Source organism: Engystomops pustulosus, chromosome 10 (assembly GCF_040894005.1).
Source record: "Engystomops pustulosus chromosome 10, aEngPut4.maternal, whole genome shotgun sequence".
Taxonomy (NCBI): Eukaryota; Metazoa; Chordata; class Amphibia; order Anura; family Leptodactylidae; genus Engystomops; species Engystomops pustulosus.
Genome location: NC_092420.1, coordinates 64797217 through 64941395, shown reverse-complemented (window position 1 = coordinate 64941395; position 144179 = coordinate 64797217). Strand labels below are relative to the sequence as shown.

At 42.7% G+C, this 144179-nt stretch overlaps 2 protein-coding genes across 4 annotated transcripts; both read right to left on the bottom strand.

Annotated features, from left to right (window-relative positions):
- Window positions 1-40652: 40652 nt before the first annotated feature.
- ZNF326 (zinc finger protein 326) lies at window positions 40653-52312 on the bottom strand. The gene is made up of 10 exons (XM_072128551.1): window positions 52145-52312; window positions 49046-49121; window positions 47114-47519; window positions 45850-46039; window positions 44974-45073; window positions 44421-44568; window positions 43941-44037; window positions 43499-43629; window positions 42489-42584; window positions 40653-41202 (listed from the first exon to the last, which is right to left on the bottom strand). The coding sequence occupies exons 2-10, from the start codon at window positions 49117-49119 to the stop codon at window positions 41029-41031; spliced, it is 1416 nt and encodes a 471-aa protein (XP_071984652.1). The 5' UTR covers window positions 49120-49121; window positions 52145-52312; the 3' UTR covers window positions 40653-41028.
- A 22971-nt stretch (window positions 52313-75283) lies between these two features.
- Window positions 75284-134093, bottom strand: LRRC8D (leucine rich repeat containing 8 VRAC subunit D). 3 transcript variants are annotated; one of them, XM_072129224.1, is made up of 2 exons: window positions 133825-134093; window positions 75284-78184 (listed from the first exon to the last, which is right to left on the bottom strand). In XM_072129224.1, exon 2 carries the CDS (start codon window positions 78180-78182, stop codon window positions 75624-75626), a length of 2559 nt encoding a protein of 852 aa, XP_071985325.1. In that variant the 5' UTR covers window positions 78183-78184; window positions 133825-134093; the 3' UTR covers window positions 75284-75623. The 3 variants fall into 3 exon arrangements, with proteins under 3 accessions (XP_071985325.1, XP_071985324.1, XP_071985326.1); XM_072129223.1 differs by having other exon boundaries at window positions 133852-134093; XM_072129225.1 differs by lacking the exon at window positions 133825-134093 and adding an exon at window positions 133634-133768.
- Window positions 134094-144179: the final 10086 nt, after the last annotated feature.

Sequence of the window (144179 nt, the reverse complement as noted above, 5' to 3'; positions counted from 1 at the left end):
TAAGCCGAGACCCCTAATTTTGACACAATAAACTGGAAAAACCTATTGACTCGAGTATAAGCCGAGGGTGGGAAATGCATTGGTCACAGCCCCCTGGAGTATATAGCCTGCCAGCCCCCTGGAGTATATAGCCTGCCAGCCCCCTGGAGTATATGGCCAGCCAGCCCCCTGGAGTATATAGCCTGCCTGCCCCTGTAGTATATAGACAGCCAGCCCCATCAAGTATATAGCCTGACAGCCCCCTCAAGTATTTAGCCTACCAGCCCCCTGGAGTATATAGCCTGCCTGCTCCCTCGAGTATATAGCCTGCCTGCCCCCTCGAATATATAGCCTGCCTGCCTGCCCCTTTGAATATATAGCCTGCCCCCTCGAGTATATACCCTGCCTGTCTGCCCCCCTCAAGTATATAGCCTGCCTGCCTGCCCCCTCGAGTATATGCCTTGCCTGTCTGCCCCCTCGAGTATATAGCCTGCCGACATGACTTTTCATTATACAAACAATAATATTTATTTGCTGAAATGGAAACACCCTTCAAGATACCTGCTGAAGAATTAGTTGAATAAGTGTGAGTGAAAGCTATCTCTCCTGATCCCGCTAAAACCAAATGAGCCTAAATATGCTGTTAATAAGGATGAGAGCCAATACCAATGGCAAAGCATTTGTTATTGGACCTGTGCGATACAGACAATGGGGGTTACTTATCAGGGCTTCCACGCCCCAAAATAATTGCAAATGCCTGGCGATCCCTCAGCATTTGAGATTATATCCAACAATTACACCAACTTTATCCTAAAGTGCATACAGGAAAATTTAACACCTTAAGGACGTGGCCTAAAATTGCCTTCAGGTCACAGAACTTTTTTTTTTCCCCAAAAAACATAACTTTCTTATTTTTTACTGTAACCATGGCCGAGGTAAAAAAAAACATTGGCAGGCGGAGAAGGAATAAATTTTGTCTTACCCGAGCTTTACAGTAAGTGTCGGACCACACAGATGGATACCTGCTCAATCCATAAAGAAGGCACTTCTAGCACTGTCTCTTATCAGGAGAATCCCAGCTTGCACCGTGGTAATCGTCACTCCGGAAGCACTGGACAACTGCGGGGGTAGAAGCTTCACTCGTAGTCCATTCTCCTTCCAGTGAAGGGACCCGGGGTTCGTCGCACTACTCTCCGTCTCCAGTGTCTTCCGGCAACGTAGTCTAGGATTCTCCGATACTCCACGTGGCAGGTTACCAAGGTGACGGGTGGAAGCTCGCACGTTTAGGCTCTGCTCCTGCTCGGCAGTATTTCTGGTGCAGCTCACAGCATCCCGCGAGCGCTTTAGTGAAGACAACGGCTCCAGTTCGTTCTGGGCACCGGAGTACACAGCTCTTAGCACTTTGCTCTGCGTCCCCTTACCACAGTCTCCGATGCCAGGGCCTGCTGGTATTTAGCGAAAGGCACTCAGCGGCGCTCTCATTGTGTCGGGAGCCTTATTGGAGGACGCCACACACACCTCGCGGAGGGCCTCAGGCTAGGGTAGGGGGGGTACGGCAGTGTCGCCACGCACGTCGCGTCACCACGTGAGTCCTCTTCTTATTTTTTATCTGAAATGGGCATATGATGGCTTATTTTTTTGCAGTAAGATCTGCATTTTCCAATGGGTTAATTTTTATCTTAAAAATAGCATAATGATTTCAATTTATTAACTCTTTGCTGAAAAGGAATAGAATAAAAAAGCTGTTTTGCCAGCTGTTTTCTTATGTTTTACTACTTTAGAGAATAAAAACTCCTTTATAATGAAACCGCATTCGCCTATGTGTCGCCATATTCTGAAAGCTATAACTTATTGGTAATGGTTAGGTTGGTACTACAGGATAAAACTGACTTTTTGGTAACATTCTATTACATTTTTGGTGATATGAAGCACTAAATTGCAATTTTTTATTATTTTTATTATAATAAAGTTAAATCTGCTTGTCCAAGGTCGCTACGGACGTGACGTTACCAATTTTCTGGGGTGGGTTTTATTATTTTATTTTTTTAACGTAAAATGGAATTATATATAGAGAATACTGCATATACTCGTGTATTAGCCAAGTTTTTTAGCACAAAAAATGCGCTGAAAATCTCGCCTTGGCTTATATACGAGTTAATAAAAATTAAACTTATATACTCACCTTCCAGCTCTCCCGATACTAGGCACGGCTTCCCGATGCTCAGTGCGGCTCCCTGTGGCTCTTCTTTCTTCTCCTTGCAGTATTAGCCAGCAGAAGCACGGCCATGCACTCTGCCAGCTGGTGCATACAATGATGTGGCGGTGTCGCTGCTTATTATGTCGTAGTGTGCACCGGCCGGCAGAGCACATGGTCGCGTCTCTGTCGGCTTTTACAGCAGAGAGACGAAAAAAGAGGAGCCACGGGGACTGGAGCATCAGGAAGCCGTGCCAAGCATCGGGACTGCCTCAATGTAAGTTTGATTTTTTTTTGTGCTGGCCAAACTGGGTGCTGGCTGGCTGTATAAAAAAGGGGGCTGGCTATATACTATAGGGGGCTGGCTGTATACTAAAGGAGGCTGGCTGGATATATACTAAAGAGGAATAGCTGGCTGAATACTAAAGGGGACCATATCATTGTATACTAAAGGGGGCTGACTGGCTGCATACTAAAGGGGGCTGGCGGTATACTAAAGGGGGCTGGCTGTATACTAAAGAGGGCTGGCTGGATTTGTGCTACAGGGGGCTGGCTGGCTGTATGCTACAGGAGACTGGCTGGCTGTATTCTACAGTGGACTGGCTGGCAATATAATACTGGGGGCTGGCTACATACTACTAGGAGCTTGCTGGCTACATACTGGGAGGCTTTAAGCAATGCATTTCTCACTCTCGGCTTATACAAGAGTCAATGGGTTTTCCCAGTTTTTGGTGGTAAAATTAGGAGCCTCGGCTTATACTCATGTCGGCTTATACTCGAGTATATACAGAAGGTGATTTCTGTGGTGTTTTTTTTATTTTTCATTTATTTTTTAAAAACCTTTATTTAACATTTTTTACTGTCCCACTAGGGGACTTATACTAGGTATACCTTGACTCTTACTTCTGTACTGCAATATATTGTATTTGTCAGTGTTTTACTGACAGTTTGTCTATATGACCCAGTCTTGGACCCAGCCTAAGAGGCCACTGTACATGGCAGACACAAAGGTCTTTATCAGCAGCACAATAGATTGTCCAAATGCAGCAATGGGCCGCTGTTTAGGAAATCTATTTAGTCCCTGGCAGCAACCAGTTAAATCAATAGTACAGATGACAATAGTAAACTTTGTAACACATTGTGCTAAAGAAATCTGTTCATGTGTCTTTCTTTTGACTTTGCCTTTCTTACAGTTTGTGTACATCAGCTTTTTGTACTGTATCCAACTGTATCCAAATAACTTGATAAAGTGTCTAATGACTGATGTCTTTACAGAGAGTCCTGGATTGTCAAATCTTCACAGGTAGCTGAATTACCAAGAAAAAATATATTCTGAGTAGGTAAACAGTTAATCTCTAGTTTTCCTGCTTGCTTAAGGTATATGGTTTTGAGATACCACTACTGGAGAAAGAACTGTATCTGAAATGTGGCTAAGGCTGCTGCTTTATTGGGACTAATTGAACCACACCTCTGCAGCTCAGCTCTATCCAGCAACAGGTTAATTTGAGTGGTTCAATCAGCTGCTGGGGGCGGCGTCTTTTATATATGTTTTTTCCTTTGCTTCATTATTTGACCATTCTCTTGACACTTGATTCTGTACTTTAGTGCCATCTTGGATTTGACCTCGTCTGTTATCTGCCCCTCTGTTTTGGTCTTTTTTTCTGTGCACTCAGTCAGTGTAGGGATTGTCAAGCAGAAGTCCTTAACCAATAGGGTTTGCAAGGCTTGTTGGGTAGGTGACAGGCGTTGTGGGTGAGTCTAGGGCCTGCACCCTTGACAATGTGAATAGGCTTTTCCCACTCCTAATCACATACTGTCGCGAAAATCCAGTTAAGTTTTATGATTTATTTCTAGCACGTTCCTACTGCCGAAGGGAGCATTTCCAATAATAACCTTGTGTTATGGAATTGCTAATTGTTCTTTATCTTGGTATCTTAGCTTGAACTTCCGATAAACTATAGGGGATAAAGGTGATCATTTCTCTTTTTTTGGATGCAAAAAGTTAATTTGCTCTCAGCTATACAAAACAGTAAGAGATGCCGTCACAGAAGGCGATATAACCACATATCCAATGCAGAGATCAACAGGCTCTTTAGATAGAGAGAAAGCATTTGGAAAAAAATTCTAAAAGGAGCCCTTTACACTTATGTCTCCCGTGTGGATTCCTAAATGCTGCGTGGCAGAATGTTGTTCTCTCTGTTAAATTATGTGGTGATATTCGAAATTAACACCATCCTTCAAAGCTATACATTTTGTGATATCCTGTGCTACAATTCAATATGTGTTATCTGGGGACTAGGACTACATCTGTTACCTAAATATGAATACAAATGAAAAATTAATAGTGAACAACTTTTCTCTAAATGGAACCATTTTTAGTAAAATAGCTTACAATATATTACTGGCCCCTTCAGCTATACCTTGATCTATTTATGAGAGAAATACAATTAGGATCTGGAAAGTGTATGCTCTCAGCAGAACTACTTGCATCTTCTTTTAGTGTTTAATGACATACTTGTCAAAATAGGCTATTTTTGTCCTTGTGGTATAGTTCTACCGAGTAAGTCGGAATGGTAAAAAATGAAACAACTTCAGCTTACATCTTTAAAATAGGCATTTTTTCTACTTGCTAAGTCTCTGTCATGTCTGTGCTTTCACTTTGCTTGTGCCAATAGCAAGAAGTAAAATAGTGGTAAGAAACCAAATAATGTATTCTAAAAATTCCTAATGAGGAAAACATTTGGTTCCTCGTATACTTGTACATGGGTGGATATTGTTATTGTGGGTAGACAGTAAATCAACATCACATGTACCCTCTGCTGTTTTTTTGTAAATCTACAATATCTATATGATTAAAGGCATGTCCTTTGGTGATGTCATAGCTGTTCTGGATGATATCACTTTACTATGAAAATAAACAAATTTATTTGAAAACTTTCTGCCATTAGTCAATGTCAACGGTGGCCCTGCGACCCATATCTCAGGTCTCAGACGCACTAGTGTACCTCCGTGTGCCCCAGCGCGAGTAAACTCATCCTTACCTGGCTCCAGCGGCAGTCCCTGCGATTCCCGTGCTCCGGCAAGCGCGTTCCCATCTCCTAGGGCACGCATGTGCGCCGGCTCCGTGAAATTTAAAGGGCCAGTGTGCCAATAATTGCCGCTTGCCATCTGCCTGCCCTGATAAATTCCAGCTTCTTCCTGTGTTCCCTGCCAAATCTTTGTGCTTCCATGCCTGAGAGAAAGCTGTATCCCAAGCCCTCTGCAATTATCCTGATTTCCTGTTGTGACCTCCATTCTGTTCCTGACTCCAATCCCCTTCTGCCTGTCCTGACCTACCGCTACGTCCCCGACTCTGAACCTGTGCTGCTTGTCTCGACCTCCTGCCTGTCCCCGACCACGGGTTTGCCTGACAATTATGTACTACACCTTGGCTGCCACCGTGGACAAAGTCTCGCATGTGGAACGACCTGGTGGTACCACACTGTAGCAAGTCCAACCCGCTTTGCGGCTGGCTCTGGTAAAAAAAAAACGGGTACCATTTAGACTCCGGTCCTAGGTCCAGAGGATCCACTACCTGCATCCTAACAGTCAAACCACACAACCATATGCAGATAACAGTTTTAAGGGGGTTCTTGCTCCTCATCAGCAAAGCAAATCTCAACTATCTAAATCAGTTTTTTTACTTACAAGGGACAACATTTCTGAAGCAACTTTTATATAGTTAACCCCTTAACGCCCTGTCCCTTTTTGGTTTTTTGATTTCCATTATTCACTCCCCACCTTCCAAAATCTATAACTTTTTTATTTTTACACGTAAAGAGCTGTGTTATAGCTTGTTTTCTGCGTAACAAATTGCAGTTCATAATGATGGTATTGAATATTCATTGCCACGTACTGGGAAGCGGGAAAAAATCAAAATGCATTGAAAATGGTGAAAAGCCGCATTTGTGACGTTTTTTTGTGGGCTTGGATTTTACAGCTTCCATTCGCCGAATGTCATGTCTACTTTTTTCTTTGGGGATTCACGGGGATAGCAAATTTCTTTAGGTTTCATAATGTTTTTATACATTTACAAAAATTAAAACTTCCTGTACAAAAATTTTGATTTTACCATATTCTGGCGCTAATAACTTTTTCATACTTTGGTGTACAGAGCTGTGGGTGGTGTAATTGTTTGTGACTTTTGATGAAGTTTTCAATTCTTTCATTTTTAGAACTGTACAGCCATTTGATTACTTTTTATTGAATTTTTTTATATTTTTTAAAATGGCAAAAAAGCAATGGCAAATGGCACTATTTTCCATTAAGGGTTACATGCAGCAAATATGCAGCAAAGACTTACAGCTATGGAGAGAGCTCACCCCGTGAGCCTTCTCCATGTATCCACACCCAAAGTGCGCCATACTATTACGATGCACATCGTTAAGGGGTTAAAAAAACGAAGGAAGCACGCAGCTGACCTAAAATGAAGGATACTTTGACCCAACGAAAGAGAAAGTAATGAACTTCTCCACACATACCTTCAAATAAAGATTTGGTCTGAGCTCAACTTCTTGCAATGTTCAGTTTTCACATATAAAATCAGTGCATACTCCGATGATTTTTCTATTCCACAAATCTAATTGCAAATAGTGAGAATCGGAAGTTCAATGTTCACACTCTTGCATCTTTCATCACGTGTCTTATGCTTTCAGTAAGCGGATCACTCCCGTTCCAAAACCAGATGGTATATGACACTAGAAAGATTTGGGTGGACTTCGATAGAGTGCAATGGTTACTTTATTAAAATATATTCACAAACATGTTATTATCTGGGGCTACTTTGGGTATAGGAACTGCTTGTCAAGGCATGGGTTCAGTGAACCCCCTGGACCACCGCAAAAGATGACACAAGCCGACAGCAGGGACTGGAATCTAAGTGGCACCCGGTCTTCACCAGAGTCCGACGCAAAGCAGGTTGGTCTTGCTGTGGCGTGGTAACAACAGGTCGTTCCACAGGCGCGACTTGTCTGCAGTGGCAGCCAAGGTTGAGGTACAAAGTCGGCAGGCAATCTCGTGGTCGGGGACAGGCAAAAGTTCAATACAGGCGGCAGAGGTTCAAGGTCAGAGACGAAGCAAGGGGTCAGGGCAGGCAGCAGAAGAGTGAAGTCAGGAACGGAACAGAGGTCCCAATGGGAAATCACAATAACAGCGCAGGGCATCAGACAAAGCTTTCTCTAAGGCACAAGCCACGAAGATCCAGCGGGGTTTCCTGGAAATGGCTTTCTCACTCTTTTATTCCACTAGATTTTTCTTCAAGTATAAAAAAAAATCTGACAAGACAAAAAGGCAACAAGACAAATAAAATATATTTTTTAAATTTACAAAGCATTAGTGGGGGCATTTATGATGAAAGAAAACTGTCTCAAAAGATTACTAGAATCTACTACTACACATAACTACTGGAAACTAGAAAGGGGTAGTGATCCTTAACAATAACTTACCCCCCTAAACTGTCCCTGCCTACTTAACGACCACCCAACTGCTGGCCCCCAACTGGGCAATGTTCGCCACAGTAGGTAAGGGGAAGCAGGGGCGCACCTGCCATGAGGCGAGTTGAGAATCTCGCCTCAGGCGGCGCGCCACCTGCTGGACGAGGGGCGGCACTGTGCGCCCGGCCGTCCATGCTACCACCCGCCAGTCTGCCTATGCTGCCGCTGGAACCCCCACCCGGACCTTGCTGCCGCCCGCCGGCCTGTCCTGCCTCCACCTGACCACCATCCCAGGCTGACACCCCCCCCCTGCTCTCCCCCTCCTCTGCTCTGTTCCGCTCCGCTCCCCCCCCCCTCTCCTCCACTCTGCTCCCCCCCCCTCCTCCACTCTGCTCCGTTCCGCTCCCTCTGTCCCGTTCATATCCGCTCTCCTCCACTCTGCTCCGCTCCCTCTGTCCCGTTCATATCCGCTCTCCCCCTCCTCTGCTCGGCTCCCCCTCCTCCTCCACTCTGCTCCGCTCCCGGCCTCCTCCGCTCTGCTCCGCTCCCGGCCTCCTCCGCTCGGCTCCCCCTTCTCCTCCACTCTGCTCCGCTCCTTCTGTCCCTTTCATCTCCGCTTCCTCCGCTATGCTCCGCTCCGTCCTCTCCCCCCTCCTCCGCTCGGCTCCCCCTTCTCCTCCACTCTGTTCCGCTCCTTCTGTCCCTTTCATCTCCGCTTCCTCCGCTACGCTCCGCTCCGTCCTCTCCCCCCTCCTCCGCTCCGCTCTCTCCCCCCTCCTCCGCTCCGCCCCCCCCCCCCTCCTCCGCTCCGTCCTCCCCCTATCCTCCACTCTGCTCCGCTCCCGGCCTCCTCCGCTCCCCTCCTTCTCCGCTCGGCTCCCCCTTCTCCTCCACTCTGCTCCGCTCCTTCTGTCCCTTTCATCTCCGCTTCCTCCCCCGCTCAGTCCTCCCCCCCTCCTCCGCTCAGTCCTCCCCCCGTCCTCCACTCAGTCCTCCCCCTCTCCTCCACTCTGCTCCGCTCCCGGCCTCCTCCGCTCGGCAACCCCCCCCCCCCTTGTACGCCCAAGCCCCCCCCCCCTCCCCCGCTCCTGGAGAACCTTCCTGGAAAATAAAAGAAAATAAAGTAAGTTTATCTGTTTATATGTATGCGATGTGTGTATGTAATGTATATATATATATGTGTATATGTATGTGATGTGTCTATGTATGTGTGTATATGTGTATATGTATGTGTATATGTATGTCATGTGTGTATGTAATGTATATATGTATATGTTTGTGTACATGTATGTGTGTATATGTGTACATGTATGTGATTTGTGTATGTAATGTGTATATGTATGTGATTTGTGTATGTAATGTGTATATGTATGTGATGTGTATGTGTATATGTACGTGTTTATATGTGTATATATGTATTCCATATGCATTTTATACTACATGGTGGCACGTTGTATGCGGTTTATTCTACATGGCGATACACTACATGCATTTTATACAATGTGGGGATATGCTGTATGTATTTTATACTACATGGCGATATGCTGTATGCATTATATACTACATGGCGATATTCTGTATGCATGTTATACTACATGGCGATATTCTGTATGCATTATATAGTACATGGCGATATTCTGTATGCATGTTATACTACATGGCGATACGCTGTATACATTTTATACTACATGGTGGTACACTGTATGTATTTTACACTACATGGCAATATTCTGTATGTATTTTTTACTACATGCCGTATACGCTGTATGCATTTTACACTACATAGCAATATGATGTATGTATTTTATACTACATGGGGGGGGATGCTGTATGCATTTTATACCACATGGCAATATTCTGTATACATTTTATACTACATGGGGGGACGCTGTATGTATTTTATACCACATGGCAATATTCTGTATGCATTTTATACTACATGGTGGTACGCTCTATGCATTTAATACTACATGGCGGTATGCTGTATGCATTTTATACTACATGGTGGTATGCTGTATGCATTTTATACTACATGGTGGTATGCTGTATGCATTTTATACTACATGGTGGTATGCTGTATGCATTTTATACTACATGGCGGCATGCTGTATGCATTAAATTCTACAGGGCGGTACTCTGTATGCATTTTTGCATTGCTTTATTTTCACACCAAACCAATATGATGGATTTGGTCCTGACACTCCCTGAAATATTACATATATGGGCGGGGGGGGGGCGTCTCTCTATGGCTCGCCTCAGGCAGCAGACAGGCTTGGTACACCCCTGAGGGGAAGGGCAGGTCCGGTGCCAGGTTGCAGTAGGCCCCTGGGCGGCAGAGCCTCAGTGGGCCCTTTTGCAGTGAACTCACATGGCGGCATTAAAAATTCAGAAACTAAAACAGTCCCCTGTTCCCTAAAATATTTGCTAGTTTATCATCTCAAACAGCCCCCTCATGGTTATTTTATGTACAGCCCCCAAATCCTCATAGGTCGAATTATATACAGACCCCACACAGGTTAAATTATATACATACCTTTCAACCCCATGGATTCATTATATGCAGCTTCCCTAATTCCCCATGGATTCATTAAATACAGCCCTCCAGTCACTGCCGGATTCTGCCATTGGCCCTTTGGAAGGGGAAAATAGTCAGCAAGTTAAGGTCAGTACCAGTATTTTAAGCTAAGATCCAGATAAGTTGCCAATATTGAAGAGCGGACTCGTTAAAATTCTAATCTGAATTTTAAAATCCTTTTAAAGTCTGAGTTTGGGTACCCCAACGAGTAAAACCTGTGATCGGTTCTGACACTGGCAAAGTCACCGGCTGCATTAAAACTACTGCGGGCATGTGCACCAACACCGATTGAGGGTATTAACCACAAGGTTAGGTTAAGCTGAATCTGGCCCCCAATGAAGTTCGGGGTCGAGTCTGGGGGACCTGAACCCTCAATATTTGATACAAACAAATTGAGTCAACACTGCTAACCAGGATATAACTCAAATCCATGCCAAAAGTCCCAACAAGAAGTATGCCAGGTTCCATTCAGTAGTCCAAACAGTCTCCTCTCGTCCAGTCCAGCCTGCGAGCTTCTCCTCTGTCCCAGCCTTCCCGCCAGGCCCGTCATGTCTGCCCTTAACCGATCCGCGTGACTCATAGGCCTGTCCGCCTTCACCTAAGCGGTCTCCTACTGGGGTGAGTATAATTACTACAAATGTAAATGCATCTATGTGTTTGTATGCTGTATATGCGTTTATGTGTATTTCTGCTGTATATGTGTTTGTGTGTATATCTGCTGTATATCTGTGCGTATGTGCTGTGTATACTGGATGTGTGTATATCTGTGCATATGCGTTGTATATACTAGAAGTGTGTATATATATGTTGTATATCTGTGTGTATGTGTTCTATATACTGAATGCGTGTGTATATCTGCTGTATATCTGTGCGTATGTGTTGTGTATACTGGATGCGTCTGTATGTATGCTGTATATCTGTGCGTATGTGCTCTATATACTGGATGCATGTGTTTATATGCTGTATATCAGTGTGTATGTGTTGTATATACTGGATGTGTGTGTATTTATGCTGTATATCTGTTGTGTATACTGGATGCGTGTGTATATCTGCGCGCATGATGTGCTGTGTGTGTATATATTGGATGTGTGTGTGTATGCTGTATATACTGGATACGTGTGTATGTATGTTGTAAATTTGTGTATATACTACCGTATATTCGGGCGTATAAGACGACCTGGTGTATAAGACGACCCCCCTACTTTCCTGTTTAAAATATAGAGTTTTATATTCGCTGTATAAGACTACCCCTTTTCCAACGCATACAAAACACCGGTAAAAATTTAAAAAAAAACAGATTTGAATTTAACATGGTCCTTTTTTTAATTTAAATTCTTATGACATGCAGGTATATAGCAGGAAAACTGTCGCTCATAAACATAAGGCATACAACAACAACATTACCATCGTCCATTTTACTGTAAATGTTACCATACTGTACCTTAAATTTTTATTTTATTAAATATTCCATGCCATGTACTCAGAAGCGGGAAAAAAATTCCAAATGCAATGAAAATGGTGAAAAAACGCATTTGCGCCATTTTCTTGTGGGCTTGGATATTACGTCTTTCACTGAGCGCCCCAAATGACATGTCTACTTTATTCTTTGGGTTGGTACGATTACGTGGATACCAAATTTATAAAGGTTTTATAATGTTTTCATACATTTACAAAAATGAAAACCTCCTGTGCAAAAATTATTTTTTTGATTTTGCCAACTTCTGGCGCTAATAACTTTTTTATACTTTGGTGTACGGAGCTGTGGGTGGTGTCATTTTTTGCGAAATGTGATAATATTTTCAATGATATCATTTTTAGGACTGTACGACCTTTTGGTCACTTTTTATAGATTTTTTTTATATTTTTCAAAATGGCCAAAAAGTGGCATTTTCGACTTTGGGCGCTATTTTGCGTTACGGGATTAAACGCATTGAAAAACCGTTATCATATTTTGATAGATCGGGCATTTTCAGACGCGTCGATACCTAATGTGTTTATGATTTTTACTGTTTATTTATATTTATTTATATTATTTTTTTTAACTTTTTTTTATTTTTATTTATACTATTTTTCAGACTCCCTAGGGTACTTTAACCCTAGGTTGTCTGATCGATCCTACCATATACTGCCATACTACAGTATGGCAGTATATGGGGATTTTCCTCATTCATTACAATGTGCTATCAGCACATTGTAATGAAGGGGTTAAAACTAAATAGCCTCGGGTCTTCGGAAGACCCGAGGCTACCATGGAGACGGATCGCGCCGCTATCTTTTTGAGGCACGCTGTGAAAACACCCGCGATCGGTGCTAGCACCGATCGCGGGTGTTACCGGTAAGCCTTTGCTGCAATATGCAGCAAAGACTTACCTGCTATGGAGAGGGCTCAGCCCCTGATCAGAAAATGTAATTATATCAGCAACGGCATCCTTGTTGCCTATGTAATTGAAATATATGATTTTGTCTGCGTTCAGGTGGTAAGGCCATGCCACCACATGAGTTCACTGTTAAGGGGCCCACTGAGGCTCTATCGCCCAGGGGCCCACTGAAACCTGGAGCCGGCCCTGGCCAGAAGTATCATAATTAACCATTATAGTGCATGTCCACAACATATTTCTGCTAAGGAGAGTAATATTTCCAATAACTAATAACATTTAGGTTCATTTTTTAATGTTTTATTCTTATTTCTTACCCCTTTGAAGTTATCTACATTTCTCTATTGCCTATTCTTATCTGCAGGTTGGGGTGTTCCTCCCTTTCTGTGCATCCAATTTTGACACCCAGGGCATGGTGATTTTCTCAGTCTTACATTGTCATGTTCTGAAAGGTCAATGTTTTAAATTTTATAACAATGTACTTCAAGGAGGGCTATGTTTTTGCAGGATGACCTGTATAACCCTTTTAATACTAATAGGGGACTGACCATGCAGGACTATAAATGTTTTGCTGCAGATTAGCTGCAGCAGAAAAGTCCACAGTTAATCTGCTGCGATGTACAGAAACAGTGTCAATTATTGCTGTAGATTCTTTGTGCACAATTAAAAGCGTAACTTAGTGAATGTAAAAGTTAAGTCAATGGATGCTCTATCAGGTTCTCCTTATCTATGAGCTGTCAGTGTAGGTTCAGAATGGAAAGCTGGGAGAGAAGGACACGTAGATAACCCTAATTAATAAGCTAAATTACAAAGGTTGCAGTTATTATCTGCACTACTGATTTTTGCTATTTTTGCAAAGCACAGATTGAATTCCGCCTCATCCTCCCATACCCTCGATTGGATTCAGGTCTGGACTGTGTCTTGGCCATTCTAACACTTGGATATGTTTATTTGTGAACCTTTCATTGTAGATTTTGCTTTATGTTTGGAAGAAAAATCTCCGTCCCAGTCTCAGGCCTTTTTCAGATTCCAACAGGTTTTCTTCCAGAGTGGTCCTGTATTTGGCTCCATCCACCTTCCCATCAATTTTAACCATCTTCCCCTTCCCTGCTGAAGAAAATCCTAAACCATGATGCTGCCACCACCGTGTGTGATGGTGGGGATGGCGTGTTCCGGGTGATGAGTTGTGTTGCTTTTATGCCAAACACATTGGGGGAGATTTAGAAATCTGTTCACAACAGAATTACGTTGTAGTTTGCACTAAAAAAAACTGTCTCCGCCACATTTAAAATGGGTTTTAGACAGTTTTCTGGCTCTCCTACGACTAGCTCTACAAAAGGTGTGTGACCTAAGAAAGGGGCATGGTCTCACACCAGAAAGGTCTGTGCGCCAAAAAATACTGCTAACCCGACGGAATTGTGTCCTAATGTTCTGGCGTGAAGTAAGCCAACTAATAGGAGGTGCAGAGTACGACTAGACTGTCTTACTGTATACTAGGACAGATTTATCATCCAGCATTAGGCACTTTTATAAATCTGGTGCAGAATTAGACTGTCTAGTTTGACTCTGCACTGTCTAACCTTAGGACACTTTTTATAAATTGTTTGGCATTGCGGCCAAAATGTACAATTTTGGTTTCATCTGACCAGAGCACCTTATTCTTCTTGTTTGGTGTCTCCCAAGTGGCTTGTGGCAAACTTTAAACAAGACTTGTAATGGATATCTTTGAGAAATGGCTTCTTCTTGCCTCTTCCATAAAGGGCAGATGTGTGCAGTGTACGACTGATTGTTGTCCTGTGGACAGACTCTCCCACCTCATCTGTAGGTCTCTGCAGTTCATCCATAGGGATCATGGGCCTCTTGGCTGCATCTCTGATCAGTCTTCTCCTTGTTTGAGATGAAAGTTTAGAGGGAAGGCCGGGTCTTGGTAGATTTGTAGTGGTCTGATACTCTTTCCATTACAAAAGGGCTCATTGGGAGGTTTAAAGTTTGTGAATTCTTTATGTATCCAAATCCGGCTTTAAACTTCTCCACATCAGTATCAGGGACCTGCCTGGTGTGTTCCTTGGTCTCCATGATGCAGACTATCCCAGAGCAGGTGGATATATACGGAGACTTGATTACACACCGGTGGATTATATTTCTCATCATCAGTCATTTAGGACAACATTGGATCATTCAGAGATCCTCACTGAGCTTCCGGAGGGAGTTTGCTGCACTGAAAGTAAAGGGGATGAATAATATTACACGCCCCACTTTATTATTTTTTGCAAAAGTTTAAAATATCCAATAAATTTCGTTCCACGTGACAATTGTGTCCCACTTGTTGTTGATTCATCTCCAAAAAATTAGAATTTTAGATCTTTATTTTTGAAGCCTGAAATGTGTCAAAAGGAAAAAGAAAAAAAGGGGCCGAATACTTTTGCATGGCACTGTATATACCTCCGCCATCTCCTGTCACAAGTTGGAGTCCGCCCATTCAACACCCCTATAGGTAAATAAGAGACACATACAATGCAATTTTAAAAGTAAAAATGGTTTACAACATTTTTTTCTCAATTTCCACAAAACAAAGTGCACAAATTGGGATTTTTAACACTTTTGCCCACCCAATAAGTGCTGCCAGACTTTTAGGTTTTGGTAAATTTGTGGTATATGAAGGCAAAGCCCATGATCCTCATTTCCAATAACACATTTGGACCAAACTCTTCAGACATCTAACTGTACTGTGGGGACTGTCCACTTTCAGCAAATAATTCATATTGTTTGTGAATTGAAAATTTATACAATGTTCCAATATACTTTCAATTCATCACAGTTTCCTAGATCTCTGCTTGCTGTCCTGCTATAGAAATATTCTGTGTTTACTTTCAGTGGATAGAAATCTGTCCGTGGTGCATGACTCGTGTTTATCACAGAGAATAATCAGATCTGATACTAATGGCTCTGCACCTGCGTCTCCATAACAAGACCATGGACAGATTTCTATCCACTGGAAGTAAACATAGAAGCTTCTATAGCAGGACAACAGCAGAGATATGAATAACCATGAGGAAATGATACAGAAAGTATATTGGAAAACTGTATATATTTTCCTTACACAAACCACATCAATTATTTGCAATATGTTTCCACAGTCAGCAGATCGCAGGTAACACTATTACATTGTTGGCACAGGCACCTACTAGAAAACCTACCTGCTATACATATCATACGTGTAACATCCATATACAGGCAGTCCCCGGGTTACGTACAAGATAGGGTCTGTAGGTTTGTTCTTAAGTTGAATTTGTATGTAAGTCGGAACTGTATATTTTATCATTGTAATCCCAGCCAGAACTTTTTTGGTCTCTGTGACAATTGGATTTTAAAAATGTTGGGTTGTCATAAGAATCAAGATTAACACTAAAGCTTCATTACAGACACCTGTGATAACTGTTATAGCTGATCATTGTAGCCTAGGACTAAAGTACAATAAATTACCAAAATCCAGAGGTCCGTTTGTAACTAGGGGTCATATGTAAGTCGAGTGTTCTTAAGTAGGGGACCGCCTGTACTCAAATGAATTGTGAAAATATGGCACAGACATAGTCCAGCTGCTCATATTCGGTGGGCATGTAAGACTAACTGCAAAATTCGTGAAAAACCTCCATTTGTGCAATTTGTTTTAAGAGATTAAGGGATGTAATTTAAACAGCTTCTTATTTGCATTAGAGAAACATTATTCAGTTTTGATGCTGCAAGATCCGCATCCAAACCACATACAGTTGTGATGCAGATTTACCTGCTCAGTGTGAATATACTCTAAGTCTGCATTTTCATGCTGCATATTTGCCATGAAACCACAGCGAGAATGGAGCAGTGATCCTACATTGTGGTTTTCTGGTATGCCCTGGCGGGTTATGTGTCATAAGCTCCGTTATAAGCACCCTGTTCATGAGAACATCTGTTACCTAAAATTGGAGACAATTTTAAATGTTATGTAAAAATTTGCATTTTCGGTGCGTCATGGGTATGGTCACCAGCTAAAGTACAACCCCTTTTGCTGAATTCCACCTCCAAGTGCCTAATAGTCCAGGGTCGGCTCCAGGTTTAAGTAGGCCCCTGGGTGACAGAGCCTCAGTAAGCCCCTTTGCAGTGAATAAAAAATTCAGAAACTGAAAGAGTCTCCTGTTCCTTATAATATTCCCTAGTTTATCGTACCAAACAGCCCCCTCGTGGAAATTTTCTATAATACTCCCCTCACCTCTATGAATTCCTTGCGTACAGCCTTATGTGGCCCCCCCCCAGCAGCTCTGGCCCCCGGCACTTGCCCAGGTATGCGCAGTGCTGATGCCGGCCCTGAATGGACCTCATGACCATGTGAGTGGTGCACTTAAATACTGCACATTTATAAGCAATGCTTTGCAAGCTTAGACCGCATAACACTTCACCTGAGGTCATATCTTAAGTTGATATGTGACCCTTTTGTGGGATTATCAATTAAAAGGTCAATAAATCCATTTCAATTTTCTATAACGAAAGTCAATAGAGTACAGGCAGTCCCCTACTTAAGAACACCCGATTTACAGATGACCCCTAGTTACAAACGTACCTCTGGATGTTACTAAGACCTGTTCTTTATCCTTAGGCTACAATAAACAGTTATCACAGGTGTCTGCAATGAAACTTTATTGTTAATTCTGGTTCTGATAACAATCCAACATTTTTCAAATCCAATTGTCACAGAGACCAAAAAAAATTGGGTTGGAGTTACAATTATAAAATATACAGTTCCGCTTTACATACAAATTCAACTTAAGAACATACCTACAGAACCTATCCTGTACTGCCTGTACAATGTTTTTAGTATTATGGCACAAAACTATCTTTATCTATCTAATAACAGTTATACGTATATATCTAAAAGGAACAAAGGATCACAAAACATGCATAAACCATAGCGCCTTATCCTCCCCTTGCCATACAGTTATACAGGAATATTGCTGCACATATAATAAACTGTATATTATCTCTCCCTTTATTTTCCACACTAATGTGATAGTAATCGGAAATTACTTATAGCGTTAGTGTTAGAATAAAAAAGTACACTTGCAGGAGTATAATGCCTTCCTTTCCATGGTTGTGTGTTATAAATTAAATTAGACATAATTATTGTAATTAACCATGTATTGAGTAACACATTGACAAAACAGCAAACATTTTCATTCTTACTGAATACAGCTGAAGCAGCCAGAAGGATAATACTTGAGAAGTTTCCAATAATCGTGGGTTACTGGTGCCCTCTGCTGGATTTGTCACATTCATGCAGCGAGGTTTATGTCGCTTTTGTTCATTGGTAACAAGATAATTGTAGTTTCACCTGCAATTAAATTATAATTCTCAATCCTATTTAACACAATTCCATAACATGTATCCAATATTATAAATATTTTTTTTAAAAAGTTTAAACCTTTATATATCCAATCCTAACTATTGCTGGAGAAAATTCATCTTCATTCAGATATGGCTGGACACATGAGCTCACAATCACATATATACATGTAGGGAGATGGTGATATACTGCTTGGCCCATGTATGTGTTTGTGATTATATGGAAACAGGTTAAAGAAGTTTGTACTATGAAAAGGCCAAAATACTCGTTGCTCAGAGTTACTCACCAGCTGATCCAATTGTCCACACTGATCCATGAGGCCACTGTAGCTGATCACTGCTGAATCGGTTCTGCTACTGCTATGGTATAGGCCAGCTACATTCACTAAGACATAACTTTAAGATATTGGATAGACTGTTGATATTAGAGTATATGATTATGCATAAGAGGCAGGGAGCGGGTCCAACACTTTCTACAACTAAAAGACATTTAACTAAAACAAACACAGGCAATGCACATGGAATAAATGGGCATCACAGGAGCTCTATGTACCACTACACTAGGTTACATTCTTGTTTCATACTTTTCATGTTTGTTTAATTGTAGCTAATTAGTAAGATAATAATAATAATAATAATCTTTATTTATATAGCGCCATCAAATTCCGTAGCGCTTTACAAATCATAGATAAAATAGTTCTTTTTTTGCTCGTAAATTTATTTTATTAAATAAGAAAAAGTGAAATACCACATGGACATAAGTATTTAGACCCTTTGCTGTGACACTTATATTTAACTCACATGCTGTCCATTATCTTCTGATCCTCCTTGGGATGGTTCTACTCCTTCAGGGTGTGGTCACACGTTGCAGTTAAAACTGCATCGCAATTCGTTTTGGGTGGGTTTTAGGTGGTATTACTTATTTTAACAAGTGAAAGACATCAACTCAATAGGTGAATGACATTTGTGGAACAGCTTTCTCCTTCAAAATCAAATTCAGCCATTCAGTTCATGTCTTTCACCGGTGAAATTGACAAAACTGCACCTAAAACCCCCTCAAAACTAATTGCGATGCAGTTTTAACTGCAACGTGTGACTGCACCCTCAGGAGTTTATCTGAGTGGACTTGATTAGGAAAGGCACATACCTGTCTATATAAGACCTCACAGCTCACAGTGCATGTTAAAGCACAGGAGATTCATGAGGTCTATGAAACTGCCAAAGGAGTTCAGGGACAGAATTGTGGCAAGGTACAGATCTGGTCAAAGTTACAAATGAATTTCTGCAGCGCTGAAGCTTCCTAAGAGCACAGCGGCCTCCACAATCCTTAAATGGAAGAAATTTGGGGCAACCATAACTCTTCTCCAACCTGGCCGTCCAGTCAAACTATTTAATCGTGGCATAAGATCCTTAGTAAAAGAGGTAAATAAGAACCCCAACAGCACTGTGGCTGAATTCCAGAGATGCAGTAAGGAGATTAGTAAAAGTTCCATAAAGTTGACTATCACTGCAGCCTCTATCAGTCGGGGCTTTATGGCAGAGTGTGCTGACAGAAGCCTTTCCACAGTGCAGGACATATGAAATCTGCATACATGCTATTGGGGGGGGGGGGATCAGCTACAGGACCACTGGTTGCAATTGAAGGAAAGATGAATGGCGCCAAGTACACATATATCCGGGATGACAACCTCTTCCAGAGCTCTGGACCTCCGACTGAGCCGAAGGCTCACCTTCCAACAAGACAATGACCCTAAGCATGCAGCTAAAATAACAAAGCAGAGGCTTCAGAACAACTCTGTGACCATTCCTGACTCTCTCCAGAGCCCTGAAATAAAACAAATCGAGCATCTCTGGAGAGACTTGAAATTGGCCAACATCTACGTTCACCATCCAACCTGAGGGAACTGGAGAGGATCTGCTAGAAGGAACGAAGAGGATCCTCAAATCCAGGTGCGAAAAACCTGTTGCATCATTCCCAGGAAGACTCATATCTGTACTAGCTTATAAGGTGCTTCCAATCAATACTGACCAAAGTGGTTGAATACCCAAAGTGGGCTGGGAGGTAAGTTTTAAAAAAAGGAAAGCTGTACTCACCTCTTCTGTCGCCCCCGGCATCCCGCACCGCCGTCTCGCTGGTCCGTGCTTCTGTTTACAGGGGCATGGAAGCTCCGCTGAGATTGATTTCTGGTCCCTGCAGGATACAGCGCTGGGAATAGGGACGGGTGGGCGTGGCCGGCTGCCTTAGCTGTTCGGAAGCCGATCTCAGCGGAGCCAAACTAGAATCTCAAAGGGGTATTCTCATCTGGACATTCACATTTAAATTTGTTCATCTGCAAAATATATACATTTCTTCAATTGGATGTATTTGTGTGAAGATAATGTCCCATAAATGTAGCCATGTTGTCCCTTAGAAACTAGATTGTCATCCTTGGATACAACCACCACACTGCCAGGCATGCACTATTGAGGAGCTCAACAATTCAGAATTTATTATGCATTTCATATGCAAAATCTCTCCAGCAGGTGTGGTCATATCCAAGGCCAGCTGTTTGTGAGGGACCATATGACTGCATTCATTCAATTATCTTCACACGGCTTCTTTTTTTTTAAAACATCCAACTGAAGAAATGTGTGTATATGGCAGATGACTTAAATTAAATATGAATGTCCAGGTGAGAATAACGCACTAAGTCCTTAGAAACCTACTAAAAGACTTGATAAACAGAAACGTAAGTGGCTGTCCCTGTAACTGCAGTACACAGTAAGAAACCTAAACAAAACTTTTTAGGTTTTTCGGAAATAATAAATCATTTCCCAGAATCCCATAGTGGAACTTCAATGGCTATAAGTCTCCATACGCCTTCAAGGCTGCCTTAATTGGCAAAGTCTCTGTAAGGAAAACTCTTACTCAGAATTTTGGGAAAACCAAGCCAAAAATGAGTTATTTATCCTTGTGAAAGTTCTATGTCTCTTTTTGGTGCTCCGCTGCCCATCAGATTCATTAAAGAGGTTTTGTCCCTTTAATAAATGTTTGTTTGCTCTAATTGTTATGTGGGATTTTTTTTTTCAAAAAGTATCAAAAAAGACTCAAAATGCATTAAAAGTCCCAGCACATACACCAGCACAGGACTGGAGACTTTTTGTGGAATTCTTGGCAAAACTCCCAAGCCCTATGAATCTGGCTTTTCATGGTGTTGCACTAGCAGTAGTTCTATGTTTATGCTAGATTAATGAAGATGAAGAAATAATCCTGTGTGACATTATAGCAGTGAAAAGTCCCAAAAATATTGTTGACTTTTTTTCAGCCAAATACAAAGCCCAGAAAAAAACAATAATAAATAATCCCCAATTGACTTCAATGCAGTTCTAAACAAAAAAAGATTATTATAAAAAATGGAATATATACCATGCACTTAGGTTAGTGTTTTGTCCCACATGGTGCATGGTGAGAAGAATATTTTGCGGTTGAACAAAGTAGAATAAAGATGCACCAAATTGAATTAATCACTCAACTATCTGGTGATGGCGGATATTGGGAGGGATGAGGATCGGTCAAGTTGGAATTCAGCTGTCCAATCATTTTTCTAGAAGGACAAGACCCTTTCTACATTCATTATACATGCGCTACCGGTGGAGCTGATCGTGCATGTGTATGAGGGAGAGATTGTCATCAAATTAATTATCATCATTTGTTAAATATCTACTGTATATGGGGGCTTTGATGTTCTATGTAAATAAATAAATTAATTGTAATTTATAAAGCGCACACAGATTACACAGCTGCACAGATACTGCCAAAACTGTCCCTGTCCACAATCAACCTACCAGTATGTTTTGGAGTGTGGGAGGAAACCGGAGGACCCGGAGGAAACCCACGCAAACACAGAGAGAACATACAAACTCTTTGCAGATGTTGACCTGGATGGGACTTGAACCCCGGACCACAGCGCTCCTATCTGCCTCATTTTGTTTATTTTTCTAAATTCTATCTTTTTTCATCTATCTATTTATCTATCCATCATTGTCTCCCTTAGATAATGAATACAAACTTTTACATATCTAAACACAATGGGGCAAATTTACTTACAAGGTCCTGTCGCGATCCCTGATCCGGACGGTCCGACGAAGATGAAGTCCGGCGCGATTCACATAGCCCGTGCGCCCGAGTTCATGCATCCGTCGCTTCCCCGCCGAGGTCCACCTTCTTCTTCCCGGTGCATGTAAGTGCGTGTCTTGTGACACAATTTGAAATGTTAAATCCTGCACGTAGTCCGAATCCGTCGGGTTGTCTGATGGTCCTCCCCCCGATTTGTTTCGCGTGCAAGCCGGTGCCGATGCAGCAAAATTTGATTGTGTGCGCCACAATCCCCGGCGCGGATCGGAAATTGTTGGAATATCCAACCAAAGTGCGGCTGCAGAACCCTTAGTAAATGAGCCCCATTGTATTTAGCTACTGCATCAAGCTATTTTAATGTATCTAGTTACTGTTGAAAAGACTGTGAAAAAAAAACCAAGAGAAAACAGACACTTTGCTTCTTCAAAATACTCGAATTTATCATGGCTACTGAGCGTATAGCTAGACCATATGTTCAACGTTAGGGGATGTTTGCTATAGTAGATCAGGGACCTCATTGTCATATCCCAGATGTTTCATGAAGCTGGAAGAGAAAGGGAAATTTACGACAATTGCAGAAACAGAGAAGCGCATACCTGCTATCTGCACTACTGGGACACTGTTGACTTTAAATCTGTGCGCATAATGCAGGCGGAAAATGCAGACAATAATGTCAAGGGAACTCTGTAAAAGCAATAGGACATGTTGGAGAAATCTCTAAAGATTAGATGTAACAGTTATTAAAGAAATGTACCCTGTTATTGTAGGCACTGAACTCCATATCACAAGGAAAGATGTAAGGGATTTTCAGCAAGACATCTGTCATTTAGCAGTGACAGTAACCCTGCGACTGACAATCCAAATCCCTGATGATGGAATTAATTAACCTGTGGACACAAGCCGTTCCCACGTCGGCGCAAAGGCAGTTTCCTTCTTCTCCTTCTACCCTTTTGTAGCTCCTGGACCAATATTAAATGAGATACATGTATACAGAATACTAATCATTCACGTCTTATATCTGACTTCAAACTTCTTACCGGCGTCTTCAAGGACTCTTTGAGCTCTTCAGATTATTACGCAAATCACGGAAACAATGAAAAGTTTGAGTTTAATTGTGAAATATATGTTATGTTTTTAGTAAATTTGCTATGTAGTTTTTTTTTATAATAGATACAAATAGCATAGTAGATTATTTTGACTTAAAGATTTTGGAAATTGGTAAGATAACACATTAAACGTTACCATTTACCTACAGGTGCCCATCCAGAGTCTTTGTACGCCCTCTATGCCAGCTAGTTTAAGAATCCTCTGTAGACATGCCCTGTACATGTGTATTGAATGGTGAGAGAGGAATAATCCAGAGGTCTCTGGTGGCGGCTTATCTCTTTTAAGAACAAAAGATCATCCTTGTTAAAATTCAACATGCCTGCCCCCCATCTATTCCCCCAACATCCCCTTCTGGGGGCTATTCTAGTACCATCCTAGTATAAATAATAGAGTTGGCCGATCCTGCAGAAATCAGTCGGTTTGGAAATGTTACTCCTACTTTTAAGGCACTTCACAGAGGTCTTCCCATTGGAGACATACATGCTATAGCCAAGGGAAATATCATAGTTGTCCCACCTCTGGAACATGCTGCACCTCGCTCTAGAACAGAGGTCTATTAAGGCCAAGCCAGTGTTTGGTAATGTGGCTGACACCATAGAAACAGCCAATCTTGCTTAGCAAAACAGTTTCATTAACTCCCTTGGATTAAACTATATTGACAGCGACAGCATAGCACGCCTTATCCTTAAAGGAGTATTCCCATTAGACAAAATATGGTAAATGGTAAAATGAAAGCTGTGCTGTACTTGGTTGCCATGGGCAACTTGGTATATTCTGATTTTCAGACAGCATGATAAATCTCCCCCTATGTGTCAGATACTAGTGAATGTTCAGAAGGTAAATGAAAGTGTATATAAACCCTGAACCCTGATAACCTAACCACACTGCAAGCACATAGAACTAGAAAGATCATTGAAGTGTCTGCTTAGAGAGTCCCAGCCCACACTCTGGAATTTTACACTGACATCATTGAGTGATAGGAGCTAGGGGGTAAAAAATTATCTTTATTGTGTTAACATCACTAGGGGATTGAAATTTGAGAATCTTCCATGGGCAAACCCCTTCAAGGTATATCCTTTATTACAAATGTCACAGATGTATAATGATGGTGAGAGTTCAGCTTCCCTGACTCTATACTTATGGTTTTATACATATAGAATAGTAAGGATACATACACTATCCTCCCAAGCAGGAAAAGATGATACAAGCTATAGCTGGCCACGTGATGTTATACTGAGGTATCATAGGATTTGTTGAGTATAAGAGTGTAACAGGTAAGCAGGTTATTGAATTATTTCATTAAATTGCATTTTATTGAATTACCTATTAAAGCTTATCAGTAAGGTCTTCTACTGTACTGTAAGTTATGAGGGAAAGGCAATGATTCAATATATGCTTTTATTTAATTTGATTCCATATTTTTCATTTAAAAAAACGGTGTAGTTAAGGTGCAGAGTAACCACACAAACTGTAATAACTGTAACCACGATTCCTCACAGTTTTTGAAGTGTATATCGCAGAGCGATCAGGGATGTAAGGAGACGGCTCATGGGCATTATGCAGCTGACACCCACTGCTAACACATGTGATTGGTTCTTGCACTGATCACAGGTGTTAACTGTTTAATTTCTGCAGTTAAATACAACCGCAACATATAAATGGTGGTGCCAAATGATGATCTCCGAGGTTCCCATTGCTGTCATAGCATGATCTATATTAGACCCCAGCAGAGTCAGCGTATAATACAATTCCAGTATATTCCCAATATTCGTTAATAACTAATATTGCTGTATATTTTATCACCGCTCAGTTGCCTAAGGTTCAAACACCCTTAGGAGGAAGAAGAAATAGTAAAAAAAAAAACATCACTTTTCCCTAAAACCAAAATGTCCAATCTATTAAAGGAAATCTACCATAAAAAATCAGCTTAATAAATCCAGGAACACTTACTCATAGATCCAAGCACTGTGACTGTGGTAATATTATTATATTTGTTATCCATGGCCTCCTTCCTTCTAAAATCAAATGAGCTAATGTGTCAGAAGGGCTTGGTGGATTGTTACCAGAGCCCCTCCATGCTGTAGCTTCAAAGGCTGTTGCATCTGAACCCCCCCCCTGCTCCCAAAGCACTTACCCCTCCCCTTGTAAACTCACATGGTGGGAGGGTGGTAGTGCTCCTCCATAGTGTAACAGCCTGTGAATCTGCAGCACAGAGGGGTTTAGGTAAAGCTCCACAGAGCCCTACTGGCTCATTAACTTAATTTTACAAGTTGTTTTTAGAAGGAAGGAGGCCATGGATAATCTTCAGTGTTGTCCCATGAAAAGATATACTAAAATATTAATAAAAAACTGTGAGAGGGTACTCACATTCATGAGATGCTTTACATATAAACAATATCCCAAAATAATTTAAATGTATAAAGAGCCCTAATTACAGATACACTGTATACACTCCATAGTTCGTTTACATATATATATACACATTGCCCTGATAAATTGATATTGAGTACCCCCGTAATCAATTAAAACATACTGTGCCCTCTGTATACTCAGTTATACTTTATCCACTTTGTCCTCTATCCTGCAGCAACCCAACCCCTATAATGAAGCCTCTTTCTCTCTATTTCTCTGAAAAAAAATTTTGTTTTCAGGGTTCGGCTCAGTTAGGACCAGGTGTTGTACAGACGGTGTTGAGCCCAGTGATTGAGGTCCCCTGCTGTGGAGCACTGATGATTATCACTAAAGCCTATGCCCATTACAGTCGGAAACCAAAAGCACATGACTGGATGGAGGAGGGAGATGGGGTGAGTGCTCCTCACCTCTCCCCTCTCCACAGAATGCCAGGCTTGGTGAGATCCAGGTTTCCAAATGGCAGGGATAAGGAGTGAGCCAGGCCCTTCTAACATGGTGTAATTAAATGTAGTGTAAAAAGCTCTCGCAGCGCACTCCATAGCAGCCTCTCTTATCTAGAGACCAAATAGAAGCAAGGATGACGGGACAATGTGAATGGCGCATGCATGAGCTAGGTGCGTTCACATAATTGCCAGTCAGAAAACTCACTCTCTGTGCGCATGCGCGGCCACCTCTGTTGGTGTGTGGCGGAGGCATTATCTAAGGACAACTGGAGGCAGCAACTAAGGTATATAAGCCCCATTTACAGTAAATAATCACCATATTGGTACATTTTTAAAAATTACATCACATTATATTTAGTTAGGTGGAAATACCCCTTTAAGAATGACTGCATTATTTATATGTTACCATGACGCTGACCCTACCGGAAGCATACTGTATATTTGCCCATATCGTGAGCCGCGTCAATAGAGGCTCAAGAAATCGCTTGTTGGTGCGAGAAGGTCTGTCGCCTCAGTAGCTCATCTGCGTTCTGTCACTGTGTATCCCGTGCACCTGAAAAAGCTGGAAGTAACATTGGTAAGTCACAGCAGAAGGAGAGGAGCGTGGAGAGGTAAGTGTTCTTTTTTTCTTTTTAGTAAGCAGGGGAGCTGCTGGGGGAGGCACAATATGAGGAGGAACTGCTTGGGTGGGAAAAAGTATGAGGAGAGTTAAGTGGCCAAGGGCTGGTATAAGACAAAGTAGGGCCCTGGGCAAAGCTAAAAGTGGGGCCCCAAAATAAAACTATTTTCTGAACAGTCACAGCCAGTAAGAGGCTCTTTTAGCCCTGCACAATAATAACACTTTGTAGTTTATAAACAGTAGTATGGTAAATTTGTGCTTCTAGGTGTCAGAAAACTGAGATATTAAATGTCTTCTCCAAAATTCTCACTTTAAACGTGAATATCTCTGGTTCCCTAACACCTAGAATCCCAATTTTAGATTTATTTGAAGAGATTCTCTTTCAGGGGGCCACGGGCAAATGCCCAGTTTGCCACCCCCTAACGCCGGCCCTGAAGTGGCCCAATATGAGAGGGAGGAGATGGCCACAAAGTGACATGGAGCTGTGGAGACACAATGTGAGGGGGGGTGGAGGCACTAATGGGGCAATTATACAGTGTGGGGGTGTAGTAAGTGGGCATGAGAATAACTTTCTGCATAGCGCAACACATATTTTGTCCTTCTTTGGCCACCAGAAAAGTTGGGGAATATGCTATAGATTCAAAAATAAAAAGATCTTCCATGGTCTGGCCTGGTCCGTGGTCTCTTTTGTACACGTTGTGGCCTCAACACCCATGTGAGAAAGAACAGGGACTAGAAGCGGTGATGTCACTATCCCTGCTACTGTGACCAACGAGACCACGGACCTGCAAGTTACAGCTGTGACAAGACCCCCTTCCCCAGCCCTTTCAACCAAGTTGTGACTGCACAAAAGCAACCAAGTAAGACAAGAGCAGAAAACTTTTTAATTGTGGTTTTATTATCCAGTGTTTTCCAATGAAGCATTTATAAGCCAGAATTTCTACAAACTTTACATAAGCATAATGGGAAAGTGCAGAATTGATGGGCTCGTAGACCCTTCATACATAAAGGGAGAGGTTCTAGGCCCCCCATGGTGACACTTTCTAAAGTCTAAAGTTCTGCTCTAATTTCTTGGCTACACTGGCTCCATTCTGTGATAAAACGGACACGGTGGCTGAGTGAGTAGCACTTCTGCCTTGCAGCACTGGGGTCCTGGGTTCAAATCCCACCCAGGTCAACATCTGCAAAGAGTTTCTATGTTCTCTCCGTGTTTGTGTGGGTTTCCTCCGGGTACTCCGGTTTCCTCCCACACTCCAAAACATACTGTTAGGTTGTTTAGATTGTGAGCCTCATGGGGACAGGGACCAACTTGACATGCTTGTGCAGCGCTGCGTAATCTGTGTGCGCTATATAAAGAATTATTATTAGTGTATTATGGTACAAAGCCCTCAGATCATCCTTGAAAGGCAGTGAACACTTTGTATTCCTACAGCCACCTATTGGTATGAAATATAAAGCAGTAAGATAGCACATCATTGTATATACAGTATATAGAAGTGTGATATGCATGTTCTGGAGATAGGGCAAAGCGATTAAATAGATAAGTTTGATGTTATTCCTTGCATTTAGTCAAAATTCTGTTAGATCATATGTTAGAGGTAGTAAAACGAGCAGCAGGATGAGCTGAAGACATGGGGGACAGTAATCCGGGTTCATAAGGACACTTTCCATGTTGAATTTACATAGTTAATGGTCTATTTTTTTTGCACCTAGATCCTGCTGTCCACACCCAGAGGATAGATGCACTCAGGTCCTGCTGTCCATATAGGACAGTGGTGGCAAACCTATGGCACTCGGAGGCCTCTGTCGGCATGCTGGCAGTCTCCCAGGCACAAACTTTGCCTGACATGGCATCTTCCTGCAGTCTGTCAGTCCAAGTAGTGCCCTGCTATTTTAAAGTGACCCATCCTGCGCACCTGAGTTAAGTTGCCCCCCCCCCCCACCTTGTTCAAATCAAACAAAATTGGTGTCAAACGTTTGTGCTACGTTTGTGCTGGTTTGTGCAGCAGAAATTTTTGTTTGTGCCGCCATCGTTTGAGATTTTAATGAATGTTTCCAGAGGTCATCAGAGGTCAACCAGCCCCCCCACATTGCCCAAATTAAACAAAACTGGTGCCGAACAATTCTGCTACGTTTGTGCTGCGCAAATTTTTGTTTGTGCTGCTTTTGTTTTGAATATATGAACAAATAATTAAAGTTCAAAAGTTCAAGCAGCCCCCCCACAGTAACCGAATCAAACAAAACTGGTGTCAAACGTTAGTGCTACGTTTGTGCAGCAAAACTTTTTGTTCGTGCCGCTATAATTTTTAAGGTATGTTCAGGTGTTTGAGGTGTTTAGGATGAACTGGTAAAAAACAAACCTAGTGACACTTCCCTGGTTTGATCACCAGGGGGAGCTAGCAAACACATTGTACTTTGGAAGAAATGAACTCTGATGACCTCTGCAAAAAAGCATGAATATCTTAAAAATGATAGCGGCACAAACGAAAATTTTAGCTGCACAAACCAGCACAAATGTAGCACTAAAGTTTGACACCAGTTTTGTTTGATTCGGTTAATGTGGGTGGGCTGGCTGAACTTTTGAACTTTAATTTTTTGTTCATATGTTCAAAACAATAGCAGCACAAACAAAAATTTGAGCAGCACAAACCAGCACATACGTAGCAGAATTGTTTGGTCCCAGTTTTGTTTGATTTGGGCAACGTGGGGGGCTGATTGACCTCTGGAAACTTTCATTAAAATCTTAAAAACGATAAATTTCTGCTACACAAACCAGCAAACGTAGCACTAACGTTTGATACCAATTTTGATTTGAACAAGGTGGGGGGGCCAACTTCACTCAGGTATCCTGTGCTGTTTGGTACTGTCCAAAGAGTGAGAAGGTGTGGACAGGGTCGGATTGGAGCTCAAAGATTCTGGTAGCAATAAGTTTGTTACTGCCTAAATTGCCGTTTTGGCACTTTGGGAAAAGCTAGTGGTTTTTGGGTCTCATTTTGGCCACTCGATCTCTAAAAGGTTTGCCATCACTGCTATGGAGCCCTAATAACTGACTAACCCCCTGGTTTTAGCTAAAAATAGGTTTCACTTACATCCACATAAATCCTTTTACCTTATTACCTGGCATCAGGGGGTGTGTGTGTGTGTTCTGCTCAGCCTGCCCCTTCCATCTATTCCACTCCAAGCCTTATGTCCCCTTACTGATCACAGTTCATGTCATGTGACCAGGGTGAGGTCACTCTTAATAGCAAACTGTACCCCGTGCATGTATCTGACCACATGAAGTCACAGCAGCCTCAATTGACTTCTACTATTCTTAGTCTGAAGGACCTGCAATGTCATCGCTGGTCATGAATGTAACAAGGCACCGTGTAAAAGGATTGACAAAATTGCCCATCTGTACACAGAGGTTTATAGGTCTGTAGTAGAGATGAGCGAACATACTCGTCCGAGCTTGATGCTCGATCGAGCATTAGCGTACTCGTAACTGCTCGTTGCTCGGACGAGTATTTCGCCCGCTCGAGAAAATGGCAGCTCCCGCCGTTTTGCTTTTTGGCGGCCAGAAACAGAGCCAATCACAAGCCAGGAGACTCTGCACTCCACCCAGCATGACGTGGTACCCTTACACGTCGATAGCAGTGGTTGGCTGGCCAGATCAGGTGACCCTGGGATAGACTAGCCGCTGCCCGCGCTGCTCGGATCATTCTCTGTCTGGATGCCGCTAGGGAGAGAGCTGCTGCTGGTCAGGGAAAGCGTTAGGGTATTCTATTAGCTTACTGTTAGGCAGGAGTGATTCTACAACAACCCAACAGCCCTTCTTAGGGCTACAATAACGTTATACTTTTTTTTTTTATTTGCTTGTGGCTGGGCTTGCTGGCACTAGTAGTGCAGCTAGTACCATATTGTGAGGAATTAGCAGGGGGACTTGCTACCGTTGTGTTTAGCTCTTAGTGACACACATATCCACCTCAAACACCAAAGTGGGAAAATTTATTAGGAGTTTGATTTCAATTAGGCACAGTCTGCCAGTTTCTTTTTATTTTACGTTTATTTTTTTCATAACTCAGTGTCATCTCATCTTGCATAGTAGTGTGCTTTCATACTTGGCTAGAAAATAGCCATAGGAGAATCCAAACGGCTTACTTACGCCTACAGTAGCGTTATATATATTTGATTTCTGGTTGATCTGCTGGTGGCTGTAGTTGCTGCAGTGCATCTACTAGCAAATTGTGAGCAATTTGGAGTGAGACTTGCGACCACTGTGTTTTGCGCTTAGTGACGCACATATCCATCGCAAAGACCGAAGTGGGAAAATTTATTAGGGCCCGGGGTTGTATTTCAATTAGGCACAGTCTGCCATTTCCTTTTTTATTTTACGTTTATTTTTTTCATAACTCAGCGTCATCTCATCTGGCATAGTAGTGTGCTTTAATACTTGGCTAGAAAATAGCCATTGGAGAATCCAAACGGCTTACTTACGCCTACAGTAGCGTTATATATATTTGATTTCTGGTTGATCTGCTGGTGGCTGTAGTTGCTGCAGTGCATCTACTAGCAAATTGTGAGCAATTTGGAGTGAGACTTGCGACCACTGTGTTTTGCGCTTAGTGACGCACATATCCATCGCAAAGACCGAAGTGGGAAAATTTATTAGGGCCCGGGGTTGTATTTCAATTAGGCACAGTCTGCCATTTCCTTTTTTATTTTACGTTTATTTTTTTCATAACTCAGCGTCATCTCATCTGGCATAGTAGTGTGCTTTAATACTTGGCTAGAAAATAGCCATAGGAGAATCCAAACGGCTTACTTACGCCTACAGTAGCGTTATATATATTTGATTTCTGGTTGATCTGCTGGTGGCTGTAGTTGCTGCAGTGCATCTACTAGCAAATTGTGAGCAATTTGGAGTGAGACTTGCGACCACTGTGTTTTGCGCTTAGTGACGCACATATCCATCGCAAAGACCGAAGTGGGAAAATTTATTAGGGCCCGGGGTTGTATTTCAATTAGGCACAGTCTGCCATTTCCTTTTTTATTTTACGTTTATTTTTTTCATAACTCAGCGTCATCTCATCTGGCATAGTAGTGTGCTTTAATACTTGGCTAGAAAATAGCCATAGGAGAATCCAAACGGCTTACTTACGCCTACAGTAGCGTTATATATATTTGATTTCTGGTTGATCTGCTGGTGGCTGTAGTTGCTGCAGTGCATCTACTAGCAAATTGTGAGCAATTTGGAGTGAAACTTGCGACCACTGTGTTTTGCGCTTAGTGACGCACATATCCATCGCAAAGACCGAAGTGGGAAAATTTATTAGGGCCCGGGGTTGTATTTCAATTAGGCACAGTCTGCCATTTCCTTTTTTATTTTACGTTTATTTTTTTCATAACTCAGCGTCATCTCATCTGGCATAGTAGTGTGCTTTAATACTTGGCTAGAAAATAGCCATAGGAGAATCCAAACGGCTTACTTACGCCTACAGTAGCGTTATATATATTTGATTTCTGGTTGATCTGCTGGTGGCTGTAGTTGCTGCAGTGCATCTACTAGCAAATTGTGAGCAATTTGGAGTGAGACTTGCGACCACTGTGTTTTGCGCTTAGTGACGCACATATCCATCGCAAAGACCGAAGTGGGAAAATTTATTAGGGCCCGGGGTTGTATTTCAATTAGGCACAGTCGGCCATTTCCTTTTTTATTTTACGTTTATTTTTTTCATAACTCAGTGTCATCTCATCTGGCATAGTAGTGTGCTTTAATACTTGGCTAGAAAATAGCCATAGGAGAATCCAAACGGCTTACTTACGCCTACAGTAGCGTTATATATATTTGATTTCTGGTTGATCTGCTGGTGGCTGTAGTTGCTGCAGTGCATCTACTAGCAAATTGTGAGCAATTTGGAGTGAGACTTGCGACCACTGTGTTTTGCGCTTAGTGACGCACATATCCATCGCAAAGACCGAAGTGGGAAAATTTATTAGGGCCCGGGGTTGTATTTCAATTAGGCACAGTCTGCCATTTCCTTTTTTATTTTACGTTTATTTTTTTCATAACTCAGCGTCATCTCATCTGGCATAGTAGTGTGCTTTAATACTTGGCTAGAAAATAGCCATACGAGAATCCAAACGGCTTACTTACGCCTACAGTAGCGTTATATATATTTGATTTCTGGTTGATCTGCTGGTGGCTGTAGTTGCTGCAGTGCATCTACTAGCAAATTGTGAGCAATTTGGAGTGAGACTTGCGACCACTGTGTTTTGCGCTTAGTGACGCACATATCCATCGCAAAGACCGAAGTGGGAAATTTTATTAGGGCCCGGGGTTGGATTTCAATTAGGCACAGTCTGCCATTTCCTTTTTTATTTTACGTTTATTTTTTTAATAACTCAGTGTCATCTCATCTGGCATAGCAGTGTGCTTTCATACTTGGCTAGAAAATAGCCATAGCAATAGGATAGCATCGTTTGGTTTTAAAAACTAAAAAACACACAAAAAAAAAAAAAACATAAAAAAAAGTTAAAAAAAAAATTAAAGTTATAACTCTCATTTTCAAAATGTTTAACCCGAGGGCTAGGGGTAGAGGACGAGGGCGGGGACGTGGGCGTCCAACTACTGCAGGGGTCAGAGGCCGTGGTCCTGGGCGGGGTGAGACACCACCTGCTTATGAGGGAGCAGGGGAACGCCACAGAGCTACACTCCCTAGGTTCATGTCTGAAGTTACTGGGACTCGTGGTAGAGCACTGTTGAGGCCAGAACAGTGCGAACAGGTGATGTCGTGGATTGCCGACAATGCTTCGAGCAATTTGTCCACCAGTCAGTCTTCCACGCAGTCCACCCATGTCACCGAAATCGGCACTCCTCCAGCTCCTGCACCTCAGCCTCCTCCCCCCCAGTCTGCCCCCTCCCAGCAAAATTTGCCATTTGAACCGGCATACTCTGAGGAACTGTTTTCTGGACCCTTCCCACAGTCACAAACCACTTGTCCGGTTGCTGATGAGCAATTTTCCGATGCCCAGGTTTTCCACCAGTCGCAGTCTGTGAGTGATGATGACCTTGTTGACGTACTGGAAGAAGTGTGTAAAGAGGTGTCCGACGATGAGGAGACACGGTTGTCAGACAGTGGGGAAGTTGTTGTCAGGGCAGGAAGTCCGAGGGGGGAGCAGACTGAGGGATCGGAGGATGATGAGGTGACAGACCCAAGCTGGGTTGAGAGGCCGGGTGAACACAGTGCTTCTGAGACGAAGGAGAGTCCTCGACCAGAACAGGTTGGAAGAGGCAGTGGTGGGGCCAGACGGAGAGGCAGGGCCAGAGCTGGTGCATCAGTGCCAAATGTGTCAACTAGTGAAGCTCCCGTGGCGAGGGCTCCTGCGGCGAGGGCTAGATTTTCAGAAGTCTGGAGGTTCTTTAAGGAAACACCGGATGACCGACGGACTGTGGTGTGCCACATTTGCCAAACCAGGATCAGCAGGGGTTCCACCACTAATAGCTTAACTACCACCAGTATGCGCAGGCATATGAATGCTAAACACCCCACTCAGTGGCAACAAGCGCGTTCACCTCCGGCCGTGCACACCACTGCTCCTTCCCCTGTGTCAGCTGATAGTCAGCCCCCTGCCCAGGACCCTGCCACAAAAACCCCATCGTCGCCTCCACGATCCTCCACAGCATCCACCAGCGTTCAGCTCTCCATACCCCAGACGCTGGAGCGGAAACGCAAATATAGTGCAACCCACCCGCACGCCCAAGCCCTTAATGTGCACATCTCCAGATTGCTAAGCCTGGAGATGCTGCCCTATAGGCTAGTAGAGACCGAGGCCTTTCGCAGCCTCATGGCGGCGGCCGCCCCTCGGTATTCGGTCCCCAGCCGCCACTACTTTTCCCGATGTGCCGTCCCAGCCCTGCACCAGCACGTGTCAGACAACATAATCCGTGCCCTGACCAACGCCGTTTCTGACAAGGTCCACCTGACCACGGACACGTGGACGAGTGCTGCCGGGCAGGGCCACTATATATCGCTGACGGCACATTGGGTTAACTTGGTGGAGGCTGGGACCGAGTCTGACCCTGCGGCTGGTCATATACTGCCGACGCCGAGGATTGCGGGGCCTACCTCGGTCCAGGTGTTTCAGGCCTACTATGCCTCCTCCTCCTCCCACCTCTCCTCCACCTCCTCCTCCGAACGACCATCCGTGGGCATGGCGCCATCAGTCGGTAGCTCTAGGCACAGCAGCAGTGCCGTCGCTAAGCGACAGCAGGCGGTGCTCAAACTGCTGAGCCTAGGCGATAAAAGGCACACCGCCCAAGAACTATTACAGGGCATCACGGCGCAGACTGATCTGTGGCTGGCACCGCTGAACCTGAAGCCAGGCATGGTTGTGTGTGACAACGGCCGTAACCTGGTGGCGGCTCTGCAACTCGGCAGACTGACACATGTGCCATGCCTGGCCCATGTGTTAAATCTGATAGTTCAGCGTTTCCTCAAGACATACCCCAATCTGTCTGATTTGCTCACGAAGGTGCGCCGCATCTGTGCGCATTTCAGGAAGTCCAGCACAGATGCTGCCACTCTCAGGGCAGCGCAGCGCCGCCTCCAACTGCCCGCTCATCGACTGTTGTGCAACGTGCCCACGAGGTGGAATTCAACACTGACCATGTTATCCAGAGTTTACCAGCAGCGCCGAGCGATTGTAGACTGCCAGATGTCAACTTCCACCAGAACTGGTAGTCAGGTCAGTCAGCTTCCTCAAGTCTACAATGAGGAGTGGACGTGGATGTCTGATATCTGTCAGGTGCTGAGTAACTTTGAGGAGTCAACACAGATGGTCAGTGGCGATGCCGCCATCATCAGCCTCACCATCCCGCTGCTTGGCCTGTTGAAAAACTCTCTGGTCAGCATGAAGTCGGAAGCTTTGCGCTCCTCACAAGAGACGGGGGAAGAATATTCCCTTGTTGATAGCCAAAGCACCCTTAGGTCTGTTTCTCAGCGCATATCGGAGGAGGTGGAGGAGGATGAGGAGGAAGAGGAGGAGAATGTTGGCGAGACACAAGAGGGGACCATTGTTGAGTCCTTCACTGTTGAGCGTGTATGGGCAGAAGAAGAGGAGTTGGAGGAGTTGGAGGAGGAGGAAATGGGCAGTCAGGCCAGTGAGGGGAGTGAATTCTTACGCGTTGGTACTCTGGCGCATATGGCAGATTTCATGCTAGGCTGCCTATCCCGTGACCCTCGCGTTCAAAGAATTTATTCCAGCACCGATTACTGGGTGTTCACTCTCCTGGACCCACGGTACAAGCAAAATCTTTCCACTCTCATCCCTGGAGAGGAAAGGAGTGTGAGAATGCATGAATACCAGCAGGCCCTGGTGCACAAGCTGAAACAGTATTTCCCTTCTAACAGCGCTAGCGGCAGAGTGCGTAGTTCTGCGGGACAAGTAGCGAGGGAGAGTAAGCGAGCAGGCAGCTTGTCCAGCACTGGCAAGGGTACGCTTTACAAGGCTTTTGCCAGCTTTATGTCACCCCAGCAAGACACTGTCACCTGTCCCCAGTCTTGGCAGAGTAGGGCTGATCTTTACAGAAAGATGGTGAGGGAGTACGTAGCTGACCATACCATCGTCCTAAATGATCACACAGCTCCCTACAACTACTGGGTTTCAAAGCTGGACATGTGGCACGAACTGGCGCTGTACGCCTTGGAGGTTCTTGCCTGCCCTGCCGCTAGCGTCTTGTCCGAGCGGGTTTTCAGTGCAGCTGGTGGCATCATCACCGATAAGCGTACACGCCTGTCGACTGACAGCGCTGACAGGCTGACGCTTATCAAGATGAATAAAGCCTGGATTTCTCCTAATTTCCAATCTCCACCAGGTGAAGGAAGCTCAACCTGAATAATTTATCCACTCCTCCTCCTCCTCATTTTCCTCCTTCTCCTCCTCTTTGTACAGTAAAGCAGAGGAAACTGGCTATTTTTTGACAGGGCCCACTGGCTCTAGCTATAGTACTTTATGCATTTAATTTTTATGGAGGGCCACCGACCCGGTCCTCTGTTTTAAACAATTTTTGGGAGTGCCACATACAGGCACTCAATCTATTCAATTTTTCTGGAGGGCCACCTACCTGCTCCTCTGGTTTGAAAACTTTTTTGGACTGCCACATACAGGCACTCAATCTATTCCATTTTTATGGAGGGCCACCTACCTGCTCCTCTGGTTTGAAAACTTTTTTGGACTGCCACATACAGGCACTCAATCTATTCCATTTTTATGGAGGGCCACCTACCTGCTCCTCTGGTTTGAAAACTTTTTTGGACTGCCACATACAGGCACTCAATCTATTCCATTTTTATGGAGGGCCACCTACCTGCTCCTCTGGTTTGAAAACTTTTTTGGACTGCCACATACAGGCACTCAATCTATTCCATTTTTATGGAGGGCCACCTACCTGCTCCTCTGGTTTGAAAACTTTTTTGGACTGCCACATACAGGCACTCAATCTATTCCATTTTTCTGGAGGGCCACCTACCTGCTCCTCTGGTTTGAAAACTTTTTTGGACTGCCACATACAGGCACTCAATCTATTCCATTTTTATGGAGGGCCACCTACCTGCTCCTCTGGTTTGAAAACTTTTTTGGACTGCCACATACAGGCACTCAATCTATTCCATTTTTATGGAGGGCCACCTACCTGCTCCTCTGGTTTGAAAACTTTTTTGGACTGCCACATACAGGCACTCAATCTATTCCATTTTTATGGAGGGCCACCTACCTGCTCCTCTGGTTTGAAAACTTTTTTGGACTGCCACATACAGGCACTCAATCTATTCCATTTTTCTGGAGGGCCACCTACCTGCTCCTCTGGTTTGAAAACTTTTTTGGACTGCCACATACAGGCACTCAATCTATTCCATTTTTATGGAGGGCCACCTACCTGCTCCTCTGGTTTGAAAACTTTTTTGGACTGCCACATACAGGCACTCAATCTATTCCATTTTTATGGAGGGCCACCTACCTGCTCCTCTGGTTTGAAAACTTTTTTGGACTGCCACATACAGGCACTCAATCTATTCCATTTTTATGGAGGGCCACCTACCTGCTCCTCTGGTTTGAAAACTTTTTTGGACTGCCACATACAGGCACTCAATCTATTCCATTTTTATGGAGGGCCACCTACCTGCTCCTCTGGTTTGAAAACTTTTTTGGACTGCCACATACAGGCACTCAATCTATTCCATTTTTATGGAGGGCCACCTACCTGCTCCTCTGGTTTGAAAACTTTTTTGGACTGCCACATACAGGCACTCAATCTATTCCATTTTTATGGAGGGCCACCTACCTGCTCCTCTGGTTTGAAAACTTTTTTGGACTGCCACATACAGGCACTATCCAAATTGAATTGTCTCCATAGCAGCCTCCACACGTTGTCTCCATTGCTACCTCCAAAAGTCGTCCATATAGCTGCCTCCATACATCGTCCCTTTATCAAACGAGGTGTGTCAGGCAGAAATTTGGGTTGTTTTCATGGATTCCACATCAAAGTTGTTAACTTTGTCGCCACCCTGCTGTGTTATCCACAAAATACACTGGCAAACTTTTACCATTTACGGATATTATTTCAGCGCTTCTTGCGCATCTGTTTACATTCCCCTCACCCGCCATATCCTAAACTTATAAGAACGCTACTACACTTGATCTTATACAAAAGGTTCTTAGAAGTGCTGTTTGGGGAGTAGCCTAGAGACAGGGGCTTGGATTGGCGAAAGCTCGCCTGGCAGCGGAGCGCCAGCTCCATGCCAAGAACCAACTAACATAGTTTTAACTGCAGCACCTTTAATCTACTACTAGTTCACTGCCTCCATACATGGCCGCCTTATCAAACGAGCTGTGTCAGGCAGAATTTTGGGTTGTTTTCATGGCTTCCACAACAAACTTGTTAACTTTGTCGCCACCCTGCTGTGTAATCCTCAAAATATACTGGCAAACTTTTACCATTTACGGATATTATTTCAGCGCTTCTTGCGCATCTGTTTACATTCCCCTCACCCGCCATATTCCAAACTTATAAGAACGCTACTACACTTAACTTGGTGCAGGCTGGGACCGAGTCTGACCCTGGGGCTGGTCATATACTGCCGACGCAGAGGATTGCGGGGCCTACCTCGGTCCAGGTGTTTCAGGCCTACTATGCCTCCTCCTCCTCCCACCCCTCCTCCACCTCCTCCTCCTCCGAATTACCATCCGTGGGCATGGCGCCATCAGTCGGTAGCTCTAGGCACAGCAGCAGTGCCGTCGCTAAGCGACAGCAGGCGGTGCTCAAACTGCTGAGCCTAGGCGATAAAAGGCACACCGCCCAAGAGCTATTACAGGGCATTCCACATCAAACTTGTTAACTTTGTCGCCACCGTGCTGTGTAAGCCACAAAATATACTGGAAAACTTTTTTCATTTACGGATATTATTTCAGCGCTTCTTGCGCAGATGTTTACATTCCCCTCACCCGCCATATCCCAAACTTATAAGAACGCTACTACACTTGATCTTATACAAAAGGTTCTTAGAAGTGCTGTTTGGGGAGTAGCCTAGAGACAGGGACTTGGATTGGCGAAAGCTCGCCTGGCAGCGGAGCGCCAGCTCCATGCCAAGATCCAACTAACAGTTTTAACTGCAGCACCTTTAATCTACTACTAGTTCACTGCCTCCATACATGGTGCCCTTATCAAACGAGCTGTGTCAGGCAGAATTTTGGATTGTTTTCATGGCTTCCATGTTAACTTTGTCGCCACCCTGCTGTGTAATCCACAAAATATACTGGCAAACTTTTATCATGTACCGATATTATTTGAGCGCTTCTTGCTCACCTCCTTTGGTTCCTCTCTGAAACCCATTGGTTTGAAGCCTGAGTCCATTTAGGGTATGTTGCCATGACACTCTCTAGCCTGCCGCTGCTGCCGCTGCCTCTGCATGCCGTCCCCTATAGTGTCAGGGTCAATTATTGGATGTTTTAGATGCTATCTAGCCTCATTCGGTCACTCTGTCATGGCCATGCTGTTGCCCATAATTTTGGCATAATGGTGCATTTAAGCAGCCTCAGAGGCATCCATGCATGCTGCCCCTGCTGTTTCCTGTCCATTTCCGTGGTGTTTCCATCCTTTTCTGAGGTTCCCAGGTGTTTGGCCAAGCTTCCCTGTGCAGAGCCTTGGTCCCCTTGAAAAATGCTCGAGTCTCCCATTGACTTCAATGGGGCTCGTTACTCGAAACGAGCACTCGAGCATCGGGAAAAGTTCGTCTCGAATAACGAGTACCCGAGCATTTTAGTGCTCGCTCATCTCTAGTCTGTAGTTGATTGACAGACGGTCCTCAAGTACAAGGTGGCAGTGATGTGAAGAGAGCTGTCAGAACAATAGGACATGGTTCACTGGTATCTGACTTTTCTTAGGCTGCCACAGTTGAGTCTGGTGACAGGTCCTCTAAGAAATTCTGTTCTGCCCCCATGTATCTTATTGAGATGTTTGGACGCCCCTGATTTTTTTTTTTTTTTTTTTTTAAACAAAGGATCCCGAAACCTTGTTACCCATGTCTCCAGCATGTTCAAGAACTGACTGATTTTTGTGATATTTCTTACTGCATTTGGTACATTCCACAGATTATCCCTTCACTGTTACAATTCATGTGATGATATGTGGTAATGATTAATTACAAGTCTTGCATGGGCGCTATGCTTAAAAAACCTTATGATGTGGCCAACAAGATTGAGTTGGCTACATATGGGTTTTTTTCTAAGTGTGACCCACATAGTAACTATTAACGCAAATAAGTCTCATATTGCGAGTTTTAGCTACTCACTAGTTTATCATGAGCTGTGTGATTCCATTCATGAATAATTAAGCTTTATTTACATTTACAAAAAACAAAAGTCCTAGTTCAAAAAAGTAAAGGGCTTTCACATCAACCCCCAAAAAAAAGTATTTGCTGGTTTTATGATTTGACAGGAAAGCTTTAACACCATGAACAGTTCATGAGATTTATTTAGTCATCTGAGACACAAGGCTCTAGGTAGCAAACAAAGTTTACAATGCCACAATATTTGGGTGTCACAAACTACAAGATAAACACTTAACTGTCAAACATACAAATACATTCCAAGACTTCACAGCATTTTCATGATAAAAAAATACAACCTAGAAGACTGAAAATAAAACATAAGATTACCAGATTTAAAAAAAAGCAGGAAAAATATTATCGTCATAAGAGGCAACATAGAAAATAAATTTATATGTTCGCAAATATCAAACTTTAAATGCATTGCCAACAAAGCCAAAAAATTAAAATAGGATGGCATAACAGTTTAAAAAAAAGTGTGGAGGGCTAGGGGGGCTTTAACAGCTAGTTTTCATCAGTAGAGGCAAGAGGGTCTGCAGTGAAGTCTTCTGATGCAACAGCAGCCACAGCCAAATCATCTGAAGTGGTGCCAATTTCATCACCAGTGGCATCACCTGCTGCATCTTCTGCAGATTCTGCTGTGGCTTCCTCCGGCTGAGTCTGAAATGGATTTTCGCCCTTATAAAGGAAAGACAATATCACTTAGAAACTATAGCAAAACTATTCAAAAGCCGAAACCTTATACAAAAGCCATGCAGTCACTAGTCACAGCGACTCGTGTGTTTAAACATTTGCATAATAGACCAAAATGTAGTTAGTCTTCTAATCTGCAGTCTCTTAACCCCTTAATGACCAGGCCCTTTGTTTTTCATTTTTATTTTTCACTCCCCACCTTCAAAGATGTACAACTTTTTTTTATTTTTTTTACTACACACGCAAAGAGCTCTGTAATAGCTTGTTTTCTGCAAACAAATTGCACTTCAAAAGTTCACTGTGCGCCACAAATGACAAGTCTCCATTCTTTGGGTTGGTGCAATCACGGGGGATAACAAGTTTGTATATGTTTTATGATGTTTTCATATATTTACAAACATTAAAACCTCCTGTACATAACATTTTATGCCATCCTCTGGCACTAATAACTTTTTTATACTTTGTTGTACAGAGCTGGGTGTAGTGTCATTTTTTCCAAGTTGATGAAGTTTTCAATGCTACCATTTTTAGGATTTTACGACCTTTTGATTACTATTGAATGTGCCATTTTAAACTTTGGGTGCTATTTTACGTTACAGGGTTAAACATTTTGATAGATCGGCATTTTTGGATGCGACGATCCCTAGTAGGTTTCATTTTTACAGTTTATATTTATATGACTTCTAGAGAAAGGGGAGCATTTAGGAAAAAAAAAATAAATAAAAAAAAAAATAAATAAAAAAATAAATAAATTATACAAAATTCTACGTTACCATTTTTTCAGACCCCCTAGGGTACTTTATCCCTAGGTTGTCTGATTGTTCCTACCATACTACAGTATGGCAGTATATGGGGTTTTTCCTCATTCATTTCAACGCGCAAATCGCACATTATAATGAATGGGTAAAAAAACTAGAGCCTAAGGTCTTCAGAAGACCCGAGGCTGTGGATAACACCCGTAATCTGTAAATGTTTTGCTACTATTAAGGGCGTGTCGTTAAGGGGGCCATGCAGTTGCAGAACCCCAAAGCACTTTGTCTACTAGATGCAGGGAGAATAGTGAATCTGTAAACCTATGCAGAGTTACACTACTAGGGCAGAAACACGTTCAGCTTCTGTTCACAGACCTACTGCTGTCTGGCACGCGTGTCCAAAGACATGCAGTCTTAAAAAACAGCACATGCTCTTTTTTTACAATATAAATTTTAGCAAACATAGCTTAGCAACATTAAACGTGTTAGATACTATTTTCCCCTTCTAAAGTAGCTTACCTTCAAATAGAGTTCATATCTTGCCTTTACAAGAGGGTTATTTAGGATGCTTGTAGCCGTCAAGATGCTTTCCCGTTTAATTTGATCTTTATATGCCTAGAAAAAAAAAAAATTATAATATTTTGCTATATCGTAAAAGCTGAATGCATCTATGCATTGTTCCAAATGGAACCCCTTTTAAAGTTGCTGCAGAATTGACCAATACTGATAGGTGACACCCAGAATTCTATAGAACATTTTCCCTGCAGATTTAATACCACAAGGAATTGATACAGAAAGTATATGGGAAAAGTATAACATTAAGTGGCTGAAGTAGGAATACACCTTTAGTTTGGTTGATAGAGGAAAATAATAACAATAAATAAATCCAGATAGGAAGGAAAAATAAGCGGCACTCACCATTTGCTGTGTAGTATCTTTATTTCAGGTGCATAGTACAGGGAGGAGCGGGACCTGGTCCATCTCCTCCCTGTATTATGCACCTGAAATAAAGATACTACACAGCAAATGGCGAGTGCCGCTTATTTTTCCTTCCTATCTGGATATTGAATGGACTATATATTGCACTAGCAGAGCACCACCATCTGTGTTATAATTAAAGGACTGCACTGCCGGAGTCTGTTACGGTGATTAACATCGCCCTATTATTGGTTGAACTATGACCATTGAAGTTGGATTGTGCCGAGTACTATTTCTTGCTACCAGTTATTAATAAATAAATACTTTATATAGCGCACGCAGATTATGCAACGCTGTACAAAGCATGTCAAATTTGTCCCTGTCCCCATGGGCTCACAATATAAACCTACCAGTATGTTTTGGAGTGTGGGAGGAAACCCACACGAACACAGAGAGAACATACAAAAACTCATTGCAGATGTTGTCCTGGGTGGGACTTGAACCCAGGACTCCAGTGCTGCAAGGCAGAAGTGCTACCCACTCAACCACTAAGGAGAATTGTACAGCTTGATATAATATAAAATAGGCAGAAGGAAGCAAGAAGTACTTACCAGTTTACTCTTTGCATGGTCAGAAGACTTGAGGTGTAGCTGAACAGAGCTATGCAATGCAGGAACATACACACTACAGGCACTGCAATGCACAGTCTCGACTTTCATCATATGATCATCTGGAGTAACCCCTAGAGGCAACAGAAAAATTAAAAAAATGCACATCTACAAACAATATTGCGAGAGCACGCAACAACACTGGGAGTCTACCACTCCCAAATCCACAAAACCAGCATTGTGTAGGGCACTTTAATCTTTCTAGAGCTTCCCATTCTTGTATTCCTATAATAGTCATTTTAAAAGGAAAAGTAGATTTAAATAAGTTTCCCTTTGCTCCATAGTTGTAGGAAGTCACATGCTGCAACAGTTCCCTTCTCTATAAGCTGCTCAGCACCATCCATTTACATTTTTAAAATATAAGTCAAGACTTCAAACTCATTACCTTCCATAATCTCTCTCTCGGGGGCTTTAGCAGCTTCATTCTGCGCAGACACTGCTCTACGAGCGGCTGTTTTCTTGTACTTGTTGACTATGCACTCCTATTAAAATAAAGTAAATATACAAATAACCAAAATGTAGACACAGCAAATAGGGACAGATCACATCTGTTTTTGTTTACAGCCACAGATGACATGAGTAGTGACACACACACGCGCGTGCAATGGGTGCAAATCTTTTCAAAACTGGTTTTCGCTCAGCGCCAGTCATGCAAAAATAACAGATTTAAAACATAGAAGAAACATGAACTGACCCTTATAAAAGCTTGACAAAAAAATCTAGACTAATATTAAATCCATGATTAAAATATATACTTCAGGCACAGTTAGTCATATTGAACCCAAAAGGGTTCTGCTACAAGTAACTTTCACCTCTTAACATGCCAACTATTTGCAGAAAATATGTGCACTAAAGGAATACTTACATGCAAGAACTCCATGACTGGTTTGTCAAATTTAGTTTGTTTCTGAATATGATCCAGCATGTCCTGATGAGCTTGACTTGCCATGTGTTCCTCAATACCTTTATCCTCAAAGGATCTGAACTTGCAGAAAGAACAAGTGAACGCCATTCTGAAAATAAAATTTTAATTAAGGGTTAATAAATCATTTTCATTAAGCCCATTATTGCGGTTTATCAAAAAAGTTTTCACAAAAGTTTGTGATTGTACTACTGTAAATCCTGAGCTTGTTTGTAGTGTGTGGCCCTGCACATTACATACACTAAGTCAAGGACTCAAGTGACAGCTGTTGCGTCTTCACTTTCTACCAAACTGCTGCACATACTATAGTAGGTGTGCTATGTATTGCAAGGAAGTCCCATTCACTTAACTGCACATTGATATAAAATGTAACTGAGCTGTACAATCAGAGTCTTGATAGATTTCCAAAAACACTTTTCGATCCACACGGCTTTTATGATTCTCTCCATGTCAGACTGCATAAAAGGTGTTACAAGTAGTAAAAGCAATAAAGTACCCGTCTCCATATTTTTCACTGTTCTTTTCTCTCCTGCGCCTCTGTTTTTCTCGTCTAGCTTCTGTGCGACGCTTCTCTTCCTCTTCGGGATCAACTGGCTCTGAAAAAACAAGTCATAAAAATAGGATTCAACTAATGCAATTTTCAGCAACTTAATTCCCAACTAAAAATAAGTGTACTACTCAAGGATCAAATATAATAAAATTGAATTTCTGCTGGGGTATAGATTATCACTTCTTAAAGATGTAGCCTATCTGGGGATAAACAGGCTTTACACACACCACTTACTATATACCTAAAGAAAATATTGCCCATATCCCCAAATTGTTCTTTCTGTGGCTACAAGGTACGCACAAAAAAAGTTATATGCAACTGTCCTAGCTAAATGCTAGTGCAGACCTCGTATACCCCACCCCATTACTGACAGGTCTCAATGCTACAACATGCTGCTGTGTAGAACATTGAGAGCGGTGTTACATCATTGGGGACTCCTATGTCACATGACCAGGGTGATTTTACCCAAGGTTCTGTTACATTTGCAAAGTGTACCCCATGTATGCATCAGATCACATGAAATCACAGGATGCCTCTATGGAAGATAAAATACCTCATCCGACATCACCCTGGTCACATTAGACATGGGTAAGTGCAGAAGGGTTGGGACAGCCAGGTAATACAATACAAAGTTGATTTATTGGCATGTAAGAAACAATTTTAGCTAAAGAGGGGCGAGTTAGTTAACAGTTCTGTGGGACCCCGTCAATAGCTGTACTTGTGAAAATATGGTGACCATTGTCTTTAAACATATGGTGAGGAAGCTGTTCAGTGTATACGGTATTATTCCAACTTCTATAAGTTTCATGCAGTTGCTCTTACCTGGTGCTGGGGTACTTTTAGCAACCTGGTTTCCTCCAGCTTTTGTCAACCTTTGCTTTTTGACAAACCCCATTGGTGACCTGAAAGGTGGGCCGATCTTCCTTTTCATTCCTCTTGCCATGCCACCAGCCATAGGCTGCTCCTGCTTAATGTCAAACATTCCAGGTCTGCGAATGCCACGGCCAAATTGCTAAAAATTTGTGCAAAAAACAACATGTTAAACTACTGGCACTATAGTCATTAAAATCAACCCTTTACACATACTACAGAAAATAAATTGAAACGAATGAACCATGCCTCCAACCCCAAAACAAACATAAATAAAACTTAAGACACATTACATGTTTAGCAAATACTTATTAAAGGTGCAATGCATTTTATTAATTGGAGGAATTATTCAAGCAAAAAGCTAAACCTACTGAAAACTAAACACTATTTGGGACCAAAGAGTTAAAATAACTTGGTATTGTGACAGGTTCCCATTATTTCACACTAACAAAGAACTGTGAAGTATTGGTAATGTAAGAGGAAAAAGGGAAGTGAGCACATTCGAGGTATTCAGCAAAAAGCAAAAGGTTCTATACACTTATGTATAGCCATTAGGGCAGGGCCTCCGACTCCTGGTCATGCTGCTTTGTTTAAAAAGCAAATGACCAGTTTCAAGTTTTTCCTATGGGGCAAGTCACAGTTGACCTGCAACAACCACAAGAATCTGACCAGATGTTGTGCGATTATTTTTCTTTTTAAGTATTCATTTTTTGCTATGCTTACCAAAATACTTATAATATGATCTATAGATCCCTAAAAGTTACTGGGCAGCTACAAAGCTCAAAGCTTAGACAAGGGGGGAGGGGTGGTTCCACAGCAAAAATGGGACTCAACCAGCTGTATGAACCAACTCTAAAATTAAGATACATTAGACTAATACATTGCACCTTTAACCTACACAGAACTTCAAAAAGGTCTTTGTATAACCTTTTGCAATTTGTTTCATCCTTTATGGATTACTCCATTAAGGTCAAGGAAGCTTGAATTTCCTTGAAAACAGATAGGACATGCTATATTAATACTTAATTTTTTTTCTTTCACATAGAAAGAATTTGGCAAATATGGGCAAGTTTCTAGACAAACCTTTAAAGTATTACTTCTTTAAAAGTCAGCTCCAAACCTCCAAGAAATATGGACAACATGCCATTTTAAAGTTCTGGTCTTCAAATAATGTAAAGTGACTATCAAAAAGAATCTGAGAAGATTCTGTACTTACTCCTCCTCTGCCACGGCCTCTGCCTGCTGCCGATCCTCCAAAAGCATCATTGCTTCTGCCGCCATATGCACCGTCGGGGTAAGCAGGCATTCCTCTTCCCCGAGAGCCTACTGTTGCAGGCTTCATATAGGGTGAAGAAAAACCACTGTAGGAAGAGTAATTCTCTCTTCCTCTGTCCTCCATAAACCCAGTCCTCACTTTTGGTCGTGTGAAAGACGGATCCCAGCTAGACCCGCCCTGGTTTCTACCGTCATAAGATTCAACGGTATTCCGGTATGGGGTTTGATATCGGTCATCATAACTATTTCCGTAGCCTTGTTCGGATTCATTATAACCGTAGCCAGATCTGTACAGATCTCGCCCACCCACAGAAGACCTGGAGTCATATGACTCATAAGGTCCATACCTGGAAGAATTGACGTGAGGAGAAAAATAGAGGTAAGCTTTCCAGAAAAATACAACATCAAGCAAGCATCAGTTGACATTTATCAACTTTACATTAAATTTCACACAATAATCGACTAACCTAATATCTTACAGTTCAGTAGTTAAATAATGGCAAAGTTATTTGAGGCCATTAATATTTGCCTGTTACCACATGCGTTCAGCCCAGGCACTGCTATAAAGATCAGCAATATGAATAGCATGTGCAGATTTAACACCTGAGCCATTGCTGCATCTTCAAAAGAATAGTAATGGACTTAGTTTCAGATATTAGATTAGTTTGCATTCCATCAATGCAGAACACTAATTGTTCATTAGTTTTCCCCAATAGGGATGACACACTTTACAAGTGATTAACTCTTAGGGTTTTAATCGGAAACGGAGCCAAATGTTCAGCAATTTTCCAGTATAATAAAAAAAGGGACAGAACTATACTTCACCCAAGAAACTAAATTTTTCATTTAATCAATGTAATTATGTTTATATGCAGCGAACGTTCGATTGGATGAATGATTAGTGACATAACATTCAAGTCTATAGGGAACATGAAAGATCTAGTGGGGTTACTGAATATCTCTAATAATCTTCAGCCACAATTGTACTTTGCATTTGGTTTAAATCTTATGATGGTAAAGAATTAGGGAACAAGATACAGTCTTACATCTTATTTACAACAAGTTTAGCTCTAGATTCTTCAGATGCTATACGTGCCCAATAGAAATATTATTGGAAATTAATCTATTTGTTAAGATTATTTGGTCTACAAAACCCATAGAGGCTGCTCAGATCATTAGGTTTTACCTGAATTTGGATTATAAAACAAACAAAAAGAAAGGCTACATGCAATAATTGGGGAGTGTGTGCGATTATTTCAGTTTAAAGGACATCTTCCACCAGGATGAAGGGTGGAAACCTGGCATACTGACAGGCTGGTGTGTGCCACCACTAGCAGGGTTATGCAAATGAGCCCAAGAGGCTCTAGGCTCAATTAAGAAGCTAAGATTAGAGCAGATCTTCCGAGTGGTGGCAAGTTCCAGCATGTAAGTGCACAACCCTTAGTAGTGGTGGTAGAGGTTACTTAAACTTAAAACCAAATAAAATTCTTCTGGAGGGGTTTCACTATAGGTGCTTGTGAATAATTGCAGGTGGTTTGGTTGCTTTTATGTTTACCAGCTTGTTATCTATGGGTGACTTGAGAAGGTTGTACTAACACCTACTGGTTCCCTACATGGGTCTACCAACCCCACATTTTGACAGAGGAAAACCTCAACCCGCCAACCAAATAGGAAGACAAGAAGTGGCCAGCTGGGAACCAGTAAGCATCAGTACAAGAGGAAGGACTTCAGAAAAATGAACACCCAAAGTAGCCGAGACATACTGCAAATTAACCCCAATTATCAGGACATGGTTAGAACTAATCATCTGTTCTTTATGGATCTCAAGACAGGAGTAAAACAAAGAACATTTACTAGGCTACACAATATTTACCTCTCATTACTGTTATCCATAGAATAGTTGTCCATACTGGGACCGTAATTTCCATGGCCATAGTCTCTCTCCATGCCTGAAAGAATTAAGAAATGTAAAGCAATCATTCATTGTTAAGTTTTGGCACAACACCCCTTTCCGAAGCATTTGTGACCCATCAAGCAGGTGGCCTCCACTGCTCGGTATCTATGGCATGTCTGTCTATACTGGAAATCACATGATCTGTAATTTTTTTCTCTCATATCCACCTAATAGGTCAAATATAATCTGCGGGGTCCAACTGCTGAACCCCACTTAGGGATGAACTGATGATGAAGCAGCACGTGTTCTCCTGTGTTGTATAGATGAAAAAAATAAATGGTTGGTTTCCTGGGAGGGGGAGGAGCTGCTGCTGTTCATGTAACAGTGAATGTAGCAGGGCTGGAAGCATGCAGAACAGTGAATGCATATTTTTCCTGCACAGAATAGTGAGGTACAAGATCTCCCCTGTTCCCCATCAGTCCGATTGTACAGAAGTTTCTCTGTCTGCTCTTCTCACTGCTCACTACCCCCACCTTGGCAATATCAGCTCTGTACAGATAAGCTATTAACCCTTAGTGCTGACACAGCACAAGCCTAGAATTCATGTATTTCTACCACTTATTACATGTTTCCTGCTCCTCCATTTGATGGAAGCTGCCACCATATACATCCTGTATGTGCTCTGTACTTCACCTCTAGCGAGAGATTTTTGTCATACATTTTCAGAACAGAAAATGCCAGAACTGGAAAAATAAGGACAAGCAGCACAAAGTAGGCATCGCTCGGTTTGTTGTCAAAGGGGAAATCACAGTTTGGTAAAATCACTATAGCTTTACAGTTACGGTTTAAGGTGGTTTATGGACACGTACAGATTAGGTTACTCTTCCTCGCTTCAGTGACTTTTCACCAATTCCTTGCTAACCCATTAAAGGAAACCTACCACTTCTGAAGGTAGGTGTGAGATGTAAACACCGGGCACCAGCCCGCGCCTCCATACGAAGTGCCGGGGGCGTCACGCGTGCACGGCCGTGCGCAGCGCCGAAGCTGCCTCGGGACTGTAAATCAAAATGTGTTTAAACCGCGATATAGCGGTTTAAAATACTCGCTAAGGTAAGCTCCGGCACCAGCTCACCCTGAGCTGGTGCCAGGTGTTTACATCTCACACCTACCTTCAGAAGTGGTAGGTTTCCTTTAAAGGGCATTTTTTTTTTAAACTTCAAAATTTTTTTTTTTTTAATTATCAGTGAATAGTTTAGAACAGGTCCTTGTGCTCACTAACAACTAATCAGTAAACAAAATCACTGAAGCCAAAGCCAGGAAGAGAAAACCTATTTGTATGTGGCCATAAGACAGTGATGGCTAACCTATGACACGGGTGCCAGAGGTGGCACTCAGAGCCCTTTCTGTGGGCACTCAGGCCATCACCAGAGATGACTCCAGGTATCTTCCTGCAGTCCCAGACAGCCCAGGACTTGCTGTGCACAGAGTTATTTTAAAGTGACAGCTCGACCTGGGACTATTTTCTGCTTTATCAATGAAAACTGTGACAGAGAAGAGAGTATAAATCAAATAAAATTTCTGTGTTGGCACTTGGGCACTCAGTCTCTAGAAGGTTTGCCATCAGTGCCATAAGACAATGCGTTCAGGGAAAAATTATCAATGTGAAAATCCACCCTTACATGATGCTCCGTTCCTGGGATCTGTTTTTTTTTTTTTTTTGCTTTTAAAGGGGTGGTCTGACGGGGGAAAAAAAATAAAAAATTGTGCCAGGCTGGGGAGAGCATTTTAAAAAAAATAAAGTAAATAAAAACACCCCCAGGTAATCCCCTCCAACTTTCCTGGTGTCACCTGCCGCAGTCTGTCGTAACCGTAGCGATTGCCGGAAAGTAATCTTTTAACAGCCAAGTTTTGGGGGAAAGTCTCAAACTTATGAAAGGAGCCTCAGGAGCTCCTGGCTCTATTATTCCATTAGGGGAGGAGGCAGGTGGAACAGAGGTGTGAATAACCAGACAAAGCTATAAGGGGCTTCATGAATTAACCAGGAGCCCCTGATGCTCATCTGCCAGATTTTAAAGACAGCCATTAGAAGCAAAAAGAACAGACCCATTTTGGGAGACACACAAGAAAGTGTGCTTGGTTTAGTAGCACTGCATCCATGGAGTAGATTTCCATTAAATGAAATCTGCTATCAAAGTCAAGCATGAGAAGCAAGGAGCACTGGTAAGATTTACCACGTACAGCACCCTTATATACTAGCTATATTTGTTATCCACAGTCTCATTCCTTCAGAATGTAACAATCGGAAGCTGCTGCAGCATGGCCGGGCTCTGATAACACACCAATAGCCTTTCTGACTAATTGCCATCATTTTAAAAGTTGATTTTATAAGAAAAAAAGGCCATGGATAACAATTATAAGATTGCCACAGTCCCAGCACCTGGATCTAAAAGTGTCCCTGGTTTATTAGGATGGCCGATCATCATGGATAAGAGATCTACATGGCGGCAGGGAGGCTCATCATCCGAGGGAACAAAGGATCAAGCAGCCAGACATCAGAGAGCACACACATTACATCTCTGCCCTTTATTTCCGGTTATGGACTGCGATAAATAAGAACCATTTACCATCAAGATTCTGAATCTAATAAAAAAGCTGCTATAAAACAGCCCTAGAGTAACCGCCAGCAGAAACCTGACAATCGGCTGCACAAAACGCAATAGGCCTTGAAGAATCTGTGCGCTAGCGCACCGCGACCGGTCCGTTAGCAGTCGTATGGGGGCAGAGATCGGCCTCACACAACGCGCTAATGGCGCAATCACAAATCTCCGGCGCCGCCATCTTGAGAGGAAAAACCCCGCGCGCCGAGGCCTTCAATAACGGCTGAGGCTTCCGTATAGATCACTACAGGACAGATATGAGCCACTTATAGGGTTCTCCTTACACTACACGGAGGGCACCTGCGGTACCGCAACCAACACACAAGGCGCCAAAGAGAACAAAGGGGCGGCCGCCATGTTAAGTGCCCGGAGCCGCCGCTGAGGTAACACATAGCACCCTATGCTCACCGCAGCCTCTTACCTGCTGATAGAGTGAACGCGGACTACCGGGAGTGACAAGCTGTGATCCGGGCGTCTCCCCTTCCTGCTCGGCTGCTGGTGAAGACACAAATGAAGCCTTCACTTCCTCATCAGAGCTACACAAATGGCCGCTGTAGGGGGGTGACGTCAGCACGAGCTTCCCCGCGATTCGCCGGTTGCCAACCGTCGTCACGTGACACCGCTGGCGGCTCCTCCCTTTCTCCTTTGTCGTTGAGAAATCACATCTGCGCAGGCGCAGTGAGACATATGATGTGTGATGGAGGTCATAGATTGTACTATGTGGAGACAATGGTGTTGCCCCAGCATGTCCGGGGTGTCCACAAAATACTGTACAGGAGATAATTGGGGTCACATCTGTGTTCTTTGGACGCATTCACTCTTGGCGTTTACATTGAGGTTTGAAACGCAATTCAACAGCTGAGGAGAGGAGATTTGCCTAATTACATTGTTTTAACATTAAGGCGGGTGACACACGTGGCGTTTTTGTTGTGATTTTCAACGCGGAAACACGTGCGTTTTTCAAATGTTTGCGTGCGTTTTTTTAAAAACCCAATGTCTGATGTGCGTTGATTGCACGTAGTGATTGTATGCTTTTTAAAACGCAATGAAAGCGCAATGAAAACGTAAGGGAGGAAACAAGAAAACGCCAAGTTGAGACACTTTATGCAAAAATGAATAATGAACCACCCTGTACACATGGGTGATGATCAACAAGGGGAACACATCACTTTGCCTCCACCCTAATGTAAACACCACAAAAGTCACCACGTCCTGGCCTAAAACTAATAATGGCTGCCATGAAGAACTGTACAGGCGGTCCCCTACTTAAGAACACTCGACTTACATACGACCCCTAGTTACAAACGGACCACTGCATATTGGTAATTTACTGTACATTAGCCCTAGGCTACAATAATCAGCTGTAACAGTTATCACAGCTGGCTGTAATGAAGCTTTAGTGTTAATATTGATTCTTATGACAACCCAACATTTTTAAAATCCAAATGTCACAGAGACCAAAAAAGTTCTGCCTGGGGTTACAATGATAAAATATACAGTTCCGACTTACATACAAATTCAACTTAAGAACAAACCTACAGACCCTATCTTGTATGTAACCCGGGGACTGCCTGTATCTTACATGGTCTGAGAACTGACAGATGGCCATAGACATCTGCTTCATTGTTTACAATGAACCACATCCAAACCATTGTTCCTGGAGGCTATCAGCAAACACTTTGGCCGTCCATCTTAAATGACTCATCTTACATGGACTAAGGGCTGTGTCACCGAGTCCTATGTGAGGGGGTTACCACACTGCTGAGGAGGAGATCACTTGCATCATCTATAAATGATACAAGGAGTCCCTGCCAAACAGCAGCATCCACACCGATTATACTACACGCTACTGTTTAGCAGGGAAGAAGGGACTCCTTGGGGAACATGTATCATAGTTTTTCGGCTGCCACTTTTTCAAGTTTCCTGAAGTTGGCCTCCTTTACTCCTTAAGGACCAGGCCCTTTTTCGTTTTCGCATCTTTCGTTTTTACGTATTTTTCACTCCCCACCTTCAAAAATGTATAACTTTTTTATTTTTCCAAGTAAATAGCTCTGTGAGGGCTTGTTTTCTGCGTAACAAATTGCACTTCAGCGTAATGTTATTTATTATTCCATGCCGTATACTGGGAAGCGGAAAAAAAATTCTAAATGCAGTGAAAATGATGAAAAAACGCATTTGCACCATTTCTTGTGAGCTTGGATTGTGCGCCCCAAATGCCATGTCTACTTTATTCTTTAGATTTGGTGCGATCACTGAGATAACAAATTTGTATAGTTTTATAATGTTTTCATACATGTACAAAAATGAAAACCTCCTGTACAAAAAAAAAAATTCTTCATTTTGCCGTCTCCTGGCACTAATAACTTTTTCATACTTTGGTGTACAGAGCTGTGGGTGGTGTAATTTTTTGCGACTTTTGATGATGTTTTCAATGCTTCTATTTTTAGGACTGTGCAACCTTTTGATCACTTATTTAATTTTTTATATCTTTCAAAGTGGCAAAAAAGTTCCATATGCGACTTTGGGCAAAATATTTTCAGTTACTGGGTTAAACGCAGTGAAAAAACGTTATTTTATTTCATAGATATACTGTATGGCAGTATATGGGGATTTTGCATATCATCTAGTACAATGTGAAAATCACACATTGTAATAGATAGCCTAAAACATGATAGCCTCGGATCTTTGTGTAACCCTAGGGCAGTGATGGCGAACCTTTTAGAGCCTGAGTGCCCAAACTTCAACCAGAAGCCACTTATTTATAGCAAAGTGCCATCACAGCAATTTAAGCAGTAATGTATTTCTCCTTGTTCATTGACAACTTTCAATGGTTCAGCCTCCCAAGGACACCAACACAGTTGAAAAGAGGAGGACAAACTCATCTATCATTGTATGAAGATTCTGCAGGCAGATTCTTTGAGTCCTGTCTGGTGAACTTCATGCTGGGGTGATGACCTGGGTGCCCACACAGAGGGCTCCAAGTGCCGCCTCTGGCACCAGTGCCATAGGTTCGCCACCACTGCCTTAGGGTATCATGGCAACGGATAGCCGCTCCCCAATGACGTCACGTGGAGCGACAATCGGAGCCAAGATGGCAGCGTCCACACGCTGAGAAACTCGTTAATGCCACCAGCAGCTTTGCCGGTGGCTATCAAAGGGTTAGCACCTGCAAAAATCGCGTGTGTTAGCGACTGGCGTTTACTTCAGTGTGAAGCAAACGGCAAGTGAGTATAAAGAGGGCTCAGCCCGTGAGCCTGCTTCATACTCCCCCATACGCAACAAGACGTAAGGGTACTTCTTTTGCGCTATGGGGTTAATCATTGCAATGTATCTTCAGTTGTTGCCCTTTGTGATATATGTGATGAGTTGCCTGTTTAGTCTCACTTTTGCAACTTTTTCTTTCAGTGTGCAACTTTTTTGTCCCAAATAGTAGTGGAAGTAAGTCTGGGTCTAGTATGCTCTGTTTTGCGATTTACTGGTGCTTATTTACTAAGGGTTTGTGGGCGCACTGTCGTTGGACTTCCCGACGTTTTCAGGTTTTGCACGGCTGGGACAGGTATTTAACTGGGTATTGTGTCACACGCGATTGGATTTTGGCGCCGCTGCTCTGGCTTTCATGCAACAGAAATTGTGTGGGCGGATTCGGACTGAGCGCGGAATTTCTGTTGAGGGTGCAGTCACACATTCAGTTTTTCAGATGCAGTTTTTGATGCCCAAACCAGGAGTGGAGTGAAAATAGAGGAGGAACAGCACTTCTTAACCTCTTAACGCTCAGCGTCCGATATATCGGACGCTGAGCGCAGTGACTTAGCGCTCAGCATCCGATATATCGGACGCTGAGCTGATGCCGGTTCGGCTCAAGATCTGAGCTGAACCGGCATCGGGAAACACGGGGTGCCGGCTGTGACTGATAGCCGGCACCCCAGTGTAACACCCGCGATCGGAGTTGTCTCCGATCGCGGGTGCTTAGCCCGTTAAATGCCGTGGTTAGCGCGACCGCGGCATCTAACATGCAGCTGGGGGTTCTTTCCCCCACGATCGCCCCTCCGAACCGTTTTCGGGGGGCGCCGATCGTTGCTATAGTAACTCTGGGGTCCGATCTGGACCCCAGAGTTACCTGCAAGAACTGCCAGTAAGATGGCGTCTGTGACGTCATCTTACTGGCACAGTGCCAGCCTATGCAAGTGTATAGGCTGACACTGATAACACTCTGCAATACATCAGTCATTTCAAATGATTTTTAATATTGTGTTGAGGGAGAGTGTTGTGGGCATTTTTGAAAATTGAAGACAGATCTCTCTCCTCTCCTGTTTAGTAAACAGCTGTCAGTGTTAACCCTTTAGTTTCTCTCACTGGCTGTAGTATGCCATAAGCAGTATTTTCAAAGATCAAGCTGAAAGTGAAGAGATTAATCCTCACTACCCAGAGCTGTTAAACCAAACACAGGGAAATTAGACGTGAGCATATGCAGCCTCCGTAGACACAAAACTGTACAGGAATGACGATCTCTATGGGAGGGAGTTTGTTATGCAGCTCTCTAGCCCTACCCCAGTAATACCAGTGTAAAACTACTAGCTTAATGGGAACAAACACTGCACTGCCATAGTACTTCGAACGCCGAACCAAGCTTACAGCTGTCCGGCGTATTCATGAGGGGTCGGTCCAAGGCCCTCCCCTCTACTTTGCTTCTCCCCCAGACTGGAATTTCTTTAGTAAGCAGCTTGGGGTGACAGATCCTCTTAAACCCCTGTTTTCAATGCTTCTATTTTTAGGACTGTATGGCCTTTTGATAACTTTATATTGAATTTTTTATATTTTTCAAAATGGAAAAAAGTACAATTTTTGATTTCTGACTTTTTTTCAGTTACGGGGATAAATGCAGTAAAACAACATTATTATTTTATGGATATCTCTGAGAAATTGCTTCTTCTTGCCTCTTCCATAGAGGGCAGATTTGTGCAGTGTATGACTGATTGTTGTCCTAAGGACAGACTCTCCCACCTCATCTGTAGGTCTCTGCAGTTCATCCAGAGGGATCATGGGCCTCTTGGCTGCATCTTTGATCAGTCTTCTCCTTGTTTGAGATGAAATTTAGGGGGACGGCCGGGTCTTGGTAGATCTGCAGTGGTCTGATACTCCTTCCATATCAATATGACGCTTGCACAGGGCTCCTTGGGAGGTTTTTTTTAAATTTAAATCTGGCTCTAAACTTCTCCACATCCGTATCAGGGACCGGCCTGGTGTGTTCCTTCATGATGCAGAACCCTGAGGTTATCCCAGAGCAGGTGGATTTATACGGAGACTTGATTACACACAAGTGGATTATATTTCTCATCATCAGTCATTTAGGACAATATTGGGTCATTCAGAGATCCTCACTGAGCTTATGGAGTGAGGTTGCTGAATAATATTGCATGCCCCGCTTTTCAGTTTATTATTTTTTATAAAAGTTTAAAATATCAAATAAATTACGTTCCACTTCACAATTGTGTCCCACATGTTGTTGATTCTTCACCAAAATTTTTTTACAATTTTATATCTTTATGTTTGAAGCCTGAAATGTAGCAAAGAGTAGAAAACTTCAAGGGGGCTGAATACTTATGTAAGGCACTGTATTAAGCAATGCAGCAAGAATAAATAGTCAGTGTCTATCCCCTAAAGCAACGGATTGTGGGAGAGAATTCAAAAAGTTCTTTAAGATACAAGACTTGAGTATCAGAGATTATATAAAGGAGGATAGCAGACAGGGAACACAAAAGCGCTCATAGGATAATACTGTTTGGTTCAGGGTATATGACGTGGTTGAAAAGTCGCTTACCTGGGTGCTTAAACATAAGGCACAACTCTCGTATTGGCGTGTAAGGTTATGGTCGAGGTGCAGCCGGTGTCTTTGGGTATTCCAGGGACAAAATGCTAGATTGGCTGGAGTCAGAATGTAGGTGCAGTGAAACCAAGAGCGGGAGGCGCACAACCAGACCGGATAATGGTTCCAAAAAGATTTTCTTTTTATTTAAATTACGGAGGAAACACAACGCGTTTCGGGGATCCGTGGTCCCCTTTTTCAAGTGGATAAGTGATCAGACTCTGGAAGGGTGTGTAGATCACTCCAGTGTGTCACCCCTCCAGAGTCTGATCACTTATCCACTTGAAAAAGGGGTCCACAGATCCCCAAAACGCGTCGTGTTTCCTCCGTAATTGAAATAAAAAGAAAATCTTTTTGGAACCATTATCCGGTCTGGTTGTGCGCCTCCCGCTCTTGGCTTCACTGCACCTAGCGATTATATAAAGGCAGATTAAAACCCCTTCACATGTAGAGCTACAGTCATCTGAGATGGTATAATGAGGATGATGATTATTGTAGATGATTGTAGCTCTGGATGTACTGGAGTATCAGAAATTATATAACAATAGATAAATGATTGCAGCTATGGATGTGACTGGAGTATCAGAGATGATTTAATGGCAAGGATATTACTGCATCTTTGAATGTGCCTTGAGTATCTGAGATGACCTATTACTTTTACAACAACATTGGCTAAGCGTCTTAGATGAAAGCACACTAACTGGCAAATATGTCCTTCTTTGCCTATAGCAACCAATCAGAGATCATATTAATTACCTGTAACAAAATAGAAGCTAGGCTGTGATTGGTTACTGTATGCAATCTGAAGTTTGGCAGTTAGGTTACTAAGCATATTTTGGAAAGCATGTGGTGAAAGTTTCCACTCAAAACAGGTCCTTCTTCCTGCAGCTCCAGGGGACAGTTATGGTCGCTGCTTGTTCACACTCACATACCATTCTGTTCCTGGGGGTTTGGGAGAGGAATCTGTTGGGAGGTGAGTGGGATGTCACAAGGGGCTTTATGGGCTTTGGATATCGATGACATCCTGAGCATTTGGAGAGGAGGCCGAATTCTTTGTTCACCTGAATCATAACGATCATAATATCAAACTAACTTAACATTTAAGGTGGAACTTCATGATTCCTCATCATCCACTCTACCACAAACAATAAATGCCATACCGGTTGATCACATTTTAAAAACGAGAGGAGTATGCTCTACTAGTGGTGCCTTCAAAAAGCAAGCACAGGTATTGAGCCAGCGCTTTTGGGATAGAGGTAACAACAGCAAGAGACTGAACCAAATATTAAGCATATAAATGTGCAAAGGAGACACCATAAGAAAGCCTATTACAATAGCAATAGGAAATCCAACTAGAAAATCAGGTAAGCTCTATAACTAAATCACTCTAAATCTGAATACAATTGGCACAATTTGAGTCCAAGTGGATATGTACTCTTAAAGCACCTTATCCAGATCGTCTTAGGGCTCATTCACATGGATGTTCATGGGGACGCACAGGTGGGCGCAAACTTGCGGCCGCTTATACAACCCCATAGACGGCAATGGCAGCGGTACGGTGCCAAACGTGTGGCAACGATCCGCGCTGTACACCGCAAAAAGATAGAGCATGCTCTATCTTTTTGCGAGTGTGCGGCCGTGCGCCGCTGTTTCCTATGGAGGGAGGAGGTGTCACCGCGTGTTTGTGTACCCTAAATGTGTCTACAAGCTTCAATCCATTCCTTTGATCAAGTTAATCCTTTAGGGTCACTCCACTTAGAATATCCTTTGAATTTTTAATATTGCTTGTATGATATAATATTGCTTGCAGAGGTCGCACTAACATTTTTCTAGAAGGGTAATAATACTCCTCTTACTATTTTTGAGGAGTATTTTTAGCCGGGAAGGAGTATGAAATTTTCAGTAATACAAGTATATAACTCATGGCTGTATATAATGTTGATAGACGCTATTTATATAAGAAATCATGTGTCAGTATCTTCTGTGTTTAAATAGCAAATTGAGGCAGTTATAGTGATGTTACATCATGCACTGACCAGACTGGAGCCAACGCCACCACACTGCGGCCCGCCGAGACCTCCCACCACCACACTGCGGCCCGCCGAGACCTCCCACCACCACACTGCGGCCCGCCGAGACCTCCCACCACCACACTGTGGCTAACGCCGCTGACACCAAACGTCCAGACTGCGGCTAATGCACAATGGGGCAGATTTACTTACCCGGTCCGTTCGTGATCCAGCGGCGCGTTCTCTGTGGTGGATTCGGGTCCGGCCGGAATTCAGCATGGTAGTTCCTCCGCCGTCCACCAGGTGGAAAGCATCCAAATGCCCTGAAATTCACAGAGCCGGACCAAGTGAAGGTAAGCGCGTCCCAAGCGACAGTTTTATTGTTTTAAATGCGGCGGTTTTTCCGAATCCGTCGGGTTTTCGCTCGGCCACGCCCCCCGATTTCCGTCGCGTGCATGCCGGCGCCAATGCGCCACAATCCGATCACGTGCGCCAAAATCCCGGGGCAATACAGGGAAAATTGGCGCAAATCGGAAATATTCAGGTAACACGTCGGGAAACCGCGAATCGGGCCCTTAGTAAATGACCCCCAATGTATCCCCCTCCCCATGTGACCAGACTGCAGCTGACACTGCAAATCCATGATAGTTGCTTTGTAAAATGCTTTTTTTTAAAAAGACATTTTGGTTTATTTTTTTTGGTGTCTGTGTTGGGGGGAGACGTTTTTTTTTAAGGTTTTTTATTAATTGAATTTGTGTCATTTTTTACGTGTTTTTACTGTTTATGCAGTCCTGTTTCACATGCACCTCATGCCACCTCAGCACTCGCCAAACACGCAGTCCCACGTAACATATACCTCATGCCACCTCAGCACCAGACATGCAGTCCCACGTAACACACACCTGGCACCTGAGCACCTGTTAGACACGCAGTCCCACGTAACATATACCTCATGCCACCTCAGCACTCGCCAGCCACGCAGTCCCACGTAACATATACCTCATGCCACCTCAGCACCAGACATGCAGTCCCAAGTAACACACACCTGCCAACTCAGCACCCGCCGGACACGCAGTCCTACGTAACATAAACCTCATGCCACCTCAGCACCCGCCAGACACGCACTCCCACGCAACACATAACTCATGCCACCTCAGCACCAGACATGCAGTCCCACGTAACACACACCTGCCACCTCAGCACCAGACATGCATTCCCACTTAACACACACCTGCCACCTCAGCACCCGCCAGACACGCAGTCCTACGTAATATACACCTAATGCCACCTCAGCACCTGTCAGACATGCAGTCCTATGTAAAATACACCTCATGCCAACTCAGCACCTGCAAGACATGCAGTCCCATGTAACATACAGGTCTTCCCTGACGTTATCACATCCACTCCTGTCAGGCCCCCTCACCTCCATACACTTGTATGCACACAGTACCTGTACACGTTCTACTTGCAGGCAGCCATTACAGCTCTACTTCCTGTGAGGAGACTGCGTGGTAAGCCACGCCCCTTTCCCGGAGGCTCCGCCCCCCTCCCGTGACATCACGGCTACTCGGAGCAGCTCCATTCTACAGGCTACCAGCGCTGTAGTGTGAGCTGAGCAGAGCCGGCCCGCGCGCTGCCATTGTAATGTCCTGCACACCATTGCTGTGCGCTCCGGACCGCTCAGCCCACACACTACAGCCAGGGATAATTGCCAAGCGTACTTCTACGCATGGCAATTATTCTGGGGAGTAATGGCGCCTCATCATGCGTCTATGACGCTTGGTGAGGCGTTAATGCGATCTTTGATTACTTGTATTATATAATATTGCTTGTACACTCACCGGCCACTTTATTAGGTACACCATGCTAGTAGCGGGTTGGACCCCCCTTTGCCTTCAGAACTGCCTCAATTCTTCGTGGTATAGATTCAACAAGGTGCTGGAAGCATTCCTCAGAGATTTTGGTCCATATTGACATGATGGCATCACACAGTTGCCGCAGATTTGTCGGCTGCACATCCATGATGCGAATCTCCCGTTCCACCACATCCCAAAGATGCTCTATTGGATTGAGATCTGGTGACTGTGGAGGCCATTTGTGTCCAGTGACCTCATTGTCATGTTCAAGAAACCAGTCTGAGATGATTCCAGCTTTATGACAGGGCATTATCCTGCTGAAAGTAGCCATCAGATCTTGGGTACATTGTGGTCATAAAGGAATGGACATGGTCAGCAACAATACTCAGGTAGGCTGTGGCGTTGCAACGATGCTCAATTGGTACCAAGGGGCCCAAAGAGTGCCAAGAAAATATTCCCCACACCATGACAGCACCACCACCAGCCTGAACCGTTGATACAAGGCAGGATGGATCCATGCTTTCATGTTGTTGACGCCAAATTCTGACCCTACCATCCGAATGTCGCAGCAGAAATCGTGACTTATCAGACCAGGCAATGTTTTTCCAATCTTCTACTGTCCAATTTCGATGAGCTTGTGCAAATTGTAGCCTCAGTTTCCTGTTCTTAGCTGAAAGAAGTGGCACCTGGTGTGGTCTTCTGCTGCTGTAGCCCATCTGCCTCAAAGTTCGACGTACTGTGCGTTCAGAGATGCTCTTCTGCCTACCTTGGTTGTAACGGGTGGTGATTTGAGTCACTGTTGCCTTTCTATCAGCTCGAACCAGTCTGCCCATTCTCCTCTGACCTCTGGCATCAACAAGGCATTTCCGCCCACAGAACTGCCGCTCACTGGATGTTTTTTCTTTTTTTGGACCATTCTCTGTAAACCCTAGAGATGGTTGTGCGTGAAAATCCCAGTAGATCAGCAGTTTCTGAAATACTCAGACCAGCCCTTCTGGCACCAACAGCCATGCCACGTTAAAAGGCACTCAAATCACCTTTCTTCCCCATACTGATGCTCGGTTTGAACTGCAGGAGATTGTCTTGACCAGGCCCGGCGCCAGCACCCGGCTAACCCGGGCAAGTGCCGGGGCCCCGGGGTACTGGAGGGGCCCAACCGGACCCACGGATCTCCCCAGGTCAGTAGGACATCTGCCCCGATGCCCGGGAGATTCCTTTCCTCTCTCATCGCGATCTGTGTCCTCCAGACACAGATCGCGATGAGAGCATTTGCACTCACTGCTTTCCCCAGAGGCTGAAGGCTGAAGGACCTTTGATGATGTCATGGTCACATGACCTGCCGGGGAAAGCAGTAACAACACAGAGAGAGCTGCATCAGGTGAGGGGGAGACATGACAGGGGCCAGTGTGTATACAGGAGGGGGTCAGTGTGTATACAGGAGGGGGGGCAGTGTGTATACAGGAGGGGGGGGCAGTGTGTATACAGGAGGGGGGGGGCAGTGTGTATACAGGAGGGGGGCAGTGTGTATACAGGAGGGGGGCAGTGTGTATACAGGAGGAGGAGGGGAAGTGTGTATACAGGGGGAGGGGAGGAATGTGTACACGGGGATGGGGGGCAGTGTGACTACTGGAGGGCGGCCCATAAAGGGGCCCACTAGGGCTCTGTCGCCCAGGGGCCCACTAAGACCTGGAGCCGGCCCTGGTCTTGACCATGTCTACATGCCTAAATGCACTGAGTTGCCGCCATGTGATTGGCTGATGAGAAATTAAGTGTTAACGAGCAGTTGGACAGTGGCCGGTGAGTGTATGTTATAATATTGCATGTCTGATATAATATTGCTTGCATGTATGCATGTTTTGTATATCTTATTTTGCTACAGCCGGGCGGGCAAACGTCTGGTGGGCTGGAGAGGAGGAGGTGTGACCCCTCTCCATAGAGATCCACGGCATGAAAACATAGGATATGTCTGAACTTTTCCCTGTGTACGGCGCGGTACGGTGCTGCGCGTGAGTGACGTCTGCACATACGTCCCCGATACGCTCGTCTGAATACAGCCTATCTCTAATTGTCGGTAGGATCTTAACGCTGTAAGTAGCTTTGAAAATCACATGTATTTACATAATTTTTTTTGTTTGTTGTATCATTTTTCTCTCCATATTGGGTAATGTGTTAATTTTATCTAGTTCTGATTACTTTGGCAACAGAAAACACATCACCCTAAATTTACCACTAATGTGACATGAAAACAAAGAAAAGGTCACTTGGGTGAGGTATTACTGTATAAAGTGACAGGTATCAGATTTCAGAAAATATGCTAAAGGGTGAAAATTAGCTGGGATTAATCAATAAACTAAATATCCACAGCAGTAACATTTGACACTAGGTGGCAGTGTAGGCACGCTACATGAGCCCAGCACAGGGAGACATTACTCTCAGTTTTATCATTGATTTCTTTCATCCGCTAATTATTCTAGTTTTCCCACTTAGCTTCATGTGAGTTTCCGCATAAAGATGTCCCCTTTCTAGGTGCCTATTTACCTGTATGGATCTCATAAGAAAAACATCATATTTTGGTGGAGCTGGTAGTCCTTAGATGGATCTGAGTAGCAGCTACAGGATTGTCAGCCTTAGTTTACAAAAGGATTGTCTTCAATGGATCCTAAGATGTTTAGCGAAATGTCTTATGGGGACATCATCTATATGAATGTCTTTGGCGCTGTGCTGCCCTGGTTTCCCATTGCCTGGTCATGTTTTGACAGAACAGGGATACCCCCTCAGCCACCGGCTTATGCAAGTGTCTATGTGATCTCTGTGTGCTCATCTAGAGGCTGTGTTCACACATTAGGGGGAATTCCCCACAGCGTCCCGGATCTACGAAGAGGCAAACATCAATGCAAATGTATTTTTCACGGGTGCAGGCTCACCGTGATCCTCGGTTCCTGCGGGCACAGCGCTGACGCGTGTTATCTGTCCCGGCACCTGATTTCCCGTCTCCTAGGGGGCGCGCTGGCTTCAGGAAATTTAAAGGGCCAGCGCACCATTAAATGGCACTGTCCATTATTTCCAGAAGGCTATTTAAACCTGCCTCTCCCATCACACCCTGAAGGATCTCTGTGCCTACGCCTTAGAGAAAACTCTGCAGTGATATTCCTGCATTCCGGTGTGTTCCTGCTCCTGAGTCCCGTGTTCCTGCTCCTGCGTGTTCCTGCTACTGAGCCCTCTCCATAGCCGGTGAGCGTTTGCTGCATAGTGATCCCCAACAGTAAAGCTACCGGCAGCATTAAAAAGCCTGCGGCCCGTGAGCACCCCCATGTTGCCTTGAAACGTCACTCCCTGTGACATCATCGGGGAGCGGCAATCCATTGCTATGACAGCCTCGGGTCACACAAAGACCCGAGGCTGCCTCATTTCACACCTTTAATCACAATGTGCGATTTTGTGCTATACTGCCATACTGTAGTATGGCAGTATATGGTAGGATGATGGTATGGAAAGATCAATCAGACAACCTAGGCTTGAAGTACCCTAGGGGTCTGAAAAGTCTAAAAAAAAAAAAAAAGTAAAACAAAAATTTTTTAAATTAAATTAAAAAACCTAAAAATTCTAATCACACCCCTTTTCCTAGAACTGTTAGAAATAGATAGAAATAGTAAAAAAAAAAACAATGTTATGCATCGTCGCGTCCCAAAATATCCATCTATCAAAATAAAATAACGTTATTCCTGCCGTTTAACCCTGCAACGGAAATTAGCGGCCAAAGTCGTAAATACCACTTTTTTACCATTTAGAAAAATATAAAAAAATTCAATAAAAAGTGATCAAACGGCCGTACAGTCCTCAAAATGCTAGCATTGGAAACGTCAAAGGACGCAAAAAATTACACCGCAAACAGCTCTGTACACTGAAGTATGAAAAAGTTTCCAGCACCAGAACATGGCAAAATGATAAATGTAAATGTGTGAAAACATTATAAAACCTATATAAAATTGCTATCCCTGTGATCATACTGATCGAAAGAATAAAGTAGACATGTCATTAAGGGCCCACATGTATTTTTTCACAAATTTCACTGCATTTGTGATTTTTCCCCCCTTTCCAGTACATGGAATGGAATATTCAATATTTTCAAGTGTAATTTGTTAAAACATACAACTCTTTACATGAAAAACATAAATATGGATTTTTGAAGGTGGGGACTGAAAAATGAAAACGCAAAAAACGAAAAAGGGCATCGGTGGTTGAGAAAATTGCTTCTTAAATCTACCGACTTAAAAAAATTGGCTACTTAAAGGGGTTTTTTTTTTCATTAAAAAGATAAGAAAATGTCTAGTTAAGCCGGCAAATAAAAATGCAGAATGCGTTTTCTAGATAGATAATTGAACGGTCTGACCACATGTCATTAGGCTAATGGATGTTGTGGCATTTTGCCACTAAACACGGAGGAGCTACTAAAACAGCTTGACTTGTCAATTCAGACAACATACATTATTTAAAGGGCGTCTCTAAGCTACGAAATCACCCCACAAGTAAAAGCAGCATTGTGTAGAGCCCACCTTTTACAGAAAAATCTATCCAATTTTTTCTTTCTGAAATGTATAATTTTTAAGATAATTTAGATTTTATCTTTATGCAAATTAGCTTCACAGGGCACCAGGGGCAGGGATATGCTTGCTGTCGCACCTTATATTCTTCTTCCTTTACCTTATTTCTATAGAAGATGTCATTTATTGTTTGAGGTGAAGAACTGGTGGTGTTGGTGGTATAAAAGACATATTTGCCCGACCTATAGCTCCAATAAGATAATGGGGCACGTTTACTTATCCGTCCGACGGAGTTCACCCGAAGTTCATTGTCCGACGTCAATGTACTGTGTCCCGATTTACTAAAACCGTAAGCCCAATTTCCTCCATCCGTCGCTTCCCCGCTCAGGTCCACCGGCATTCACCATCTTCTTCCTGGTGCATGCAAGTGCAATGGATGCGACACAATTTGCATATTAAATGTCGCACTCAATCCGAATCAGTCGGATCATCCGACGCCCCCCCGTTTCTGTTGCATGAAAGCTAGCGCAATTGTGCTCCAATCTGATCGTGTCCGGCACAATCCCCAGTTAAATACCTGTCACAGCCATGCAAATCACGAAAATTTCTAAAATCCGACGAAACAGCTTCAGTACTTTTATTACTTTTATATTGATCTGGAAGATAATAGATGTGCTTTTAGGTCAGCTTTGACTGTTAGTGAAACATTTGCGAAAAGGAAATATATTTAAAGTATGTTTCTTAAAGCGGTTGCTCACACAATAGGGTTGTTTATGCACTTGTGTTATGTGAAGATAAAGTGAGTTCTAATTATTATAGAAACACACAATGCAAAATGGATAGACTGTTATGCCTTGTCCAGAGCACCGGGGCTGGGGCATGGTCTACAGATATAAAAGAAATGGGCCATCAATTTGTTCTGAAAATAATGAACAGTTCTAAGCCCTGGAGATCTGTATAATCATACCTTTTTGTATGTAGTAAGTAGCAGCAGGACTGTGAAAAATGAAATTTGAATCCAGGATTGCAGCTCCTGCAATTTCTCTGGGTGGGTCTATCAGCATGAAGAGCTTTTTGCACTTTGCAATGAATTGTTCCTCGGCTCCTCCCCTCTGCTCTGAGTGACTTTTGTAAGAATCCAACCAGAATTCTGACACGGCTCCTACTTGTGGCAGAAGGGAGGGGATCTGGAGTAGCACAGAGCAGAAAGCTCTTCTGGCTGAAAGACCAGCCCAGTGCTCTTAGAGTGCTGCAGAGACAGAGCTGCTAGTCCTGCTGCTGCTACTAATAAAGGTAAGATTACACAGCTCTCCAGAGCTGCCACCAAACACTAGCTGCTGCTTTGTATGGTCAAAATGCATACAGATTACCTTTAACATGGCAGTATTCTGGTAAATATAATATTGGAAAAGTATTTGGAAGTCAAAATTCATCCTAAGCACAGAATATGTATTTTTCTTTATACTTTCTTCTTATACTGACTACTATAATACAATATAAAAAGAGGTCTTGAGTATTATTTTTATATCTATTGAAGGGTTACTATAACATCTGTATCAGCGTCAACCTGTGGTGTGCAGCTGAAGAGGCGCTGATTATATCTCTGTGCCCTCTCCTGTGGTGTGAACAGAGGTTTTACTTGCTGCGCTGTGTTGACTGTACAGCAGCACACTTCAGTCTTCCGCAGCTTAGCTTCAGTGCAGCGGTAGATTACCTGTAGTCACTGACAAACTTTACACTCCTCACCGGATCTCTGAGCTCTGGTCCAATCATTATTGAGGCGGGGGTTTTGAGATCATACATTAGTCCTGACTACCTTTACTTCACTGCTGGTTAGTTATTCTTGCCTTGTACAGGACTTTGTATCACGCAATTCTGGTACCCTGATCTCAGCTCCTGTTTCGATCTCTCTTTCATATTTGTGATTACTTAGTTTGCTCTCTCTGTTGTTTGCTTGGCGACCATTTTATTCTGTTTGTATTGTTTTGTCCTTGCCTACGTGTTTTGCACCTTGGCATAAGAAGGGATTGACAACCAGTTGTCCCATACCACTTGGAAAATCTGAGGCAAGCAGGTAAGGCTTTTAGGAAGTTCAGTATTCGGACACTGTCTTGTCTGTGTTCCTATACCTGGTCCCCTCATTACAGTTACTTACTTTTTGAAGTTTGCTGTAACCTTGCTAATACAGGCAGTCCTGGGGTTACGTACAAGATAGGTTCTGTAAGTTGAATTTGTATGCAAGTCGGAACTGTATATTTTAGAATTGTAACCCCAGCCAAATTTTTTTTGCTCTCTGTGACAATTGGATTTTAAAAATGTTGAATTGTCATAAGAATCAGAATTAACAATAAAGCTTAAATGCAGACACCTGTGATAACTGTTATAGCTGGTTATTGTAGCCTAGGGCCAAAGTACAGTAAATTATCAATTACCAAAGGTCCGTTTGTAACTAGTGGTCGTCTGTAAGTCGGGTGTTCTTAAGTAGGGGACCGCCTGTACTATACTTGTGCCTTTATTAAAGGGAATCTGTCACCTTTGTCACCCAGCTAGTGACAGCCACATATTCTGTATCCAGCTTCTTCTATCCAGTCGTTGACTGCCATCATCTACAAAGGCTGGTAAAGATGTTTTGTAAAATATAAAAAGGACACTAGTCTCCAAGGACAAAGAGACTATTTTTTTCTATAAAAATATTAAAATGAACTAATAATTATGCCAATTCTGCATTTCCTGTGATGGCAATTATTATCTGCTATACCTTTAATTTAATAAAGGAAAACAAGACTTTAAGATGCAACTTATTGATTGGAAATGTTAATGTAATATTAGAGGACTTGAGCTGCAATAACACTGCACTGAGCCAAGAGCTCTATGACTTGGCTGTGGAGACGGCTCTGCAGTATAATGCAGTGTACTGCGGGAGCGGCTTTCATCAATCTGGTCAAGTGTTTCATGCATTTCAAAATGATAGGATCACCAAACAAATATCCATATCTAGATATACAACGCTGCTACAGAAAACCTGTCCACCCTCCTGAACTTTTCTGCTGGAATTATATATGTACGGCAGTATTCTCTATCCCCATTATTATTCAATGCATGTCCCCATATTAAGTCAGTGGCATCCTGAGGAATACACAAGGGGGAGATTTACTATGCCTTCTCCATAGGTTTTGCAGTAACTAAAATCTCCAAATACTAAGAAACTTTGGCCTCATACTATAGGGGGGGTTGGATTTTAAGACTGGTGTTCAAAATGGTAGTCTTGATAAATTCCCCCCAATAAGTCAGAAAGGTCATAAAAAGACACCACAGATATAAACCAAAATAGAACATGGACCTTCTATTAAGTAAATTATGACATTCCTTGTTATATATAGAAAAACTGGTTTATCTATCAGTGTCGGAACTGCCACATAATGGACTATTGTGTTGTTGGTTTGGCGATCATGTGGTGGTGACAAGAAGCCCAGGGGACCTTTGGTTGTCTCCCAACTAAAAGTACAGACCATCTAAAAGCAAATCAAAGAATCAATTGTTTTTGAAAGAGATAGATACAATAGATTTGGAGAGCTGTACAGCAGATACCCATTGTGTGCCTCCTCCCTATAACACAAGCGGTGCAATGACATCATCGTGTCACCATCGTCAGTCCAGGCAGGACTAGTGAGCTTTGTCAAAACCTTCACAACCATATACCGCGGACAATGGTTAAAGAATTCCTGAATGAAGGTTCCAGTGACCACTGTTGGGGCCAAAATCCAAAGGTGGAAAGAACACAATTTCCCCTTAAACGGCCACGACCAGGGACTCCCTGTAAGATTTCAGCCATAGGAGTCAAAATAATTATCAGAAGAGTTGTCCACGAGCCAAGGACGACCAGAAAGACCTATAATCAGCAGGTACAAAATAAACAGGTAAATTTAATTTCAGTAAGCTCATTCAGTACTTTTCTCTTTATTTCAAATAATTTTTATCAACATCTATGGCTTGATCCATTTGCCAGAACGCACATCTGGTGAGACTTTCATGTCAATAGCACCTTTAGGAAACACATTGGAACACATTTACTAAGGGTCCACATTTCCGCCGGGTTTCCCAACTATTTCCGTTTTGCGACACATTTAGCAGGGGATTTTGGTGCACGTGATCGGATTTTGGCGCCGACTTTCATGAGACAAAAATCAGGGGGCAACCGTCGGACAACCCAATGGATTCGGACTAAGCGTGGGATTTAAAATTCAACTTGTGTCGCAAGACATGCACTCACATACACCGGGCAAGAAGAAGGTGAACTCCGGCGGACATCAGTAGGGAAGCGACACATGCAGGATCTCGAGCGCACAATCTTGTTGAATCACAGTAGACTTCATCCTTGTCGGACAACACACCTTGGGGATCGCGCAGGGACCGGGTAAGTCACTACTTAATGCACTTTTCTATATTAGTACATGATATTCGTGTGTATTTTTTGATATATAGACGATGAGCACTGCAGTCAGTGGTATATTATTTAGGGGCTCAGTGTGGGACATAGTTTTAGTAGTAGTATATAAAGGACATTTTACCATAAAAGATTGTGGTATTTTCAGGGATTTATTGTGGAAGCTGAAGACGCCTGGGGAGCAAATCCTGCAGTGATAAGTCACAGCCTGGAGAAGCCTGCAGTTCTGGATCTCATGGAGCGCAGAAGTCACCTTTGAGTTTCTAGTTGCCTCTTTTGTGTCCAACCAGTCACTGACCAAGCTTCTAGTAAGCAAGACAATTCTCAGCATGTGTAGTGTTGTTCACTAGGCATAGTTTTTCTTAGTAATGCCAATGCTCTAATAAACTAAACATATGGTATTCAGGAAATTCATGCCCTGACAAAAACTTTTCTATTTTCATTGTGTACTATGGGCATGGCCATAGGATGCAGTACAAACACTTTTGTGGCCAGTTTCAAAGCCCAGCACTTCCCACATGTGTGAAACAGGGCAAGAGACAGATGACTTTGTGGCCATGATAGGGTGACAAAGGACCTTAAAGGGGTTGACCACTTTCTGTGAATAATTGATATTATTTGTGTAATGAAAAGTTATATAATTTTTCAATATACTTTCTGTATCAGTTCATGGTTTTCTAGAACTCTGATTGCTGTATTTCGATAGAAAGCCTCTCTATTCACTTCCTGTTTGATGTGACACACATGCAGGTGCATGAGCCGTTATTATCACTGAGAGTTGTGTGGTAATAGCGGCTCCTGCACCTCCATCACATCACATGGAAAGATTCTATCCACAGGAGGTAAACTTAGAGGCTTTCTTTAGAAGTACAGCAAGCAGAGATCTAGAATACAGCAAGGAACCGATACAGAAAGTATATGGGAAAAAATTATAACTTTTCCTTACAAAAACAATTTCAATTAATTGCTGAAAGTGGACAACCCCTTTAAGTTTGTATTCATGAATACTGTCATAAGATCCTGGAAGGTAGTTTGGCCATGGACAGTTAGAGGTCTTATAACCCTCCATTTCATGGACAGGAATGGCAGCTGATTAGGTAACAGACATTTAGCTAGTCTCAAGCAGATTAGTAAATAACTAGCCAAACTAGTTCCCTACACTCAACTGATGAGATGCAAAGACATCGAAACATCCAGGAGTTGAGAACCTGTTCCTTTTGGAATAAATATACAGGTTTGACTTTAATGCTTGTTGTTAAGATGCTGCCCTACTTTGCAAATGTTTGTCTCAAACACAGGACTGTCACTGTGCACCTGCAAACTGGAAAAACCAGTGACTCCCACAGGAACCAGTAACACTTCAAAATAACACAGTATTGGAGATCTGAAGTACTAAAAAAATTATTTTGTCTATAGGAAATTAGTTTAGGTAAAACAATTTATATTAACCCCTTTAAAGAACTGTGACCATGAAGATGCATTCCAATCTGCACTATGTATAATTAGAACAGCTTTCTTGTTCTGTAGCATGCTGCGTGCATAAAGGAAACTATATCCTTAACCACCTGCCCAGGTCCTCCTGCTCTATAACATGCTGTATGAAAGTAAATCACCTTATAAAATCTGTTCAGGTGGTCACCCTGCTTTATAATATGCCATATGCATATAATCCACTATATACAATCTATGTACTACGTATACTGTACTACACTATATAAAAGATCATCTACAACACACATTAACTGATCTGCTACCTCGCCTCATGCCTCCATCTACCCTTCCATGTAGATTGTGAGGCCTCAAAGCTAGGTTCCTCCTCCCACTTGTTCCAAATCCATGTAGTTTTTGTATTTGCATTTGAACTTGTGAGCCCCTTATTGATTGTACAGCACTATGGAATTAACGCTGCTCTATAAATATATAATAATAGTCTACTCAGCTGCTCCTGCTCTATACAATGATTCCTGCAGATAGGGCAGTGCATCTATCTGCTCAGCTCATCCTGAACATTAATGTGGTGGCTACATATAAGAAATTAGGTACAGTTTGCTCAGCTCCTCCTGCTGTGTAACATGCTGCATGCATATAAGACCATATCTATATCTATATCTATATATATATATATATATATATATATATATATAGTTATAATCTACCCACCTCCCCAAACTTCCATGTTAGAGATTATTTACCAATCTGCTTGAGACCCTCCTAATCTAAAACATGCTACATGCAGTTAGACTATGTATAATCTGCTCATCTCTGCTTGCTATATAATATGCTACTTGCTCTTAGGACACTATGTACAATCTGCTTTGATCCTCCTGCTGAATAATATGTTGCCTGTATATATGAAACATTGTACAATCTGCTCAGCTCAGCCTGCAGATATGACACTATGAACAACCGCTCAATGTATCCTGCTCTATAACATGCTGCCTGCAGATTACATTGCATTTTCATGGTGACAGACAACACTTTTTAGAGGCATAACTTTTTGATCAAAGTTAAAGGATATCTACCATTTGATTTCATGTATAATAATAACCAATAATAAGTAATCAAGGTGTTGTGCCTGACAGGCAGAAGTAATCAACCGTTGCAGCAACCCCCAGCTGCTGTTTGAGATATACAGCTCAGGTCGATTAGTCCTGACTTGGCTTTTCAGAAAGCTTGTGGATCCAACTTTCCAAAGATCCTGAATTTTAGAATAGTTTTCTCAGCAAAACCACTCAGCACAGGGATTAAACAAAATATGATTCTGCATCATTGCAGTTACAGCAAAGATATGTTTGGTTCATAATGCATCAAATGGTAGATTTTCTTTAATGTACAATACAATTCAATTGCATTACTGAAAATAATTATTACTGAACCTATTACAATAAATTTGGTATAAGCTCATATATAACAAGTCTTCACTTGGCAAGGAGTAATTCATGTCAATGAGAAGGATATTATCTTTCATATTACTGGCAAAATGTTATGTGGCATTATTCCAAATGATAAAATGTATGATTTATATGGGAGTGACATGGGGTACATCATGTAGTGGAGCACATCATACATTAAAATGACACTCACAGGCACAGATATACATAACAACACATGACAATTACAGTGCAATGTACTGGGGATAACACATACTTGGCTATTCCGGCTTCAAGTAAGCTAAAGCCAAAGTACTCAATGTCCAGCAGCAGCTGAAACAGCAAACTTTTTTTTCACGTGTAATATTATTTCCCTCTTGAATATGAAATTCTGCTTTGGGTTTCAAACTGTAAAAATATTTCACCCAGGATTTTGTCAGGGTGCAAGGTAAGTTATAACACTCAATTATATAGTAATACAAATGCTTAGAAAAGGGAGAGGCAGATTTGCACTGCAGGTGTGATGGGCTTTTACAACCTGTCTTTAGTGAAAATGAGGTCCCTGGTGACAGGTTCCACTTAAGCAGTTTCTGTATATCAGTTTCTGTCCTTTATCCACTAACAGCTGAGAGATAAAGGAACCTGATAAAGTGCCTAATGACTTGACTCTTTACAAACAGTCCTGAAGTATAATCACTTAAAGGGGTTTGCCCATGAAATTCTCAAATTTCAATCCCCTAGTGATGTTTACACCATAAAGATCATTTTTAACTCCTAACTTTACGATGTTAGGCTGCATTCACACACATGTATGGGGGATGTATATACGGCCGATATACGTCCCCCATACACTTCTATGGGCTGACGGCATCGTACGGGAGCGATGTAAAGTTCTAGAGTGTGGGCTGAGACTCTGTAAGCAGACACTTCATGATCTCTCTGTGCTTTGAAATGCTGTGTGCTGAAAATGTGCTTAGATTATCAGGGTACAGGTTTATATACACTTTCATTTACCTTCTGAACATTGTACTAGTATCTGACACATAGAAAGAGAGACAAGACAGATCAGAGATGAGATGATGAGATACATGAGATGTATATAACATTCTCAGCACTGCTACATCTCAGCTACACACACACACACACTGACAGATCTGGTGGTTTATTAAAAGTATCAACCAATGGCAAGACACGTAATAAACTCATAAAAACAGCTAAGAATCAATAAAAAGACAAGGACAACGCATTTGGCATCTCGCACTGGACACTTCAACAGGTCATGCGCAATGAGTACAGCTATTTCATGGGAATATATACACACATGGAGTTTACAGGGGAATGAAATGATGAGGTGATTACACAAGGAGAAAACTACAATAGTAACAGAAAAGGTACTAAATCCCATGTCACTAGACTTTACATTTTAATGTTTGAACTAAAAACTTAAATGTAAAAAAAGGAAAACTACCAACATCAATTGTGATATACAAGATAGGTTCTTTAGGTTTGTTATTAACTTGAATTTGTATGTAAGTTGGAACTGTATATTTTATATATGTAACTACAGACAATTTTGATTTTCAAAATTGTTTGGTGTAATGAGAACAAGGATTGTCAGTAAAACTTAATTACATTCACCTTACAGCTGATAATTGCAGCCTGAAACTAAATTAAAATATCCAGAGAGCTTCACCAGAGGTCGTCTGTAAGTCAGGTGTGCTTAAGTAGGTGATCACCTGTATATACAGAGACCAGTGGTGAAGGGAGACACAGCCATCAGCACGCAGGTTTTTGAAAATTGTTGAGCCCCAGACAACCCTTTTAACAGAAAACTTTTTGGGGAAAGCAGGAAATCCGTCCATTGCACCATAGCTAATGAAAACCATTGAAAGAATTATAGTATACAACTATACCAGTTTTCTTGATTCATGTATCCCCAGTAAATAAAGTACGCATGTAGTTTATTTTACAAAAGAATCCAATTTTAACCAAAATTTAATAGGCATCTGATCTATAAACAAGTGGGTATACAGATCATTTGTAAACAGCCGGATAGGAATATCTGCAAATCACAAAAGAAAACAAAAAATTGTAAGTCTCTAATCTGCAAAATGTATAAATTGATTGAGTTATGTGAATATACCTGCATTAGTTAAGACAATTATTTGCTTGGCTACTGAGCAGAGGAAACCCCATAAGTAAACAGACCCTGTCCCAAAAAATGTGGCTTGTTTTGAGCAAAGGAGAAAGTGGATTTCTTTGTTCCCAATAGAACACTTTGCAAGCCGTGTACACTGAAATGTAAGGAACCTATATTTTACATCCCATTAGCAAAAGGTACATCCAGATTTAACGCTTCCTTCACCTCTAACGGTAAAGCATCGAAAAGATGGTCTTCAACCACCAGCCCGCATTTCTTGAGAAGACGACATTGAATGATTTGAGAAGGCAAGCGATCTAGGCAATTTCCCTTTAATTCTAGATGTGTAAGTTGTACAAGGTGTCCTATCTTCTCCGGTAATGATGTGATACAGTTCTGGCCCAAGCATAAAGTTCTAAGTTTGATGCATTTAAATAGTGTCTTTGGCAAGATGTCCACTTTATTCCCTGTAATATAAAAATACTGAAGATTCTGAAGTAAGCCTATCTCGAAAGGAATCACTGTAATACAGTTGTGGCCCACATCCAGATACCTCAGCTTCTGCAAGTGGAAGAGGGCTGCAGGGAGCATCTCAAGTTTGTTGTGTGATAAATACAGAGACTCCAAATTTTTCACTTGGGAAATAGACTGAGGAATGCTGACTATTTTATTGTGCCACAACTTCAAGCAAGTCAGTCTTTTCAAGTGCTGAAAGCTAATCACCTCTTCTATGGTGCGGATACTGTTTAGCTTAAGATCCAGTTCTTGTAGGTTGGTCAGACTGAATATAGCATGCGGAATTCTTTCTAATTCACAACTGTGGAGTTCCAACTCTGCTACATTCATCATCTTTTTAAGGCTGTTAAGAACAACAAGCTTGGTGCCATCATTATGAATGACAAGCCTGGTTAGATGTGGAGCCACATCTGTGATATTTGATGGAATTTTGGTCAAATTGCTCTTCACATACAGAACCTTAAGATGCCGTAACTCTCTCAAAGACTCAAGTCCAATCATCTTATTGTTCTCTGCATTCAAATTACCCATCAGGTATAACTCCCGTAAATTCTTCAGTAAATAAACCCACGCAGGTATTTCAGCCACGTCAGTAAATTTCACATGCAGGCACTTCAAGTTGTCTCTTAGAAAACTAAAAGCAGTCTGTTCAACTTTTGCAGGGCAGTGGTAAAGATGCAGCTCTTGAAGAGCAGTCATTTGTGAAATTTTCGCTGGGATTTTAGCCTCGGGTATAAGTTCAAGTCTTAGAACTTCAAGGTCGGTAAGCTCAAACACAGCATCTGGAACTCCAGAAAGCATAAAGAGATGTAGCTCCTGTTTGTCCTGTGCATTTCGAGAAATATGCTGCCTAAGTTTTTCGAAGGTCCACTCATGGTTCAAACTAATCTCCCGCAGTTTATTTTCACTAACCTCAGACAAGAAGACGCCAAAGCGTTTGGAGTATAACTGATCATATTGGTCCACCATATGTAAGAGAAATGCAAAATCATTTTTCACATCAGGAATGTCACTAAAACTACTTTCCTCTCTCACCTTTTCAAAGGAATATTCCTTCAAAGGTCGTCTAAAGAGCCAGAACAAGGTGTATATACAGACAAGGCCATAAACACAAATAAGTGCAATGTAGCTGATAAGAAGCTTCTTCAACATAAAAGCCATGTTATGAGTGCACTCAAACTCTGTATAACCAGTAAGGTGCTCTACATTAGGGAAACAGGGATGTTTGAATTTTATTGAAGTTACAAAAGTCAAGGTGTAACCGAGAATGAAGATAAACTTCACTGTCTTAACCACTGTTTGAACAACATAAAGTTTATAAATTAAATCACTATCTTCAACATGGGCACGAAATTTTCGAACTTTTTCAAAAAGGGCTTTTGCTTGCTCACCATCCTTTTTGTCTAAGATGGTCATTCCAGGCACCTCCCCAACTGGCTTGTCTATCGAGAACTTTAACCCAGATTTACTGATCATCGGAGTGCTGGGGCTTGGACTTCCCTCTTCACTGCTATTTGAGAGATGCTTTCGAAGTGATTGAGCACCGGTTAACCTCTGTTTATTTTCTTCAGAGTCCTCGCATGCCGTCTCGGACAGAGCTTTTGTTGTCCAAGGAGATTCAAAGCACTTGCCAAGTATGGAGACAAAATGTTCAATTTTTGAACAGGTCTTTGGATATTTAAACCAGAAGTTGCTGCTGACCATTAAAATAATAGTATGTATAAGTGCAAGGTATGGGAAATATTTGGAGTACCATGGAAGTGCCACATGATAGCACATTTGGTTGATGAATATATATTGTTGATAATCTAGATTTGTTTTTCTTCCTCCAGGACTAATTGCCATCTTTTCAAGACCCCCAATCGAAGGTTTTGGATTACTCAATGTGTCTGTCTGTGTTGTCAAATGGTTCTCAAGTTTATTTTCAGGTGAGGTACTTAGCCATTCTTTACTAGCCTCTGTTGTAGGGGCTTCTTCAAATTTAGAGGACCCTTGTGGATTATGTCCTTCTCTGCTTGCTGGGGTTATTGCACAAACAGCAGATTCTAGCTTTGGTAAACAAACAACCTGGTCTTTGGTTAGTTGCATGGTGCCAGCAAAGATGGCAACCATGAGCATAACCACCGCCAAATAATCCATGAACACGTCCCACCATGGCTTCAGAATCCGGTAAGTGGGTTGAATGTCATTAAGTGATGCAACTTCTGAAAGAGTGAACATTCCTGCAACAAGAAAACACAAAATAAAGTAAGCTAATGATTTCCATGTATTATTACATTCCAACAATGAAGACAATTTTTTTGTTATTATGTGGAGGTGAGTACAAAGGTAAATGTCAAGACTAAAGGTGGTTTTCTGGGAGTGAAATACTGATAAACACTGATTATCTCACCTAAATATAGCTCAAACCTCAACAAGCAAGAAAATAAAGGGACCTTGAAGTATGGTCATGCAAAAACTAAAACCAACCTTTGAAACCAATTTTCCTTTTTGATCCCTTTTTTATTTGAGGAAATAAAAACAGCAGGTTATAATGATAAACTTTGCAGTACACTTCATTAGGGAAAACAAATGTGCCTCTTTTTTGCTCCTTCTTTCTCCAGTGGTGAGCACCGTCTATGAAAACCTTCTCAAGTCCAAAACACATCAGATAGGAAGGTTGAGGACGCTAAAGATTAACTCTTCATATGAATAGAGGAATATTTCACTTGGTGATCTAGTGACTGTCTATAGGGAGGTAGTTAATTAAAAACAGTATCAGGTTCCTTTATCAGTAAGCTGTCAGCGATGTACGGGGCATAAGGCCGATTTACATAAATTAATTAGGGAAGAACGGCAGAGGGGCATATTCCATTAATAAAGTATTTTTACTAGTTGTACTTTTAATATGTGCACTGTTGATTTATGCAATTTTGTTAAAAGTATAGTTACACTTTAAGTGTCATTTGTGGGACAACCTCTAGAACACAGTCTTTTCAATCCACAGAGATCTGTCATAAGAGAAGCCATAAAAAACAATCAAATAAATTAGTTGTTGAGCTAGCTAGATGTTCAGCTATAATTCATAACTGGCCAACATTAATGTCATGACGACCTTATATAGGAATATATAAGCAGTTTTGGCCATACATAGCTGTAGATCATGTAGATCATGCAGGGCATATATATACAATGTATATATTTATATACATAATTATATAGTATATATAAGTCTGTAGCTACAAGAAAGCAGCGCAGCACATGCCCATGCACTGCAGGTTTAAGGTTTAATACTACAGCAGTTACTCAGGAGGGTGGGGCCATGCAGTCGTACATTGAAGAGGCTTCACACACCAGTGCACCATATTGCTATAAATCCAGCTACAATCCTGGATTTTTCAAAATCCTGCTACTACTAAATACTCACACTAACATATGGTTATACGGATCTACTTAACATTATCTGCAGTTTTGCATAGTCAAAACAACTGGTGAGCTTTATTATCAGTACATGTGTATAGCTAAAGACATTTATGTGTACAAGTCTAAAGTGCCCACTCAGAACAGTTACAGAAACAATGCAGAACAATAATAAGACTAATATGCTAATATCAGAGCCCATTTACACTTGGCAGTTTCACTACATTTCATTGTTGTCTTCATCAGCCAGACATTACATAAAAGTAAAGATGCTAGAGGCCTTGACAGTGCCAAAAGTTAATGAGACATCTGCTTATCCCAGCAATTCTAACTGCAATCTCATCCTTTTTTCACGCAATGAGGAAGGAGAAGCATCTCCAAAACGCGTCTGGAATTTTAAACATGAAGCACTCTAGAATGTAAGGCCTGACCAGGAGAAACTATTCAATGACACATAGGAGAATTTGACAGCAAGTGTTGCCATCTAGGATTGATAGCCGCTGCTTGTCAGTGGTCACCAACTGTGCCGCAACACCTTCACCGTGATACCTTCTTTACACCAGTAGTAAATACCAAGTGGAATTGTATTTGCCTTACAATGAAATATTTGTCTGTACCGGAGTACCTCTAGGGCTACTACAATGGCTTAAAGATCTGGGCACGTCATTCGCCAGAACATGTGCGGATAACACAGCTAGGTCCATATTGTTTGAGATGTCATAAGGTACCGAAATACAGCAAACTGAAATTATTCCAAATCTGGTACAAAAAAAGGTCTGCGGTGCGATGTGGTTGTGAGTAAAATATGCACAAAACAACAACTATTTTATATAGTAGCAACAACTAGACCACTTGAGATACAATCATATTGAGCACAGAGAATCCTATAGACAACCCACGTGGGAGTGCGGCCGTCTATTTTATTATTTCTACCCAAAGATTGCGTTAACCCTCAGCTGATTTACAAAATGTTATTGATTATATTCAAGCAATGGTTGTCAGGTTTGCTGGTTATCCTCTTAATTTGATACTGAACTTGTTCCTTAAATGGTTTGTTTCTGTAAAGCCCACATAGCTCACATGTTTTGCATGAATTTGTTCAGTTTACGTGAAGTTATTTATTTACCTCTTAGGAACTAGCTTAACAACAATGTAATGATAGCTACTAAAGATGAGCGGAACTTTAGATTTGGCCCGCCTTACCCGTACAGGTGTCCATCTGGCCAATCACAGCCATGCCTAGTTATTGGGGGGGGGGGTGTAAAGCTGCCTAATTGGCTGCTCTGCAGTCTATCAAACAACTTGCCCAGGTAAGACCTAGCTGCCAGACAGAATACACAGAACCTAAAGTTGGAGTCTGCTCATCTCTAGTATCCACCAATCGCAACATAAATGTGGGGGTCATTAATGGCAACACTGTTTAAAAGCCAGGCAAAGTTTTTGTTTTACTCATCTGGTCAGTTTTTGAGCCAGGGTCTTCTTTACCATAAATGTACACAATGATGATGGCCCTGGCTCAAAAACTGACCAGATGACCCTTCCTACTGTACATATTGAATGGTGAAATAATAGGGTAAATCATGGCCACATTTTAATTTAAAGAATGGAAGACTTTTTACGTCTAGGCAAGAGAGTTGCGTTTAGATGAATTGTTATGTTCAGCATTTTCAAAATGTTAATGCAATGGATGGTAATGGGATGTGATCTCTGTGAGAACAAAACACAGTGTGTGAGCGCCAATAAAAGCCTCACTGTTCTGCTATGTGGAATGAGAGGTGTGGCCCATACGAAAATGTCCTCAGCTTTTCTCTGTTAGGATTTAGAATATCAATGAACCAAAGTGGCCAACAGAGCTAATGACAAAGGAAGTCTGCGTCTCGCCAGAGATTACAGATATACGATTCACACTGCCATTTGTCCTAATGCTACCCCACACATGCTATAGAAAACCTTCTATTGCCAAACCCTAGGTTCCGTATAGTATAAACGGATGCCAATCCCCGTATGTGGATACTCAAAGCACAGATACTCATTCTCCACAGAGAAATGCAACAGCTCCACAAAAGTGGCCTATTTTATGTATGTAGTACACGCAAAGCTTTTTGTTTAAATATCAGTGTATAGACTCTGTTCTAAACTTTTGCCTATGCCTGCTAAGGACTGGAGTTTAGTTCTGTCAAATTGCACCATTTTACAGAAATTTGCACTCATCAATCTCCAGGCTGCTACAGTAAGGATTGGATTCCCCCGGTAAAGGCCATGCGGGGGTCCGATCCAAGAGAAACACATGCAGAATTCCTTTTACACAACCCAGGGTTAAGACCCACGATCAGAGTTATCAATAGTCATGGGTGTTAGAGGCGGGTGTCAGATTCTGGTAGCGGCTTTGCTTGTGAGCCAGTGGCAGAAGCATGACATAATTGTACTGCACACCTCGAGAACTCACTTCCCACTGTACATTACTCTAATATCCTGCATTGGGAAGGGGTTAACCTGTGGTTCTCCAGCAAATTAACTCAAATATATAACAAATGTGGGTGTTTTACGGATCTGATAAAAAGTACATCCCAATATGATAAACTTAATGGGGCACATTTACTAAGAAAGTGGGACGCTGCACTAAAAGTGTTCTGCCCGTGTATAACGCTCGGTGTGACCAATTCACGTGCGCCAGACATCATGAATCTGGCTCTTCCATACACTGTCCCGACAGACTTCACCCACTTTTTGGTGTTGCACCTTTAACATTGGGGGCGTGCGACAGACCTAACATGTCCGGAAAGCCCCCTAATTTGTTTTGCATGGTGGCTAGTGCAGCTGCACCACTAAAAGAGTGCCGTGCAACACAATAGTGACGCGGACACTTCTTAAATATCTGCAGGTTACACCTAAAAGAATGTGCAAAGTCTGTCAGAAAACTAGTGCAAATCCCTTAGTAAATGTGCCCCAATGTTAAAAATCTAGAAATCAAAATACCGGAATCATGGTTTTATCACCCCAACTTTTTTTTAAATAAAAAGTTATCAAAAAGACCTTATATTTCCCAAAACGGTATCAGTAAAAATTTCAACTTGCCCTGAAAAATAATTAACCCTTACTTTGGTCCATATACCAATATATAAAGAAATGGTGTCAGAATATGGAAATTTAATGGTAATTTTTATAAAATTTTAAACTTGAAAGGTATTTAAAAATAAAACGACATTACACTGGTATTATAATTATTGGTATTATGGTATGCATATATTTTGTTATTCTAATCCCCATGCATTTGTAATTTTCCAGCTTCCAGTACATTGCAGGAAATATTGAATGAAGTGCCATTGTGACATTCTTCTGAAAAGAAATAGCCCCCATATAGCTCTGTAAATAGAGAAATAAAACGTTTTTGGGAAACGGTGGGGAGTAAATAAGTAAATCGGCAATGGCTGGGAAAGACATTAAAAGAAAACCTAGAGCCTTATCCAGATACTGTATCATGTGTTGAACTATCCTTTCTTTGGCCCAGCCACCCCACAATTGGGGCTTATTTACTATGGTCCAGCGGCCGCACTTTCGTAGTTTTGCTCTGATGTGACACGTATTTAACTGTAAATTGTGTCGTACGCGATGGGATTGTGGCACTGCTGCGCTGCTTTCATGTGACAGAAATTGGGGGGCGGCCATCGGATGATCCGACTGATTCAGACTGAGCGCGGGATTTAACACCAAAATTGTGTTGCAAGATCAAGCACTTACATGCACCAAGAAGAAGAAGGTGAACTCTGCCGGACCTGAGCGGGGAAGCAACACATGCAGGATATCGGGCGCACGATCGAATCGCGGCACGGTGCATTATTGTCGGAACAATGCACTTTGGGTGAACTCCTCGAACATTTAGGCAAATGTGCCCCATTATGATCCATGAAGTGCTGTGAGATGCTGTATTTTTGTTAATAACAGTACATTAGAGAATATGTTATTTTCTTATCCTGAGTATATTTAAGAATCTTGTCTTCGTGTAAATACCCCTTTAACTATCTCTATGTGTCCCTAAAATAACGCCACAAAAAACGTTAAGGTATTGCACAAAGAAAGAAAGTCATGACCCTTAAACCAATAAGTATGATAATTTGCTAAAAATGCCATGGTCATTAATGCCTGGTGAGAAAGGGGTTAAAATGCCATTTCCTTTATTAACTCAGCACTGGTTATATTGTTATCTTTCTTATAGACTTTGACCTCATAGAAGTTAACTAGGGAGGGAGGAGGGGTAATGTTTGATGTGTGTTTTCTACAGAGATATCAAGTTCACTTTCGCACATCCCTGGCTTTATAAACAAATGCAAAAAATTATAGTAGGTTATAATGGTTAAGTTTTAAAACATAATCTATATGCATTTGCAATTAATATATGGAATATAATCTAAATGTATATAATATTTAGATAATTTATATAAAAGTGACCTATTATTTGGGCCCACGCAGATCTCCACAGTACAGTATCTCCCTTACTCCTGCTTCATAGTCCAGCCAATGACCGATGAGTATCATCTTTTATATTATGACCCTTCCATTTAATTTAGCAAAACTTTTTAGTGATTCATGACTTGTCTCAAATAGGCTACTTGGAACAATCATCCACAGCTTAACTTATGAAGGATTGTAAACCAAGCACACTGACATAGTGGTGTGTGCCCCCTCTGGTGGGATCTACTCTTCTTTTAGCTTTTTAAGCTCTTATTTTAACGAAAAAGGTTTTTAATGCAAATGAGCCTGATTGACATCTATGGAGCCTGGAACCCCTAAGGGTCATTTGCATAATTGTTAAAACTTAAAAAAAAAAAAACAAGCGCTGAAGATGCTAAAAGAAGAATGGAGGGGGAAGACACTAGTATGTAAGGGCGCTGTCACACATTTAGAAAACGGAACGGAATCGACCACGGTGTGCCATGGTCCTATCGCATATGTGTTTCTATGGAAAAACATGTGATCAATAAACACCAACCGGCATCTTTTATTGTCAAAATGCAAGACACCGGGTGCTGGTTACCAATCACATGCATTTCCAGAGAAACACGAACGCGATCGTGCTCGGTTTCTAAACTGAGTCAAAGCACTGAGTATGACAGCTAGTGTGCTTGCTTTACAATCCTGCATCCTGGTGGTAAATTTCCTTAAAATGTGCCCTGCACATCTTTTAAGGCTAGTCTGTGATATTTTACACATTCATTTTTATCACCATCATTCCCGACGATCTGTTCCCTTCACTAGCCTGCATACCCCTTACACAGAATCCACAGAAATTCCTAAAATGTACCAGAAGGATCCTACATCAGTGGTATATTTGTAGGCTAATAATTTTGGTGTATTTAATGCTGGTATATGAATAGTATACCCAACTGTAACGGAGAAGGAAAGCAGAACAAGAAGTTATCACTTCTCTCATTATTCTGATACACAGGATACAGACGTGTCCTGCCCAGTGGTAATCCTGGTAATTACTAGCCACATGATCAACAAATGCAGCACCAGGCCCCACATCAGTAGAAAATTAAACCCTAACAGTTAATGTATAGCAAAATACTAATAAATGAGGAAGGTATCCAAGCATCTCAGTTTACTGAAATTAGGGGAAGATAAGTTGAAGCTTCTTGTCGGTAATATCCTAATGTGATTCCACTCCATCATCCAACATCATAGCTTTTCCCATTTTCACTATTTCCTTGATACTAACATTTATTAAAGGGGAAGTCTGGGATCAACAATTAATGGCCAATTCTGGTCACTGATTGGAGATTGGTGGAAGTTTGACACCACAATCAGCTGATATTCTTCACTTGAGTTTTTGCACAACCACTAGCAAGAATAAAGAGCCATCTGTACACACCGTTTATAGCAGCTGAATGGTGCAGAGCCCAAAACTAGCAATCCACTGACCTGGACCTAATAAAAGGCCAATAACTGTCAGGCCAGGATAACTCCTTTAATGTTGCTTACACAATGCAAATATCTAGTGCATTATACAGAAGTTTCCACTGGTCACACAGTCTACCACACATACATACATACATACATACATACATACATACTACGGATGATGTCGCACACACCAGTGCACCGGAGTGCTTTGAATTCAGCTACAAACATTAATATACCGTAAATGCAATTTTCACAGTTCTGCTGCTACAAACAACACATACTAAATCATTAATAAACTATATTTATATATTTGGTAATACTGCATTCATTTGAATCTGTGGAAAAAGGCCTTATGTACACGACCATAATGGGGGACAGGTCATGGCCCCAGGTCTCGCTGCCATGACAGAGCTGTGTGGCCACACCAAAAAATATATAGAGCAGGTCCAATTTGCCATGCGTCCACGCGGCTTCCTCTGCAGAGGGGAGGGTTAAGGAGCGCTCATACCTCCAACCCTATACACCTGTCAGGGGGAGGGGGAGGGTGTCCAAGTTCTGGCCTAGGTGAGCACATGGTCCAAAAGGTAGGTCCACTAGAGTTGCAAATATAATATATTTTATTTTTGCACAAAGCAATGTGATTTTGCTGTGGAAATTGCCATGAAGGTAACCATTTTTCCAATTCACCTCAATATTATAATCATAACATTATTTTCATCGTGAGGCAAATTATTTAGTATAAGTCAACCTTTAGTAGCTACACAACTCAGAATGGTGTCTCCCCACGAAATTCGGTTTACATCCAATGTATGATTGGACCAAAACCTTAAGTTGCTTCCATATGTTGAAAATATACAGTGAGGCCTTACCACTGACATTTCCTTACACAAGAATTAATCCCTGCTCCTAATGGACTTAAATTAGGAGACCACCACAGCTGAAAGCTAAAATAGAGAGATCTTGAAATAAGTACAGACGCCGTAATCTCCTTGTGCTAAACCCAGATTAGTGTAACGCATTACAGCCAGAGAACATAAAAAGAAAACGTTAATAGTTTCTATGTTCCTACAGGCAAGAACGTCTACTACTTATCCGAAACTGCACCAATCCAAAACACTAAAACCACTGTTGATTGTTGGTAAAGCGATCCGGAAAAATAAAGGGGAATCTCCTTTGGATAATGCACTATGACCATTTCCTTTTAACTAATATGGAATAAAAGATCAACATTTTAGCAGCTTGGAGTGCCGGTCTCAGCGTTTTTTCTCTTCCTTTGGATTCTATTACCTGTTATCTGCTCTTACTCCAGTTTTTCAGGAATAAGGAACAGGGGGTTAATTTTTACAGACAAAATTTACCCATTAAAGTGAATGGGTCCATTAGAAATAAAAAAGGCCAAATGAGATTCTATAACAGTAAACTTTGTCCCATATGAAGCCCGGACAATGGACAAGCAAAGTGACTTCAAGAAACAACAACTGCAGGAGACCCGACCAGGGATCCGTCATCAAGTGTCTTATAAATGCATAAGAGGAACAGGTTAAAACACAAAATCACATTTAAACAAAGAAATAAGCTATTATGACATTATCAAGAATCAATCTGTTATGGGAATGATGCAAGCTACATGAAACATGGAAAGACACAAAAGGGAAAAGAAAATTTGGTACTAGCCAGTGTCACTGCCAGTTCTTGGCTAGTACCAAATTTCCTGCCTGTTACAACTAAAGATATCCTATCAAACTATTTACCATCAGCAAAACCACTCCATTAAGCCTATACACATCCTATGGAGCCCATATTAGATGAAATATTTCAAAGTCTGTTCTGCATGAGAGCCGTCAGGTGCTCCATTATGCAGACCTTCTGCATTGTAGAACAGAAATCAATAAGAGAGGGGGATGCGGCCGGTTTAGCAGAAATTAGACACCTAGACACAGTAAGGAGATGAAGGAGTCATTTAGATAGATGATTCCCACAATTGACTTGGAAGACTGGATTCCAGAGGTATAATTTGAGCCTAAACAGTAGCAATGAACCTTTCTACCAGATTCCAATATGGGTCTATGGAAGAGCAGCTCCCAGCCCATTTGTAGCAGTGATAAACTGCTAGCTTTATCGGAACCCTCCGAAGCAGCTCCTAGTGCCTTTTTTATGGGTGACAGGTCCTCTTTAATATGTAAATAGCTAATCATCAATTAGGAAGGAAGGGTAAACTTGTCCCATAAGTCAGGGAAGTATAACAATTCTCTAGATCTGAAATCTGCTAATCAAGCCAAAGGCCTAGACATGGGGCACTCAAGGCTGAGGGATAAACCCAGATCATTGCAAGATGATTTATATCGTTACAATTTTAATGTTTTCCTTGTGCCAAGGGCCAGCACTAGGGCTCTTTCACATTGGCGTTGGTGCTCAGCTTCAGTTGCTTATCCATTGCCTTTTGTCTCTACTGTGTCTCAGTTTTTCTTCCGTTTTTTCTCTGTGATGCATCAGTTGTGTCTCCATGTCCGCAAAAAAGAAAAAAAGGAAGATTAACATTGCTTTGTTTTTTTCATTAGTGGAAAAAAAAAAAACAGGTGTTTCTTCAGTATTTTTGTGGACCCATAGACTTCTTTTGCCTTCCGTGATCCGCATCCGTGAAAAAAATATGGACATGTTTCATGATTTCTTCAACAGATAGGTGAAAGCACTGTACCATTCTGTAGCCGGGAGAAAGATAGGACATGTCCTATTTTTCCGTGTAATATGGCACTGCGGCCATATATCACTATGTAGAGGGGCAGGGGTGAGCAGTCCCATGACACCGATGTATGCCCACAGTACTACGGTATGGCGGGCATACATCGCTTGAATGTAGCCTTAGACTGATATAATTTGCCTTTCCTTACTTTCTTATTCCCATTGCCAGAATTAGATACGCTGCATGTGGAGAACAGAATGATATTTGGTTTGATTTAATCTCAAAGAGACGTTCTAGCAATTAGAGTCAGCAGAGACAATTAATACTAATTCCCACAGCGATCAGACAAAAGCTGTTCAACATTATCAAAACATGTGTATAGTAGGGCTCACAGCCTAATTACAGAAAGCAGCAATAATTGAGTTAATAAAAAAACTGAAAAATTCTTTCATTAACTAATGATAAAGGTGTAAGGCACAAAGCTCGAAACTGAAAACTTCAAAAACCACAACGCTCTCTACCACCACCACCAATAGTCGCTTCATGCTTGGGTCCATAGGGTCTCATGGGCTGCCAAATTTTCTAACTTGGATATTTCACTGTGTATCTTCCTGAAAGTAGAGCATGTACTGACTGGTCTTAACCTTTTTGTTCGAACCACTCATAGACAATCACTTAAGAGGATCGGCGAGGAATAGATGCCAAAGGGATTCAAATTGGCAGAGAAAAATGGATATTAATGGTCATGTTTTCATGACTAAGACTGACTTGTTCTTGTGCATGTAGCCTAATGGTACTGAATATTGGGAACAGTGTGAGCTAGGAAAATAAAATAACCACTGCACCAGAATCAGCAGAGCGACACATCAAGAAATCAGGGCTTGTAAGAAAGATGTATTAGATTGCTATACATGTACATATAAACAAACACGCCAACATTCATGATGATAAATGATATTGCAGGTAAACAAAGCCGTACTGACCAAATTACTGTTATTTATAGCTATAATCTAAAGTTGTAGTAAAAGGGTCTTTCCACAACACTGAAAATAATACACAATATAACTAATGGAAGGTGCACACACAATAAATACAAATGAGCATCATATAAGCACATCCTCTAAATAACAGTAAAAATATTGGCTTTTAATTGAGATGGGGAAATATTCTTAGAGCTGATAAGTAGGTCACACGCGTCACCACTATCTCTCTTGTGATGCTGACGTGGCTCTGACCCTGCTGTGACAAGGTTGTTCCTCTTATTCATAAGGCAGAACATATGTGACTGTTCCGCTTTTCAGGATGTCTATGCAGCATTTTAACGTTCCGTAAAATTCAGATTAGTGTCCGATATGGGACTGTGTGATCAAATCATACACTGGTCAGTATCCCACCAACTCCTCTTTTGCAAACTAGGATCAACAAAGTTTATTTCATTTAAAGGGGTTGGCCACTAACAACAAACTTTACCAGGGTTTACAAGACCCTAATAGGGTCTCCCAGCAGGTCACACAACCTGCCATGACTTGGGACTTTTTGTAATGTTTTGTGTCCTTCGTGGAAGGGAGGGGACCATGTAGTCATTACAGTCTGCATGCCCATATGAGTGGTTGAATGCCTATGACACACCCTTCGAACCACTAATATAGGAGTAGTTAAAACAGAGAGGGCGTGCAGAAATAAATAACTTCACTCCCTCCTCCATTAGTTAATTTAGAAGGGCAAAATCAGCAGTATAGTGGACATTGTACAACAGTACTGAACTGTGTTGTGAACCCAGCGCAGGGACAAGATATAACACTTACTAGAATCTGCAGCAGCATCTCTGTATGAATTTTGCCTGTGTATCTCACCAGCATATAGCTCCCCCTTTAATCTCTCTCTCTAGATATTTTATATCTAGAGAGAGAAATCCTGAGTGAGTAAAAGCCTGTCTTGTTTCTTAAGATGCATTTTAGAAATGTACTGAGGGTTCCTCATAGAGCATCCAAGACATTCTCTATATACTTTGCAGAAGTCATTGTGCATAGAGGAGAAGGAGAGCTGTAGTCATGCTGCATCGTAAATGGTCTTGTGTTAATAATTTGGTTGCTGCCGAAAAGTGATCTCTACAGTAACTGAAGTGTCAATATGTTGTAAAGATCCGTGCCAGAGTCAAATCTAGGACAAATAAGCTTAGCATAAAAGTTAAACTGCAAGAATATGATAACATAGCTTCAAGCTTGGCCATTACACAGACCGAAAAAAGAATCAAAGCTATGGCAAACCTGTAAAGTTTGAGCCTATTTCTTTCTTTATATATTGTAACATCAAAAGAATAGCACAAATGAGATGTCGAGTTCATGTAGGTCTGCAGAAAATTTTGTAAAATTGATACAGAAGAAAATAAAAACTCAAGAAATATCAAAGGAAAATGAAATGAAGTGCATTATGTTATTCAGCCTTGATTTCAAAAGAGCAGGAAGAAGAAGTAGTCCAGGTCCTGCTAGAAAGACAATAACTTGACTCTTGTAGAGACAGTCTGACTAACAAATCCCCTGTGGTATAATACAAGGGAAGAGAACTCCCCAACTTTTTGGAATCTCTTGACTTTGTAAGGGATGCTTGCTCCTGGACACAACCCAAATCACAAGAAGAACAGTAGCAGCATGCCAACCTAAACAAAAACTAAATGCTGTCCTAGACCCCACAATAAGGCAAATGCAGTATGCCCAATGTGACTAACACAGATATGGAGCTTGAGGCTGTTTTTTTTTTTATTTCTTTATTGATTTTTTATACATTACACATTGTAAATATTAAATAGGATGACATTGTACATCAACCAATATATATCCTTAGACCACCCTCCTTTTTACCACCATCCCGCCCCTCCCCAGTCAGAGAGGGAGAAAAAAAAAAACAAAAAAAAAACACAACCTTTCCTTTTCCCCTTTTTTCCAGCTTACCCTTTTCCCCCTTTCACGCGTCTACCAACCATTTCTTACGCCATAAATCCCCTTTACTCCTCTCACACAATTTAATTTTTTCAAAATTTTTTAATTTTTCCAGTTGAATTACCCATTCATTTATCGAGGGAGCTCTATGGGATTTCCACCCTAATATCAATAGGTATCTGGCCATATATAATGCGGTAGAAATCCAGTGTTTTTTGTAACCAGGGCCTATCAAATCCTCCATATTACCTATGGCGTATTTGGGATAGCCAAAATTGTGATCACATGTTTACAGTTCCAGACCATATGGAAAAAATCAGCATTACTAAGATCACATTTAAGACACTTAACACTATTAGATTTTTTGAAAAAAATTTATCAATTTAAATGAATAATACAATCTATAAATTACTTTCAATTGCATTAGCTTATAACCTTCTGAAACTGTCGAATTCTCAACATTTTGAAAAATTTTAGTCCATTGAAATTCTGTTGATGGTCCTATATCCTTGCATCACTTTGTCTTGCTGCCATTATGCACATTTCCCATTATATCATTAGACAAAAGTTTATAGATTTTGGATAGGGTTCTACTTGCGCCCTTTAGTTCTGTATAATTTTTTTTAGAGGTTTTGGAGAAATTACTCTTAAAATTCCTTTCCCTTTTAATAGTGTTAACCCTATATGCCAACTGAAGATATTGAAAATAAAACTTATCCTCTATAACAAATATTTCTTTTAACAGTGAAAATGGCATCAATCTGCCCTCAATAAATATTTGTGCAATAAAATGTATCCCTCTATCTTGCCAGAATATAGCTCCGTGAAATTTTGCTAATTCCTGCAGGTAAATATTCTGCCATAACCTTGTATATGTCGTGCTGCTATTAATAACAAATTTATTTTTAAACCACTTCCAAATTTTATCAAAACACTTACATATTGGAATGTGTGTGAAAATTAGTGACCCCCAATAGACCAGATTCTAACAAGACTAAACCATCCTCAGTGTCTAACTCTACTTTTTGTGCAATTGTAATTAAAGCATTGTCTCCCACTATCAAAAACTGCAACATGGCAGCAGCAAAGTAACTAAAAAAATCTGGTAATCCATACTTGATCCGAACTCTTTTCCTTCCCCAGATCAGCTCATTTAATAATATCTCTGTGAGCTTAAAAAATTTGTTCCAAATTGGCGATACCGTAATCACTTTCAAAACCCTTGTATTGTTGAAGTTGAAATTATCTAAAAGTAATATTGTTGATTTAATCCAATTCACCTCAAGTCCAAATTCCTTCAACATTTGCATAACTAATGGAATGGTTTTATTTGTTTGATTAATCATAAAAAGTAAATCATCCGCATACTTGTCATCTGGTCCATTACAGCCACATCCCTCAATATCAGTGTTATTTCTGCAATTAATTGCTAAAGGCTCCAGAAAGAATTGGAGACAGAGGGCAACCTCTGCAGGCTGTTTAATTAAAATGGTCTGATGGGAAGCTACTAAGTACAGTATGCCTGTGATAGATGACACGTCTTCCTATAGACTCCAATATAGAAGGCTCCAGAAGCAGAGTCACACTACTACTAGATAACCATCCTAAAGTGATATCCAGGAGGTAAAGATACCTTACCCTAGAGTTCATAGAATAGTATATTATTATAGTACATAAGGCTGGAAAAAGACGCAAGTCCATCAAGTCCAACCTTCAAGAATTAAATAAATGTTTTATCCCCATAACCCGTGATATTTTTTCTCTCCAGAAAGTCATCCAGGCCTCTCTTGAACATGTACATAGAGTCGGCCATAACAACCTCCTGCGGCAGAGAGTTCCATAGTCTCACTGCTCTTACAGTAAAGAACCTTTGTCTATGTTGATGATAAAATTCCTCTCCTCTAGGCGTAGAGGAAGCCCCCTTGTCCTGGTCACAGGCCTAGCTATAAAAAGATCTTTGGAGAGGTCCTTGTACTGTCCGTTGAGGCTTTTTTCTAAATTGAATAATTCCAAATTTTGTAATCCGTCATTGTATTCCAGTCCCTCAATTCCCCTAATAATCTTGGTTTCTCTCCTATAATAATAATTCCTATATTTATATAGCGCACACAGATTATGCAGCACTGCGCAGAGTTTGCCAAATTGGTCCCTGTCCCCAGTGGGGCTCACAATCTAATCAACCTACCAGTATGTTTTGGAGTGTGGGAGGAAACTGAAGGACCCGGAGGAAACCCATGCAAACACGGAGAGAACTTACAAACTCTTTGCAGATGTTTGTCCTGATTTGAACCCAGGTCCCCAGTGCTGCAAGGCTTTAATGCTTGCCCTCTGCACCTGTTATACACTGGTACCCAAGACTGTACAAAATATTCAATGTGTATGTGGAATATTATCCTTATCATGAGAATAGCCGCCTGGCTCTGGTCACTAAAATGAAGTTTACCATCCACCAATACCCCCAAGTCTTTTTAAGCTCCAGTTTTACCAAGTAACTGACTGTTTAGAACATAATTATATTTTTTGTTTCCATTGCCCAAGTGCATAACTTTACATTTATCTACATTAAACCTCATCAACCATTTCTCTGCCTATTCCTCAAGCTTCCACAAATCCCTCTATAATGCTATACTATCGACCTCGGTATTTATTACTTTACACAGCTTAGTATCATCTGCAAATATTGAAACTTGACTGTGTAAACCCACTACAAGGTCATTAATAAAAATATTAAAAAGAAGTGGCCCCAATACTGACCCCTGTGGCACACCACTGGTAACATCAACCCAATCTGAGAATGTGCCATTAATGACGACCCTCTGTTTTTTATCACCAAGCCAATTGCTTACCCAAATACACAGATTTTCCCCTAGTCCCAGCAGTCTTATTTTATGTACCAACCTTTTATGCAGCACTGTGTCAAATGCCTTTGAAAAGTCCAGATATAAAAGCATCCCGCAGATCCAGTCTGGAACTTACTTCCTCATAGAAGCCAATGAGATTAGTCTGACAGGACCGATCTCTCATAAACCCATGCTGGCGATTGGTTATAAGGTTATGTACAGTGAGATATCCGAGGATAGCATCTCTAAAAACCCCTGAAATATTTGCCCCCTAACAGAAGTTAGACTCACAAGTCTGCAGTTTCCAGGATCGCATTTGGATCCTTTTTGTATATTGGTACCACATTTGCTATCCCCTAGTCCTGTAGAACAAAACCAGTCCTCAAGGAATCTTCAAATATTAAAAATAACTTTCTGTCTATGACGGTACATAATTCATGCAGAACCCGGTGGTGTATGCCATCAGGGCCAGTGATTTGTCTATTTTAGTGGAGCTACGGCGGAGAGCGTTAAGGGGTTAAGAACCTTCCATCTACCTCTTACTTTATCATTGGTGACCATTTGGACTCACTAGCCTCTCCCAGTAATCTGTCAACCCGATCCACAACATGCCGAACCTGAGCACCTGGCAAGCAACACACTGTTCGGTATGCACAGTCTTGGTAGAGATTGCCCTGTCTGTTCCCCTAATAATCGAATCTCCTACTACGAGCACCCGTCTGACCTTGCCTGTGCTCCCATTACCCTTCTTACTGTGGCATACAGTTCCCTGGTTGCTAGAGGCCATGTCCTGCTGCAGTATTGCTACCCCAGAGCTGATATCCCCCTCATCCGCCAGCCTGGCAAACTTATTGGGGTGCACCAGATCAGGGCTAGACTCCCTGCAACTCTTCCCACATCCATCCTCCCCAGAGAGTTTGTGCTCCAGTTGTTCATGCATAGTATCTTATAATGTTGAATAAATGGGGACATATCGTCTATTCCTAGCACAAAATTAGTCCCCCCTCCCCTGGGTGCAGATCTGGGGGGGGGGTGGGGGGAATAGCTACCACTACAATCACCCACTCTATCAAGAGAGAACAGAAAATCGCGTTAGAGTTATGTGCCAACATATCTTGGATAAGTTAAACTCCCAATCATAACAGGGTTTTAACAAAGTAATAAAGTAGAGGATTTTGTGAACCTTTGTTATACCGTGCAATCACGCAGCTGTGCCCTGGAAGAATTGTTAAAAAAAAAAACGTGTGTAATGCAGAGCTGTAATTTCCTATAGTACTTTTCTTATTAGACCATTTCTTTGTAAAATCATGCAAGTCTTTATTATCAAATAAGCCTCTGTCCCCAATTTAAAAAGCAGAATAGATTTTTAAAATTTTTTCAAAAAAATGGTCTATTACTTGTATCCAGTATTGGACCTAGTATTATAAACTTAAAAGAAACCTACCATGGGAAATCTACCATCAGAAGTAGAGCTGGTGGTAGATTCCTCCTGCCTGTAATTTAATGATCCTAGAACCAAAGTTGTTAAAAACATTATTTTAGTAATATGTAAATTAACTGCAGAGGCTATTGGGGCGTGGAAAAACCTTTGCCCCAATGCCCGGCCAGGCTAGTATACATCCCAGTAGCCTCTGCAGTTAAAATACATATTACGAAAATAAAAATTTTAAACAGTTACGTTAGCTTCCAGGATTACTCCAGCAGGAGGAATCTACCATCAGATCTACTTCTCATGGTTAAATCTTCATGTAAGGTTTCCTTTAAATGGGGCTAAACTGCAATGCCCAAATAAGCCTATTGTAGAAAGGGTTATGCAAAGCTAGATTTATATCCCCTATCAACAGGATAGGGGATAACAAGCCGATCGGTGAGGATCAGACCCCTGGGCTCATGAGGAGGAGACCCCTAGCAATTCAAAGAATGGCAATCCCATTCTCACTAATTGATCAGCTGCATACTGATCCAACCGTTCCATTAAGTAGTATAGGAGCGTCAGAAATTGCTGAGCTGGAGATACCGGAGTGCTGTGCTCTTCAATTTCTGACACTTGCATACTATTGAATGGATGTCTGCTCCTCCGGTTGCTCCAGCCATCAGTAAGAAATTACCAGATTGCTGGGGTTGCCTTTCTTTGGATCAGTGTGGGTCCCTTACGGATTAGTTAGTATCTAATCTACAGCAAAGGGGGTTAATTGTGAACTTGGTACAACCCCTTAAAACTGTTCTATACTGTTACTTAAAGGGGTTGTCCGAGTTTTGAAAAAAAACTATACGTGGCCGGGAGCGGGCTGCCTAAAACAATAAAGATGTACTTACCTTCCGGTGCCCTCCGGTATCCAGCGCTGCTGTCGCTCCGGTCCGGGCACCATGTAAACAAACATGGCCGCTGGAGCAGCGCTGCATTCAGCTTCCGGCCGGACCCGACAACCTTCCGGCCCCCATACACAATGCTGTGTATAGGGACGGATAGGCGTACCCGGCCACGGCCGGAAGCTGAATGCAGCGCTGCTCCGGCGGCCATGTTTGTTTACATGGCGCCCGGACCGGAGCGACAGCAGCGCTGGATACCGGAGGGCACCGGAAGGTAAGTACATCTTTATTGTTTTAGGCAGCCTGCTCCCGGCCACATATAGTTTTTTTTCAAAACTCGGACAACCCCTTTAAAGCCACATTAGTTTCTTTTGTATATTTAAATAGATTTGTTCAGAAGTTTTTTTTTAATCTGATATATTTTAGAAAGAGGTAAAGATTGGAAGCACTGACCAATCTGACATTTAAAGGAAAGGTTATTGGGTGGGACACAAGTAATTGGCTGGTGGGGATGTGGGCAGCGTTATAGCACCACAGTGTTTAAAGTCACAGGAAACAGAACAGAAGTCAAAGCAAACAGTAACTATAAGGAGGCGTCAATCGTGAGAAGTCACCGTCTCTGACCAGTAGCTGTGTAATACCCAGAATATTTACACTGCAATTACCCAGCAATTTAATATAATCCTTCCTGTAAATGATGAGCTCTGGGACCCCACGGATCAAAGCAAAAAAAAAGAGCATTCTAGCTGGAGGGCAAAACATTTCATATTGTAAAGATGCTTCACAAAATCTGTACAAATAAAACAATCCTTTGAGTAACTAATTGCATTATTATGTCGGCAGATTCTACAAATAGTTTGGGATGGGAAAAGGCTAATGTATTTATTCACACAGATGTTAAAAAATAAATGACATTTCCCCAATATAGTTTTATCTGTACAGACAGTGGCTGTCAATCCAAAAGTGAAATAAAGGACAGAATATAATTGGAAGCAATCAGTCAGAATGGAAATGAAGTCATCCTGAATGATTGCAGAGTTACGCTATTAACTGGGATACAACTGTAGTCCTTCCTGACGACTCCTGTAAGGAGCAATGCAATGGTAGATTTAGAGGAATATTTAGCAAGTACCTCATTATTTAAAGAGGACCACCATTGTAGGCTTAAAGGGGTTGTGCCGCTGATCATGTGTCATACACTTGCCAACTTATATGATTGGAACCTTTTTCGAAGGTTGATACATCCCTTTATGATAAAATCAAGCCAATTTTGTAACGCAGGTATGCAACATAATGGAAACACCACTATTTCGGGATATGACCAGCACAAAACATGCTTATGCACCTATAGAAAGAACCAAGATCCCACTGAGATGCAGAAACATTTCTCCAAGATCACACACACCTTTTAGGACTTCCCAGACATTCCGGGAGAAATAGAGAGTATTGACAAGTTGATTTTGTAGCAATAAGACACATATCCCATCCTGTGGTTAGAGGATAAGTGTCATTAGTAACACAACCCCATTGAAAGGGTTGCCCAGAATTACATAAAAGACTAAATTAAATGAAAATAATGTAATGCTAACCTAATCAATCCCAAGCTAACGTTCTAAAATGGGGACAAAATGCTGTGGCCAGTTATACATGGGTCACGCTGATGACATCACGCCGGTGTTAAGTGCATTCGGGCAAAGAGCATGGACATGCCGAGGACGCTGAGGGTGAGCGCTGGAGGCGAGTCCTTTTTTTACTTTTATATATACCCAAGTATAAGCTGAGTGAGGCTTTTAAGCACAAAAATTGTGCTGAAAAACTAGGCTTATACTCAAGTATATACGGTAGATCATCAGTTTATTGTAACCTATTGAGGTAGACTTCAACCACATTTTGCTTTTAAGGAAATTACCATCAAAATCCATCATGATAAATCAGGGACACTTACTGATAGATCCAGGCACCGTGACTGTGGTAATCTGCTTATATGTGTTATCCATGGCCTCCTTCCTTCTAAAATCCACTTTACAAAATGTGCTAATGAGCCTGATGGGCTACCCTGACCCCTCTGTGATCTGGCTCTACAGACTGTTACACTGTTCTAAGTGCATGTTTTTTCACCCCTTTGTTCACCTGATCAGACATTATTTCAAGCAAAAATCCATTTTAAATCTGCATCATGATGCATGGTGCTAATTTACAATCTTCATTGCTTTTTCCACTTTAATGCTTCTGTACTACGCTGCGGATCACCAGAATCTGCACATAAAATCCACATATAATCCACTTTGTGTGCATATAGATACCATAAGCCATTCCAGACAAATTTATACTGCGCTTCACTGACTTCTCCGACAGTCCCCAAAAGTCCTCAGGTGAACTTGTCGATTTCATTGTATAGTTGTCTGCTAGCACAAGACTAGATGCTGTGAAACATCTCAGTATTTCTTTGTATGTTAGAAATTGGATTGTGAACATTGTTCTTGTTGTTCCAACACTTATTATAATGCACATTGCGGTATTATAGTACTTTGCATGCACAATGGCACAACATTTACCTGCTATGCAACTATAAAGAAACAAAGAATGTAGAACAGTGTGACAATTCTATTCTACTAAGAATAGGCTTATTTTTATTGGGTAGGATACATAATGGCCACCTCCCATGGGGACCGCTTCAAATAAAAGCAGTAAGCTTTCTTTTAATTAAAAATGCAACAATTAGCCTTCCACGAGCCAGGACTTCCTGCAGCACAGCCGGAGTTAAAAATAATGTAAAGGAAACAGAAACCACTTTGTACTGTGCATCTGAACAGCAGCTTTAGAGCAGTTTCACTAAAAACTAACTTACAGTCACACAAACCTGGCTATTTTATTAAATAAGAACATATAGATTCTAGATACAGGCGGTCCCCTACTTAAGAACACTCGACTTACATACGACTCATAGTTACAAACGGACCTCTGGATATTGGTAATTTATTGTACTTTAGTCCTAGGCTGCAATGATCAGCTGTAACAGTTATCAGAAGTGTCTGTAATGAAGCTTTATTGTTAATACTGATTCTTATGACAACCCAACAATTTTAAAATCCAGTTGTCACAGAGACCAAAAAAGTTCTGGCTGGGGTCACAATGATAAAATATACAGTTCTGACTTACATACAAATTCAACTTAAGAACAAACCTACAGACCCTATCTTGTATGTAACCCGGGGACTGCCTGTACTCAAAATCCAAAGTGTTTCAGAAAATCCTCCTCTTATATATGTGATTGAAATCCTGTTTTATATATGAAGTAGAGGAACTTGCAGCACGTGGCAGAAGCCGAGACTGTTGCCTGGTTTAAGTTACATGACCTTGTTTTTGGTTAATGAAGGACGTCTGTTCTCATTTGCATTGTGGTTCCTGTTTACAACATATCTGTTAAGCAACAGATACAAGCTGCATTCGACAGAACTCACAGACGCACAATGGGGTCCATTCAGTTCCATTGTGTTCTCCAGTTATTTTACATGCAGTGCTACATTACACTGCATGTATTACAGTGCTGCAACTTCTAAAAAGGATTCAGCAAAAGATATCTTAATATTAAAGATATATGGAACACAAAGAAACCAATAATAGACATCGTCTTACTATACAATTACAGCTAATACTAAGAGGAATATTCCCACGAAGACAAGTTTCTTATATGTACTCAGGATAACAAAATAACACATTCTCTAATTCACTGTTAATAACAAAAATACAGAATACAGATATAATTACAACCTGTCCCTAACAGTCCTGGTGTGTACAATTTCGGTTGCACCAACTGTAAATCAGAAGTCTAGGGTCAGGCAGGACAGATTGTTCTCTTGCCTGACGCTGGAATGAGCTCCTCTCTGCCTCAAGCCCCTCCCCTTGCATTCCGAGATGAGCTCACACACACACAGACTTCCTGCCGACAAGCAGCAGGGTGAGGAGAGTTACTTTACAAGCTACAGAAAAGATAAGATATTTATAGCAAGGAGGCACAGCAGAGCTGACAGTGTATGTTATAGCCGAGTTAGCAGAATGTCAGTGCGTTATATCCATCTCATCTCTTATCTGTCTTATCTCTCTTTCTATGCGTCAGATGCTAGTTAATGTTCAGAAGCTAAATGAAAGTGCATATAAACATGTACCCTGATAATCTAAGCACATTCACAGCACACAGGAATCATGAAGTGTCTGCTTAGAGAGTTCCTGCCCGCACTGTGGAATCTTACATTTACCATCACTGAGTGATAGGAGCTAAAACAGCAATAAAACTTGGTAAAATTTTAAAGGGGTTAAAATAATCTTTATTGTGTGAACATTACTAGGGGATTGAAGTTTGAGAATTTTCTTTCATGAGCAAACCCCTTTAAAGGGGTTGTAAAAAGTAATACTGTTATCCCCTATTCATGCCTATCCAATCTACAGATTGAGCAATAGTTCAAGCATTTATACTGCCACTACATTCAATACTACTGGATTGCTGGAAATTGCAGAGTACAGCAGTCGGGTATCTCTTACACTCCCATTAACTTGCCAAGATAGCCAAGCACCGTGCTCCGCAACATTTAGCACTCCTATAGTATTGAATGGAGCGGCAGCATGCATGCTCAACCTGTCACTCCATCATTTATGGAGACTAGGATCCTGGTTTTTGTAACTTGTGGGGGTCTCTGCTTTTTAATTTTACTTGTATTTAAGATTTAAATATAGCCAAGCAGGAAACCTCAGCTATTTTCAGAGCTCCCATACAAGTGGATGATAAGAGCAAAGCATGTGCACCCAACACTTCTTATAATGCAGTTAAGATAAAGGAGTCAGCGAACACATCCTCATTATACCCTGTTTCCCCGAAAATAAGACCGTGTCTTATATTATTTTTTGCTCTTAAAGAGGCACTAGGTCTTATTTTCAGGGGATGTCTTATTTTTGCATGAACAAGAATTTACATTTATCATTGAACAAAAAAATCAACTTCTCTAACATTCCTATAACTCTCCAAACTCTGAATTTGCTGCTGTATTTCTTGTGACTCCATTTCTATTACAATCATTGGCCCCAATCTCTCATGTTTAGTAAAAGAACTTTCCATAATTGATCCCTTCTTATCCTGGTAGCTGCTGGGATCACATTTGCAGCACAACAGCCAGTGATTTACTTCCATGAATTCTTCCCCATGTCACTGCATTCTGCAGCATCTAAAAGATTTCCTAATACTAATATATGGCATCGGTGGAGATGCTGCAATGACTGCCGCTAGGTCTAATTTTCAAGGGAGGCCTTATATTTCTAAGCCTGAACAAAATTGTACTAGGTCTTATTTTCAGAGGATGTCTTATTTTAGGGGAAACAGGGTAGGAAACCTACATCTGTGGTATCTTGTATGTTAATGGTATATCCCATGTATTGAACATAAATATTCAAGATGGGAAGATCCCTTTAATACATCTTGTGAACCAGAGCTTGGCAAACACTGCTTGGATTTTGAAATCCTAGGACACAGAGGAGGTTACAAGTGAACGGCACTTAAAAAAACAATAGAAACCAAACAGGTCACATTTGGTGTGAGGCCAATAGAAGTTAGGAAATATCTATTTATACCTCTGTGAAATTATTACACAAAGTAGATGTGTAATTTATAGGCTTTTTACATGTTCTTTATGCAAGTGTAGTGCAGAAATCAGCACTAGATTTGTCTCAGTCTCAGACTATGCCAGTTTTCCACCCCCCACACACCACTTTTCTGAAAAGTGGGCATGAAAGACAAAATGCCGGGCATTCATGTCTTGCCCATCATGTTTACTAGAACAGAGATCACCAGCAGATTTCAGGTCCGAGAGCAGTGTCAGATTTGCACTATTGGATGAATGTGCACAAGTGTCCAAAATATATTTATAGCAAAATGTAACAAAACTATGTAAGACTTCCTCCTTTTATTACCATCAATATACTAATCTGCCGCATTGTTCCTGCTGTTTTGTCTGGGCCGGATTATGGGGAGGGCTCCTGGGTCGCGCACCCAGGGGCCTCCACTACTTTCCTCTTAAAGGGGCCTTAACCAACCAGTGGTGGATTATAGTGTGAGCGATTAGGGAGGTTGCTTGGTCACCTAATAATATAAATATTTATGTTACTGGGGTGTCTAATCAGTGCTGACAGTTCCTGACATGCCCCTATAAGTAGAAAACCGCTGCCAGTTGTTAATTTGCTCATAAATAGAGTGACAATAGACATAAATGTATGCTAAGAGATTATCAAAGAACTTTCTAGGCCCACATAGACATTGTACAGTAATATGCAATGTAATGTAGGGATGCTGTAAAAAATAAGTGTTGATAGTTTATTTTTATTACTAAAAAAAAAGCAGAGTACTGTATTTTTTGGACTATAAGGCAAAAAATCCTTTGATTTTCTCAGAAATCAAAGGTGCGCCTTATAGTCCAGTGCGCCTTATATATGAACCATACTTACAGACAACAGCTGCTTTGAACTGTGCACAGGTCTGCCACCTGCTGGTCATTCATCCTTCCACTTGCACAAGTTTTTTAACCCCTTCCCGACATTTGACGTAATAGTACTGCATGGCGGGAGGTGCGTTCCCGCAAAATGCAGTATTATTACGTCAAGCTTCTGGCGCCGGCTCCTGAACGGAGCCGCCGCCAGAAGCTGCGGGTGTCGGCTATATATTATAGCCGACACCCGCCTCTAACACCCGCGATCGGAGATTTCTCCGATCGCGGGTGTTAACCCCTAACACGCCGCGGTCGCGCTGACCGCGGCGTGTTAGAGGCATTTAAAAAGTATTTGATGTCAATCGGACCCCCCCGCGGCACTTACCGGGGGGATCCGCAGCTCCGATCGCAGCCCCGGGACTGCCGGTGCCCGGGGCTGCGCGATCTTCCTCCCGGTGCCGGGTCCGTGCCTCCTGGCAGGACCCGGCTGTAAGACACTGGGCATGCGCAGCATGCTCAGTGTCTTACATTACACAGTGCAATACATCTGTATTGCACTGTGTAACCTGTAAAATAGCTTGAACAAGTGATCAGAAGATCACTTGTTCAAGCTAAAATGTAAGTTACTGTAAAAAAAAGTTAAAACAATAAAGTTTTTTTAAATAAAAATAAATAATAAAAGAAAGTGAAAGTCCCCCCAAACACCACATTTCCCTGTACAAAAGTAATAAAGTATAAAAAACACTAAATCACAAAAAATCCTCACTTATTTGGTATCGCTGCATCCGTAACAATCTGTACAATAAATCCTAATCATAATTGGACCCGCTCGGTGAACATGGTAGAAAAAAACCCCAAAAAACTTGCCAAAAATTAAAACTTTTTATCAAATTGCTTTACAAAAAATGTTCTAAAAAGTGATCCGAAAAAGTTACAAGCACCAAAATGATACCATTGAAAAGAACAACTTGTCACGCAAAAAATAAGCTCACAACCAGCTCTGTCAATCAAAAAATACTATAGTTATGCTGCTATAAAAATGACAATACTAAAACAAATGCAATTTTTTCTATTCTAGTTTTCCTTCAATAAAATTGGACAAATATAAATAAAACTATATAAATGAGGTATCACCGTAATCGTAGTGATCCGTAGAATAAAGATAATATATTATTGTTATGCTACAGTGAACACCCCCCAAAAAAATGCTAAAAATCCAAAACAAGAATTGATGATTTTATTTTCCTCCACACGTAAAAAGTTAATAAAATTGCTTCAAAAAACTAAAAACCCACTAAAATGAAGGGTTTTTTTACAGTGCATCTCGTCTCGCAAAAAATAAACCCTTATTTGTTTAAATTGCTTAAAAAATAAATAAAGATTGTATAGCCTATTCCCAACGCGCGCTGTCAGTGGGTGGGTAGTGACTTGCCCACACGGTACAGACACCGTGATCGGGGCAAGATGGCGGCTGATCCTGACGGCCATCCATCCTGCCCCATGGACCAGAATGGTTCCGTCCCCCCCACACCCCCAGTTCATGATCGCTGCTATTGGCTCATCAATTCAGACCAGCCAATAGAAGCGAATTTACTTATGACGTCAGTAATACCGGTCACCATGTCTGTAGACACGGTGATCGGGGCAGGGTGGCGACTGTTCCTGACTGCCACCAATTGTGCCTTGTGCTCCAGAAGGGTTTTGCTGCCCCCCTCTGTCCATGTTTGCCGCTATTTGCTGGTCGATTTGGTCCAGCCAAAAGCAGCAATATTCGTCACAATGGGCATCGCTAGGGTGAATAAGAGCAACACTTGGCAATAATTTCCCTACGGAAAACGAAGATATGGTACAAAAGCGCTGGCCGTGCACATTGTACAGATTATGCTGTACAACTCTTACGAGCTGTTCCAATGTGCAGGTCCTGCTGTATCATTTCTCCGTTTTCAAGAGGAAGATATTAGGAAACTAATATTGGGACAAGAAGGACGGCCCCAGTACCTCTGGTTTAGATGTTCCTGTGTTTTGCCAGGACAGCATTTTCCCGGTGAATTCTGCTGCTTCTAATTGTAGGACTCAATAAAGAGTCTGTTCCAAAAGAGAAGTTAGGATGGACACTACATACTACTAAGAGACCTGCGACAACTCCAGAGTGACAAAAGTTTAGTTGGTCCCTTGGTATCCTCTAACTCCTTATACGTAACACATTCACAATTCACGCCCAACCTGTTGTGAATTCATTTAGGTAAAATGAATAATTGTAACAACTGTTAGGTCCCTTTGCTCCCTATACCCCTCCATTATTTCATAAGGGGCGCCACATAACGGGCACTGAACTTTCCAGAAATAATTGCAATTTCCATCTTGGACTCCATTGCACATCATATTTGGAAACCACCTATATGTTCAAAATGCTCATTTCACCACGTGTATTACACTACACCACATATTACACCTTGCTATATTCCCCAAGGGGTGTACATTCAACAATTAGGGTCACTTTTCGGGTTTTCCTCTGTTTTGGTACCACTACGGCTCTCCAAATGTATCCTGACACATGTGAAGGATTTCTGTCAAATTTGGCCACTAAAAGACAAACACCCCTCTTTTCCTCTACTGTGCGCCCATAAAGCATTTTATATGCACACGTGGGGTACTTCTACACTCGGGAGAAATAGTTTTACACCTTTTTCGGGGTTATTTAATATATTATCCCTTGTGGCTCACAAAAATTAGGGGTAAAGTGACATTTATAGGAAAAGGTTCACCTTTTTTATGTTTAGGGCCTAATTGGATCATTCACCTGTAGGAGCAAATACATATATTGCACATTGCAAAATTCTCTAAGGGGTGTGCATTCAAAAATTAGGGACACTTTTCGGATTCTTATCTATTTTATACCACTAGGGTTCTCCAAATGCATGTCAAACATTTCTGTCAAATTTGGCTTATAAAAGGCAAACATCCCCCTTCCCTTTTACTGTGCGCCCATACAACATTTTATATACACATGTGGGGTACTTCTACACTCGAGAGAAATAGGTCTACACATTTTGGGGGGGTTATTACATATTTTTATCCCTTGTGGCTATAAAAAATTAGGGGTACAATGACCTTTATAAGAAAATTTTCACCTTTTTCCTATTTAAGTCCTAATTAAATCAAACAACTTTACGGACAAATACACATATTACACCTTGCTAAATTCTCTAAGGAGTGTGCTTTCCAAAATGGTGACACTTGTTGGGGTTCCCCTCTGTTTTGGTACCACTACGGCTCTCTAAATGCATCCTGACACATGTAAAGGATGTCTGTCAAATTTGGCTTCTAAAAGGCCAACGCCCCTCTTTCCCTTCTGAGCTTCACTGCGTACCCATACAACATTTTATTTGCATGTGTGGGGCAATTTTATACTCGGGAGAAATGCTAGTACACATTTTTTGGGGTTGTTTTATCTTTAATGCCTTATGGGATACAAAAAATAGCCGTAAAAGTGACTTTTTTGGGAAAATGTTCATATTTTTCCTTTTTGGGACCTAATTGAAACAAACACCTGTAGGGGAAAATACACATATTACACCTTGCTAAATTCTCCAAAGGTGCACTTTCCAAAATGGTGACACTTGTTGGGGTTCCCCTCTGTTTTGGTACCACTAGGGCTCTCCAAATGCATCCTGACACTTGTAAAGGATGATTGTCATATCTGGCTTCTAAAAGGCCAACGGCCCTCTTTCCCTTCTGAGCCCCACTGTGTACCCATACAACACTTTATATGCAAAAGTGGTGCAGTTCTGTGCTTAGGAGAAATAGTTTTACACATTTATGGGGGTTGTTTCATCTTTTATCCCTTGTGGCTTACAAAAATTTGGGGTAAAAGTGACTTTTTTGAGAAAATTTTCACCTTTTTTCCCTTTTGGGGCCTAATTGAATCAAACAACTGTTGGGGCAACTACACAAATTACACCTTGCTAAACTCTCCAAGGGGTGTACTTTCCAAAATGGTGTCTCTTGTTGGGGCTTTCCTCTGTTTTGGTACCATTATGGCTTTCCAAATGCATCCTGACACATGAAAACTTTTTCAGCCATATTTGCCCTGCAAAAACGAAACAATGCCCTTTCCCTTCCAAGTGCCCCCCTGTGCCCGTACAGCAGGGTACAGTGACAAAATGGGTATTTGCATACTCAGGAGGAATTGCCCCCAACATTGTAAAATGCATTTTCCTTTTTAACCCATTGTGAAGGTGCAAATTTTAGTGTTCAATGAATCTATAGTAAGATAAAATTACATTTCTGTAATTTCACTTTCATTTATCTTTCACCCTCATGAAACGCTCATAGGGTTAACAAAATTCCCAAAGGTTGTTTTGAATATTTTGAGGGGTGTAGCTTCTGAAATGGTGTCATTTGTGGGGGTTTTCTGTCATGTAGGCCTTATAAAGTCACTTCTAACTAAATTGCCCCTCCAAAAGTAGGTTTTGATGATTTTCATGAAAATCTGAAAAAATGCACCTAAAGTTATAAGCCTCCTAACATCCTAAAAAAAAGGAAAAGATGTTTGAAAAATGATGCCAAGTTAAAGCAGACATATGGAAAATGTTAGTTATCAAGTTATTTTAGTGATATGACCAACTTTTCAAAAAGTAGAAAATTTTGAATTTGGAAAACATAGTTTTTTTCAAAAATCTTGCCAAATTTCCATTTATTTCATAAATAAATACTAAATATATTGATTAAATTTCTCAACCAGCATGAAGTACAATGTGTCATGAAAAAACAATCTCAAAATCAACTGCATATGTTAAAGCGTTCCAAAGTTATAACCACTTAAATAGACACATGTCAGATTTTAAAAAATGGGCCGTGTCAGGAAGGTGAAAAGTGGCTTCAGCGTTAAGGGGTTAAGGAACTCAACAGGGAGGTTGTTCTAAACATCTTGAAGAAGTAACAACAGAACCCATGTGGATGTAGGCTTTTCATGTAATCCCAGACAGGTTTGGGGTTACTGTTCTGTTGTAGGATACATTTTTAACACGTCTACTAACACTTCTATTTTTGAAGGCATTCGTACTTTGAAGCATCTTCTCCACACCTGCCTAACACTTTTGCACGGGTGAACAAACTTAAATGGGTTTTTTAGAGGGTTATTTATACTGACATCTTATCGATACCCCATACCAATTAGCTGAATTGTAGATATCCCGCTCAGCCACTACACATCTGTCTATATGCTAACTACTACGAGCTGTGAATAGCACCAAGGATCTGATAAGTTACAGGTATCCTTGTCCCTTGGGAGATAAGCCCCTGGCAGAAGATTTTAGGGTATTCAGGACTAGGGTTCATCATCCAGCTATGTAATGCAATGCACAGCAATGCCAAACAGACCGCCCACGAGAATAAATCACATTACATCAACCTTCTAAAAAAAGGGAGCGCTAAATATCAGCTAAATATAATTAAGGTTCCCTAGTAGCAGACATTATTACAGGAAATCCATACTGCCGTCGTATCGTTGCAGGAAACAGGATGCTGTAGGTTGACTTCTCTGCTTTAAACTGGTTTTAAATCAAACTAAAGCGATCCCTAAAATACACAAGTCATTTTGCGCTGCCAGTGTGAGGACACGATGTGCGGATGATGCTGAAGAATCTAGGAAAATCTGGGCCGTCTGTGCTCCGAGGCAGCAGAGATCATCTCCGGTCATGGAAGAATTTGCACAGAACTCTGTATATTAGGAGTGTATATATCCAGAATTGAGTGGCAGACAAATTTTACATCTCCTGGCAAGCTGGCATTGTGCAAAAATCCTATGTGTGGCTATGGGAACCACCCACACAGCAGATGGAGTGAGTCTCACATGTCAGCACTTCTTATATTCCCTCCTGTGTCATAGAATATTCATGTCTGCGTCTTTATCAGTCATACTCACAAGAACAATTCACGTTTAAGATAAGGTAAATAGGTTCCAAACAAGCCCCATCATATACTTTGTTATTTCAGGAATTATAGGACATCTAACACCAGGATGAAGGATTGTAAACCACACAAACTGACATACTGGTGTGTGCCCCCTCTGACAGGATCTGCCCTTCTTTTAGCTTCTTATGCTCTGGTTTTTACAAAAGAAAGGCTTTTAAAATTATGCAAATGAACCAGAGGGGCTCCAGCCTCCATAGGTGTTAATGGAGCCCCTCATCCTCATTTGCATAATATTTTTTTTCTTAAAAACAAGGGTATAAGAAGCTTATAAGAGTGGATCTGGTCGGGTGGGGTGGGGCACACAGTAACATGTAAATGTACTTTGTTTACAATCCTTCACCCTGGTAGATATCCTATAAATCTACCATCACAGTCAAGCAAGGATACACCAGGGTCACTTACTCATAGACCCAGGCACAATGACTGTGGTAATCTTCTTTTATTCGTTATCCATGGCCCCCTTCCTTCTAAAATCAACTTTTACAATTTTGCTAATGAGACTAAAAGGCTCCTGGGGGTGTTACTAGAGCCCCTCCATGTTGTAACTTCAAATGTCATTACACAGTCTCAGCACTTTTTTCCACCTGATGTAATCTCATAGCAGTAGAGGAGGGTTCATCATACAGTACGAGGGGGGGGGGGGGAGTGTCCTGCACAGTGTAACAGCCTGTAAATCTGCAGAACAGAGAGTCTCTGGTAACAGCCCCCCTCCCCCCCCCCCCCAAGAGCCCTTCAGTCTCATTAACATCGTTTTAATTTTATTTTTAAAAGGTAGGAGGCCATTGATGACAAATAAAAGAATATTACCACAGTCTTGGTGCATTGATCTATTAGTAAGTTTCCCTGGTTTTTCGTGATGGATTTGTGTGGTAGATTTCCTTAATAATAATAATTCTTTATTTATATGAAGCACACAGATTACACAATGCTACACAGAGATTTCCCAAATCAGTCCCTGTTCACGCAGGGCTCACAATCTTATCAACCTGCCAGTATGTCATGGAGCGTGGGAGGAAACCGGAGGACCCAGATGAAACCCACGCAAACACGGAGAGAACATACAAACTCTTTGCAGATGTTAACCTAGATGGGACTTGAACCCAGGATCACAGCGCTGTAATGCTAACCACTGAGGCACTGTGCCACACCATTTCCTTTAAAACCAATGCTGAAACATCCTTTTTGGACTTAATTTGATAATAGAAAAGTACCTGTAAGGGGATGAATTCAGAAACTGGAATAAACTGGAGTACAAGTAAATGGGTTGCCTCCTACCATATGAGCATCTCATAAGAGGACACCCTATGGCAGTGATGGCGAACCTTTTAGCGGCCGAGTGCCCAAACTGCAAGCCAAAACCCCCCTTATAAATCGCGAGGTGCCATCCAAAAATGAAAGCAGTAATGTATTGCTTCCTGTTCCTCAACAACATTCGATCATACTGGGCTCCTGAGGACAAGCTGGAAAATTTGCATCATTTTAGCTTCTTTCCAGTGTCCCTCTGTACACAGAGAATCGTGGGGCCAGCAGGAGAACCTCCAAAGATAATTTGTCTTTTCTCCCACTTCCTACATTCCCAAGTAGCGAAGTAAGTATCACTTTAATATATGCCTGAAAGCAGCATCTTTTAAGTTGCTTGGAACTTCAGGAAGATTCAGAAATGGCCTGAGTGCCCACAGAAATGGCACCCGTGCCATAGGTTTGCCACCACTGCCCTATGGCAACTGAGCATTAAGCCCCTGCTCAAACTGTACTCTATAAGCCAAAACCAAGCGACAGCTATCAATTTCGTTTTCCATGGCTTGTCTGTAACAGCCACTGATCACGGTTAGAATTGTAGCAACTTTTTTCCAAACAGAATTCCATACAGAGTCCAAAGCAGAATACAGCACCTATCTAATCAATTACACTCGTCAGAATGTCCACTTTCTATTTAGAATTTCTATTTTCTCTGTTAAATTTGTACCAAAATTATATGTAGATAAAATTGGGGATTTCGGTCTAGGCTTCCCTCTCTCTCATGCTGAGGTGAGTTGGCGCGTGCTGCATGCGGAGGGAGGGAGAGAAGGGAGATCGGTGAGGAGATAATGATGATGATGACGACACAGGGACTCAGATCCCCATGAATTGATCCAGTTTGGGAGCCAGGCATATTTGTATATAATATACCCACAGAGTGGAACCAGTAATGTTTATCATAGAAGCAGATTAGGAATTAATATTACAAAGGCTATGGGCACCTGTCATCATGAGAAAATGTGAAATCCTGATGATAAGGTTCCCTTTAACTGTATACTTTCCACGTCCATATCATCATGTGTAACTTGCAGTATAATAGTTTATGGTACCAGGCCCCATATAAGGATGGGGAAACATTATTAAGGCTGTGTCATAAAGACAAGTTACGTTGGGGTCAGTAGATTAGGCCAACACACAGACTGGGTGTCATGCTCTGCGCCCAGCCATGTGAAACAGCCCTAAGCTCATACAAAGAGAAACTTTCTGGTCTAGAAATAACTATAAAACACATCAGTAACAAGCACAGCAGTAGTACACACCCGCATGTACCGATTACCTGGCTCCTGGGAACATTGCAAGTTTACGTTTCACTTTATGCTGTTTAAAGTCTGAGAAAACTAGACAACTATCAATATAACACAGAGATGCTACAGATCTCGTGCCTCATGATCATAAATCCACCTCAATCCTCAGAATTCATAGCTGTGTGGAAGGCCGAGACTCATAAACTATAGTCAGAAGGTAAAAAACAAACTGTGTTATACATGCTGTTACACTATTTTATAGTTAGTTCAGGACTTGCTTGTTGGAAGGAAGGAAGATAACACAGCCGATACAGTAAAGAAAGATGCAAGGGGGTTGCAGCTCTGTATTACAAATTGTCAAATCTCTAACTGCTCTAAAAAAATTTTTAAAAATTGTCGGCATGAAATACTGAAGTACTTCAAAAAGTAAAAAGCGCTGACGCTGTTATAAAACTTAGCTAGGTTAAGTACCCTAATAGGCAGTGGCGTAACTAGGAGAGGCTGGGCCCCATGACAAACTTCTGCATGGGGCCCCCTTCCCCTAAAGGCGAATTCACACAAACGTGTGCACGCTGTACCGTAGCACGGCAGACACATGTCGGCGACACATCGGACAGGAGGAAGGGGTGAGCGCTGCTCATCTCCGTCCCTCTCCTTAGCGATGTATGGTGCATTACAGGAAAAGATAGGACATTAGGACATGTCCTATCTTTTTCCCGGGTACGGAATGGTACGGTGCTGCACGTGTCCTGCACTGTACCACTCTGTACCCCGCCGTGCGCCCATTGCTGGCCAATGGGGGACGTATATACATACCTATTTGTATATACATACATACAGAGGTCGCACTAACATTTTTCCAGAAGGGTAAAAATACTCCTCTCACCATTTTTGAGGAGTATTTTTACCCGAGGAGGAGTATGAAAATTTCACACTCACACAGCACACACTACACTCACACACTGCGCACACAGCACACACTACACACTACGCACACAGCACACACTACACTCACACACAGCACACACTACACTCACACACAGCACACACTACACTCACACACTGCGCACACAGCACACACTACACTCACACACTGCGCACACAGCACACACTACACTCACACACTGCGCACACAGCACACACTGCGCACACAGCACACACTACATTCACACACTGCGCACACAGCACACACTACACTCACACACTGCGCACACAGCACTCACACACTGCGCACACTTCACACACTGCGCACACAGCACACACTACACTCACACACTGCGCACACAGCACACACTACACTCACACACTGCGCACACAGCACACACTACACTCACACACTGCGCACACAGCACACACTACACTCACACACTGCGCACACAGCACACACTACACGCGCACACAGCACACACTACACTCACACACTGCGCACACAGCACACACTACACTCACACACTGCGCACACAGCACACAGCACACACTACGCACACACTGCGCACACAGCACACACTACGCACACAGCACACACTACACTCACACACTGCGCACACAGCACACACTACACTCACACACTGCGCACACAGCACACACTACACTCACACACTGCGCACACAGCACACACTACACACACTACACACTACACACACAGCACACACTACGCACACAGCACACACTACACTCACACACTGCGCACACTACACTCACACACTGCGCACACAGCACACACTACACTCACACACTGCGCACACTACACTCACACACTGCGCACACTACACTCACACACTGCGCACACAGCACACACTACACTCACACACTGCGCACACAGCACACACTACACTCACAGCACACACTACACTCACAGCACACACTACACTCACTACACTCACACACTGCGCACACAGCACACACTACACTCACACACTGCGCACACAGCACACACTACACTCACACACTGCGCACACAGCACACACTACACTCACACACTGCGCACACACTACACTCACACACTGCGCACACAGCACACACTACACTCACACACTGCGCACACAGCACACACTACACTCACACACTGCGCACACAGCACACACTACACTCACACACTGCGCACACAGCACACACTACACTCACACACTGCGCACACAGCACACACTACACTCACACACTGCGCACACAGCACACACTACACACTACACTCACACACAGCACACACTACACACTACACTCACACTGCGCACACAGCACACACTACACTCACACACTGCGCACACAGCACACACTACACACAGAACACTACACTCACTGCACACACAGAACATTACACTCACACTGCACACACAGAACATTACACTACACTGCACACACAGAACATTACACTACACTGCACACACAGAACATTACACTAGACTGCACACAGAACATTACACTACACTGCACACACAGAACATTACACTACACTGCACACACAGAACATTACACTACACTGCACACACAGAACATTACACTACACTGCACACACAGAACATTACACTACACTGCACACACAGAACATTACACTACACTGCACACACAGAACATTACACTACACTGCACACACAGAACATTACACTAGACTGCACACAGAACATTACACTACACTGCACACACAGAACATTACACTACACTGCACACACAGAACATTACACTAGACTGCACACACAGAACATTACACTAGACTGCACACACAGAACACTACACTAGACTGCACACACAGAACACTACACTACACTGCACACACAGAACACTACACCTACAATCACACACTCACCCGTCCGGATCTGCGGGCAGGTAGAGATGGAGCAGGACAGGGAGCAGCAGCCCCGCTGTCCACCGGTATCGCGGGGCCTGCGCTCTCGCTCCGGAGCGCTGCTGACACAGATCACTGTGTCAAGTGTCGCGCTGAGCGGTCCGGCGCGCGCTGTGATCGCGCGACATTTACCTCTTTTGCAGCGCGCGCCGAGCCGCTCAGCCTGCGCGCTGCAAGGAATAATTGCCAAGCGTAACTTTACGCATGGCAATTATTTTGGGGGGTAATGGCGCCTCATCACGCGTCTATGACGCGTGGTGAGGCGTTAATGCGACCTCTGCATACATATTTGTATATAAAAGACATGCTGCATATACACATATGTACAGTATATACACACACACCATATTCATACACTCACAGCGCACCCACACACACCATACACTCACACAGCACATTCATACACACAAAGGGCACAAACACCATATACACTCACAGCGGGGACACACACACCATATACACTCACAGCAGGGGGAACACACACCATATACACTCACAGCAGGGGGAACACACACCATATACACTCACAGCAGGGGGCACACACATCATATACACTCACAGCAGGGGGCACACACATCATATACACTCACAGCAGGGGGCACACACACCATATACACTCAAAGCAGGGGGCACACACATCATATACACTCACAGCAGGGGGCACACACATCATATACACTCACAGCAGGGGGAACACACATCATATACACTCACAGCAGGGGGCACACATCATATACACTCACAGCAGGGGGAACACACATCATATACACTCACAGCAGGGGGCACACACATCATATACACTCACAGCAGGGGGCACACACATCATATACACTCACAGCAGGGGGCACACACATCATATACACTCACAGCAGGGGGCACACACATCATATACACTCACAGCAGGGGGCACACACATCATATACACTCACAGCAGGGGGCACACACATCATATACACTCACAGCAGGGGGCACACACATCATATACACTCACAGCAGGGGGCACACACATCATATACACTCACAGCAGGGGGCACACACATCATATACACTCACAGCAGGGGGCACACACACCATATACACTCAAAGCAGGGGGCACACACATCATATACACTCACAGCAGGGGGCACACACATCATATACACTCACAGCAGGGGGAACACACATCATATACACTCACAGCAGGGGGCACACATCATATACACTCACAGCAGGGGGAACACACATCATATACACTCACAGCAGGGGGCACACACATCATATACACTCACAGCAGGGGGCACACACATCATATACACTCACAGCAGGGGGCACACACATCATATACACTCACAGCAGGGGGCACACACATCATATACACTCACAGCAGGGGGCACACACATCATATACACTCACAGCAGGGGGCACACACATCATATACACTCACAGCAGGGGGCACACACATCATATACACTCACAGCAGGGGGAACACACACCATAAGGAGTGAGCAGGCAGGAGGGAGAGTTGCCGGTTGTGCCGCTGGACGGTCGGCATTGTCGTTGAGGTGGAGGGACGGTTCCTCCTGGCTTCCCTCTTCTGCGCACTGGGTAACGCGCCCAGCGCTGCCAGCGTAAGGACGTCATTACGCTGCCAGCGCTGGGACTCTCCCCGTCCCATGCGCTGCTTCAGGCATTAGTGTGACAGAGCAGGAAGTGTCAGCGCGTGTCACTTCCTGCTCTGTCACCGCTCTAAGCAATACAGAATGCCGCAGCCGCAGAGTGGAGACCATCTCTGATTCCCCCCACCCCCCGGGAATCATTTAGCACTCCGCCAATGCATGACAGGGGGGCCCGGGCCACGACAGACAGAGGCATTAGTGACAGTCCCGGCCCGGGCCCCCCCTTCTGATGGGCCCGGTCGCACTTGCGACTGCTGCGACCGCGGTTGGTACGCCACTGCTAATAGGGTCTCTGTAAAGCCAGTGGGCCTGCCAAGGACATCCGCACTGCTATGGGAGTGGGTATAACAGAGGGGTTATGATGGTGCCGAGGACCACCCCCCATGCACTTGCACTGCGTTTCTGAGCGCTGCATGTGACCGCACCCTTTAATTAACACCAGCCTTTCTCCATTGCCGGCTCATACACTTCTAATTAATCTGCAACCTCTGAACGACAGCCCATGTTGCTTTAGTGAGACAGGTTCGGATTGCTTCTTCTCTTTTGTTTTTGGGTGGTGGTTGGGGGAGGGGATCTTGCAAATGAACTGACCAATATCTGGATTATTTTCATTAGTTAAATTACACATTCGCTTATAAGTCTAATATGCAATAATTACATAATTTTTAGACAATATAATGGATCTTGGCTATTGCAGACATGCAGCATAGTTTACACTAGAGCAGAAGGGAACCTACATTACAACACAAACAACCTCCTCGCCACATTCAGATCTGGAAGGGAGGTGGAAGGCCGACAGCGCGCCGAGGCTCAGCAAAGCAAACAGTGAAATGTGTTTACCAAGGACTGAGCTCAAGGTGAAGAATAACAAAGACACAAACCAATTATTGTAGAAATACATCTACAACATCAGATCACTGGGGTTGCATTGTATTAGGTAATTATGGCTCAAAGAATTTGAAGAATGGACAATTGAAACAACTCTCTTGTAGCAATGGTTATTTGCCTTTCCTTGTAATGCATTTTTCTGAACAAGTTTTATTTTCTGAACCCTTTTAAATACACCTTGTTACATTATCCACAACCTCATTTGTAGAGAGGCTATTATTTTGGAGCCAAAATATACTGTATGAGCTACAGCGTCCTGTTCCTCCACTTAAAGGGGGAGGGAGAGTGGACATGGGCTGCAGCTGGTGATTGGCCCACTGATTTCCCCCAGTGATGTCACTGTCCTTATAGGGGCAGTTGTGTCACAGAGTACATTCTGTACAAGCCAGGGGAGGGATGCAATACTTTGCATCCATTCCCCAGGCTCTCCAATGGCCTCTGCTGAGACTATACGCCCCGTAGTTGTGTCACTGCTGCATTATTCTGCACTAAAATGGGCGCTCTGCTGGGTTGGACCGACACATTTATTAAACAGTTTCCGACAGAATTGTGTCATATGCCCATGTTAAGGTGCACCAAAAAAAAGTTGTCGGAGCAGTGCAGGGAGCGACAGATTCATTAAGAACGTGTGCCAGAAATCCTAATATTATAGGATATATAGTGCAGTTTACACTTTTTTGATAAATGTGGGCCACCTCACTAGAAAACAGTTAACTAGGGCCGGCGCTTGCACAAGTGCCAGGGCCTTGGGTTACTGGGGGGCCCACATAAGGAATCCATGGGGATGAGAAGGGCTGTATCTAATGAATCCATAGGGTATCAATGACATGGCTATTTGGTATGATTAACTAGGGAATATTTTAGGGAACAGGAAACTGTTTTAGTTTATGAATTTTTAATGCCGCCACACATGATCACTGCAAAGGGCCCAACTGAGGCTCTGTCGCCCAGGGGCCTACTAAAACCTGAAGCCGACCCTGCAGGTAACCCTTATGTATTGTATAAGAAACTGGCACTTCAAAGGACCAGGGGTTAGCAACGTGATGACACTGATGATAAGCTAAGGGAAAACTTCAGAAAACAGTATTTGACATCATAGTCCATGCTAGTCACAGGATCTGTTCCAGTTGCATAACCGGCTATTACTTTAATTAAAATACTATTAAATTTGAATTTTATACTTAAAGCACATGTCGATACAGACACTGCATTCATCTGACCATCAGAGCTGAAATCTCAGAGCATGCCTAACACATTATACCAGTGTAAAGTGGTGGTAGGGTGGCAGTACCCTCAGGGCCCAGATATCCCCAAACATTACTAGGAAAAAGAAGTCCCCGATAAGGCAGGCATCTCTCCATTGATTATTTCAATGCGAATGGCCCTTGAGTGGAGGAAGTCACAAGATGCTGTGATGCTTTATCTTGACATCAATATTAACAGGCAGCTGCTTTATCACCCAGAAATAAGGTTGAACCGAGCCGGAGGCATATTGTATCCTTTAATAGAATCCAGGGTGAGTAATGACTTCCTAGTCTTGATATTAGCTGAATGAACCTAACAATCCCCCGTCCTATCATCACTGATGGTACTATAGGTGGACACCATGAGCTGGGGGGCCCTTTGAGGACGTGGCAATGGTTAGGACTTGACAGTAATGATGAAACAACATTGGCTGCAGCACCACAATGAGGTACCAGTGAGAGATAACATCCAACTTAGGAGCCTATCAGGGAGACAAGTTCATAAGTGTTAGGTTGGGAGCATAGTTAACAATTACAGTTTCAGGACACAAGGATAACCCATGCCAAAGGTGTAAAGACATAATCTCCATTGAATATAAGGGGGTTGTTATTTTATGCACCAATGAGCCCACTGAATGCTACCAGTTCATGGTTCGAAGAAGTATATTGGCCACAGATATAATCTAAATGGTGTCGTTTCTTAGAACTGTCGATCTGCAGACGTGCCACATGTCAGACTGAAGTATATATATATATATATATTTGTTTATTATCCATGGGGGATATTTATCAGGGCTTCTGCACCACGTCTATTTCTACACCAGGTTCTGCACTGCGCAGGTCCCTGCCGGTCGCATCATAGCCCGCAATAAGTCCAACCTATAATTCTTCAGTGTTGCAGCTACCAACTTCTCTGTATTGATAATGGTAAGGACAATGTACGTTTTTGTAATAAGACACATGATATGACTGTACTGTACCTCCTACCTGGATCTCCAATTTCATACAAAAAAGCAGCAATTTTATTCCAGGAACAATTGTGTGTCCATAAATATGGCTAGGCCTGCTACAGCCGCACAATAACGCAGACCTCTTAGTGTCTCCATAATGTGAAAAAGCTTTTCTTCTGAGAACTGTGCAACCACATGGACTGGAGGACACAGCTGTACCCACTGCAAAGGGTGGTGCTACAAAGTATAGGTAACAATGATATTATTACAAGCCCCACTTTTTGGTTTTTTATTATTTACAAAAGTTTAAAATATCCAAGAAATTATGTTCCACTTCCCAATTGTGTCCCACTTGTTGTTGATTCTTTACCAAAAAATTAAAATTTTATATCTTTGTGTCTGAAGCCTAAAATGTGGCAAAAGGAAGAGTAGTTCAAGGGGGCTGAATACTTTTGCAAGGCACTGTACTTGTATCTGAGCATAATAGCCGTGTATTGTTAGGAAAAATGAATTTCAGGAAAAAATATACCTCTATTCGTTGGCAGTCATAGATCACCCCTAGGACAATATAAAGCAGAAAACCTTATATACTGTAAGCCGTAAAAACATATTGAGCAATTTTGTAAATTTTTAATATCTTGCACAAAAGAAGCAGTAAAGGTGCAGTCTGTGTTATAGAGCTGGAGGTGCTGAGAGTATTGTACATAGTGACAGCTGTCAGCTACTGACAAAATATGTGTACAGGCAGTCCCCGGGTTACATACAAGATAGGGTCTGGAGGTTTGTTCTTAAGTTGAATTTGTATGCAAGTCAAAACTGTATATTTTATAATGGAAGTTCTAGACTATTTTTTTTCTTTTGCCCCAGTGACAATTGGAGTTTCAAAATTTTTGGTGTAATTGGACCAAGAATTATCAATAAAGCTTCATTACAGACATCTTACAGCTGATCATTGCAGTCTGGGACTATAGTAAAGCATCCAGAGAGCTTCACCAGAGGTCACAGTGGGCAGAGGGGTCCGTCTGTAACTATGGGTTGTCTGTAAGTCGGGTGTCCTTAAGTAGGGGACCGCCTGTATAACATGTTGCCTGCAAATAGGACACTATACAATCTTCTCAGCGCACCCTGCTCTATAACATGCTGCCTGCAGATAGAACACTATGTACAATACTCTTAGCACCTCCAGCTCAATAACACAGACTGCAACTTTACTGCATCTTTTGTGCAAGATATTAATACATTTTACATGAAAAATCAGATAGACATTGACATGGACAAAGTCCACCCAAATGAATTGTGATAAATGGCTGGTTGAGTTCTAACAGTATTATCCAAATCAGTAAAAAAAAAAAAACACACAAGAATAGACAACACAACTGGTAGCTGCATGCTATGTAAGGCAGATGAACAAACAGCAGTCAAAAAACAGGCCATGGCCAGAAAAACCAAGACTGAAAAGAAGAACTTCGACAAAGGAACCGAAAATAAATGAGGTGTAAGGCAAAGACTATATTGCTAGCAAGGTGCGCCATATAGAGATTATCTAGCCTAGAGGAGTGAATGTCCTGCCCTTGAACTGCAGGTAGATAACATTATAGGACAAACACTATAACTGCACAGAAGGAGACAGGTATATGACATATTCAAGGTACACACAGTCATATACGCTACTGCACCGCAGTATACTCATGTATGCTACTGCTGTTAATAATAATAATGCCTTTATTTATATAGCGCACACAGATTACGCAGCGCTGCACAGAGGTAGCCAGTATTAGTCCAGTTCAACAATCTATGCTTTAGTGTCCTAATGTTATTTGTAACATAGAGAAAACAGTTTATCCATAAATCAGCTTCACATTCTGATATATATACATACATATATATATATATATATATATATATATATATATATATATATATATATACACACACAGTGCCCCATTACAGAGATATAGTTATAAACTGTGGCCCTTACAGATATAGATAGATAGATATACACACATACACACACACATACATACACACACTATGTCCCGTTACAGGGCTTATGTTTCTAATTAAAAATTAATGGCTCCTGGGGTTGCTATCAGAGCCCCTTTGTGCCGTCTCCCCCTGCTCCCTCAGCACTTCCCCTCTCTGTCTGCATGCTCATTGCAGTAAAGAAAGTTTCAGCACACTGTAACAGGTTGTGAATCTGCAGTACAGAGGGGCTATGGTAACATCCCCCAGAGCCCTTCAGTTTCATTAGCATAATTGTAAACGTTTTGGGAAGGAAGGGGACCTGCATAAGAAATATAAAAAGATTACCACAGTCGCGGTGCCTGGATCTAAGAGTAAGTGTCCCTAGTTTATCATGATGAATTTTAATGGAAGATTTCCAAGAAAACAAAAAATTAAACCAATATGATTGACTGGTAAAGACCAAAAGACATTTGGGCAGATTTATCAAGTGTCTGAGAGTCAAAATATTTCTAGTTGCTCATGGCAACCAATCACAGCTCCCCTTTAAAATATTCATGAGCACTGATAAAATGAGAGCTGAGCTGTGATTGGTTGCCATGGGCAACTAGAAATATTCTGACTTTCAGACACTTCATAAATCTGCCCCATAGTGTTAGCCAGAGCATAACAAATTTACGTACCATAAAATAAATCTATTGAGGAAGACACAAGCTGTTAACACTAGCCTCAATAACTTACAATGAGGTTAAGCAGCCATGTTTAACCCCTGAACGACTAGGCCCTTTTCATTTTTTTGTTTCCATTTTTTACTCCCCACCTTCAAAAATATATAACTTTTTTATTTTTCCATTTAATGAACTGTGTGACGGCTTGCTTTCTGCGTAACAAATTGCACTTTGTGGTGATGGTATTTAATATTCCATGCTGAGTATTGGGTAGTGGGAAATAAATTCCAATTTTTTTTAATATATAGACTCGAGTATAAGCCATGTTTTTTGTGCTGAAAAACTCGGCTTATACTTGAGTATATACGGTAGGTTTTATTGTTTTCAATACTTTGGTGTAAGGAGCTTTGTGAGGTGTCATTTTTGTGAGATGAGCCGACATTTTCTTTGCTACAGTTTTAGGGTCTGTACGACCTTTTGATCATTTTTTTATAAAATGTTTCTAAATGTTGCAAAATGGCGAAAAACTGACATTTGGGTTCTATTTTCCCAATGCCGGGAATAACGGTTTTGACATTTTGAGGATGCGGCAATACATAACATATTTATGATTTGGGTTTTTTAATATTTTCTTAATTTTTTTTACATTTTTTTTTTATTTTTATTTTTTCACTATTTTTCAGACCTCCTAGGGTACTTTAACCCTAGGTTGTCTGATTAATCAAACCATATACTACCACAATACAGTATGGCAGGATATTGGGATTTTACACATCATTTATTACAATAGGCCAAGGGCACATTGTAATAGATCCTGTAAAACTAAACAGCCTTGGGTCTTATGGAGATCCAAAGCTGTCATGGTGATTACATCACAGGGAGCAACGATTTCTGACAAGAACATAGCACCCACGTGCTGCTGGCCTTTGATCGCCACTGATAAAAGGGTTAACATTGGTGTATGGTTAACATGTTGTATAGAGAGCGCTCCGCCCTCTGTACATGCCTACAGCCGGCATCTGACCTTTGATACGTCACACGTCAGTAAGGGGTTAAAGTCGCAGTCACAACAAAACAGATTATAGGAACAGTGTGAGCTTCAATGCCAGATATACAGAAATAGGAGGGTGAATCATTGAGAAACTGTGCAGCACAAGACGCTCCATTCTCAAACATTGTATGACTGCTACTTCCCAGTCTACAAGTAATCTTCTAGAGAAGATATCTGACCTCCAGCCCTCACCTCTGCACTCTTGAGGGGTCATAAACATTTAGTGAATATTGTTGAACTATGAACTGATATTACAGTGCTTACTTAGGCTACATGTTGACGGGGTATCTTTACTTCATGTAACCATAAGGGTATGTCTGATACAAGGGGAAATGAATGAATAAATGTACAGTTACATAAAAGCTGGTTAACACATAAGGTTAAAGGCTTGTTCCAATTTCAGCTAATTATATGGTTTGTATTATGAAAAGTTATAAAATTTTCCATATGCTTTCAGCATCAAATCCTCAAAGGTTTTCTAGATCTCTGCTTGCTGTCATTCTATAGGAAGCTTCATGGTTTACTTCCTGTGGATAGAGCTCTGTCCCTGGTGTGATGTCACACAGGTGCACGGCTCGGTATTACACACAGCTCTGAGTTCTCTCTGTGAGATAACGAGCCATGCATCTGTGAGACATCACATGACCACAGACAGATTTCTATCCACAGTATGTAAACAATGAAGTTTCCTAAAGAATAACAGCAACAGAGATCTAGAAAACCAAGAGGAATTAATACAGAAAGTAAACTGGAAAACTTTTCATTGCACAAATAATAATATTTACTCGCTAAAATGGGAACACCCCTTCCTGTTCAAGATCTTGAAGACAAATATCATTAATTTATATTTCCCATCCACGTATGGCTCTGGCTCAGACTGCCACAAAGACTCTGGGGCTCATTTACTAAAATCAGTGCAGTGCACTACATTTTGCCTGTGTAGTGTGCAGAGGGCTCCAGATTCATGAATTGTGGCGCCGGTTCTTCATGAATCTGGCGCTCCCTGCACTGCCCCATCAGAGTGCACCACTTTTTTTGTGCACCTTTAACATGGGCCATGCAACACACTTCTGTGCATGATAAATGTGGCGCACGGTCCGACTGTGCACCATATATGGTCACATGCGCCATATATGTGGTGCAGACACTTCTTAAATACTTGTGCAAGCAGTTTGCACATAAGAGAATGTGCAAATCAGACAGAAAATTGGCACAAGGTCTTTAGCAAATGTCCCGCTCTGTGTCCGATTTTCCTTGAGCTAATCGGTGGAGAGCTGCTATGTTCTTATATAAGGCTACATGCACTCAAATATGACTTTTTTCACATTCTCCCTGTTTATTCAACGAATAGCATGCAGACAAATTCATTTCTAAGGGTTCAGGTACATGTCCATGGTTTCCATATGTGTTACGCAGATGTGCATAGTTTGCTATATGTGCAGCTCGGACAGTCTTTATATCAAGCCTATGACATACAGTCAACAACCGACCATGGATACATTGTTTGCAGCTCCGATTTCAGCACACATTCACTTGCATGTATCCCAACACAGGGCAGATTCTGCTCTAATCTTTCAGTAGCTTTCCCTTCGAAGCAGCATGGAGGACATTGTTCAGCAGTACTGAACAGCGTAGTTATGAATTGAGTAGTTGGAGGGACTGTAAAATTGTTACTAATCATCATGAAACCAGAACTCCCAGTTACAACTGCCTTCATGAAACAGTCGTAGGCTTTCTGTGTAGACTCTACTTATAACTCTTCTGTATAGTCACCGCTTTTTGTATTATGCTAATGAATGTAGATTTCTGTGTAACTGTACTTTGAGATGCCTGTTGGTAGTGAATCTTACTGGCTTCTGTACAAACATGTAAAACTGAAGGTAGGTGAATGGGTTTAGACAAAACATAGTAGGCAGTAAACCCAGAGAAAAAAGATAAAGCAAAAAAAGGCATTTTAAATATTAACTTGTCACGACAAGACAAATAAGCAAATTTTAACCCATGGAGAAAATGTACATGTAATCATTAGCCCTAAGCAGGAGCCAACACTAGACAGTAAAAAAGTTATAAAATGCTGACTACAACTTAATCAGTCAGCCGCTCCATGGACAGACACAGTAGATAAAACATTTAGCTTTTAACCATACAGAAAGGTCACAGCTTTTAGTGGAACATAATTCAAGGTTTTGTACCAGAATCTTCTCGTAGTCACTTGTAAAATTCAGCTGAGCGCAGACGTAACATACTTTGTCGAGCTTCTTTTAGGTTTCTGTGTACTAATGTACTGTGTACTGTGTTTTATTTCTAAATGCACCATGATACACATGGTTATAGCAATACCATTATGGGCATTATCTATTTTAAAGGGAACCTGCCACCAGGCACACTTTTTAGCCAAAACATAGCTATTAATAGCATATGCCAACACTGTTTTAATAAAAATTCTGTCAACCCAAGTATAAGCTGAGGTCCTAATTTTACCACAAATAACTTCAAAAAACATATTGACCCAAGTATAAGCCTAGGGTGGGAAATGCATTGGTCACAGACTTCCAGATCAATGTAATGCCCAGCAGCCTTCTCCAAGTAATGAGATGCCCAGCAGCCTCCCCCAGTAACGAAATGCCCAGCGTTTCTCCCTCCTACGTTTTGCGGTCAGTGCGTCTTCAGTATTTTCAAAGTTTCAGGGCCATATGTCTCCAACAAGGGTCCATGTGTCACTCGTACATCATCCATTCTTGCAACTTATGCAAATTATGTGTCACATGATTTTGCACCAGAAGCAGCATCGAACTGACATCCCCGTAATACGGTGCCGTGCGCCATACATATCTATGTCAGGGGTGAGCAGCGCTCCTACTCTCCCGGGCGCCGACATGTGCCCGTCGTGCTACGGTACTGCAGGCACACAGCTGTGTGAATGTAGCCTTACACAATATTCTGAAGACATTTTGGGACTTACTCAATATCCATGTCTGTGTCTGATGATGAGCCTCAAGAAGGGAATAATAGGTTCTAGTCTTATAGCAAAAATAATAAATAGTAATTACATAGTAATAGTAAATTACATGAACAGAGCTATAATATAGTATATTGTCCTGCTTTTAGCTGTGTGTATCAGAACATTAATAAGTATTTATATGTATTATACACAAATAAGACTCTGAACACAACCTGAAAGAGCCGGCTGCAGTATATCTGTAAGTACGGCAGACACCGGCGTTACATATTACATAGCAGACACTGAGGCTCCTGCTGCTGTTTTCAGATGAAAGTACAAACCTTACAATCTTACATTTTTGAGTTTTTGAAACATAAGTAAAACATTCAATCAGGAGGTGAACACATGTAACAACTAAAAAGATGGAGCTAAATGCACTGCATGCAGCAATGAGACATATGAATTACTATAATTAAATCGCCAATCATATCCCATCTGGTGTTCAGCACAGATATAAACATTATGGTTCTCCTAATCCACCATGGTTATCAATGCTTTTATGTCTTACAATGCAAAGGTTAAAGCCACCAACATATCCACATTCATACCAATAGATAAACCACATGTTGACTGTTTTAGCAGAGGGAGAATTCAGAAATACCCATTGCTAATATTCCTTCAGAAAATCAGGAGTGGAGATTGGAGTCCATTGTAAAATGAGCGGCGAAAGCAGTATATTTTCTATATTGTATGGTATAAGTGCATAGAGAAGTAATAGAGGAGGGTGGTGTAACTAGGAGAGGCAGGGCCCCATTGCAGGCTTCTGAATGGGACCCCCCGCTTCCAACTTAAAAAGTATACTTATTTCTATACTCACTCATGTGAGTTACAGTCACACATTTATACACTCATGCACACATATAGACAGGGCCGGCGCTATGGGTAGGCAAAGGTGGCAATTGCCCCCTGAAAGGTGAGAATCTCTTCTTTCAAATGAATCTTGAATTTTGTTTCTAGGTGCCATGGATCCAGAGATATTCAGGTTTAAAGTGAGAATATCAGGTGCCATTTTATATATAAAAATCACTCCCAACGGCAGTTTAACAGTTAATATCTCCGTTTTCCTAAAACTTAGAAACACATATTTAGATTCATATAAAAGAGGAGACTATCTCAAGATAGGTTCCATAGGTTTGCTCTTAAGTTGAATTTGTATGTAAGTCGAAACTGTATATTTTATAATTGTAGATCCAGACAGTGACAATTGGACAGTGCCCCAGTGACAATTGGAGTTCCAAAACTTTTTGCTGTAATGGGATTATCAATAAAGCTTCAGAACAGACACCTTACAGCTGATCATTGCAGCCTGGGACCAAAGTAAAGCATTCAGAAAGCTTCAACAGAGGTCACAGTGGGCATAGGGATCCGTCTATAACTAGGGGTTGTCTATAAGTCGGGTGTCCTTAAGTAGGGGACCGGCTGTAACTTAAAGGAAACCTACCACTTGTAGTGGCAGGTTTCTGATGGAAATACCGGGCACCAGCTCAGGGTGAGCTGGTGCCGGAGCTTATTTTCGTTAGTGTTTTAAACCGCGGTATCGCGGTTTAAAACACTTTTTAAACTTTATAGCCGGCGCAGGCAGGTACGCGCTCGGCGCTTACCATGCGCGCGGCTCTCATTCACTTCCTATGTAGCCGCGCGCATGGTAAGCGCCGAGCGCGTACCTGCCTGCGCCGGCTATAAAGTTTAAAAAGTGTTTTAAACCGCGATACAGCGGTTTAAAACACTAACGAAAATAAGCTCCGGCACCAGCTCACCCTGAGCTGGTGCCCGGTATTTCCATCAGAAACCTGCCACTACAAGTGGTAGGTTTCCTTTAATGTGGATATGAACTAGCTGTAAAAACTACGTTTAGCACATGTCCAGAATTTACGTTTGTCAACATGAGGCGTTACACGTAGATTCTCAAGAGGATTTCTACTTATCCATTTGGGGATGAGAGGTCAAACACAAATCTAAAGCAGAAAATTGACAAGCTACAGATAGCAAAATACACACATCATGCAATGCTCCTGCTTGGTCTTTGTAATCTCTTTGAATATAAAGGCGCTAAGTGTTATGTGGAAAATGTGGTGAGTACTTCAGGACGCACATGGCATTCTATGATCCTATTTCATGTCTATGGGACAGTCTGAACTTTCTTGAGCAAACCTGAAATGTGTGAATAAACACGTACTGACATAATCTGTGTTCGACGGTGGTCCAACAGCTGGAACGCCCACCGATCATGGCAAGTGCTGGAACGCCCACCGATCATGGCAAGTGCTGGAACGCCCACCGATCATGGCAAGTGCTGGAACGCCCACCGATCATGGCAAGTGCTGGAACGCCCACCGATCATGGCAAGTGCTGGAACGCCCACCGATCATGGCAAGTGCTGGAACGCCCACCGATCCTGGCAAGTGCTGGAACGCCCACCGATCCTGGCAAGTGCTGGAACGCCCACCGATCCTGGCAAGTGCTGGAACGCCCACCGATCCTGGCAAGTGCTGGAACGCCCACCGATCATGGCAAGTGCTGGAACGCCCACCGATCATGGCAAGTGCTGGAACGCCCACCGATCCTGGCAAGTGCTGGAACGCCCACCGATCCTGGCAAGTGCTGGAACGCCCACCGATCATGGCAAGTGCTGGAACGCCCACCGATCATGGCAACTGCTGGAACACCCACCGATCATGGGAATGGACCATTGCAGTTCATTCCTCAATAACTGATTGAGGCAGCAGGTTGAGCATGTGTCATGCTGTTCCATCCAACTCCATCCAACTTATGTGAGCTTCATAAATTGCCGAACACAGTTTTCTAATTCACCATCTGTACGAAGCTGAGAGCTGAAGATGCGCTTGGTACTTTCCGACACTCCTATTGTATTGAATGGAGCAGCAGGACTCATGCTGGACCCGGCGCCTCAGCAGTTCAGTCCAGTCGTTGAACAATCAGATTGTTATCCTTTGGATAGGGGATAACAATAATAATTGGTACAACCACTTTAAAGGTCACATATAAACATGACACAGTATTGATGTGAATACCGGCTCCTCTTAGTGAGCTGGCTCATTAGGCTCTGCTCACTAAGAAGAGCCGGCTCTTCTGGCTACTGAACGGCTCCCTATTAAATATATAATAGGGAGCCGCAGGTCAATCAATCACCCCACACCACTCCACTGAGCCATCGGCTCACTGGAGGGAGCCGGCTCCCCTCGTTCTGAACGACACATCACTATGACGCATATATGAGCGCAAGCTTTGTTTTTAGACTATTATTATTAAAAAATGTATAATGTATCAGTTAATGTCCCACATTTTTGCAGTTAAACCTGCAAACAGAGCAGCATTCAATAAGAACTGGCTACTGTCTGCTTTAGGTGAGTGTCATGTCAGGAGGCCAAGTGACAGGAATAAGAATTGGAAATTTAGAAACATTTATTTTCCAGAATGGCTGTTTCTTCAATTAATTCCTTGCAGAAAAATAACATAGCAACATTGTAATGGTCTTGTCTGCAGCTTCCAAACTATATTTAATGGAGTTGGCATGTGCTATGCCCGGGCAGGTAGCCACATGAATATATAAAGGGTCAGCTGCCCAGAATCACAACTAATAGGTGTTACTAGTGTTGACATACAGAAGCTTGTCTATGGGTGGGAGCTAGGTCTCCCAATGTACCAGCAAATCAAAACTAGTAGTGGACCCTCTGACAGCTCCTCTTAGCACCGGAGGACAGAAATGAGGGATCGTTCCTACATGACAGCTGTGAATCTGATGTACCACCATCCGATTCCTGGAAATGTTCATGGATGACAAGTGCCATATCTATCACACCAGAGAATGGCAAAGGCACCCAAGACCCTTCTGCGGATTCAGTAATGGCAGCTTATGCAACACACCAATCAATGTCACGATACAGCGTCTTATCTGGTACAGAGCCTGTTCTTCTGAACAGTACGAGACATTTATCTTCAGGTCTGAGACATCATTCATATTACTGACACCTTGTTACGCAGAGCACACATCTCAACACAAATAGGCGCCCAGCTTGTATAGCTTAGAAATGGCAGGAGCTGCTTATTTCTATAATTTATTACTGTCATCTCGCATCATTCTGCACAATATAGAAGTATCCTGTATGTTAACAGACACAATGGATAAGGAAATGTGAGTCTGTCATATTGATCTATACAATAAAAGGTTCATAGAAGGGTATGGATCAATATAGGTATGGACTGTGGATTCTGGGGGAGCAAGCAGGGAAGAGGCAGGGTCAGCCCAGACTATGGGCATAGGGAACAGGCAGGGTCAGCCCAGACTATGGGTACAGGGAACAGGCAGGGTCAGCCCAGACTATGGGTACAGGGAACAGGCAGGGTCAGCCCAGACTATGGGTACAGGGAACAGGCAGCGTCAGCCCAGACTATGGGTACAGGGAACAGGCAGCGTCAGCCCAGACTATGGGTACAGGGAACAGGCAGGGTCAGCCCAGACTATGGGTACAGGGAACAGGCAGGGTCAGCCCAGACTATGGGTACAGGGAACAGGCAGCGTCAGCCCAGACTATGGGCATAGGGAACAGGCAGGGTCAGCCCAGACTATGGGTACAGGGAACAGGCAGGGTCAGCCCAGACTATGGGTACAGGGAACAGGCAGCGTCAGCCCAGACTATGGGTACAGGGAACAGGCAGGGTCAGCTCAGACTATGGGTACAGGGAACAGGCAGCGTCAGCCCAGACTATGGGTACAGGGAACAGGCAGCGTCAGCCCAGACTATGGGTACAGGGAACAGGCAGCGTCAGCCCAGACTATGGGTACAGGGAACAGGCAGGGTCAGCCCAGACTATGGGTACAGGGAACAGGCAGCGTCAGCCCAGACTATGGGTACAGGGAACAGGCAGCGTCAGCCCAGACTATGGGTACAGGGAACAGGCAGCGTCAGCCCAGACTATGGGTACAGGGAACAGGCAGCGTCAGCCCAGACTATGGGTACAGGGAACAGGCAGCGTCAGCCCAGACTATGGGTACAGGGAACAGGCAGCGTCATCCCAGACTATGGGTACAGGGAACAGGCAGCGTCATCCCAGACTATGGGTACAGGGAACAGGCAGGGTCAGCCCAGACTATGGGTACAGGGAACAGGCAGGGTCAGCCCAGACTATGGGTACAGGGAACAGGCAGCGTCAGCCCAGACTATGGGTACAGGGAACAGGCAGCGTCAGCCCAGACTATGGGTACAGGGAACAGGCAGGGTCAGCCCAGACTATGGGTACGGGGAACAGGCAGGGTCAGCCCAGACTATGGGTACAGGGAACAGGCAGGGTCAGCCCAGACTATGGGTACAGGGAACAGGCAGGGTCAGCCCAGACTATGGGTACAGGGAACAGGCAGGGTCAGCCCAGACTATGGGTACAGGGAACAGGCAGGGTCAGCCCAGACTATGGGTACAGGGAACAGGCAGGGTCAGCCCAGACTATGGGTACAGGGAACAGGCAGGGTCAGCCCAGACTATGGGTACAGGGAACAGGCAGGGTCAGCCCAGACTATGGTTACAGGGAACAGGCAGGGTCAGCCCAGACTATGGGTACAGGGAACAGGCAGGGTCAGCCCAGACTATGGGTACAGGGAACAGGCAGGGTCAGCCCAGACTATGGGTACAGGGAACAGGCAGGGTCAGCCCAGACTATGGGTACAGGGAACAGGCAGGGTCAGCCCAGACTATGGGTACAGGGAACAGGCAGGGTCAGCCCAGACTATGGGTACAGGGAACAGGCAGGGTCAGCCCAGACTATGGGTACAGGGAACAGGCAGGGTCAGCCCAGACTATGGGTACAGGGAACAGGCAGGGCCAGCCCAGACTATGGGTACAGGGAACAGGCAGGGTCAGCCCAGACCAGAGGTCGCACTAACATTTTTCCAGAAGGGTAAAAATACTCCTCTCACCATTTTTGAGGAGTATTTTTACCCGAGGAGGAGTATGAAAATTTCGGTAAAACACAGCACGCACAACACTACACACAGCACGCACACCACTACACTACACTCACACAGCACGCACACCACTACACTACACTCACACAGCACGCACACCACTACACTACACTCACACAGCACGCACACCACTACACTATACTCACACAGCACGCACACCACTACACTCCACTCACACAGCACGCACACCACTACACTACACTCCACTCACACAGCACGCACACCACTACACTACACTCCACTCACACAGCACGCACACCACTACACTACACTCACACAGCACGCACACCACTACACTCCACTCACACAGCACGCACACCACTACACTCCACTCACACAGCACGCACACCACTACACTCCACTCACACAGCACGCACACCACTACACTCCACTCACACAGCACGCACACAACACTACACTACACTCACACAGCACGCACACCACTACACTACACTCACACAGCACGCACACCACTACACTACACTCACACAGCACGCACACCACTACACTACACTCACACAGCACGCACACCACTACACTACACTCACACAGCACGCACACCACTACACTCCACTCACACAGCACGCACACCACTACACTACACTCCACTCACACAGCACGCACACCACTACACTACACTCCACTCACACAGCACGCACACCACTACACTACACTCCACTCACACAGCACGCACACCACTACACTACACTCCACTCACACAGCACGCACAACACTACACTACACTCCACTCACACAGCACGCACAACACTACACTACACTCACACAGCACGCACAACACTACACTACACTCACACAGCACGCACAACACTACACTACACTCACACAGCACGCACAACACTACACTACACTCACACAGCACGCACAACACTACACTACACTCACACAGCACGCACAACACTACACTACACTCCACTCACACAGCACGCACAACACTACACTCCACTCACACAGCACGCACAACACTACACTCCACTCACACAGCACGCACAACACTACACTACACTCCACTCACACAGCACGCACAACACTACACTCCACTCACACAGCACGCACAACACTACACTACACTCCACTCACACAGCACGCACAACACTACACTACACTCACACAGCACGCACAACACTACACTACACTCCACTCACACAGCACGCACAACACTACAGTACACTACTCACACAGCACACACAAGACTACACTGACACAGCACACTACACTCACCCGGCCTTGATCTTAAGTCCCGTCGCGGGGACAGCCCCTCTGTCCACATGTCTCCCCTGTGGCCGGTGCTCTCACTCCGGGTCTCTCCGGCACGCCCCTTAGTCACGTGCCCCGCTGAGCGGCCCGGCACGCGCTGCGATCGCGCTAGTGGCATTTCCCTCTTTTGCAGCGCGCGCCGGGCCACTCAGCCTGTGCGCTACAGGGAATAATTGCCATGCGTTCTTTTACGCATGGCAATTATTTTGGGGGGTAATGGCGCCTCATCACGCGTCTATGACGCGTGGTGAGGCGTTAATGCGACCTCTGGCCCAGACTATGGGTACAGGGAACAGGCAGGGTCAGCCCAGACTATGGGTACAGGGAACAGGCAGGGTCAGCCCAGACTATGGGTACAGGGAACAGGCAGGGTCAGCCCAGACTATGGGTACAGGGAACAGGCAGGGTCAGCCCAGACTATGGGTACAGGGAACAGGCAGGGTCAGCCCAGACTATGGGTACAGGGAACAGGCAGGGTCAGCCCTGACTATGGGTACAGGGAACAGGCAGGGTCAGCCCAGACTGTGGGTATAGGGAACAGGCAGGGTCAGCCCAGACTATGGGTACAGGGAACAGGCAGGGTCAGCCCAGACTATGGGTACAGGGAACAGGCAGGGTCAGCCCAGACTATGGGTACAGGGAACAGGCAGGGTCAGCGCAGACTATGGGTACAGGGAACAGGCAGCGTCAGCCCAGACTATGGGTACAGGGAACAGGCAGGGTCAGCGCAGACTATGGGTACAGGGAACAGGCAGGGTCAGCGCAGACTATGGGTACAGGGAACAGGCAGGGTCAGCGCAGACTATGGGTACAGGGAACAGGCAGGGTCACCACAGCATCAGTACAATGTATTATTTTGGGGTTAGGAGATTTCAGTAAATACGGATTGCAGATTTTGAGACAAAGTAACAGTTCTAGGGTGGACACCTAGTAGAAAATAACTTAATCCAGCACAATAAGGTAGGTCCTCCATACATGGCATCACACAGTCCTGCCAATACCACCCCAGCAGCGGGTACATTCACCCCATACACTTGTATATCACAATGTGAGTGCCACTCATATAACAGACACAGCAAAACCAGTCTATTCCGGCAGCCGGGTACCTGCCAGCTGCCTCCATTGCCTCCTGTGTGCCCGCTGGGTGGAAGTTCAAGTGATTTGTTACTGCCACTGACTGAACTATAATGTTCCATTATCCGCTATATACACCCTGTAACCCCCTGTGCAGTGCATGTAGGCTGGTGACAAGCTATGAATGGGTTAAGGTGAGTATGAGCGGCGTGCTCCCTCTCACCTGAGCTGAGGGTGTGCTCCCTCTCACCTGAGCTGAGGGTGCGCTCCCTTCCCCCACCTCGGCGGCGGGCAGGTGTCTCCTTCCCTCAGTCACACGCTGCAGGGCGGCATGAAAGCGCTGACACATACACACGGCCGGTGTGTGCGGAGCTGCTGCGGCTTCCTGGCGGTTGTGAGTGGAGCCCGGCCAGGAGGAGGCGGAGAGACATTGCATAACAGCAGCCTCCTCGCCATTTGTCATCAGCAGTGATGGGAAATGTAGTTCATTGTGCACAGCGGATCAGCACCGCGCGGTATAGAGAGCGGGTCATGGTGGGATATTACACTGTCCTCGGCTCAGTTCTGTTCTGGTTCTGATCCATACAAGGGCGATCATGTATAGGATAGATGACAGGGAATGTATCATGTCAGACAATAGAACAGAATGAGGTATTGACTTCCTCTATGAGCACAGCCTCACAATCACAGGCTCCTTACACTTCTAATATATTTGTATTCCAGCACAAAGAACTAGAAGTCAGAACAAGAGATTCTTCTGGATCTGTATCCCTGACTTCCCCCACTGGATGAACTGATATTTACCAGGATTGGTAACCCTCATCAGCATCCTGGGGGTCATCCACCCCCTGCCCCAGGGTGGTGGGGGAGATTTATCAGTGCTCCTGGGGCACAGAAATAATTGTAATTTCATGAACAATGCAAGAAATTGCGATTATTCCAGCGACTACGCCCTCCCAAGCCATGTGGGCGTGGAGGGGCACAGCCGCTGGCCGAGTGGGCACGGTGTGTGCCTGCGCAATTTTACTGAAAACAACTCCAGGTTGGACGTGGTTTGTCCGCCAGCTCTTCTGTATATGTTTTACAATTGTAGCTCCAGAGAATTTTTTTTTTTTGTACATGTGACAATTGGATTTGCAAAATTTTGTACTGTCATCAGGACAAGCATTATCAATTACATTATCATTACAGACACCTTACAGATGATCATTACAGCCTGGGACTAAAGTAAAGCATCCAGAGAGCTTCACCTGAGGGCAGAGAGGTCCGTCTGTAACTAGCGGTTGTCTGTATGTCGGTTGTCAGTAAGTGGGGGACCGCCTGTACTGGATAATATGTCCAGTGCAAAAATAACAGTATGACACAAAGCCCAAATAAAAGTGCCATGTAGCACAAAGATAACAGTACTGAACCACGTTCAAATACCCAGTAAGTGCCATACATGCAAATGTTACATTATCAAATGTGCTATGTAGTGGAAAAACAACTACCAAATACTAGTCCCATACACTGCTAAAATAATATTACCAAACAATACCTGTATAATAACATCGGGCAATGCAGAAATGACAGTTCTTAAATAAAAATGCCTTAGGCTACATGCACTCGGACGTATTTTAGGGATGTACAGTAGCTGCTGTTACAGTGGTCAGCATATGACCCCGTGTATTTTCATGGGGCTATGGTTTGCTGCCTTGGCAGTCTTTTCTGCTGTCATGGGGTTCATTGTATGTGGCCTGTAAATGCTAAAATAATATTACCTAGAACTAGCCAAATAATGGCACCATAAAGTGCTCAAACAGTACTAATAAATAAAAGTACCATATAATTACAACTAATCGTCTTTGCAGAAATAATTTGCTATGTTCTTATCACATCTTTGAAATATCACTCACCCAAAGTGGTTTGGTAAGGCTGGTTCCTAAGTGATAGGTCACTGCTTTGAATAAAGATGCAGTCATGGAGAAGACAGCATAATTCAGCTCATCATAGTAAATAAGGTTAGGAAAAGATATCAGTCCATCAAGTCCAACCCTTTATATTATACTGTGGTGATCCAGAAGAAGGCAAAAGCCCTGTAAGGTTGATGCCAGTTGGCCCATCAGTAGTGGTCTCTCAGGCTAAGAAATTTGCCAAACTGCAAGATAGTTGGTGGAATATGAAATTAAATCCATCCACTCTAAAATCGAGAGGTGGACATCCTGGCAAAATATCAGATAAATCGGCTCATCACAAGGGCTATCGATTCTAGTGTGACAGATATGGCCGTGGGCAGAGGTCGCACTAACATTTTTCTGGAAGGGTAATAATACTCCTCTCACCATTTTTGAGGAGTATTTTTAGCCGAGGAGGAGTATGAAATATTCTGTAATACAAATATATAACTCCTAGTCGTATATATACAGGCGGTCCCCTACTTAAGGACACCCGACTTACAGACAACCCATAGTTACAGACGGACCCCTCTGCCCACTGTGACCTCTGGTGAAGCTCTCTGGATGCTTTAAAATAGTCCCAGATTGCAATAATCAGCTTAAAATTGTCTGCAATGAAGCTTTATTGATAATTCTTGGTCCTATTACAGCAAAAAAATTTGAAACTCCAATTGTCACTGGGGCAAAAAAAAAATTGTCGGGAACTACAATGATAAAATATACAGTTTCGACTTACATACAAATTCAACTTAAGAACAAACCTACAGTCCCTATCTTGTATGTAACCCGGGGACTGCCTGTATCTATTAATGTCTATTAACGATCTAATAAACATTTATTAATACAAGAAAATCATTAAAGCCCAAGTGGTGCACAACTTTTCCATTGTCTTAACCTACAGAGCGGACGAGGGTTGACACCGGCCCCCAAAGACACCCCCCCCCTTCCTTATAGAGTGGGCTGGGGCCAGCTGGAGACCCCCCCCCCCAACAGAACAGGCCGGGGCTGACGCTTCTACATTTATTTTTGGGGGTTTGAGGGCGTTACGCTTTTTCTTTTAACACTGTTTGCTTATTTTTTACTTAATTTTTTTTTCTTTTTTTTAATTACAAATTTTTTACACTGTTATTAGTGATATATATACAGAGACCTGCAGAGAGGAACACACACTACACATAGGGCACACTCACTACACATCGCACACACACACACAGCGCAGCACCCGGCACACTCACTAACTATACATAGTACCTGGACCACACACACACAGCGCAGCACACAGCATACCCATAACACATAGGGCACACTCACTACACATAGCACGCACACACACACACACACACAGCGCAGCACCCGGCACACTCACTAACTATACATAGTACCTGGCACACACACACACAGCGCAGCACACAGCATACCCACTACACATAGGGCACACTCACTACACATAGCACGCACACACACACACAGCGCAGCACCCGGCACACTCACTAACTATACATAGTACCTGGCACACACGCACGCACACAGCATACCCACTACACATAGGGCACACTCACTACACTCAGCACACACACAGCGCAGCACACGCACGCACACAGCATACCCACAGCGCAGCACACGCACGCACACAGCATACCCACTACACATAGGGCACACTCACTACACGCAGCACACACACACGCAGCACACTCACTACCCATAGTACCTGGCACACACACACACACGCACGCACACAGCATACCCACTACACATAGGGCACACTCACTACACGCAACACACACACACAGCGCAGCACCTCTCACACTCACTAACTATACATAGTACCTGGCACACACACACAGCGCAGCACATAGCATACCCACTACACATAGGGCACACTCACTACACGCAGCACACACACACAGCGCACTCACTACCCATAGTACCTGGCACACACACAGCGCACGCACGCACACAGCATAACCACTACACATAGGGCAGACTCACTACACGCAGCGCGCGCACACACAGCGCAGCACCTGGCACACTCACTACACACAGCATACCCACTACACATAGGGCACACACATACTACACACAGCATACCCACTACACATAGGGCACACTCACTACACATAGTACCTGGCACACTCGCTACACACAGCATACCCACTACACATAGGGCACACTCACTACACATAGTACCTGGCACACTCGCTACACACAGCATACCCACTACACATAGGGCACACTCACTACACGCAGCGCGCACGCACACACACACAGCGCAGCACCCGGCACACTCACTACACACAGCATACCCACTACACATAGGGCACACACATACTACACACAGCATACCCACTACACATAGGGCACACACATACTACACACAGCATACCCACTACACATAGGGCACACACATACTACACACAGCATACCCACTACACATAGGGCACACACATACTACACACAGCATACCCACTACACACAGTACACAGAGTGCAGTGAGTACAGTGTGGTCGGGGTTTGCACTCACTTGGCCCTGCTCTCTGGTCCCGATAGAATCACATAACACTGACACACGAGCCTGCAGGGGGAACTGGAGCAGCAGCCAGCATGTCTCCCCCGAGGACTGCGCTGTCGCTCCGGGTCTCTCCATCGCGCCGCTGACACAGATCACTGCGTCACGTGTCCTGCGGAGCGGCCCGGCGCGCGCTGCGATCCTGCTATCGATATTTCCCTCCTTTGCAGCGCGCGCCGAACCACTCAGCCTGAGCGCTACAGGAAATAATTGCCATGCGTACTTTGACGCATGGCAATTATTTTGGGGGGTAATGGCGCCTCAGCATGCGTCTATGACGCTTGGTGAGGCGTTAATGCGACCTCTGGCCGTGGGTATTATGCTTCTAGTGATATCACTAATGACCATGCAAGCAAAAGTCAATAGACTAGGAAATGATGGGTAAATTGGGTCTGGAAAAAGGGGCTAATGGATGGAGAAATAGAAGGGACTTCATGGAGAAAATCTGATTATATGCGGTAATATCACAGCCAAAGGTGTTGGATACTTGACCAGGATCAATGGTTGTCTCAATGCCAAGTTATATGTGAGTATCCTACAAGATGAGTTACTTTGTACACTCATGTACTATAAGTATAAAAAGGATGAACTAGTATTCCGGAAGGATAACAACCTAAAGCATATGCTGAGATGGATGAAGAAATTGTTCAATGACACAAGTGAGTCAATCCGTATACACTAACACTGGGAATGTGCAGTAGAGAACCAGGATCAGATTTTGGTCATGATTTGCTGAAATCTGATCGGGAGCCTGCCCAGAAGGAATCAGACAATGTTGAAAAACAAAGGTAGATGTACAAAATACTAGCTAGATAATGATGTCCAATAGCCTCCCCTTACTATTTCCCACACAGGGCCCCTAGTAATATGGTGATTCCTATGGCGTCCTCTTCATCCCCGGGTCTATGTGCTCAGGCCGCTCCCACTGTACAAGAGTACCTGCGCCAAACAATCTAACAAATGAGGAGATTGTTCATTTGTTAATCTCCTCATTTGTTAGATTGTTTGGCGCAGGTACTCTTGTTTTTATTTTGTTTTTAGCAGCTCCATTAGTGGATCTACATTCAAGGTGGGGTGCAGGTCACCACCTTTGTCACCAGCGACATCAACAAGTTGTGTAGTGTTGCGCCAACTCATCCCTGTTTGTTATTTGTAATCAATTTTATATGTGTCTTACACGCATACAATTGATTCTTTTACCCTCATGTGGACCCACAGTTACGGGCCCTCTCCATCCCTGGGTCCGGTCGTGGACGCACCCCCTGCCAACGTGATTGGTACATACCCGCAACAGGACATATGTATTTTTTTACATGGATGGGTGTAACTTAACAAAAAAGCAGGTGGGTTTTAAAGATTTAGTCTGTTCAATGCCAATTTTCAATACTTTAATGTGTATTTAGTGATTACAGTTATTGGACAGCAAACACTATGATTAAGAAAAATGTATTTGCTTTTATTAGAAGTGAAAAAATCTTTATGAATAGCAACAGATAATAGCACAGAGCAAACATCTGTCTGCTGTACGTTATCCCCATCGCCTCCACCCTCAGCCATAACACTTTGCTTTATGGATTAAATTGATATTTAATCTTGTTTTCTATGTTGCATGACGAGAAGATACAAATGCCATATCTCTAGGGCACAGTAATCACTGCAATGTAATAATTTTCATTTCTATTGTATTAGAGACATATTATTACATAAAAGCAACTAATCCTAATTCAGTTTGTAATGTAATTTACAATACTGTATGTAACAGCTCATGCTCTACGTAAAGTAAGCTGTACTATCCAGAATGAGGTGTATAATGGTGCAGAACCCACCATAACTGTTATACTTCCACCAGCAATGATACATTAGTTACAATACATTAGGGTAGGTAGCATTCGTTCAGCCTTCACCATACTTATGTTTATCTTCATTTTTAGTAGATAAATATTTTACGTAGTTTAAGTGTTATATGCAATGACGGATCATCATAAAGGGGGTGCAGGCGGGTGCCCAGGGTCTATGGTGCCCTTACCTGACTCATGAAGATCCGCCATGAGTCTTTTAAAAAAAAAATCTATACTCGCCTCTAGCTTCTTCTTTCCGGCCCTGCGGCTCTGTCTTTTCCTTCTAGCCCGAAAGACATATTATGACACAGCGTTGCTGTGGCCGTATGACATCATAGCGTAAGCGCGCCACCCGGTCAGGAAGAGGAGAAGACAGAACTGCAGGGTTAGGAAAGAGAAGCTAGATGACATTTCATTAATTGAGTGGGCCCTGCTGTAGACCTGTAAAGGGGGTCTCTGCAGTGGACATTTCATTTAAGAGGAGCATCTGCTGTGGACATTTCACTAAACGAAAGCTCTGCTGTGGACATTTCATTAGGGGGGGGGGCTCTGCTGTGGACATTTCATTAGAGGGGGACTCTGCTGTAAACATTTCATTAGAGGGGGCCCTGCGGTGGACATTTCAATATAGGGGCTCTGCTGTGGACATTTCATTAGAGGGGGGGGGGGCTGCTGTGGACATTTCATTAGAGGGGGGGGCTGCTGTGGACATATTATTAATGAGGTGCTGCTGCTGGACATTTTATTGAAGTAGCTGCTTCTTCTTTTTTTTAACTTGTTTTTATTTATTTTATCATAAACATACATATAACATTCCAACATAAAAATTTGTACATTGGGATTCTCGTCTTAGCCAAAGCAGGTTATTTTAATTTTATTTACAGTCCATCAAGATTGCTCTCTGCTTTGGTTCAGGTTTAGTTTGCATATATATGTTCTGTATGTTAAATCTGAGATTAATAATACAATTGAGTATTATATTGCATATCATTCAAAGGCTTATACAGCGCCATTCTTGATATTGTATTATATCTGCATTTTTTTCAATAAAACAGTTCAAAAAAAGAATTAGAATAGTTTGTATGGCTTGTTTAGAAAGTTTGTCTGAGAAAGTTTCTTAAAAAAAATGAACATGGCAGAAAAGTTGCATCTAAAAAAATATGTAGATTTTGTTTTGGCTTCACTTTTTGTTTCCACGTGGTGGAATCTGTTGTGTTTCGTTGTTTATCTGAGGTTATAGTTAGCTAATTTCAGACCTTCTAAGAACCAGATGTTCTTCTACTTATGTCCTGACACTGAAAAACAGAATTCAAAGAGGGTGGTCTGCCTAATTTTTATGCCAGTATTTACAGTTGTAGGATGACATTAACCCTAACATAAATATAGGAATCCAATATTCAATATTGTGGCGCAGCAAACTAGACCAACTAATAGGAGGTACAAAGTGTGACTCTCCAATTTTATACTGCACCAGATTAAACCAGCATCAGACACAATGATTAATTTGGTGAAGCAGAAATCTGTCTACTCTGCACTAGTCTTATGACCTAAACATTTATACATCTTCACCATTGTATGCTGTTTCTAGAAGATGAATACATATCTGCTAAATGTTCATTTATATTCAGGGCCAATTCTAGTATATTTGCTGCCTAAGGCGAACATTAAAATGCTGAACCCCCCCCCTCTCTCCCGCTCCCTGTTCAGTGAATGCTGAAAACTTTACTAACAATTAACATTCCCACAGACAGGATCACTGACACTGTGTGACTTCCCACAGGATCTGGGAGTCATTAGTGGCATCTAGTACCTTATAAATGACAATCTCTTCCATCAGGAGGACTTTATTCCGGGTTCTCCAATCCATGACGTATTACTGTTGAATTCATGGCCAGATATCTTCAGCTCCGTGCAGCATCTCCACCCGGCGTCCCTAAATATACCACAGTCACGTATAGTATAAAGTCTCCTGGAAAACAACACTGTGCTCCTAAATAATATATACCCCTCACAACACAACTGACCTCACTCTCCACACATATAAAACATCCCTTCATTATATATAAATATTCTACTGGAATTATAGCATGCACAGCACACCAATCAATATACAACACCTCCAATTTATTAATACAGACCCTCCAACATTTTGTTTACATGATGGAAAGTAATCTATTTTATCCTTAACTAATATATCCCACCCTGTTATGTTACATATGATTTTATATACAGTGCCCCCCGACCAATGTAAATATATAGCACCCCCTAATTAATGAATATATTCTGTATATATAATAATTTATTATTATTAACCCCTGCTCTCATATATTTAATGGCCTCGTTATTCAGTAATTATGTACTGCACCAGCCTTGTCCTGCCCAGCATAAGCCAATAATACGTCATCACTGTGCTGTCCCTAACAGGCAGAAGTAATCAATCACTGCAACATCCCCCTGCTGCTGTGTATGAGTCATCCATCTCAGGTTGGTTAGTCCTGTCTGGACAGTTCAGGCAGCTCCTGTGTAAGTGGACAGCCATTCTGCACCCAGCTTTTTGAAGCTCCTGAATTTTATAATTGTTTTCAAAAGCACTTAGTGATTAAACAATCAAAATAATCTGCATCAGTGTAGCTACATCATTCTCAAGGTATATTTGACTCACAATGCATAAAAACAAATGGTAGATTTGCTTTAACCATTTAAAAGGCTTTGACATTCATCCAAACATCAGAATCATGTCTGCATTTTTTCACTAAGCCAAATAACATGAATATTTAAGACAATGAAAGGTTATATGTCAAATAATAAATTAATATATTAGCCTTAAAAATGGACAATATTTCCAGTATGTTTTTATACAGGTGATATCACTTTCTTCTGTTTAATATCAACAGAAGACCATTTTGGCTTGCCCTAGGGCAGGGGTGTCAAACTCATTTTCACCAGGGGCCAAATGTCATTTTATTACTGTACAAATGTATCTTGTTACATGTATACAAAATAACTATTACAATCAGCCATTTGAGGGCAACCACAGGCTGAACATATTGTTAAAGGGGTTGTCCGAGTTTAAAAAAAAATATATATGTGGCCGGGAGCGGGGTTACTAAAACAATAAAGCTGTACTTACCTCCCGTTGCCCTCCCGTATCCAGCGCTGCTGTCGCTCCGGTCCGGGGGCCATGTAAACAAACATGGCCGCCGGAGCAGCGCTGCATTCAGCTTCCGGCCGGATGCGACAACCTTCCGGTCCCCATACACAATGCTGTGTATAGGGACGGATAGGCGTACCCGGCCACGGCCGGCCGGAAGCTGAATCCAGCGCTGCTCCGGCGGCCATGTTTGTTTACATGGCCCCCGGACCGGAGCGACAGCAGCGCTGGATACGGGAGGGCAGCGGGAGGTAAGTACATCTTTATTGTTTTAGTAACCCCGCTCCTGGCCACATATTTTTTTTTTTTTTAAACTCGGACAACCCCTTTAATTAACCTGAGACATTGGCATGTTCACAATGTTTCCCTACTGTAGCCAATAGTCAGAGTGCGCCAGAGTAGTAGTCTATAGTCAGTTTTGCCAACATTGTAGTCAATGGTCAGAGTGCCCCTACACAGTAGTCAGAGTGTGCCCACACTAGCAGCCAATAGTAAGAGTGTGCCCACGCCAGAAGCCAATAGTAAGAGTGTCCCCAAATATTAGCCAATAGTCAGAGTGCGCCCACATAGTAGTCAACAATCGCAGTGTGCCTACGCAGTAGTTTATAGTCAGAGTGCCCCCAAACAGTAGTCAATAGTCAGAGTGCCCCCAAACAGTAGTCCGTAGTCAAAATGCACCCACAACAAGAGTGCCCCCTTATCTATAGAATCCACATGTTGTCCTGTGGAAAAAAAATACTGTCCTTTCTCTGCTTCTCCAAAGCTTCAGCAGTCTTCTCTACTCTCGGTAAAGCGGTTGACTGGATGTGATAGCATCATCCCATCTGCTTCAGAGCCAACACACCCACTGTACACAGGAATAAATAGGAAGACTGCTGTAGCTTTGTGGGAGTGGGGAAAAGTGGATATCATAGAAGCCTCTCCTGACTAGTGCAGCATAGGATCAGGGAGATGGGCCGGATAACACAAGGCCACGGGCCAGATCTGACCTGCAGACCTTGTATTTGACTCCTATGCCCTAGGTCACATGTCAGGAGGACTGTTGAATGTATAACCCTAATGTATTCTTCTAGGTCCCATGTTCCCTGT

What these genes read in the sequence shown, in the direction of transcription:
- LRRC8D (XM_072129224.1), bottom strand. Translation starts at nt 78,182, where the DNA reads ATGTTCACTCTTTCAGAAGTTGCATCACTTAATGACATTCAACCCACT.
- ZNF326 (XM_072128551.1), bottom strand. Translation starts at nt 49,119, where the DNA reads ATGGAGAGAGACTATGGCCATGGAAATTACGGTCCCAGTATGGACAAC. An exon ending in TAAAAGTACCCCAGCACCAG is followed by an intron (nt 45,074 to 45,849) that starts GTAAGAGCAACT and finishes TTGTTTTTTCAG; the next exon opens with AGCCAGTTGATCCCGAAGAG. An exon ending in ACCATGCAAAGAGTAAACTG is followed by an intron (nt 42,585 to 43,498) that starts GTAAGTACTTCT and finishes TTTTTTTTCTAG; the next exon opens with GCATATAAAGATCAAATTAA.